At 41.2% G+C, this 129,806-nt stretch overlaps 1 protein-coding gene across 1 annotated transcript; it reads right to left on the reverse strand.

Moving 5' to 3' along the window:
* Window positions 1–40,953: 40,953 nt before the first annotated feature.
* Window positions 40,954–121,645, reverse strand: SNCAIP (synuclein alpha interacting protein; the record flags this gene model as incomplete). Its single annotated transcript, XM_082837209.1, has 11 exons — window positions 40,954–41,038; window positions 51,743–51,813; window positions 53,067–54,135; window positions 54,771–54,863; window positions 59,857–60,026; window positions 64,992–65,117; window positions 72,665–72,778; window positions 78,418–78,597; window positions 80,257–81,125; window positions 100,701–100,773; window positions 121,586–121,645. The coding sequence occupies 11 exons, from the start codon at window positions 121,643–121,645 to the stop codon at window positions 40,954–40,956; spliced, it is 2,910 nt and encodes a 969-aa protein (XP_082693335.1).
* Window positions 121,646–129,806: the final 8,161 nt, after the last annotated feature.

Raw genomic sequence — 129,806 nt, forward strand, 5'->3', positions numbered from 1 at the left:
TTGTAGGTAAGGAAACTGAGGTTTAAAGAAATTAAGTAACTTGTCCCAAATCATCCAGATACTAAATGTGCTGTAGAGGCAGGATTTGAACCCCTGCTGATGGAAAGGTCTAGCAGGGGTCTGGCATGCTGGCAGTACTCAGAAATGGAAATGTACTAGTCTAGCCCATCCCTCATTTGATAGACCCCAAATGGATTCACAGAGAGTGACTTGCCAAGGGGCAGGGTGGGGTTGAAACTTAAATCTCCTGATTCTGAGTCTAGTGCTTTTTCCGTTAACCTAAACTGTCCTCACTGTATCAAATCTTTTTCTAGGAAGACTGAACTTGAAGCTTAGATAGGTTGGACATGAATCATCACATGTGCATGACAACAGCTCTCTCTGCTGGCCTCAAAAAGAACTGAAAGCGGCCACCTGGCAGTTGCTAAAGGTTTCTTTACCGTTAGACTTTCTATATCAGCAGAGTTTGATTACCCACCTCCTCCTCCCTTGTTTAAAAGAAAGAAAGAAAAGGGCACCCTTGTGTCCTTATGTCTCTCATTTACATCTTATTAGAAAGTCATCCTTGGTCTTTGAAAACCTTGTGACCCTACCCAGGGTAAGACAGGGGTAGACCCAGACTTAGGGGGTTCTAGCATGTTCTTCCCCAGGCCCCCCCTTACTGAGAATCACTGCCTCTGTGAGTACTGTAGCCCAGGCCATACACTTTGGCGGGTGCTAGTGAATGGGAGGGTTAAAGGGGTATGAGCACATATACAGAGATCTTTCCGGTGTGAGTTCCCCTCATCTCAGCTCTGCTGGAGTCAATTGGAGCTCTTGACACCACATCTGACCCCACCTAAGCTTTGTGTTTCTACATATACCATGGTAACCAGATGTATTCTCTAGGGGAGAAACCCAGCAGCTCTTGGCATCTAACTCCAGAAGTCAAATAGACAGGGTTCAGTGACCACTACGTATTCAGTGTCTAATATTATGAGCAAATGTTGGTGTTTCTAAATGATGAACACATTGATAGTCAAATCCCTGCCCTCACTGAGGGTTTAAGGAGACATCACACGTAATGTGCACTGCATGGTACCTGCCACTCAGACAGCAAGTAATAAAGAGTTGCTAGAACAAAAAACAAAACTAAGCCATTATGTTCTCAGGACCATTACAAACTCTCTAATCTCCTAACTTGCTTCCACAGATTAGGCATTGGCAGGCTTTTTGGCGTGAGAATCTGATTGCCCAGCATTTCATCCCCTGAGCCAATCACCTGCCCTTGGTAATGCTGGAATCATCAGCCTTCTCCTGGCATCAGAAACAAGCCTGTCATTTTAAATATTTTTCCCATCAATCCTCTTGCAATTACCAAGAGAGTTTGCTTTTCTGCCCTTTATTTTCAAATTAGAGAAAATTCACCAAAACTTTTCCTTGATAGCTCTCTTCCTGAAAAGGAGAGAAGATAGGGCTCCAGAGAGGAGAGGAACTCAATTACAGGCCTGACAGGATCTGCCAGTACTGGCCTGGATGTGGTTTTCTATCTTATTTAGGTGGCATTCTCACCCATGGGGACCAGGCAAAGTCCTACTGATATATACATTTGGACAGGAGTTTCTGGAACTACCTCAAGGCTGACTGAATTTGTATAATCATTTCATTCAAAGAGGTCAATTGGTTAAGGGCACAGACTGAGACAGGAACATCCCCAGGAGTCACTTACTTGCTAGGCAGCGTTAGATAATTTGTTAACTTCTTTGAGTTCTTCAACCCTAAAACAGGGATAATGATAACCAGATCTCTCCTGCCAACTCTTGTGAGGGTTATAGAAGATATTGTATGGAAACTGCTGGTCACTGTGTCTGGCACAGAATAAGCAATTAAAGCGCTCACTTATTTAACAAAAATCAATCACACACCTACTATGTGCCAGGCACTTATCCACATTCTGGGGTTCAGTATCGAATGAAAGAGCTCCCAGCTCTCAGAGAGCCCACAGTCTAGTTGGGAAAGACAGATGCTACACTTGTAAGGTATAATATATCTGGAGGGATGGGCTGTGAAGACAAAGCAGAGTAAGCACTTTGAGACAGTGACAGGGGCACTGTTTTTACCAGAGGGCAAGCTTCTCTTTTTCTTTTTTTTTTTAACATCTTTATTGGGATATAATTGCTTTACAATGGTGTGTTAGTTTCTGCTTTATAACAAAGTGAATCAGTTATACATATACATATGTTCCCATCTCTCTTCCTTCTTGCGTCTCCCTCCCTCCCACGCTCTCTTTTTCTTTTTGACAGGGAAGTCTTCTCCGGGAATATGGCATTCCGGAGGAGACCTGAGTGAAGTACAGGAGGTGAGCCTTGGGATACCACAGGAAGAGTGTTCTAGACAGGAGGATCAGTGAGCACCAGGCTTTGAGAGCACTTGGACTTTGGAGCAGTGGCAGGCGAGACTGGAGTGTGGGTGCGGCCAGGAGTCCGAAGTGTCTGGGAGCCAGCGCGTGTGTGCTGGGACCGCAAGGCATCGGAAGGACCAGTCAATGAGTGGGGAAGCTGTGCAGCGGGAAGAGCCAGTTTTCTCCTCCTCGGCTCTTCTCCTTAGCCCTGCTTGGCACCTGTATCCAGTAGCAACCTTGAAAATCATTCCATTTCATGACCATCGATTGCCCTCTCCTTGATTCTGGAAAACTTAAGACTCAGAGGAACTGAAACTTGGGATATCTGGTTGAGAGAAGGCATTTGAATAAATTCCAACCCAGCACTCATTCTGCCTTCTCCATTCAGTACTATTAATATATTATTAATATTAAGTACTTCCTAAGAGCAGCTTGTTTTCTTTACTGCCCAGCAAGGTTTTATAATTATTCACTTGAAAAACTCACTGTTTAGACTTGGAGAAAATGAACCCAGATTGTTTGCTTATCTAACAAATACGAAGGTCACATTTCATCTTTCCCAGGAACAGAAACTAAAGTTATTGATTGCCTGTTTCCTTCAGTACACAGAAGTAGATATTTTATTTTCAAACTTGAGAAAAATCTCAAATCAGAAAGTCCTCTTAAAAACATAAACCTGGGCTTCCCTGGTGGCGCAGTGGTTGAGAGTCCGCCTGCCAATGCAGGGGACACGGGTTTGCGCCCCGGTCCGGGAAGATCCCATATGCCGCGGAGCGGCTAGGCCCGAGAGCCATGGCCGCTGAGCCTGCGCGTCCGGAGCCTGTGCTCCGCAACGGGAGAGGCCACACAGTGAGAGGCCCGCGTACTGCAAAAAACAAAACAAAACAAAACAAAAAACAAACAAAAAACCATAAACCTGTCTATCAAGAATGTGTTTGATGACATCTAACAGACTGATGAAGCTACAGGGATCATCTTCTTGTATCAGAGGTGGAGCCTTGTTTTGGAGGATATTTAAATCTAACCCCTGTGTCTGCGTGTGTGAGTGTGTAGGCATATATAGGTATGTGTGTATACACATATATATACACACATATGTATGTATGTGTATATATGTATAGATGTGTGTATATATATGTATATACACATACCTACATCTAACCTGTGGTAGGCAGCCTTTATGATGGGTTCCCAATGAACCCCTTCCCCAGAATTCTTGCCCTTGTGTAAATTCCCTCCTCTTCAGGGTGAGCTAGACCTAGTGACTTGATTCTAACAAGCAGAAAAGTAAGGAGATGTCGCTTCTGAGATTGGTTTCCAAAAAGACTGTGGCTTCTGTCCTGTGTCATTCTCTCCTTCTGTCTCATTCTCTTTCTCGTTCTCTCTGAGGGTTCCTCTGAGGGAAGCCAGCTGCCATGTTGTGAGCTGCCCTATGGAGAGGCCCACGTGGTAAGGAACCAACGTCTTCAGCCAACAGTCCGCCAGGATCTGAGGTGCCTTGAGTGAGCTTGGAAGCTGACCCTCCCCCACTCAAGCCTTGAGGGGGCTAATGTCTCAGCCCACAGCTTGATTTCAGTCTAGTGAGGGACGATGAGCCAGAAGCAACCAGATGGGCTGTGCCTGGATTCCTGACCCACAGAATCTGTGAGATAAGATTCGCTGTTTTAAGTCATTAAGTTATTCAGTGATAGAGAACTAATCCGTCGCTCATAGAAGAAACATTTTTTTCTTTTCCTCTATATACTGGTTCAAAGAAATACTTTAGGCATAAAATTCTTACTAAAAGCACTAGGTTTACTTAATGACCCCAGACATGTAAGCTCAAAGACTAAAGGACTAGGTTATTTTTTACTATAGAAACTGTAAAGCAAGGAAACAGTCAAAGCCTTTTGAACTGAAATAATAAAACAAATGCTTTAAAAATCTCTCCACTATTATTCACCCCTCTGAAATATAATTAAGACATAATTGAAGAATATAGCCAGTTCAGCACACGGTGGCATTTATACCACATGCCAGTCTTGGGGCCCAGGTGCAGAGGGCGCAAGACAGTAGCATATATCCCTACCACCAGTAGGTTGCAGTCAGGTTCACAGTCATCACTACCTGTTATTTCCACAGAGCTAACACCACCATCTCACAGGCCTGGAGAAAGTTCCTGATTCCCTCTAGGAAAGGTTTTCCAGTTTGGATTAAAACTTCATCAGTTCCAGTATTGGCCTTTGGTCTTACAAAAAGTCAGATAAGCAGAATGATAAACCATGAATTGGGTCTAGAGTATGGATCTGAAACAAAATAAGGATGCAGAAATCATTCCTTTCATTTACCTGAAAACTTCCACCAGGTGCAAAGGAGTTATAAATGTCCTTTAAGATTCCAGAGCTAAGTAGCTATATGAGGCTATAGAGAAAGGTTTACTCCAGGGCAGGCACTTGCCTACCTATCGATACAGAGCTGGAGGTAAAACAAAAAATATCCCCAGAAACACTGAAATGGCAGCAAAGCAAATAGCTCTGTTTCTGGAGGAAAAGGGGCCTCAGATAAACATATAAATAAGCCAAAATAAGAAGCTCTGACATTATCGTGAGCACTGCTGGCATAAAGAGACCTGGATATCTGCAAATGATATTTAGTTAGCTAAATGCAAATGCAATATTGCTAAGGCTTATCTGAAGAGTCAGAAAGCAAATGAGACTAGAATTAAATCAGATATGTTGGGTAGAATGTCTTTAAAACTTGTTTTCAGAGTCATAAAAATTCTTTGGAAAAAGGATCTAATAACTATGGAAGACCAAAGCTCATAGTAAATATTTGTTTATCTCTAGTTTCAGCTCTTAGTCTGTGATATACGTACACACACCTTGTGAGTATCTCAGCATTGAGGATTTATTCCTTAACAGACAGACCTCCATAACTTCCCTAGAGCATTTACTGCTTTATAATGTATCCTTTTCCTTTCCAAACTATGACCCTCTGAGAGCAGTCTAGATCACTTTTTTTAATCCCCAAAGAGCCCAATTCCTGGCACATAGTAGATGATCAAAATCTTTAGCTGAACAAATAAATAATAAAGTGAAGGAGCTGAAGGAGGACCTGTGTGAAGACAATTCCATAATCCCTCATCAGGAAATGGTCTCACTGGACCTTCACTTCATCCCAGAGAACCACCATCTACAATGTGAACTGAACTGAGTCCCCCTTGGATAGGAACTCTACTCTAAAGCTGCTACCATCATCTTGAATCTAGTACTTCTGTTTCTACCCCATCTCCTTAATTCACTTTTTCTATCTACCCTTCTCTGCTGGTGTGGGGTTTCCAACCTAGCATTTTCATGACAGGGTGAGCAGACAGAGCAAAGATACAGAGGCTGCCCACGCATCCATCCAGCTGTTACCCAGCGTTATTTTTATCTTTTGTCATGACTTGAGAAAAATAATCAGAGCCCAATAAACTCAACGAGATATAAACATTTATCTAGCTTTTCCTGTTTAACCTAGTATGTTCGGAAGTCTTCATTGTTGAAGAACATTTGTAATATTGTCATGAGCAGGATGTCCTGGCTGAGGAGGAAAAGATTGAGTGTGAGATCATTTTAAAAGAATAGCCTATAAGTATCTGTGGTGTTATTGACACGTGAGCACTTTCCCAAAGCACAATGTCATGGCCATGGCTAGAGCTATCTTACTACCATTCCATTTTATATACATATATATATGTGTATATATATATATATATATATATATATATATATAATCTTTTTATATATATTCCTCATATATATATATTCTTTTTAAGATTCTTTGCCATTATAGGTTATGACAAGATATTAAATATAGTTCCCAGGGCTATACAGTAGGTCCTTGTTGTTTAACTATTTTATATATAGTAATGTGTATCTGTTAATCTCAAACTCCTAATTTATCCCTCCCCCACCTCCCTCCTCTTTGGTAACCACAAGTTTTTTTTCTATGTCTGTGAGTCTATTTCTGTTTCAAAGTCTTAAAGCATTATCTACTGATTCTCATGTGACTGCTGAAGGAGAAAGCTACCACTTTACAAAATGGGAAACTGAACTGCTACAAGTGTTTTCTTAATCTGGGACAGAGATGGCAAATAAATGACTCTTTCATGGCAGATAGTTGTTAGTCAATCACAGAACTCACTTCTATTGGACCTGGGCATGACCCAGAATACTCTTCAATACAGCAAAGTATAGCTACACCATTTGGTGGCATGAGAAGGTACATACTTGCCATCCCTCCAGACACAGGGGCAAAAGCTAGTTGTGGCCACGGAGAGATTGTCCTGTAGATATCTTAGTAACTGGGGCATAAAAAACGTTCAGATGAGCATCCTGAAACTCAGTGAGATTGTCAGTTGACGAAGATCATGTAGCAAGGGGAAGGCAGGGCCCAGTTTGAAGATGGAATGTCTAGCCTGAAACCCTTCAGCAGTATTGGGTGGCTTTTCTTTTTACCTCGATATTGGGTTCCACCTTTCTAACAGAGAGCATCTGAGGGGGACAAGTGAAGCTAAAACCTCAATACCTTTCCTGATTATAAATCCCCTTCTCCAACTGTCTGCCAAACTATGGTTAGATGGCCATCACTTTTTGTTCAAACTCCTTGCTATCTAGAGCCTGAAGTTCATAGTCTTATATACATATATCATTCCCCACTGTTGGCATGTGGTTTTCTCTACTTTCTGAACTATGAATCTGCGAAAGTATTTCCATCACAAAGCCTTTTATAATAAGCTCTAGGTTTTTGACTTAGAGAATACATCTGAAAAATATAAAAGACTAAAATTAAGAAGTAAACATGTGAATCAACAAATAATTTGGGAAACAGATGAAAACATAGTGAAAGTCCTAGTAGTTTTATAGGAGAAATCTTATAACCAAACATGGATTTTTACAACGATGCTAGAGAAAAAGAACAAAATGGAAAGCTTCTCACTTCATTCTGCGAGGCTAGACAAGATTCCTGACGCCAAACTGGAGAAAGAGCAAAAGAAACAAGCAAACAAATAAGCAAAAACCACCACAAAACAAAAGCAAACCAAGAAGCTCCTACCACTTTCATCTTGCTCCCTTCCTGAGCACAACATGGTTTAGTACTTCAGAGCTTAGGGCAGTCACACATCTCATTCATGGGATGAGCCTGCTTTGGGATTTGGTGGTTCACTTGGTGGGCTGTGGTGATGAAAGGGAAGGGGATCAGAGCTCAGCCAGCATCTCTGATCATCAGAGAAAATGAGTTATTGTTTTAATGTGGAGTGTTGTCTCTGCCAGAAAAATAATCCAACTGCTGATAGACAGAGCCTCTTCTTCCCAACAGGAATTAGCTCAGGACACCAAGTAAGTGTTTTCTATGTAGCAACACATGCATTTATTGACACTAGGACATCTTCAGCTTAGGAGGGCCTTGTCATTTTTAGCAAGCTGACAACCAGAAGGTCATATTAGATTTTGGATTAGGAGGAAGAACACTGAACCAGGAGGAGTCAGAAAGCCAAGTGGGGCCCTAACTATGTCTCTTACTAACTCTCAGAGCCTTGGGAAGCCATTTAACATCTGGGATCCCATCTCTTTATCTGTAAAAGGATGAGGTTACCTAAGGCCAGCCTGATGGAATGTTGAGAATCAAAGAGGACAATGGGAAAGGACTTTAGAATTTGTAATATGATATTAAAGAGGACTGTTTGGGGAGGGGAACCTTCAAAAATATTGTCTACTTCCATTATTTATTAAACCATCCACTAGCTTGTAACCTTGGGCATGTTACTTAAACTTTCTGGACCTCAGTTTTTCTCATCTACTAAATAGGATTAATAATATTACCCATCTAATAAGGCTGTTGTGAAGATTGTTATTGTTTTTTAAATGCCGAGAAATATAAATATTTATTAAATAAAATAAAAATTATTGAGATGTCTCAAAGCTTGTTTCGCATAATATTATGCCTTACTGGGTGATAAATAAAACAACAATGAAACAAGATTTTATGCAAATTATAGCTCATGATTTTTGGTGATTATGAACTACTTTGCCACAGGCATTTGAATCTTGTGACAGTACCCTATCCTTGGGTTTGGGGATGAAGGACTTGTAAAATCCTGTCTTGAAACACCATTCACACAGAAAAGTGGCCATAAGACAACATACCACTGGCATAAGGTCTAGGCTATAAGACGGGCTACAGAAATTTGGCCTTTATTTTATTCCTGAATGTTCACCTGGGTCAAATTTTCAGTGATCTAGGTCATTGTCATTGGACTTGTATGTTCACCAAATTGGGTGAGAGTGCTTTAGGACTCCTGTGTGCTCTAGTTCTCTGGGGTTCATCGGGACATTTGTGCATAACCACGTAGAGGAGGTTTACAGTGCAGAACCCTTTCAGGGTTAACCAAACGTATGCCTTCACCTTGAACCTGGATCTCATCAAACCGCCATCAAAGATCTGTGTTGTTTGGCTTTGCTGCACTTCACGTATTTTACAACTGTTGCTTTCTCACTCAAGACTTCCCACCCCCAGAAGAAATGCACACCTTCCGAAATGGTAATTTTGTGATCATGCATTCCGGATGCTGCAGAAATGAAATATGCACAAGAGATATAGAGTCACAGGCAACTTGAAACATGCCTCCAGATGTTGCCAGATATGTTCATATGCAATTGAATTTCACACTGCAAAATTAGCATCAACCAAACCATCTGTTTACAGGAATGAAGTTTTGAGCCACCCTTGTAATTTAAATACAGGAGCTTCCATCGGAGACACTTAGAATCATTGAACCCTTTTCCTTAGTGTTTTAACACTATTCCATCAAGGTTCACTAGGCCAGAGTGAAGTGTAGCCTTTAGGCCCATGGACCAGCAGTGTCTCCTCATGGGAGGCCCATGGACATGGTCAGCTGTCCTTAAGAGGGGGGGGGGTGGTGCCCCTGAATAAGTAGAAGGGGAAATAATCTCACTCATAGGGCCACGGCTGTTTAGATCAAAGGTGAGCACATGATCCAAGCTGGGCCAGATTCTCTGTTTGGGGACACAGTGACAGTCAGGACCTTGATTTCAGGGGACATGTAGGATTGTTTAGGGCAGTTGTTTTTCTACAAATACAGTGAAGCATATAAAGCTTCACCTTAGAAAAGGGAAAGGAAAGAGAGAAGAAAAGAGAGAAGCAGATGTATCATGAGAAGACAGATCATTTGGCAGGAGGGTGAGAAGCAGGGGGCAGTTTGAGGTTGCTTTGGTTCCTAACTGCTCTGTTGTCCCTACTTCCTGCCCTTGAGTCTGTGAAAGATCCTTGAGTCCTTCCAGGGTAATCTCCTTCCTCCCCCTTAGCCTAGGTTGAGTGGGTTTTTTGCTATATTTAACCAAGTAACACTTGACTAGGACAAGTGGGTAGGTAAACATAGTGAGAGGAAGAACTACTGCGCCGGCTACTGTCTGGGTTCTTTATTGCAGCCTCTGACTGAGTCCTGCTCTCGAAAACCTGTCTTCTCAGATGGGCCACCTGGTGGCGAGGCAGGGATCAGCCTTTCTTTTTAGGTGTGGGGTCTGTGCTGAAGAAACCAGGTAATCATGACTCTTTCCTTCATTCATCAATTGCATAAATATTTAGAGAGCACCTTACTCATGCTAACACACTTGGAAATGCTCTGCAGACGTCTAGGGAATAAAACCATGTCTCTCCTTTCTAGGAGTTTGGGGTCAATATGCTAAATATCTTCTTTAATCAGATCTGTGAATCAAGAGTAAATTTTATTTTCATTCTATCAATGAAAAAAATTTTTCCTTTCTATTGTATGGCAAATAGAGAGAAGCCTTAAGAAAGTTTAAAATTTAGAAATTAGATAATCATATCTTTAAAAAAGAAGATTTCTGATGTTATGGGTATAGTTTCACATACCTGTTATTTATATAGAATGTTCGGATATTTGAAAATCCAACTTAAAGTTTAATGGAAAAAAAAATTCCTACAGATTAATTACACATCAAACTTTCCTTTGCCTTGGAAGTATTCAATTTCTTTCCTCAAAAAGAATTATTTAGTGTTGCTTTTGTTTTTCTGTCAAGAGCCCCCGGCATCTGGCACAGGAGCTATGGAAACTCTGTATACTGGTGCCTTTTAACTCAGAAAGCAGTGTGTTTTCTCAGACAACAGGTGCTGAGGCTCTGGGCAGAGGGAAGAGATTGACCTACTTGGATTGTACACTCTGGTAAAGCTGTTTCTTACCACTTAGAAACAGGAGAGGAAATGGAGAGGGGGGAGGAGGGGAAAAAAAGGAAGCGGCTGCAGAAGAAGAAATTAAAGCCCAAACAAAGAGTTCCATCAGAAGCTGTTTTCCTCCCCGTTCCGTACTTTGCTGAGTTCAGTGCTGAAATAGAAAAGCCCATTATGTCTCAAGCTCTGTCTCCCCCTGGTGACCACTCTTAACTATCTCCAGATTCCTGCAAAGGCTGTGGCCATCCCTATTTTTCTGAAAACCTGAACCTCCATTGATTAAAATGCTCACACTTTCCCTTCGAAGACTCAGACGGGAGCTTCAGCTGCGGCAGCCGTGGAACACCCTTAATGAATGGCACACACCTCGGGTTGAATGTCAGCTCCACGCTCTACTGTGAAGCATCCCGTGCATCACTGAAACTGTGCCTGTTTCCTTGTCTGTACCATGAGGGTGAGAGCTGCATGAACCAGAGGTCCTTATGAGGAGTGGATGAGACACTCCCCACCAGCACTTGCACTGTGCCTGGCACAGAGGCCATATATGCTGCTGAAGTTCTGGTCAGAGGACACTGGACTGGGACTAATGAGGGAGATGGCTTTCCCGACAAGCCAAAGGCATCTGCAAAGGAGACATTAGCTATGAAAGGATGAGGGTGTGTATATTAGGAGTCAGTTTCCTTGTAAGAATTCACAGCACGTATTTTAAAGTCAGATCCTGGGTGGCACAAAGCATACAAAAAACATATAAAAAAAATTCCCCAGATCTTAGTCACTAGAAGAATTTAGAAATTTTGGACTCTGACTCTTTGGGTCAAATCCTGATTCCATCACTTTTCAGTTTGTTTGACTTTGGGCAAATTATTTGACTTTTCTGAGCCTTAGTCTCCTCTGTAAAAAAGGAGTTAGATCACTCTCCCCCGCAACTGTGTTCTTGGGACTATTAAATGAGACCATCAGCAGGAAGCACCTAGTAAATGCTTATGCAGAGGAAGCCCTCAGTCTATGTTACATATTATCAATTCCAGTCCAAGCTGAACTTTTCACCCTCAGAGGAAGATTGAGCCCAGCATCGAGGGAGAAAGCTTGCTAACTGTAGAGTAATCTCAGAAGCAATGGGGATTAGCAGAAAGGAAGCCCGCTTTCCTTACAAAAACATGGTTTTCAGAATTAGCTGCATATTGGAATTGCTTGGGGAGCTTTAAAAAATGTCAAAACCTGGGCTCCACCCTTTGAGGTCCTGATGTAATGGACCTGGGGTGTGGCTTGATACTGAGGTTTATAAAAGCTCCCCAGATGATGGCAGTGTGCAGCCAAGGCTGGGAGCCACTGCCTTAAGAGCATCTCTACACACCTGCATGATGTTGGATTTTTCTTTTTCTTTCCTTTTTTTTTTGCACCTCTAAGGTGTACAAGCTAAAAAGCAATTTAAGAACCAATAATGTCTGAAATCAGAGCAGCTTGACTGAGTTTCAAGGATCAGGAAAACAATGGGAAAGGACTTTTAAGTCCCACCAAGTGTTTTTGTCAATGGTGATGCTCGTCAGGACCCTAAACCTGCCTCCATTCTCAATGAAATCCCCTTCGCTTACAAAGAGGGCAGAAGTTCCCTGCCATCCCTCAGAGATCCAAAACCTGGGGTCAGTTGTACACACATGTACACACTTGAACCCAAGTCAACAGCCAACATCAAGGGAAGCTTTAAAAGGGAAGAGTCTTTGTGAAATATATGAAGCAACTCATAAGGAAGAGGTGGGGTGGGGGTCACTGGGAAGAATCTGCCTCTTTATTTGTGGCAAAGGACTTTAGTGGGAAGCCACTTGTGTTCTGTTTGTTCAAGGCCCAGAGCCCATCTGGGGATAAAAGGGTCAGGCAGTGGCCATTGGCTAGACCTTGGGGATGAGCGTCTCCGGGGAGAGGGGGTTTGGGGATGGTGAGGGGAGTACAGCAAGCAAGGGCTCCCTTGCCAACTGCAGAGGTGCAGGCACACAGAGACGTCATCCTAACAGGAGAGAGGGAGAACGTATCTAGCGAGTCTAGGGACAGCAATTAGCAATTAGATGGAGGGAAGCTTTTGACTATAACCTGCAGTGTCACTTGTCTCATGTTTTAGTCCAGAGCATGGACTCTGGAGGCAGATGACCCGAGTTTGAATCCCAGCTTTGCCACTTACTATGTGACTTTGTGACTCAAACGGTCAATGCCTCAGTTTTCCCATCTGTAAAATGGCAATAACAGATAGCGCTCACTTCACAGAGTTGTTGAGAGGCTTAAAAACAGTAATCAATGTCAAGGGCTTTGAATTAGTGTTTGAGACTCACTGAGGAACATATTCAGTGTTAATATTTTCATTATTTCTGATCCAGTTCTGAAGAGACATTTTTAGGTCTCAAAAAAGTGAAATTTAATTAAAACAAAAGTGGCTAGAATCAAAAGGGGTTGTACAAAAAAATGAAGAGAGTGATCTTTGGTTTGGGAGAGTTCTTATACTCCTGCAGTGGGGACTCTTCCTTTAATTTCAGCAGTAGAAATGTTGGAAGGATGCAGTGGCTGAGATCAAGCTAGGAAAAGAATGCCAAGTCAGGCCAAAGCCAGCTGGTGTCCTCCTAAGTGACAGCAGGGGGAAAAATGCCTGCAGAGTTGCAAGCTTTCTGCCTCAGAGGAGAACTTTATGTGCCATAAGGTGAACGCCTCAGCCACCCTGGGTTCCAGGGATAGGAATTAACTTCTAGCAATTTTGTTGTAGGGGTAACTAAAAATGACTGTCTCCATTGTTAGGTCTTGTAACTCCTTTTTCCACTTAGATGGACCTGACTTACTGGCCAGCTTGTCTCCAGATGGTCCCTGAAGTATGAGACCCATTAAACCTGGAGGCAGAGAGATTGCTCCCATTATATAATCTTCGGGGGCAATTCTGCTGAACAGATTCTCAAGGGCAACTCCAGAGATCTTGAGAACTTTTGGATCATAGATAAGATAAAACCCCTAAGGAGAGACCCAGGCACTCATCATTTACTGTGACAAACCCACAGACTCTATGGCTTTTCCTTACATTGTTCTGGGGTGGGGTGGGGATGGGAGTGGTGGTGGGGAGGTCCCTGTTGCTCACCAGAGCCAGGACCGTAGACATTTGGTCAAAGATGCCAGAGTAACCGATTCCTGGTCCACTTGGCCAAGATTTAAGAGTTAATAAATTCCTCAAACAACTTCAGTCCAGAGAAAAGCCCAGCAATGGTAAGAATCAGATTCAAAAGGTAGCATGATAAAAGAAAAAGCTATTTCAGGGTCTGTGTTAATGAGGACATCACACAAAGTTTTCTCAGAAAAGGTTTTCCCAGAGGCTTTATAGGTTTTTTAAATTAATCAACATTTTACATTCAGCATCCCACGGATTTCACATCTGCCACTGATTTTCTTACTAATTGGAAAAGCTGTTGGTGGAGGAACTGTTATATGTTTGCACTGTCCAAATTAGGGCATAATTAGAAGGCAGGGTATATACTAAAGTGTGGCAAGGCTGATAAGACAGTGCTTACAGCAACAGAAGAATCTTCCTTCTCATAGATGCTTGAGCTCATTTCTACTAGAGTCCTATGTGAGTGTAGGTACAAATCCCTTTGGACAGTTGGCTGGTCGTTGTTTGAAACCATACAGTCTTCAGAGAGGAGACTTGCCCTCTGAAGTCTTTTAGCCTCAAAATCCCATGGAGAATATTGCAGCCATGCAATACCTGTTCTCAGGTGTAATCAGGTGAGACCTTGTACCATTTCCATTACTACCTAATAGTACTTTGAAATGCTTCTAGATATGCATCTTAAGAGGTCTCTTCTCTCTGTGGACCCTCCAGCCTGGCAGGGGCCAAACAGGTCCAGGCTATCGTGGAGACCAAGGCAGGGGCCAAGCTGACTGTCATATGACCCCAGTGTAGTTCCTGCCATGATTGCTCAGCCATTTTGTCTTTATGATCTTACTTAGGCACTGAAGACAGTCTGCTGATTCAATTTAGAACAGATAAAGAGTATGAGCTGTTTGGCTAACACATAGTAGTTCGTCCTAGAAGGTAACAAGGGAGATGTAAAGTATTTCCCTTGTCCACAGAAAGTAACTATCTTACTGAAGAAATAAAGCAGATACTGAAAGCCAATACAAGATAGGATAGGAGTAGTTGGTCAAAATGAGGCCACTGTGAGGTTTCTGAAGCCAGAGCCCCTGCCTCTGCCTTGGAAGATAGCAGTGACACTGATGAGAACTTGTAGACCTTGAAGAAAGGTGGAACTCCTGTGGGATCCCTGCTTCCATGTGGTTCTGGTCCCTTTATAGAAGGAAATCGCTATGGCATAGACATGTCACAGTCATGACATGTGGGTCCCAGATGATACCAGCATGTTGTTAAATACAGTAATTGCCATTGCCCCCTCTTGGGGAATCCCCGTCCACTGTCAACCAAAGCAACATATAGCCATCTGCAATCTCCGTAGCAACACCCTGATCCTCTAAGCCTGTGGACCGTTCCTCCAGCTTCATGGCTTTGACCACATTCACAAGCAGATTCTTTGCTCCAATGACCTCTGCCTGCTTACCCACATTGAGTGGGTTTGCACAGTGTCACATACACCCGGCCATTCTTTAGGCCAGGCGTATTCAAAGTCCACCAGGACTAGAGATAAGTGATTGTGGAGACACTGGCAAACCACAGGGCACAGGCTCCTTCTATAGAAAGAAGCCACCACTCAGCTCCAACCACATGGAAATGTGGATTGAGCATTGCCAGACCTTTCTGATTTCTCAAGAGAAATTGGAACACTGGATTTATACAGGAAATTTGCCAATTTTGGAAATGTTCACAACAAATTCAAAACTTTCAAAAACCGCAAGTCAAACAAAAGAACACACACACAAAACTCGTACTGTATTCATTCTCCGTGTGGCCCAGATGGAATCTGCCTTGGGCTGATGATCCCAGTCTCAACAGACACAAACAGAAAGTACCAACAGAATTTAGACATGGGTGATTTTGACGTAAGCTGGGAGAATCATGGAAGAAGAAGGACCATGATAATCTTGTTGCTTTGTACATGATCTCTGGTGTTCTGTTTTGTTTTTTTAAAGAAAACATAGGGTTTTGTTTTTTTTTTTACTTTATATATTTATTTATTTTTGGCTGCGTTGGGTCTTTGTTGCTGTGCTCGGGCTTTCTCTAATTGTGGCGAGCGGGGGCTACTCTTCGTTGTGGTGAGCGGGCTTCTCATTGCACTGGCTTCTCTTGTTGTGGAGCATGGGCCCTAGATGCACGGGCTTCAGTAGTTGTGGCACGTGGGCTCAGTAGTTGTGGCTCGTGGTCCCTAGAGCACAGGCTCAGTAGTTGCAGCGCATAGGCTTAGTTGCTCTGTGGCACGTGGGATCTTCCTGGACCAGGGCTCGAACCCGTGGCCCCTGCATTGGCAGGTGGATTCTTAACTGCTCTGCCACCAGGGAAGTCCCTGGTTTTCTTTTCTTTTTTTTTTTTTTTGCGGTACACGGGCCTCTCACTGTTGCGGCTTCTCCCGTTGTGGAGCACAGGCTCCGGACGCGCAGGCTCAGCGGCCATGGCTCACGGGCCCAGCCGCTCCGCCGCATGTGGGATCCTCCCGGACCAGAGCACGAACCCGTGCCCTCTGCATCGGCAGGCGGACTCCCAACCACTGCGCCACCAGGGAAGCCCCCTGATGTTCTTTTTATTATTCACTTTGCCCATTCTTAAGTTGGGGATTTTTTGAAAATTATGAAATATTTTTAATTTTGAAAATATTCCGTTAATATAGTGCCTTATTAAGTCTCTGTTCCTAGAAAGCTGTTACTGGCAGTTCATGCATGTTACTTTATGCTGTAATATGTTGGGACAGAGGTAAACAAATCCATGAGGCAAAGCATAATTTTTAAAACTCAGGAATTTTAGCACATATCATTTAAAAACTCTGCTAGAGTGACAACTGCTAAAAGAACATTTACTCTCGGAAGACGTATCTGTAGCTGACTGTTGCCTTAAGGAACTGGAAATGCCTCATTTTTACCAAGATTTTGTATATGAAATAAGATTACATTGACATTCCAAAGGTAGTTATGAAATGTTCTTTTATACAACGATGAAGTCCTGCTTCTATAATAACCTCCATCTTTCTTTTTGTATAATATTTTTAAGGGACAAAGCTGCTTTAAAATTTTTATAACGGTCTGTGTATATTTTAAATTTTATTTTTCACTAAAAACAATTTATACAGAGTAAAATTCACCCTGTTTTGTGTATAGCTCTATGAGTTTTGATAAACACATGTAGCTATGTAACCTCTGGTGCCATTTTGATGTCATAAGTCAAATATAAAGACAGTCTCACATACAGATGGCCAACAGGCACATGAAAAGATGCTCAACATCATTAATTATTAGAGAAATGCAAATCGAAACTACGAGATACCACCTCACACCAGACAGAACGGCCATCACTAAAATGTCTACAAATAACAAATGCTGGAGAGGATGTGGAGAAAAGGGAAACCTCCTACACTGCTGGTGGGAATGTAAGCTGGTGCAGCCACTATGGAAAATAGTGTGGAGGTTCCTCAAGAAAACTAAAAATAGAGTTGCCATATGATCCAGCAATCCCACTCCTGAGCATATATCCAGACAAAACTATAATTCAAAAAGATACATGCACCCCTATGTTCACATCAGCACTATTCATGATAGCCAAGACATGGAAGCAACCTAAATGTCCATCGACAGATGAACGAATAAAGATGATGTGGTACGTATATACAATGGAATACAAATCAGCCATAAAAAAGAATGAAATGTTGCCATTTGCAGCAACATGCATGGGCCTAGAGATTGTCATACTGAGTGGAGTAAGTCAAAAAAGAAAGACAAATACCATATAGTATCACCTATATGTGGAATCTAAAATATGACACAAATGAACCTATCTACAAAACAGAAACAGATTCACAGACAAAGAGAACAGACTTGTGGCTGCCAAGGTTGGGGGTGGTAGGGGAGGGCTGGAGTGGGAGTTAGCAGATGCAAACTATTACATATAGAATGGATAAACAACAAGGTCCTACTGTATAGCAGAGGGAACTATATTCAATACCCTGTGATAAACCATAATGAAAAAGAATATAAAAAAGAATGTATACATCTGTATGACCGAATCACTTTGCTATACAGCAGAAATTAACACAACATTGTAAATCAACTATACTTCAAAAAAAAAGACAGTCTCAAACCTTGATTCATTAATTGATTCAATTAATTCTTTTCTCTCATACAATCAGTTAGCTCCTCAAATGGACCAGGCATTGGGAATATAAACAAGCACAGACATGGCCACGGCTTTCTGTTTTTAGATGAGCCAGATATCTAAAAGTGACAATGCAGTAAATAAAATAAACTGCTGTAAAGGATATCTATGCAGATAGCATCTCATTTATTCACTTAACTAATAGAATCTGATCCACCAGAATGTAACTGTGGGCAGGAGAGTCCGGAGCAAGCTCAGACGCCAGCCAGGGAGTGACTAGATACAGAGAGGCAAGTGCCGTGCTGGGGAAGGGCGGAGATCTGTGGGAAGAGCCTGGGGTCTGGACAGAGCTACATCTCATGCCGGGAGCAGAGGGTAGGGTGTGCTGGGGAAGGCATAAAGGCTCTTACTGAATTCCTTGTGCAATTCGTCCAGCACAGCCCAGTTCTGGTGGGGTTGAGGAAATCTTCACTGAGAGGTATAGACATTGCTTAGTAGATTGATTTATGACAGGTTAATATGTGTGAGAAAATGTGTGAGAGAGCATTTCCACTAAACTACAATCCAAGAAAGCTTCTGTTTTTCATGCTCCAATCTGGCATAGAAAAATGGCTGTCTTGCCGACAGGGAGCCCACGATCCATGCCCTGGCAGAGTCCGGAAAGCCATTTATTAGTAGGGGGAGGACAGAGAACAGACCTGGGTGTCTGGTACCAGCCACCCTGCCCAGCCGCCTGCTGGCCCAGCTCCAGGTGCTGATAGCCTGAGACTCTGGGCCCGTGATGAAGCAGACACTGGCAGGGTTCACTCCCAGCCAGCCATGGGGTGCTGAGATAAGAGGGCCTAATGGGCTGCCTCGGTTACTCTAACAATCTCAAGGCAGGCAGACAAAGGTCAGAAGGCAGCCAGGGTTAAAGGTTCCCTGGACTGGAGTGCTTGTTTTTGTCCAGAGCCATTGGCAGGGTCTTTGGTATCTTCCACCATGCTGGGTAGTGTTCATCAGCTGACAAAGGGGACAGTTACTTTAAATGACGGGAAGTTTATTGGCTCGGATTCTGTTGCCTACTCACTCCCCATCTCTCCATTACGCATGAGTGGAAATCTCCACCCCAAGCCTATGACTTGCCTTCATCCTCTTTTGCCCCCAGCCACAGCTTTGCAATTTCATCTGTGTTGCCCTGTATATCTAGATGCTGGATGCTTTGCAAAGCATGAAGTCAGCCTTAGAGTCAGCCTCGGCACTCTTGACATTTGGGGCTGGGTAATTCTGCGTGAGGGCTGTCCTGTGCATTACAGGAGGTTTAGCAGCGTCCCTGACCTCTACCCACTGGATGACAGTAGCACTCCCTCTAGTTATAGCAACCAAAAATGACTCCAGATCATCAAATTATTATCAAATGTGTCCCTAGGGGGCAAAATTGCCCCTTGTTGAGAAACACTCAGACCCGGGTTATAATCCCAGCTCTGCCACTTAAGTTTCTTCGCCTCTCTGAATCCCAGTATCCTTGTCCATAAAATATTTTCTATGGTTGTTATAATAACTGGAAAACTCTAAGGTTGATTAATTCCTGGCATGCGGAATATCTTCCAAAGGCAGCTATTATTACCATTTCAGTACTCTATGAATTTTCCTAATTTTATTTTGTTGTAATTCCAGATTTCTGGTGACCAAAGTGTTCAAGAAGAACTGTGGAACTGACAGAAATTTCCTTGGCTCTGTCCCTGGCCGTGTAAAGAAGTCTGGCTTGGATTGCATCACCTAAAAGTATAGTTTGGGGTCTCTCTCTGGGAAGCTGCTGTTTTCAACATTCCTGTAGAATGTTATCAGCAGCCCTGTGAGTATAAAGAGACTTTGGCCTTGTTACTGCTGGCTCTAGGATTTGAACTGCCTCCTTCACTTCCCATTATGAGCATATAGGTCACTGATGGTTCCTGAAGCCAAGGTCTGAATCCCCAGCCTTTGGGATTCAGGGCTTAGGACAGACACAAACTGATTTAGTAGTAGCATTTGTAAAGGGTTTGTGAAGAGGGAACTATTTCTTGGAATAAGTTATAATTTTGGGAAAATGACCATTTAGCATTGCTGATCAGGGTTTAAGGAATGTTCCCCCTTTCCCTCCACCACTCCGTCCCATATTCTCTTCTCTCTCATTCTGAGATTATGAACATTTTTATACAATTACATTGAAAAGTATTCTTCAAGAAATTAATGTTCTTCTCTTGGCTGATTTATAAGAAAAGGAAAAGGGGAAAAGGCATAGAAAGAGGAGACCTATTTTGTGGTTCATCGAAAGTATGAGGTCACATGTGAGAAATTCTCCTCCCTCTTCTCTCTCTTCCCACCCACCCTTGTCCTTTCTATAAACACCTTTTTATTTGCTCTATGACAGGTCATGCATAATGATATGTACAGACCTAGGACATAATAACTGAACTAAATAAGAATAGCGAAATCAATTACTCAATTACATTGGAGTGAGCCACATGTCAACCATAAGTGTACACTTCAGTTGCACACAGATTTTGGTTAAAGTTTTATTTCTTTGGAAGAATATGAGTGTGAGGTACCTAGGACCCAAACAGGAATAAGACAATCTGGGTACCCAAGAAGTAGAGAAACTAATTGGGGGAGAATAAATAATAGAGTTACTGATAAGATTAAATTAGAAAATTGACTGAAAAGAGATTAGAACAGTGATCACACAGAGTAAGTGGTTAATAGATTTTAGGAGAAGGAGAAGAGGAAGCAGAGGGGGAAGGGAGGAAGGGAGGAAGGAAGCAAGGATCCTATACATTAGTATACATTAAATGACAAATGAGGGGCATAGGTAATTCTTTAGGAATTTAGAGAAAACTCCAGGGCATGGGTTATTCAAAGAAAGCTCCTTGAGGCAAACATGGAGAGACATACGAAATGTCGAGTAGTGAGTCGAAACAGAGGTCTCAGTTTAGCCAACAACTTAAATATTTCTAAGAGATAAACCCTCATCAGGAAATATTCTACTAAACATGAATTCTTTTGAATTGCTACAATTCTCTTCTGAGCTCCTTGAACTATCAAGCTAATGAAGGACAATAAAAACCACTGCCTCTTAGTGTCTTAAACTGTGTATTTTTAGAACACAGGCATAAGATTTGCCTACGTAGTGAGTATTCCATGTCTGATGGAAAGACCAAGGCATGTGTGGGAAAGGGGCACAGCTATCTTCCCTAAAGGCAACGAAAAAGAGCTGAGACATGCCCTTATTTACCCACCCTAAGCTGGTGGCCATGAATTTCTCTCGTGTAAGGTTGTAAGTTCTTTAAGTCACTACCTGCTGCGTAAGTAGTAGCTCCTTATATTGTTCCTAAGTTTACCTCGTTTGGACTCTCAGATTCATATCTGAATCCCTAAACATTCCAGTTCCCATATAAAGAAAAATATCTCCAAGTCTTTCATTTCCCTATGGGCTGGAATGGTTGCTTCTTGCCCAAATATGTTTTTAGAATCAACTGGGATCAAGTCTTCATTTCTATTTAGGGCAAGAGGAAGGAGGATGTTCCTAGACCTTGCCACATTTGAGAAAGTGAGATGATAGCAAGCCTGGACCCAGCAATATGAGGCCCTGTGTGAGGTCAGTAATTTGGAATTCCTTCAACTGATATATTCTTCATGTATTTATTTGACCTTTACTTAGAAGGGTGAGGAAATATTGATTTTTTTTAATTAATAAAAGTTGTATACCTTTCTTTAGTGCTCAAAATTAAGACCTGATTATATGCGAAGTATGTAAAATTACTTATTTTCTTTTTAATTGTTTGTAATTGCCTTGGAATTTCCCTTTTCTGGACTAATTTCTTGGGAAGCATGTTATCTAAACTTTAAATAATAAAATAATCACGTATTCTCAGTAAACAGCTCTCTGGTGCAGTTGTGATGGGCATATAGCCCTTTGGGAGGAGTGGTATTTATAGTTCTGCTTGAGAAGTTGTGTACTTTGTGGGAAGCAGGACCTATTTATATTTTACCAACGTGATCTGGGATCTAGACAGCAATCCAAATTAATAAGTGCCACGTTTTCAACGTCTTCTGCCCAGCTGGCCTGGCACTGGACCCAGCTATGGATGACCAACTGGGCCGGACTCTGGAGGTCCCAGTGTCAGTTACTCTGGGCTCCTCTCTGGCCATTCCTTGAGGGCTCACTATTTGGGAATTGCTCACAAGTGACTGGCCCCTCCCAATGATAGATAATTCCATTGTGACCCTATCACATCTTTCATGGTTTTAAAAATTCAAGTTACTTCTCTCTCTTCTCCCTTCAAATTGTATTAGTCATCCTATTCATTTTGGAGATTACTCATCCTGCCCACAATCTGCTTTTACTCTGGTGGTCTACTTTATAATATTTGATACTGGGACAATAGGATGTAATAAAGACAGTCTTTGACTTCAGAAACTTAGGGTGATTCTAAGTGACCTTTAAAACCTTCTGTGGAGTCTGGTGGGGGCAGGACAAATTATACCTCTGCCCTTGGAAAAATCACTTAAATTGCTCCTACATTCCATTCAAGGCCTTATAACTCTACATGATTTGTCCCCTTTTTATCTTTGACCTCTTGTCCCATCACTCTGCCTCATTCACTCTATGTTAACCAAAGGGGTTTTCTTTCCATTCCTTAAAAATGGCAAGCTCATTTTCAACTCAGAGTTTTCTTTTTTCTTTTTTGGTCTGGAACACTGTTCCCAGGTTTCTACCTTGTTCATTCTCTTACTTCATTTAGATGTCTATTTAGCTATCATCACCTCAGAGAAGCCTTTCCTAACCACTCTGTCTAAGCAAGTCACCAATCTCACACTCATTCACTCATTCCAATGTCTTACTCATTCCAATGTCTTACTGGTCTTCTAGGACCTGAAATATCATCTTGACTTTTTCTTCTTTCATTATCACTATTTGATGTTATAGTATATATTTATTTTTGTTGACTGTTTTCTCTTCTAGGATATAATCTCACCTGGGGCAGGATTTTTTATCTGTTTTACCTACTACTGTGTCTCTAGTATTATATCTCTAGAAGCCAAAAGAGGTAAAGTTAGGAACAATTTAAGGAATTAATATAAAGAATATAGTAGGTAGTTACCTAAAGAACTTACAACCTCACAATGAGAAAAATTTATGGCCACCAGCTTAGAGTAGGTAAACAAAGGAGACTGTGGTATTTCGGGGGGGGGGGGGTTCTGGCTCTTTCTGATTCCTGGCTTACAGTAGGTGCTTAACAATATTTTCACATAAATGATTAAATACTTCAAATTAAGAGTTGGAACTAGATAATTTCTAATGTCTTCTCTAATTCTAAAATTTTATGTGTCTTTAAAATCTTAGAAGTGTCATCAATTTAGTGAAATAGGATGTCTTTGGAATTCCTATGAGATCCTAGACTAGAGGAATTCCATCAATTTCATATTGACAAGAGAGAATGTTTAGGGAAGTAATAAGCTTGTGTCTCTTATTTTCTTTTCCGGGAAGACATAAAAGAAGAGTCAGGAAGACATAAAAAAGAGAGTGTTTTAATAGTGGAAACTGGGCTAAAACATAGAAGGTGTGCTCTATACTCTTCAAAGTGCCCGTGTTGGCAAACACGTAGAGAAGTTTGAGAGTTAACAGCTGTCACCAGGGCCCCAGGCAGAGTTGCAGAGAAGGTCAGGCTTGTGTTCTGCATTCCAACCCACCTTTTTCTTTCTGAGTCCACTTTTCTCCCCATTTATTGTACTCTAGTGATTGAATTTCCTTGTGCTGCATTTGCCTTCTAAATCTTTCCCCTCCCTGACTGCTCTACTGCTCTGCACAGAGATTTATTTTGTTTCTTTCTCACCCAGCTATAGTTCCAATCCCCTGATTGTCACGGTAGCCCAATTGATTAAAAACATTTATATTAAAGGGTCAATTGGACCTAAAGAAAATTTGCAGTTTGAAAAAATGGTCCAATGTCTTACTGGTCTTCTAGGACCTGAAATTCATGGAATTAGGATTGCAATCTGATATACATGCGTAAACACACACACACACACACACACACACACACACACACACACACACACACAAATATCCTATTCCACTGTTAAAGTTACCCTGCAGGCTGGGCGACAACAAAGGCAGGCTTGCCTTGGTAGAAAGCCTAAGTGAGCAGTCATGGCTGTCTACATGCTAAGAGCAGAATATGCATGCTCATGTGTATCCTGATATTCCTGGGTTTGAAGGTATAATCTTTGACATTTTTCTAATCAGACCAAACTAGCAAATAATTGTTTTCAGAAAAGGGGATTTCTTAACCATTGCAATTTTTATGGTCTTATGGAACAGACTACAGAAAAATGTACTCTGTGATTTAACAAAATAATTTAGTAACAATCCCTTAGAAGTCATCTTGACATGAAGCCAGAGCAGAGACCCTCATTCTCTCTTTGCCATTAAAGGATTTTATCCCTAATCCTGGATCCCATGGACAAGTGGTGATGATGAGTAGGACATATTTCAGCATCTATGTAACCTTTCCTGGAGAGTTTTGAGATGACCGAGGGGAGAGGGCCTACAATAAGACTGGGCTTTTAATTTGTCCCAGGGCCCTCATAATTTGGTGTATAAATGATGAAAGTGACATCACTTTTTCTCTCAAGATGCTTACATTTGAAAAAGGCAGTTATTTAAAAAGTGAGGCCAGTGTCCCGTGGCAGCCCTGGACATGAGTGGGAATTGAGTTTCAGTACAGAGCCCTGTAGCAGTGACTCAAAATCTAGTGCAGTTGGGGTGTGAGCAGTGAAAACAGGACAAAGCACTATGGCATTTCCCTTGGATTTAAAGTAGACCTAAGATCAGAATTTCTAGGGAAAAGGCCCAGAAATCTACATTTTTAATGAACACCCCAGGTGACTGTGATGCACAGTCAGATCTAAGATCACTTCCTGTAAGCACCTCTTCTAGTGGAGCAGACAAAGGCTGGGGAATATGTGTACTGATTCCTAGAATCATAGGGAGTACGATCCCTAGAAAATAGGGAAAGGCTCTGCATGAGTTTGCAGCAGGGGATTATAGTACACAAGAGGTCTTGCATAGCTGTGGGGCAGAAGTGGGACCATCTTTAGAAAATGTTTTTTAAAAATCAGCTTATTGAATTTATTGAGGTGTAATTTACATGCAATAAAATACATAAATTTTACTATACAGTTTGGTGAGTTTTGAAAAAAATATTTATATTCATCTGTATAACAACTACCCTAATGATGCTCTGGAACAGTTCCAACACACGTAAAATTTCCTACATGCTACTATGCAGTCAATCCCCTTACCAAGTGGATCCGCACTCCAGGCAACTACTATTCTTGCTTGCATCAGTTTAGATTAGTTTTGCCTGTTCTTGAAATCTGTATATATTCACAGTATATATTCTTTTGTGTCAGGCTCTTTTTCCTCAGCATAATGTTTTTGAAATTAAACTATGTTGCATCCATGAGTAGTTTGTTCCTTTCTATATCTGAGTAGTATTCCATTGTATGAGTGTGGATGGACATGTGGGAATTTTCCAGTTTTGTGCTATTATGAATAAAGTTTCTATAAATATTTTATATGCTTTTTCAAGCTTTTTGTGGACACATGTTTTCATTTCTCTTGAGTAAATACCTAACAGTAGAACTGCTGGATCATGCAATTTGTACATGTTTAACATTGTAAGAAATTGTAAGAAATTTTGTAAGAAATTGTAAGAAATTTTCTGTACCTTTTTGCATTCCCACCAGCAGTGTAAGAGAGTTTCAGATGCTTGACGTTCTTGACAACACTTGGTATTGTCATCCTTTTTAATTTTAGCCTTTCTAGTGACTATACAGTATCTCGTTTTGTTGTAATTTGTACTTCCCTAATGACTAATGGTGTTGAGGGTTTATTTTCAAGTGTCTGCCATGTGTATATCTTCTCTTGTGAAATACTGGTTCAAACATTTTGCCTATTTATTTTTGGGGTTGTTTGCCTTCTTATAATTGAGTAGAGTCCTTTATATATTCAGGATATAAATTCCTTGTCAGAAATACCTGCTGTGAATATTTTATGCTGTCTGTGGCTTGCCTTTTATTTTCTTAATGTTACCTTTTTTAAGAGAAAAAGATTTTTGCTTAAATCTAAGTTATCTTTTTTCCTTTTAGTGTTTGGGAATTTTGTGTCCTAACTACAAAAATCTTTGCTTACAATCCAAGGTCACAAATATTTTTATCATAAGTTTTATTCTAGAAGTTTCATATATTAGACTTTTACATATAGGTCTATGATCCATCTTGAATTAACTTTTATTATGATCTAGCAAATTTCTTTTATCCACAGTTTTAGTCCGGATTCTCCAGAGAAACAGAACAAACAGGATATCTATACCTTTATCTATATCTCTATCTAAATCTATATCTATATATCTAGATCTAGATTTATTTTAAGAAATGGCTCATGTGATTGTGGAGGGTTGGTGAGTTAAAAATCTGATGGGGGAGGCTGGCAGGCTGGAGACTCAGAGAAGAGTTGCAGTTCAAGTCCAAAGACTGCTGGCTGAATTCTTCTTGCTCAGGGGAGGTCAGTCTTCATTCTATTAAGGCCTTCAACTGATTGGATGAGGCCCACCTACATTATGGAGGGCAATGTGCTTCACTAAAATTCCATGGATTTAAATCCTATTCTCATGCAAAAAACACCCTCACAGAAACATCTAGAATAATGTTTGACCACATACCTGGGTACCATGGCCCAGCCAAGTTAACACATAAAAATAACCATTACATCCACACAGATATCCAGTTGTTTTAGGGCCACTTGTTGAAAATACTATTCTTTTCCCACTGAATTACTTTGGGAAATTTGTCAAAAATCAATTGGCCATATATGTGTGGGGGTCTATTTTTGGACTCTATTCTGCTCCATTGATCCATAAATCTATCCTTAAACCAATACAATTGTCTTGATTTCTGTAGTTTTGCAGCAAATCATGAACTCAAGAGATGTAAATCTTCCAATTATTTTCCTCTTTTTAAAAATTATTTTGGCTTTTTTAGATCCTTTGCACTTCTATATACATTTTCAAATCAGCATGCTACTGTCTTAAAAAATAAAATCCTGTCAGGAATTTGACTGGGATTGTATTGAAGCTACAGGTGAATTTGGGACAAGTGACATCTTAACAATATTGAAGTTTTCAATCCATAAAAATGGTTTACTTCTCTGTTTTTTAGGCCTTCTATTTCTCTGAGTAATAACATAAGAAAATGGAATTATACTTTATTTGCATACATTACCTGCTTTTTAACAAAAATATCAAGAACATCTTTCTATTAAATAATTTCTGCAGCATTATTTTTTAAATTAATTTTTTAAATTAAATTTATTTATTTTTGGCTGTGTTGGGTCTTTGCTGCTGCGAATGGGCTTTCTCTAGTTGTGGTGAGCGGGGGTTACTCTTTGTTGCGGTGCATGGGCTTCTCATTGAGGTGGCTTCTCTTGTTGTGGAGCATGGGCTCTAGGCTCGTGGGCTTCAATAGTTGTGGCCCATGGGCTCTAGAGCGCAGGGTCAGTAGTTGTGGTGCACAGGCTTAGTTGCTCCGCGGCATGTGGGATCTTCCCGGACAAGGTCTTGAACCCATGTCCCCTGCATTGGCGGGCAGATTCTTAACCACTGTGCTCCCAGGGAAGTCCCTTAAATTACTTTTATTGTGCATAGTTTTGCACATTATGGATATATCATACAAAATTTATTTAAACCAAGCTCCTATTATTGGATAACTTGGTTGTTTCACATTTTTCATTAAAAATTGCTGTGATATTCTCATATTCTTTGTGCAACTAAGAATTTTTTTCTTTGTATAATTTTTTTTCTTTGTATAATTCTTTTTCTTTTTTTTCTTTGTATAATTTTTTTCTTTGTATAATTTTTTTCTTTGTATAATTTTCTACAAGTGGAACTGTTGGGCAAGGGTGTCCTCTTTCAAGACAGCTTCCTGTTTTCATAATGACTTCTTCTTGGGCCTAAGCCTAGAGGTTTTTACATGGTTGAACCAATTTATTTGGCAAAATTGCCACTTGTTTGATTTCCTCTAAGTTTTTTTAATCTGTTGGTGGATATATTTTGCAGAAAATTCTATTAGATATTCATATTGAATCAGGCAAAGACACCAAATATTATATTTGTTGGTATATTTGTTGCTTCTTGGTTAATTTGTTTTTCAGAGTTGATGTGGTCTGTGGGCTGCATCAGCCCATATGCATGGCTATTTGGCATTCATAGTGATGAAAAATATTAAACTGCCAACATCTAAAATCTGGGGGGTATCCCAGATAGCATATGGATTTTCAGGCTCTCTTGGAAAACTGGGAATTTGGGCCAGCATTTCTACATGATAGGAATTAGTGGGAAGGGGGTAATTACTTTAGATAGAACATCCCCTTTCCATTTTGTCATAGTTCTCACTCAGCCAGTGTCACTTGATTAGGACACAGCTTGACTCTTATAGGTATTTGGATTCACAACCCCTGATTTGGTAGGATAGAACCTATTAGAAAACTAATGCTAGCCATGTATAGGCATATCCTGATTTACTACCCCAAACCATTGTCACATGGTGTCTGCATGCAGACATTAAAATTTCCCAGTGTCTCTCACTAATATTTGTCTCCTGCTTCCTTCTCCAAGAAATTCTAGACCTCCATCTGGTAACCTATCAGATTTATTCTTCCAAAAGGAAACTCCACTCTTCTGAGATACAGAACAGAGATTTTCTCTGTGCTTTAATAAACAAGTTTTTCTAGGTTCTTCTAGTTTCTCTAGAACTATACAAACATAATGTATCTATATAATGTCGCTCAGATTTTTTAGGTCTCGGTTTTAAGGGTATATTGAAGATACAGCTCTCACTTCTCAGTACTTTTTCACTCATGATACAATTCTATTAGGATCAAATGATTAATGTGGGATGTTCTCTATTTCCATACCCTACCCAGCCAAAGAGAATTCTCTAATTACCAGATCAATTTCCCTATTCTTTTATTCCTACAAATAGGGATTCTTTTCTGCTAGGAGAGAGGTAAGGTCAATCTACATCATAAAGTGATGCAGAAAAGAGAGGGTGAGGAAAGCCAGAGAAAGGAGAATGAAGTGTTGAGAGACTTTATGGGGAATTGTGGATTGAAATGCTCTGGATTGGCAGCAAGTATGAGGGGGAGGGGTAGAAGACGAAAGGGAGTTTTAATAACTATTGTCATGGTCTTTGAATTTGGATACTCTTTACGGTTTTTAAGAAACATAAGGGTTTGAGTTCTTTTGAAATTACTTTTGGCTGTGGGAATATATTTCTTGACTGCATCCCTGCTCTGAGACCAAACTGTGTCTGCTCCAGGTTTATAAAGGTTATACAGGCTTATGAATAGGTTTTCCTTGTTCATATCTTTCTAAAATTGTGGTATGATTGTATTAATTTGCTGTTCATGAGATGGTAAGTACTGGACACCTGTTTAAACAGATTTAAGATTGTTCCTTCTGGCCAATAGTTTTGTTGTGTACTCTCTTTAAAAATAATCCAAGACCAAGACAATTGAGACATAAATTTCTGTTCTCCTTTTCTGTTTATATTTCTCATTCTATGGTTTTTCTGAGATAGGGAGTCCACATTAAAGGTCATAATGCTTCTGGCTCTAGGGTTTAATTTCTCAAACACATCCCAGGTCAACTAGAGTGCTAGAGTTTATTACTTTTTAAAAACAAAACCCCTGCCAAGTGAAAGGAGAGAAGGGCATGTTTAGATGAAAGTGCTTGATGTTCGCTTTCTGCAGTTTGTTGACATTTTATTGCTCAGTGCAATTTTTCTACCCTTCAGGGCATTCTGCTGAATGGTTTCACAAGAACAGTACGATGAGGCTTCAACGCAAGCCCCAGGTTTTAGCAACAATGCTCTTATTCCAGTTTATATGAGTCACATGTCCAAAACCCTGTATACATCTGAAGTTTTTCTCATAAACACTAATGCCCAGAAACTACGGTAAGCCATGTTAACAAGCCGTATTAGGTATCACACACTAACATGGAAATAAACCAGGTAGTTCCAAGGTAATAACAGATTTTTGCAGAGGCCGTGGGGGGAAGAGAGGTGTACCTACACTAGATTTTAGATGTACTGTAGTAAATTCATTCTGGGCTTTCTGTCACCAGTGGTCTGATAGTGCTGGCTGTCAGGTATGAATTTGTCATTAAGAATTGGCTATGTTGGTGTGATACCTTAAACATCGAATTATTACAAATACACCAACAAGATGATATAACCCCAGGAAGTCTGTCCTTCATGAGTCTTTATTCCATAGGTCAAGGGAAATATGAGCAATTTATTACCTTTAAAGTGGTTCTCGTCTTATTAAACCACATTCATACCAATAAAACATGGCTTTATGAGGGGATCTACACTTTTATGGTTAAAAAATAAAGTGCCGATTCTTACTCTTAGCACTTGAAGCGCTATCTAATCCCTCTCTTACTATTATCTGCTTCGGGAGCTGACTCTTCCGCCCTCTTTCTATGTTTGTACTGGATTGGATTCTTGTCATGGTCAACAGGGTTAGTCCTAAAACGAGCATTTCTGAGAAGGTGGGCCCACAGAAACGAGTAGGCCTGGAGGAAGAAAGGCCTGGCATTAATGGTCGTCCCAACCTAAAAAATGTGGAATCTCATTCTCTGGAGGTTTATTAAAGAAAGTACACGCTTTCCTCTATCTGGAATGGTACCCATGTGCTACTTCTTGCAAGCAATGAGAGGCAATAGATCTCTCAGGTCTCTGCCCAGCATACCATGCTTTTCTTTTCGATGTGTTTATTACTGAAAAGCAGGAGAAAGCGGTCTCTTACCTTACAATAAGAAGATCTAACAGCAGGCGGAGTGGGTAGAGTCACTTCATGGCTGACGGTTTCCAACAGGGTAATCCTCCAGGAACTAATGTCAGCCAAACCTGCAACATATAGGAGACTGTGGGGTCTGAACTCATGTTTAGGAAAATGTTAATACGTATTTGAAACTCCATCTGACAGCCATTCTGCAATATTCATTGCAAAACAGAGGAAATTTTCAGCCCTGGTTTTAAATTTTCTTCTCTCTTGCGGGCTTAGGGACGGACCTCAATGTTATTTTAACTTAGTTTCCTCCAGGCAAGGAGATTTATTTAATTAGGTAGCCAATCAAGAAACCCTGTGACTGAGCACTTAGTATCCTGCAGTCCATGTGGTCCTTATGGTTTGTGGTGTGTCTGGAAAACAAAAGGGGCACACAAGGGGATGCTCAGCCATTTAAAATGTCTAGGAGGAGGCTGAAGGATATGCAAATAAAGTAAGAATTTTAAGTGCCAAGATATAGTCTGGTAAAATGATCCTAAAATCAGAGGTGTGATTTTGCTTCGCTGTCAGAGTTTAAGTCCGGGAAGAAACAATGGCCAGGGATTCACTTGGAATGCTGCTTTTGGACATATAGGCAGAAAGAAGCACTTTCCATTCCCTTCTGATCACTCTGAAGCTTAAGGATGAATTGCTTCCTCCTGGGGACATCATTACAACCCAGCAGTTGTTCGGAGTATGAAATCATGGGATTCTTCTTGCAGATGTGTCTGCAGATCCAGATAAACAGGGAGGTTTGCAGCCATGATGTCAGGAATCCATTCGGACAGGCTACAATGGAATGGCTCCTTTCTCCTTGAAGTCTTTATAGGTTTTAGAAATTGGCTGTGACAATAAATCCTGCGCAAAAAAGATGGGCCTCCACAAAGGCAACCACCATTAATAACATAATGACAAGTAACTTTCAATCTAACTTGTTATTTATTCCCTGTCCCTGCTACTCAATGCTTGTAACAAATTTATGAAAATGTAAAATATATTTAAAAGTACATCTCTTTTAAAAAAGATGAATATAAGGGAAATAAATGCTACAAATAACGAGAGATAACTTGAGTAATTTATTAGCATGTTCTTAATTTATTAAGTCAAATATGGAAAATGTGAAGGAGGGACCTGGCGTGAGAGAAGGGAAGTGTGAATTATTCACCTGTGAGCAGCAAAATTTTTGCATAAGGGACAAGAAATGCAAAAAAGGGGAGGGGGTGGGTGGAGCTTAATGCAGAATGAAAGCTCCTTTCCATCTCTTATTGGGCATGTTTTTCTTTGAACTCAGGTGGCATGTTTTGCCTGTGTTACAGGGTGAGTTTTCCTCAATCACATACTGCCTCTCCCTGCCCCCACCAGCTTAACAGAACAGAATATGGCTTTCTGTGATATAGCTCAAGGCGGGGAAGGAAATAGGTTCTTTTGGCACAAGTTACAGGAGACGTACATACTAGCACCACGTTCCTCTTTGCCAGGAGAAGACCCATACCCCTACCCACTTCCACCCACAGGGTCCTAAGCACCATGCTGACCCCAGCCTCCCAGCTGGGGGGAAGGCTGGGTGGGAAGTAGAGCCTCCCACCCAGCCTCTACTTTCTAAGGTAAGTAGAAAGAAAAGGATAACCCATGCTGAATGCTTACTCCAAGAGGAGGCTGAACCTTGAAGAGGGTGAAAGACTAAAAGGAGGTGGGTCCAAAGATGAAGGTCAAGGAGTGGTGTGTCGGTTAAGGTCATCTGACAAACAGCCATCAAAATGGGACTAGAGGTGCAAGAGAGTGATTGAGGGACAGGCCTTGGGAAGGATGAAGGGGGAGGGAACAGGAGTAGCATGAAGAGGCTTCAGACTGGCACACAGGGCAGACACCTGTGTAGGGAGGTGGAGGGAAGAGTCTCAGACTGCAGCACCTTTTGGAGAAAGATTCGGCCGGGTGAGGGGAGTCCTGGGCCACCACCTGCCCTTAGAGGAGTTCCCTGGCAGGAGGATATGCCGACTCTGATGCCTCTGCTGTGCTCAGTCACCAGCTAAGAAAGCTCAGAGAAGTGGGCCACAGCAGAGCTGAAGGCGCTCCCCTCTGCAGGGCATCTTGAGTGGAGCCGGGCAGGGTTAACTGCACGGTCACCACCAGCGGGAGTCCATGGGGCTGCCCCAGGAGGGCTTGCAATGAAGGCTCTGAGAGGCTAGGACTAAGACCCTGGCAGGTGAATAAAATAGAGAACCCATTTCTGAATCTCTTCCTACCTGTCTCTGTGTTAGAAAATACGCATTGCTTGGCCAAGTTAAGGCTGACTGAACATTTGCCAAGAGTCTGTGAGTTGGACAAACTACCAGTAAGGTCATTTGGCTGTGGACACGCAGTGCCGTGTTCAGATGTGACCCTCACTTTGACACTGGATTACACTCCGTGGGGACTGGGTAGCCAATCACTGTGTCTGAGGGTATTTGTTTGCCTCTATTAAATGGGAAACTCACAGGGCACATGCCTGGCCTCAGCCAGACCAAGAGTGAGTTCCCCCTCCTGTCAACAACATTGGCCCTGGAGCCCGTACCACACACACTGCTCCTCGTCTTGCACTTCACATAAGTGTGTATGTGATCTCTCCCATCCTGGATAGACAGTGAGCAACTCGAGGTAACAGTTCTCTTACACTTTGAATCATCATTGCCTTGCACACACGGTTGTTGTGGGTTTCAACATCAGTTAGATAAAATGAATGGACAGGATTGGAGAGGCAGGGGGTAAAGTGGGGAAAAGATAATAGGATCCTTTATATTTATTTCAGCCTACTTATTTTCAGAAGGTCTAGGGGTGGCTTATAATACAGATGGGCCACAACTATTGAAAAAGCATAAAGAAGTAAGAATAAAGAAAGGGGGTGAAGGTGAGAAAGACTGGTATACAGCCAGCCCTCCGTATCCGCGGATCCTATCAACTGCAGCTCATGTATTCTGTTACCATCGCGGTTGAATGAATCTGCGAATGTGAAGCCCAAGGACACATAGAGGGCCAACTATGGGACTTTAGCATCTTTGGACTTTGATATCCATGGCGGGTCCAGTAACCAATCCTACATGGATACCCACGAAAGAATGTACTAGAAAGAACTAAGCTAAGGATTGCTACTGAGATGGAATGCAAACTTTACTTTTGACCTTTCCTAGCAGGCAAGACAAAAAGGAAAACACAAGTTATATGAGGTTCTTATTAGCTAATAAAAAGAAGCATGCCAGTTTTTCTATAGAAGCAGATTTTTTCCTAGCACTAACTCTAAGAAGAATTTATTTTATGACTCCTAATAGAGCCATTGGCTTTTTAAACATATGATGGTTTCAATAAGAGTTTGATAAAAAAATATATAGAAACTTTTTTCTTTATGGCTATTTCTTATATTGATTTTTGAGAAATTCCACAGTTCAGAGATGACATTTCTTTGGGGACTTAGGATGTAGTTCAGCCATCAGCAGTGAAATGAGGTTGATGGATTACATCTGGGTCCATAGCCTATGGAAGGACCCTGAGAAAGGTATGTTACAATAATAATGACCACAGGCTGCTACATTAAGTATCAATTTGACATTATTAGCAAACAAAGTTGTATTCCAACAGAGTATAACTTTGGTTGCATTTCTTTGAAGTTTGGCTAAATAGTTCTGCCGTGGCCACATGCATTTTGATTTGACACTGAACCTTTGTCATAATAGTCTAAATTCCATATTTGTACAATGATCTAAAATTGATTCCAGTAGCTCCCAAACTCATATTAAGGGAAACCACTCTGGGGGAATGTGAAAAGTGTTCTAAAAGTTCTCTGGTTTACAAATCAGTTTAAACACCTAACACAATTAAAGGTTTCTTTCGTACTCTGGGATTGTTCAAGACTCGAGCATGCGAATATGCTGTCCTAGTTTGAGTTCCCTGGTAAGTGGACTCTGACCTGGAGATTAGTGTACAGGAAGTTTATTATAAATGGTTCCTGGGATCAACAGGGGAGGGGAGGGGAGGGAAACAGCATAAGGCAGAGGAAGAAGTTGGGCCAAGCCCACGGGGAGCTCTGGAGCTAGGGTGGCTTTCTGGAGTTGTCTCCAGTTGGGTGAGGGGCTGAGCGGGTCAACCCCCTACACTGACCAGCCGTTGGATACAGGCTGCCCTGGGAAGGGGCATGCTCTTAGGCAAGGCGCCTTTCTCCAGCCAAGGGCAATTCTTGGGGAAGGCTAATTCTTGGAGAAGGCTCCGGGGCTAGTAGTACTGCCAGCAGCTGGGAGAGCGAGTCCTTTGTTTCTGAAGGTGGTACATCACGATGTGTTATGGGATTCTGTATGCACTGTTTACCAAACTAGCAAAACCTCCTTTAATCGTAAAGCACAGCCAAACATCTAGAGCTACTGGTGGATGGAACACAATTTGTGAAATGTGCCTTTATCCCAATGAACTATCGGATGTATACTACTTATTCTGTATGCTGAGTACATCAATTAGGTTTTATATTTGGCTACTCCTACCAGAAGCCGGGTATCAGTGACTTGGTCAATGAAAAGAACTTATTTTACTCACTTAGATAATATGCAGGACAGTCCAGGGCTTACACAGCAGCTGCTCATGGAACCAGGTGCCTTCTCTTTCCTTTTCTTCCTTTTTCAGCATGGGACTTTGTTCTCATGGCTGCAAGAGGCGCTGCTCTACCCCAGAGGGAAAAGTACAGGGGCAAAGACAAGTGCTAGGTAAGCTTCTTCCTCCACAAAATTCTCTAAAGCACCACGTCATGATTTCAACTGACTTTTCATTGGCCAGAACTGAGTCACGTGGGCATTCCTGATTTCAAGAGCACCTGGGAAAGTAGTTTTACCTGAGAACACTTAATTGACTTCTCTCAATTAGGAAGAAAGGGTATTGAGAAGGGAATAGCACTGCCTACCACAAATAATAGAATTTAACTCCTGTCTTCCTTGTTCCTAACCGGCTGAACAACTCCAAGAATGCATTCCACAGAAAGAAGAGATAAAATGTATTTATAAAATACAAATATAAGTAAGACCACAACATCACAACAGATTGCTACACTTTTCAAATTTATTTTAACTCACACTTTCCACATTCCATCAAAAGCACTATGCTTTCATTACCATAGATTTACAGTTGTATTTCCACCACTAGGGACAGCTGTGCACATGACAGGCATTCACTCTGTGTGTGTGTGTGTGTATGTCGTGTAAACAAAGGAACATATCTGGCATACAGTACAGCACTGTACTGTGTAATGAGGTCATAAAATACATCGTGCATCTTGCTGGCATATTATGGGGAGCCCCTGCAGCAGTGGTTGGGGAGTGAGTTTTAGTCTTTGTTTCAGCGTGCTTTATCTTGGTTATTGCCATCGACTGATGGGTAGATTTCTGATGACTTAACTTCTGTAGATTTTAGGAAACTTGGGGCAATAACAATTGAAAAGCTAGCCCCATTATGATTAAACATAAAAGTGCAGTGACCCCATCCTTTATGGAAAAATTATTGTTCTGTCTTCTATCCCATCCAGAAAAGAAGCCTCACTTTCTATAATTATATGATTTATAAATTTCCTACATATGAAACTATAGTATTGATTTTCAGTTTATAGGCGCGTTATACATAAGAGTATTATGCGACACTTCCCAATGACACTTCCCTAGAACACCTAGTGGTCTTTTCTCCATACCCTATCCCAGGTTTAGGGGGTACATCATTCTTCCCCTATCCTTGAGGAAGGGGGTTTTTCTGTCATGCTATCTTCTCAAATGTTGTCTCAATAGATCACAGCATCACAAAACTAAAAATAGAGGCTACGGTAAATGCCAGAAGGAAGATTTTGCATTTCTAATACACTCCCAGCTGAGGCCAATGCTGACAGTGCCCGAACACACTTTTAGGCACTGGTTTTAAAACTTGACTGCGCATTGGAGTCCAGGGGCAGTTTTTATAAATGCTTATGTTGGTTTTATCCAGAAAGTTGGATTTATTTGTTATGATGTTTGGCTTGGGCATCAGATTTGGAAAAAGCTTCCCCAGGTGATTCTAATGTGCAGCAAAATTTGAGAACTACTGTTATAAACCAATTAGAAGACTTTTTTTTCCCATAAGTCCCTCCAAATACACAATTTGGTAGACTTCTCTCTCTTTGTATGCCCCTCTACCGTTGATACTGACTTCTGGGTCCCTTGTATTCAAGGAGAGTGCCTAGCACAGGGCTTGATTCTTGGCATGGATCAATCATGGGTTATTGACCACATCAGCTTATAGAACAATCAGTGTTCTATTGACATGCTTTGGCAAGAAGGGAGAGGTGATTTACTTTTCATTGAAAACATGGGTCCAACACATTTCTACTTACTGCAATTCCTTTGCCAGGCTTCTTCTAAGGCAGATCCATATAAAGGACTTAGAGATCTTGAGAATTGAGAGTAGAGAAGAGAGAAGAAAAGGGAGAGAAGATGACAGCAAACAGGAAGGAGAGAGAGCAAGGGAGGAAATGGAGAGAAAAAGAGGAAGAGGAAGGGGTGGAAGAAGATGAATGGGGAAGAAATGAGAAGAAAATGAGATGGATGTAAGAATATTGAAAAAATTGCTGGTAGATATTCACTAACCACCATCTATGAGAGGTGGTTCTATTGAGATCAACAACAATGACTGTTGAGATCAACAAACTTATGGTCTCATTAGGAGACACAAATCAAGTGCTTGAAAAGTTATATAAAACTATGCAATAGTTAAAGAATAATGTGTTACCAGAGATAACACAGGACACATAGATAGAGCAACAAATCAGAGTTATGGGCAACAGACAGCACGAAGTCCATTTTTATCTGGGGAAATGGTATCAACCCTGTTGCAATGAATTCCTTATTCTTACTTTGCTTTATCAACTTAACATTAAGCACATAGGAGACTATTGAAGAAATAACATTGAACCCATTTTGTATCGAGGAGTCTTTCAGGGAATTATTGAAATATTTCTTTTATGGTCATTTCCTCCAGCCTGTACCTTTCAGTATGTGGCTTATGAATATACACTTTGAGGAAAAAAAAAAAACTTGTAAAAATTTGCTTCTTAAAGATACCTTTCAGAGTCTCATCCACACTCCCAACCCCATGATGTACATCTAGAACTTTCTTATTAGGGTTGAGGTCTTGATGCTAATAATGGGAATTAAAACCATTCAAAGCGGTGAAGGTTTGGTATCTTGTTATCTTTTTTAAGAAACATTCTTAATTTGATGTGTTGAACTTTGGCAATACAAGTCCCTTTAGTGACATAAAAACAGCCAGACTTTAAAAGATGCTGACAGATGTTGTGATAGTTTTTTGTAGCGGAGCTGAGTTCCCTGCTCTGCTGCATGTAATTAGGCATGCAGATAGAGCTTCACTCGTTTTACTAGCCCGATGGGAGGGAGTGAGGGCCGGGACCCCAAAGCTGGGCTTACTAAAAGGAAACATACTCTTTCTGTAACATGTAAATGAGTCTTGATTTCTATAAAGAAGTAAGAGTTTGTGTTTTCATTTTTAAAATTCTGCCCATAACTAAGTTTGTGGTAAGGAAAACATCATTTCTATTAATTTCAAGCACATATAATTCATCCATGTCATAAGGAACTTGGATGGTAAAGTTGTACATGTGTGATTTAAGAACCAGCATTTTTTTTTTTTTTTTTTGGTGGTACGCGGGCTTCTCACTGTTGTGACCTCTCCTGTTGCGGAGCACAGGCTCTGGACGCGCAGGCTCAGCGGCCATGGCTCATGGGTGCAGCCGCTCCGCAGCATGTGGGATCTTCCTGGACCGGGGCTCGAACTCGTGTCCCCTGCATCGGCAGGCGGACTCTCAACCACTGCGCCACAAGGGAAGCCCAGAACCAGCATTTTTAGTGTCCTAGCAACATCATTAAACATAGAATGCATTGTCATGTGGTCTGGCTCATCTGAATCCGCTCGACTTCCCTATTTTACCTTTTTAAAAAATTCTTTGTTCTTCTGTGCTTAGGACTGCGGTATCTAAAATGATAGTGTCAATAAACAAATTGCCAGAGCTTTCTGGGTCAAGGCAGCATCTCTTTCTTTCAAACTCTTCACATTTTCTTTGCTGTGTTTAACTGGGAACTCTGTGTTTGGCTCATAAAATCCCTGCAGAATGCCCAGTCCCCTTCAACTTTCAAGTTTAAAAACACAGCCTGTTGAAGAACAAAACTGGGGCCTCTGGGGGACAGAGAGAGCACTCTCTGGGCCTCTGTCCTTTGCAGACCCCATTCTAGGGCTAAGTCCCAAAGGCTGGCTCACATGTGACTCCTGTGTAACTTCCTCTGCACCAAGCAGGAAACACGGGAATCCACATTTCATATATGCTTGCCATATATTCCCTAGTAGAATCTCAAACACTAGGACAGAGCAGTGAAATGTGAGGAGGCAATCAAAGAGGGCATAGGAAGCCAAGGGGCCACAATCAGAATAGGGCATCTCATTTGAGGAAAAGACAATGTGAGAAACGCAGAACCACACACGGCACCAGGCTCTGACGACAGGAACTCACAGGACCTGAACAAGGACAGAGCAACGTGGCCGAAATTCATAGACATGTTGCTCTGTAAGTTGGAAGGAACCTACCTCCTAGATGTGTAGGTAAGCCAGCCTCCCCCTTTCCCAGATTTATCAAAGAGGCAGTGTCCCTTGCCTAAGACCAAAGAGTTGCCCAGGAGTAGAGCCAACACCACAACCCTCCCTTCCTGAGTGCTCGTCAATACACTAAGGAGATAGTGTAGTGCAGGACAGATGGATAGTGTCGTGAGGATAACGAGAAAACTTGTACTGAAGCCAGTTCTGCTATTGCTAGTGGTAGTACCTTGGACACAGGATTTACACGTTCTGAAGTTTAATTTTCTAATCTATACAATGGAAGTAATAATACCTACAAATAAGCATGGCTGGTACATAAAAGGCACTTTAATATTAGCTCCTTCGTCTATACGTCACTGCATCTCATCAAGCCTAAGTTTGTCAAATGATCCACCTATGCAAGATCGCCTCCTAATTCAGTACCTTGGCCTATTTGGTCCACCAGGATACAGAATGGCCCACGTTTGCAGTAACATTGCTAGTAACTGTTAATAGCATACACTGCTCCCTCCTACTGATAAGAATACATTCTACTTTCAAACTAAAATTTGACAGGCCTCTTACAGGCCATGGCAACCCTTTGAAAATAAAACTCTTGAAGTTGCAACAGAAATATATGTTTACATGATAGGACAAAACCATCTGGAACTTACTCTTACATGTATTCAAAGAGCTGCATCAACAATAGAGCTGTTATGAACTCAGGCTCCACACTGTCTCCTAAAGGAATTAGACAGGCCTCATCATGTGTTAGAGGCAGAAAAAAGTGACCCAGGAAAGGGGCTAAATCCTTAGCTGTCATTAGTATTTTCTCATGTCAACACTGCGATCTGAGAAGACAGAAGGAACTGACTGACTTTATATACTTGTCTGATCCTCTAGCACTTAGTGAAAACGAGAATGTTTTCTTTGACCCCTATGGGAAAGCAGCTCAACTGGGCAGTTTGTTCCTGAAATAAAATATCAGCCGTCAAAATACTCTTAAAGCCCCTTAGAAATTAGAACATCACAGATTTATTAGAAGGTAAGTGCCCCAAGCTTATAGGTGGCTGTTAACATTGTTTTATTTCCTTTATACAAAAAGTAGAAATGACAGAAAAAAACACTCTTAACAGAAAACAATAGCACTGACCTGGTCTCATTGAGAAGCTGAGCCCAAACTGCCCATGTTATGGGGAAAGGGAAGTTCAACCAACATCAGCAAACACCCATGCAGTTGATGAAATACAAAACGGTGACAGTGGCTTGGTGAATGTCCTGTGGGGAGGTTGAATCAATCTTAAAAAACATACATTTGCCCAACCATGCTTTTAAACAGCATCTCTTTAAAAACAAGTTATATATACAAATATCACTCAAAAATGTGTCTTATATACTCTAGTGCTATAAATTTAAGGCATCCCGATAGTCTATTCTTCTGCTGGTGAGGCACTGTTCTCATGATTCTATTTCCACAGAGGACAGTCCAGACATTTCCAATGGTATCCAAAGGGCAGCAATGAGAGATAGTAAAAAAGTGATTTATAAGAAGAATTCTTTTGACTCTAGCTCAGCGACGTGCTTTATGCTGTAGGATTTCTTCATTTTTCTATTGATGTCATTATGCCTAAGCGGAAGAAAAACCATAGGCCAAAATTAGATAAAACTATGGTCAAGTTACAATACAATGCCACTAAACAGCTCACCAAAAATGGAAATTATCCTCACACAAACCACACTCAAGAATACTTCATTCCAGTAATCAAGTTATTCTCTTTTCATATAAACCACTCTTTAAACAATAAATAGTAATAACATACTTATTAATAAGTATGTTTTTACTTAATAACATACTTTGTGGACACTTTTAAATTTGGCCCTGGAAGTAATTTCTCAATTATGCTGATTGGAAACCAGGCAAAATTCTACAGTCAAGTGAATTTTATCAGAGTCAAACAAAATAGGAAGCATAGTACTGCTGGTTGAGCGGAAACAAGAGATTTTTATATTTTATTCACTGGATTCACTGGTGACACCTTTTATTCTCCAGTAAGCTTGAGTATTAGTCATTTAAAGGAAATGCTTTTTCTTTGGGTGTGTGATTACTGAGTAGTAGCATGTTGGATGACCACAGTAGGTAAATCTATGGGAAAAAGAAGAATCTAGGGAAAAATAATGCTGTTTTCCCCTCAATACTTGATACCTCATAAGCCTATGGAAAGAAGTACCAGCTCAAGCTTGGGAACAGTTTTAGTTTTGCTTTTTAAGTGAATTTCCCTCTGGGTAGAAGCATTCATTTTCATGAGATATTAGTCCCATTCTGAGTATAAAATCTTCCAGGGAGGAGTTATCTTCTGAGTTTGAGCAAGACTACATATTACTAAATTCCTTCTTGTTGCTATACCAGACAAAAACAAACTATTTCTGGGAATGGTACTCGCTCACGTGAAGACACATTTGGATGGAGAACCCCAAGTGGCTTGGGGTTTTTATGGCCTCAAAATCGTACTTGCTTACAAAGACCATGTAGTCTATTAATTCTTATTTTTATTTATTCATCTGAAGAGAACTTCAGAGAGTTGTTCATGAGCAAGGAAGGGAAGAGGGTGGAAGAAAAACCTGGTTGGTTAAAAAATGTTTTAGGAACTTCCAATTAAGCACGATGGATTAAAAACATAGATTTATCATCTCTTTCTTACAAAACAACACTGAAATGAAAGTAAAGAAATAAAAAAGCATCAACCTAAATGAATAAAGGGAAATGAGAGAGGAGATGATAACACACAAAATGCCAATAATATTTCAGAAACAGAAGGATGGATTGATATGTGGAACTGACTTAGCAGAGCAGGCAGGAAAAGCAGAAATCTAAGCCTATAGTCAGGGAAGCCAGGAAACTGATGTGCACTGCATGACTCGGGAACTAGAAGTACCATGAATTTCTGAAAGTGACAGTGGGTGCTGTGTGAGTGCTGAAAATGGGAAGATTATTTGAAACTTTTTGGAAGTAGCAGTTCATACCCCAGATTACCTCCCTGACCCAGTGCAGCCAGGTGACTGTCCCTTTCCCAATAAGAAGAAAGACTGGAGGTTACAGTTTGTAACGCATGGACCAGAGAGACTCTGATTTCAGCTAAAGGGGCTGGAAACCATGGGATTAAGTGAGAGTCCCTATAGAACACAATTATTAACATATCTCCTGCTAGTTTGACCTACAGATTCCTGGCAATCAGGTTAATAGGCCCTAGAAGGAGACTGGAGTTTCCTTATCTTGAGAAATCAACTGCCAAAAGAAAAGCCCTACAAATACTGACAATTAGTGAGTTTCCCAACAAAAGAGCCTAGTACTTAACCAGTCTGTGTGAAGAAACATCTACCAGTCAACAAGCCTTACCCATAAAGCCAGAGCTTCTAATTGAGCTTTAGTGTCTTGTTTCTAAATATGAATGAGTCAGGGATCACCAGACTTTTGAGGGAAGTGCTACTATGACAGACAAAAACCAAAATAAACAGAGAAACAGAATTCAAAGTGAATAGAGGTAATATAGGGAGGTGATGAGAACTTCAAAAAATTGTAACAAGAAGAAAAGAAAAACCAGGGAAAATGTTTGCAATTCATAACACAAAGGGTCAGTTTTTATAATGTGTAATATATAAAGAGCTGCTACAAATCAACAAGAGACCAGACTCTCAATAAAACTGTAGAAAGGATTAAAAATAGTACATTCAGGGCTTCCCTGGTGGCGCAGTGGTTGAGAATCTGCCTGCCAATGCAGGAGACACGGGTTCGAGCCCTGGTCTGGGAAGATCCCACATGCTGCGGAGCAACTAGAGCCCATGTGCCACAACTACTGAGCCTGCGTGTCTAGAGCCTGTGCTCTGCAACAAGAGAGGCTGCGATAGTGAGAGGCCCACGCACCGCAATGAAGAGTGGCCCCTGCTCGCCGCAACTAGAGAAAGCCCTCGCACAGAAATGAAGACCCAACACAGCCAAAAATAAATAAATGCATTAATTAAAAAAAATTAGTACATTCATACAATGAAATAATATGTAGCTATGTAAAAGAATAAAGAAGCTCTCTCTATACTAATACATAAAGACCTCCAATGTGTTAGGTGGAAAAAAGCAAGAAGACAGACTGTGTGTACAGTATGCTACCTTCATTGTAAAAAGGAAGAAAAGATAAAAATATACACTTGTATTTGATTGTAAAATTTAAATAAATTCTGCATATATAATGCCATGAAAAAGTAACAAAGAGAAAACCAACAAAGTCCTATTAGAAATTAACACTATAATAGCCGAAATAAAAAATTAGAAAGGTTGGAAGGTAAAGTTCAGTAAATATTCTGGAAAGAACTTTTAGAGAAAGCCAAAGTATGGATAAGTACAGAAGAATGGTTAGAAAATAGTTAGAAAAGTAGAAAAAAATAGTTAGAAAAGGATTAGTCCAATGTGTTGAACATTAGTATAATAGTATTTCCAGAAAAGTGAACAGAGAAATTGGAGGGGATAAAATTTTCAAAGATATTGTACCAAACACTTCCCAGAATTGAAGTGTGTACGTTTCCAGATTTAAAAAGCGGGCTGAGTGCCCACACGCCAGGAATGAGAATGGAATCATGGCAAAATATCATGAAATCAAAACAGTGGGGATAAAGAGAAAATCGTAAAAGCTTTCAAGGGATTAGCAATTACAGAGGAATTGAGCTTCCTGACAGACACACTGAGGAAAATGAAATAATGTGTTCAAGATTCTAAGGGAAAATAGTTTCCTACCCAGAATTCTATACCCAGCCAAATATTCCTAATCCATATGAGGGCAAACCAAAGATATTTCAGCCAGGCAAGGGCTCAAAAATTTTAGGACCCCCTTCACCTCCATAGGATGGGAAGATATATTTACCAAAGTAAGAGAATAAACCAAAAAAAGAGGAAACAATAGATTCAGGAAATAGGGCTCTACACAAGAGAGAAGCAAAAGGAATTCCCAGAATGATGTATGTGGGAAACTGCAGATGACAGCTGTGTGGCGCTGACAGATAGTCGCAGTACAGACTTGGGTAAGAGGAAAGACGGTGTCTCTGTGAACAGACTGAAACACGAGAGGTACCTGATTTGTCTGAATGCACCAAAAGAAGGGTTCTGTCTCCAGCAGAGTGTTTGGAAATAAACTGTAAACTTAAAAATCAAATTATCTCCAAGGAAAACATAAAGTTACATGAATAAGGAAATGTAACAATAGTATGCTGCATGGATCCACTGTGATTAATATTTAGATAGTCATAATAATAATAAACACCAAATACTAATTTATAACCCCCAAAAGTGATACAACTATATTGATGGTGGGAAGACGAAGCAGGGGTGTGTGTGTGTGTGTGTGTGTGTGTGTGTTGGAGTGGGGGGCAGAGTTGGTTGCCAAAACCGAGATGGATAAATTTGGTTCATTGTTGAGAACATGGATTTTGGAACCAGACTGACTGAGTTGAAACCCCGGCTACATAATTTATTACCACTGTTACTGTGTAACTTTGGGCAAGATATATAATCTCTCTGTGCCTTGGTTTCCAATCTGCAAAGTTTGGATAATAATAGTATCTACCATATTGTGTCATTCATTGTAAAGAATAAAACAGTCAATATGCATGAAGAACCTGGAATATTCTTTGGTACATGGTACGTGCTTTATAAGTGGTAGCTATAATTTTTATCTTCTATAGTAGGATGCCAATAGACAGTAGAGATAATATCTAAAATTTAAAGTCTGTATGAGTATGTTATTTAGAAATACAGGGAACTGCCTGGTTGCACAGTGGTTAAGAATCTGCCTGCCAACGCAGGGGACACGGGTTTGAGCCCTGGTCCGGGAAGATCCCACGTGCCGTGGAGCAACTAAGCTCACGCGCCACAACTACTGAGCCTGTGCTCTAGAGTCTGTGAGCCACAACTACTGAGCCCTTGTGCCACAACTACTGAAGCCCGCGTGCCTAGAGCCCACGCTCCACAACGAGAGAAGCCACCTCAATGAGAAGCGCGTGCACTGTGATGAAGAGTAGCCCCCGCTCGTTGCAACTAGAGAAAGCCCACGTGCAGCAACAAACACCCAACACAGCAAAAAATTAAAAAAAAAAAAAAGAAAGAAAAGAAATAACAGAATACTAGAGAAAACACCTAAAGACAAGCAAGCGGTTGACTCAGGGGAGTAGGAATAGAGAACGGAGTAGGTTGGGCACAGGGACGGCCAAAATTAAACTAAAAATAAATAAAACTTAAAAAATCTTAGGTTGTAGTCTAAGAATATCATCATCATTTAGACATGGATGGAGTATTTCTACTTTAATATAAGGGGTGCTGTGCTCAAAAACACTAAAAACACTTTCTGCAGGACAAAACCCAGCATGATTAGAGTTGAGTCAATACCAAGTAAAATGTTAATTTGAGGCATTTATCTGAATAATATCAGGATGATTCAAGTCTCCCTGAACCCTTCAATTACTTAGTCCTGAATTACCAGTATTCAAAAAAAAAAGAAAGAAAAAAGGCAAAAGTGTTTGGGTAATTCTGGCATGAATTATTCAGATAATTTGCTGCTCCTTGATTTCATTTTTGGATATGGAATCACATTCTCTGTGACCAAAATTGGAAAGAAGGCTTAAATTTAAATAACAGTTTTTCAAGTAATCTAACTTGCTGACTCATCTAGGCATGGATTCCATATTTCTACAGCCCAGGGTGACCAGATGGCAAGTTATTTTAGAGACTCTGCCTAAAACGGCCCACGGGTAGGCATTACATTTTCCAATGATAGACAAAACAGGTAGACTTACTTAGCTACTTTTGTGATCTCTTTCAGAGCTTCACTGAGAGCATATCTATAAATCCCATCTACTAAAAAAAATGAGATTCTGGTTCAAAGAATAAAAACATATACTTGAAATACCCAATATGAAACTCACTGTAGGAGGGTAGACTTGTAATCAAAAGGCCTAGATTTCTACAGAGCATACCATCCTTTCTGTGGGATGACAGGCTTGGTCCTTTTTAGTTTTCTTTTCCTTGTTTTTCCTCCTTTTCCTCTCTCTAGCTCTCCCTCTCTCTCCAAATATTCTGAAATCCTTACCATGTGCCAGGCACCAAGCTAAGACATTGGGGTACAGACTTGGATATGATGGTACCACCAAGGGTCACCGGTGTCAGGAAGTTATACCTTTCATCGAGTTGACCATGTTTTAACTGTATCCTCTCTTAGTTTTCTCTTGATTATGATCTTGCTGAATGAAGGGACATGCCTTATTTTGGCCCAGCAAAATGCATGGCTTATTGCTAAGGACATCACTGAGACAAGGGCACTGGCAATCCAGGGATCTGACATCCAGGAGGGTCGTATAGCTGCACTGTTCTCGGCATGGGAAGGAAAACCCCAACTGGCTGTGGTTGGAGCAGAGATTCTCAGTGAAGGTACTGGAAGGCGTTTGAGTAAAGTCTCTACATGATACGTTTAAACCTCAATGACTTGCTGCTTCTTTAAAAGTCCAGCCTTAAGAAAGTTTATAGACAGGCCCAGCTCTTTTAATGTGCAGACACTCTAGTGGTGGCAGACATGTGGTGCAAATATGACGTGGATTCTATATTCATCCCCTTTGGAATTACACAATTCAAAACCAGACTGGGGAGGGCGAGGAAAGGAAGCTGGAGGTGGAAGAAGGGAGTTGTTTGTTCATAACTTTTGGGACTACACTTAAACCACGATTAGCATGCTGAAAGAATGTATTTCTAGTGGGATAATTTTGGTTTCCAAGGCAGATCTCCCCCCGTACCCTCCTACCTATAGTTCATGGGTGTTCTACATGTTTATTTCTTGCCTTCCAAGGGCAGTGCTTTAAGATAGAACATGGGGTCTTAGTTGCAATAGCTTTTTCTATGTCTCAACTCATTAAATTTGGATACTAAACCTTGTTCTACTGTCTTCCTGTGATGGAACACCCTTTCTCCTTTTCCCAGAGGGTATAAGGACCTTATGAATAGAAACTCCATTTGTGAGTCACGCTCTCATGAATCCTGCAAACTCTGGCAGCTTTTATAAAGTTTGCTAAGCTGTGCCCAGACACTGGAGATATCTGAATATTTTAACAATCCCCCATAACATGGGCATTTTCCTCCACACACAAGATCCTCCTATGCAACAGCCTAGGACAATGCAAAATTGGGATCATTTCAAAGGAGAAGCTGTCACTTAATGAACGTAATCTGGAGAAATGGTTCAAGATTCGGATCTCCTTCCCCCACGTCATAGGGACAACGCTTCCATATGAAATAAGGGTTTTCTCTCTGAAATGAATGTGAACCCTAGGGAGGCAGAGGTGGGGTGGGCGGGAGGACAAGAGTTGGGCAGGAGAAACAGAGAACACGGGGGAAACATGGGGAGGGGTGCGGGGGAAGGAGACCAGACAGGCTCTAGGGGGTTTTGGAGCAGAGGTGGTCACCCCAGGTACACCATGGTACTCCTCCTGACTCATTGGCTCTGGACCCCAGAGCTAGTATATTAGACACGAAAACACAGAAAAACATACTTTAGATCAGAGATTAGAACTTGAAAGTACAGTTTTGGGGCAGAAACTCTAATGTCTATAGCGTTACTCAGTGCCCTTTTAGTACTAGCATTCTAACAAACTTTTCTGAACTGTTACATTGGTAAGATTCAGTCTGCTCCAGGGGATTCACTCTAGAACTATGCAATCAACATACTCTCAGCTAGCTTGGTAACATACCTATGACTAGGTAATTATATAATTATCCCTTCAAGATCCTTAAAAAGCCTATGAAAATACTTTAAGATCAAAAATTTAAGATTGAAATGTGGTTATTTGATTATATCCAGAGAAATTATGGCAAAGATGCCTTTGTTTAACAGGGATTCCTTTTTGTGCTGACTGCATTTTCCATCATGATTCTGGAAATGCTGTTCGGTGGGGCTGAGGGTATGCTTGACTTGGGACAGGTTTCAGCCAGGGCCTCACCTCTACCTTCCCAATGTCTTCCATGTCTTTGCTCATTTTTCTGTTTAGTAATATGTACTGATAATAAGGACAGAAATGTGTGTGTGTGTGTGTGTGGCACGCGCACGCGTACACGCGTGCGTGCGCGCTGGTGGTAGGGGTACCCTGAACTCTGACCTCCTATTGGGCACAGCAGATGACCACTGACATACCCTCACATCAACTCACTTTGAAGTGGCTGTTGAACAATCTTGACATCTATGTAAAATATGGGCTACTAGCTCTTGGGTCCGGATGTATAATTCCCAGTGTGGCTAATTCCTTGGCAGTAAAACCCACACTAATGGTGTTTATTGCTTAATGTCTTTTTAAGGAGTCTACTCTCATGTTGGTGCTAGGATTAGGGGTTTCCTGATGCTAACCCCTCAGGCTACAGTGCGTCTGTGGTCAAAGGGGATGTGACCAGCGGTGGCCAGGGGTAATGCCCTCTGCCTATCAGTAACTGGAATCAACGCTCACCTCAAGTGTTACGGATCTTGGATAGACTTAAGCTCTGGGAAATGAATGTCTTACTGGCATTTTAAAATAAGTAACTGCAAACATTCCCTTGGAGTTGTAATAATTCAAGACCAACTTGTCCTTTATAAGAAAAAGTAAAGATAAATCTGCTTGTTATAAACAAAGTCATCCTCCACAGTTGAAACACACTGGAACAGCTATTCAGAGTAATAGAGTTGAATCTAATTTTAAAGGGCAATGAAAAGAAATTTAGATTCTTTGCTATCAAGCTGTGACCAATTTTGAAAAATAAATAGCAAACAGAACCCCCTCACAGAGCTGACATTGTTTAAAGTGTTGTATTTATTGTCCCTATTTTTCCTTTACTAGGGGAAAAAAAAAATCTTAGGAACTAAAATGTGATTCCAGTATAGGCCTGGAACAAGGGTCCACTGCCCGACTCTTTCTCCCAGGGCTATACTGAGAGGGCCACCAGCAGCATAATGCTTAGAGCCAACTCCAACCCAATGACTGCCATTGCTTTCCAAAGTTATATGATCCCGGGCAGTCCCTGCTCCCAAGAGGAACCATGTGGCCTTCAAGCAAATTCTTGGGCCAAGATTTAAAGGCACCACTGACAGATGGACACTTGGGTTCCTTTCTTTCTTGCATCTTTCTGTGGGATGCCCTTTCTATGGGTCCCACAGGCAAAATGAAGCAGGCACCAGAATCACTTAGGTATTTTTCATGTCTACGTTCCCATGCTAGTTCATCTCTCTGAGGAATCTTTATCTCAGCTAGATACATCTACCCTTGCTTTATCTAAGGAACGGACTGGGCTGGTTCTCCCTGCCTCTGTGTGATGATGAACCAGAGAAACCTTCCCCCATATGCCATGGACAAACTAGTGGGTTTTCACTTTCCACAGAACACATGCCAAACGACAGCCACGATAAGGGATAAGTTAATTTATAAGGTAGGGAGGGGAAGGGGTCTGGATGTTTATTTAACTACATTGAATATTATAATTTTGGGGTTTCTGTTTATCACTGAAGGAAAACTCTGTTAATACATAAAGCCAGTGAATCTGACAGGTTCAAAACTGAGCCTTCAGAAGGACTGTTCCTTAAACTGAGTAGGAAAGTGTTAACCCAGTTGTGGGATGTCTGAGTGACCTCATAACCTCCTTTTGTGTTCTGATTTTTGTAATCCTATGACAGTAGACTGTCAGCTTTGTTCTCTTACTTGTAAGAAGACAGGATGAAATATATCTGGCAGGAGAATCTACTGGGATACTAATTGTCTTGTTTCCAGGTGCTGTAGGAACCTGGAAGAAATGAGAGGTTTTCTCCTTCCCGCTCCCAAGGAGTTTGCCAAGCCTTTGTGCTTCCTTGCCTCAGGGTATTTTTGGTGACTTCTGCTTAAGGACAAAAGCAGAATTTTCCAGGCACCAGAAGACAGAACCTAAGATGGGGACGCAGAGGGGTGGGGAAGATAGGTTGGAAGAAACAGAAGTGGACCAATACCAGCGTCTGGGAAGGCAAAGGGTATTTTTTTCTATCTCCTTCCCACCCCAGGCACTGGGCTTTTAGCACTGGCCAAGCTGCCCTGCCCCAGTGTGGCCAGAAACAGCCCAGACTTAGGCAGCATGTTGAGCCTGACCCAAGCGGAATGCTGGTGACCAGTAAGTACTGAAGCTCCAAGGTGCTTCCTTCAACTCATGGAATGAATGGGACCCCTAGGGGACCCCCTAAAATGACTGAGATTTACTTTTCCTCTAGCCTGAATGGAGACCTGGAGCAGAGTAAACGTGATTTAGAGGGGAAAAAAAAGGAAAGCGACATTTCTTACACCTTAGAATTCTGAACTAACATTTACACTCACAACACATTCACTTCTATTTGTGTACCTGTAACTATTATATACATACACACACACATCCACACAAATGTTTTGGAGGATTTTGGAAGGGTGCTGAAAGGCGTGTCACAGCTTTCTTTTAATTTAAATGATTAGTCTCTTTTAAAAGGGTGTTGGGGGTTTAACTCTTCTGAAATAAACCTGTCAAGAGGCACTCACTGACTTAACTCCCCATCAACTGCTCTCTTCTTAGCCCTCTCCTCTTTCCTGCTCTGTTAGGGAGTTGAATGTATCCCTGGGGGACGAAGGAAAGCTATGCTGAAGAAGGACTTTGCTCAAAGAGGAGACTGAGCCGCTGGGGACCCTGGAGATGATCCTTTTATATACGCCATGCATACATTTTGAATCACAAACATTCTGTTTGAGAAAGGCCATTGTTTTGTTGGTGGGAGCTCAGAGACCGGCTCATGGACTTGAATTGCGGTTCCAAACACTGAGGTAGAGCATGGCAGGACCTCACTTCTGAGGGCAGCAGACTGCTGACTAAAGGAGCTTTCAGTCTATAACCAGCAATGAAGGAAAACCTCAGCTCTGTTTCAAAGTTCTGATTCTGATCGGAGGTTGACTCATTCTACCCACGGCAGGAAATTTCATTTCTATACTTACTTGGTACTTGACTCCATTAAAACAAAGACTGAAAGCCAAGGTCAGTTGGGAAGCACAGCATGTTTGTGATCTGAGTAGATTCCTCTGCCCTCTGCTGCTGGACTGGAGCCCCTCCAACAGGGTACTCGCTCCCTTTCTAAGGCCCAGTTACAAGTCTGCCTTCTTCTATTTGGGGAAAGAGTTGTAATTTTCTACTTCCTTGGTGTCAGCCCCTGGGAAAGGTGCTCCAGGACTGGTGTGTAAAAGATCATGCAATTCAAAGTGAAGGCGTGGCACTGCTGAGCAATACAACCCTAGCACCACGTACCGTGCAGAGTCACACAGATGCTCTTCAATCAGCGTGTTAGAGGAAAGACTGATGCAGCTGTCGTACATCTCCTAGAGAGGTGCAATTAAAAGTCATCTGAACACATGCGACAAGCTCAGCACATGCACAAGTCTCAATAAACAGGAGGCAGGCAGGAGACAGATTAAAGGGTAGAAGCTTCAGACATACTTTGAGGAGCCTGGGGAACTGCTGAGATCTCTGACTTGTGCGAGAGGAACCCTTAAGTCACCTGGAAAAGTTTTATTCCAGCAAGGTAAGTTTGGACATATTTAATCCAAAAGGCCTGGTGTTTGGGGCACAAGTGTGACTTTTCTAGCTGAAGCAAATACATGCTAAAGTCTTTTAATAACAAAGACAACTCGGTGGAAATCAGTGTAATTAAAATTTGTGTTCAGTTAATTCGAGTGATATTAACTAAAACTTGATGTTGGTATTGCAAAGAAGAATTTGCACAGTTCTTAGACCTCACTGGAATGGGATTTCACCTTATGGCAAATAATAAATGATGCGGATGTGACTCTGGTTAGCAGGGATATTCTGGATCCTTCTATCCCTCAGAGAGTTTCACATTTTGGCTGCTATACCATGTTTTTTTAAGGGCATGGCATGCACAGAACATGCAGGAAATGTTGCCTAAAAAGATGATTGTATCTCCTATTCACTGGATTTAAATCCAGATAATAGTGCATCGTTTTACAACAAATGCAATTACACAATGTAGTTCATGGCATACTCTGCTGTCCCCTGCGCGCTGGCAAGCACTTCAGACCACTAGAGCTTCCTTAGGGGCTTGTGTCGTAAAACGCCAACGAGGGGGTCCCTGTGGTGTATTCATTCTAAAGGTCCTTCCAAAGTTGAGTAGTTTAGAAACAGAGTTTCTATTTATGTGCTGTTTAATTGGGCTCGAGAATAAACTATCCAGTCACATGAGGAGAACTAAGGCTTCCTGCGGCAGAGTCAGTGCCAAAGAAGGGCCTGATTTCACATCAATTAGTAGTCTAATCTTGTAGAAATGGCTCCCTGTCTATGACTCCTAATTCTCAAGGATCAAAACTACTTAGGGAAATTTAGGGACCAGAATACAATCTCCTGTGATTTGTTTAACCTTTCTCTCTTAGAGTATTTTCAAAATGTACTCTAACACGACATATCTCATTAGAAACACATGAATCTGGCTTTTCATGAATCCTTTGGAATTCTCCTGGGGATGCCCTCAAGGTGGCCAAGGGCAACAATCTGGAGTGTTCGGAACAATATAATTAATTTAAAGGAATAAAAAGGATATTCTCCAAATAGCACTCACCGCCTTATTCTTTCCTTTGCTAGCAGAGCTCCCTGGATTTCCCTTACCATCTGCGGTCTTCCTCCCAAGTGAGGTTAAGGGAAGAGTGGAGGTCTTCAGCTGGTTGGATGCCTGATAGTTATTATTATTGTTCTGGTTGCCACTTAGCGTCTCCATGATGGATCGGAAGGTTCCAAAAGGCCTTTTCAGTTGATCCCCTGGTTCACTGCTTGCGGAGGTCCGCTGGAGGGTTCTGCCCTTATCTCGGTCCTTCTCTCCGTTTAGTTCAAGGCTAGTTTGCTCCATCTGCACCACAGGCTCCTCAAAGGTAACTCTGAGTTTCAAGTTCTGCGACGTTCGGCGCTTGGAAGATGGGGACTTGAGGGCGCTCTTGGGACTCGTGGCCACTTTCTGGGCAGCTGTGCTGTCAGGGCTGGGCTGAGGGAGTTCTCCAGAGGGCTGGCTTGGGGGCGCGGTTCCTGAGCCTGGACTCTGGGATTCCAAGTCTGGCTCGCTGCTCTCTGAGGTGGGGGATGGGCTATGGCCCTCCAGAGATTTGGAGGCCTTGATACTAAAAGGAAACCTGCGTCCTGATGCCAAGCTGTGTTTCTTGATCATCAGGTGTAAGCTTTCTGCGCTGTCCATACTCTCCACGCTTTCCACCACAGGCTGTGGTCTGGGCCTGTCAACCTTTCTCACAGGCGTGCCCTTGGGGTCCTCAGAGTTGTTGGAGTCCGTGTCAGACTCACTCAGTGGCCGCTGCATCAGCTGCTTCAGCCTGGCTAACTTCAGTTCCCTCTTCTCCAGTGGGGTCTTTTTTGAATTTCTAGAAGAAGCCTGAGCATCCTGGAATTCCAAGGACAGCTTTTCCTGGGTGCACACATTCTCTGAAATATCTTTTCCTAATAACTGGCGTAGGATTTTATCCGAATCTTCGTCCTTAGCTTTGGCCCTAGCCCGGCTGGACACGGACAGGCTTCCAAGAACTTGAATCCCCTCTTGGATTCCTGGTTTGCTTTTGCCTATAGGCTCATCATCTGCATCTGGGGATTTCCACTGGGACTTTCTGGAAGCTGGGGAGGAGGGTGAACTGAAAGAGGATGAGGGACATATGAGATGACTTCCTACTGGGTTAAAATAACTCAGCCACAAATCACCACATGGCTTAAATGCCACTAATAACTTACAAATCACTAAGACGGAAATAAGAATAATGAATATGTGTTTCAAGCAATCTACAAGCATTCCATGGTGGCAACCAGAACCAGTATAGTATGCCTCATACCTTTTGCTTTGACTACAAAATTTATTCTTTTGTAGTTTTACAAAACTACAATAAATAGTTTTACAAAACTACAAGAAACTACTGTTTTATGGTTTATACATTAATTTTGCACAAATTTTCTCAATTAATCCCATCTTCAATAACCTTATGAAACTACATATCTTTATTTCCATTCCACAGATGAAGAAATAAAAGACTCTGAAAGAGTAAGCGACTTGTTTATAGTCCTGGAAAGAAGAAATGGCACAGCCAGAGATAAATTCAAGTCTTCTGACACTAGGTCCAGTGCCTTTCTCCATGTGATAGCTCATTTTTATTCCTCTTTATAAGAATAAAATGTTTTCTGTTATCTTCTTAAAAGATATTAAAAGAAAGTCCAAAAGAAGGCTCACATATTAAAGACAGTTAAGAATTCTAACCACCAACGTTCCTGGTATTACCTGGGCGAAGAAAGGAGAGATTTGCCCTCTGATTTCTGGGCTTCCAGAAGTTGTTGGAGCTGGTTCTGCAGTGTGACACGTTGCATTGTCTGTCTGGGAAAAACAAACCAAAATATATAAGCTCTCTGACACATTGCTACTATCATAAATTAACAGGTATACATTTTTTTCATGGTGATTTTCAATAAGTTGCGATAAATCTAAAAATCTTACAAATGTGCATAATCTTCATCCTTATAATTTAGACATTTTCCTGAGGATGCAATCAAAAGTACCCAAAAAGATAGTCATTATTCACATGAGTAAAAAAACTATAACCTAAATGATCATCAATAAGACTGAGTAAATAATTTATAATTATTTCTGTGAAGGCAGCTGTTAAGAATGATAATATATTTGAATATCTATGACATAGAAAAAGTTTCCCTAATATATGTGTATATAGGTAGAAAGTATACAGTATGAAGTGTCCTTTAGAAAAGGGAAAATTTGGACACAGAGACAGACACACACAGCGAGAGCATCACGTGAACATGAAGGCAAAGATTAGGCTGATTCATTTACAAGGCAAAGAATGCCAAAGACTGGCAGCACACCACCAAAAACTAGGAGGGAGGCACAGAACAGATTCTCCCTCACAGCCCTCAGAAGGAACCAACCCTGTCAACACCTTGATTCCAGACTTCGAGCCTCCAGAACTGTGAGAAAACAAATTTCTGTTGTTTAAGCCAGGCAGTTTGTGGTACTTTGTTACAGCAGCCCTAGCAGACTAGTATACTAGACATATGCTCACATATTTTTATATATTCATATTTCACATGCTCATCTATTATACTTAAAAGTTGATTAGTCCTTTCTGAGGGCTTTTTTAGAATCTAGAGAATAGAGTCCTTTCTTTCTCCATTCATACTTGTGATTTCTGTCATCAGTCCATCTAACTGCCTCCAAATAGTTTTCTTGACTGTGTCATAATTCACTCTGACACCTAAGAACCCTATAAAAGGAGTTTAACCTCCTTTTAATCTTTCTTCATCTGTTTTAACCCCTCACTAAATGTTTTTCTAAAAAACTTGACAGGCAGTTCCAAATTTCAAAGTGGGAAAAGTAGAGTGCTCTTACGTATTTTTATTTTGTATGCATTCTTGAGACTAGGGTCAGCGAACTACAGACTATAGACTATGGGCCAAATCCAGCCCATCACCTGTTTTTGTAAATAAAGTTTTATTGAAACAGAGCCATACACATTCATTTACATATTATCGAGTGCTGAGTTCACGCTACAAAAGCAGAGTTGACTAATTATGACACAGAACATGTGGTGCACAAGCCTAAAATATTTACTATCTGACTCTTTAGGGAAAAGATTGCTGGCTCCTCCTTTAGACAATTAAGTTTTCAGTATGTGAGTCACAGAATGAGTGAGAAAAATGAGATCACAGACTTCTTAGGTCTTAGGGATGAAATGTTAGGACTAAGACTGACCACTTCTGAGAAAAGGAGAGTATTGGGGGCTGATGGAAGGTTATTATCCAAATCTGTTCTCACAGAATTAAATTTAGGCAGCTGACAGCTGTTGAGTATGTGCAGTGACATTTGGCAAGGAGAAGACTGGGCTTCCTCAAGCCAGTATCTAAGACTCGGCAGTCCTTTTAAGAACACTTGTAAGTCATTTGTTTGGTTCCTCATCCCTGCTCACGAGAGCTGCTACCAGTTTTGATGCTAAGTGTATTAATTTTCTACTTCTGTTAACAAATTATTACATGCTTAGTGATTTAAATCAACACACGTGTATCTTACAGTTGTAGGTCGGAAGACCAGAATGGGTCTCTCCAGATTAAAACCGAGGTATCCAGTCTGCATTCCTTTCTGGAGGCTCTAGGATGAAAGTCTCTGTCCTGCTTACTCAAATCAGGCGCAGAATCGGTTCCTTGCAGTTGTAGGACTGAGGTCTCTGTTTTCTTGCTGACTGTCAGTTGAGGGTCATTGCCAGCTCCTAGAGGTTACTGCACTTCTTGGCTCACAGCCCCTTCCTCCCTCATCAAAGTCTGCAAGAGCAGATTGAGTCCTTCTCACACTTTGAGTCTCTCTGATCTCCTTTTCTGCCTTCTCTTTACTGTTACTCATGTGATGAGATTGGACCAACCCCAATAATCCAGGGTGACCTGAACTCCATCTGCAACCTTAATTCCCTTTTTGTCATGTAAGGTAACATATTCATACCTTCCAGGGATTAGGATGTGACAGACATCTTTGGGGGACAGTTTGCGGCGGGGGGTGGGGGGCGGGTACCACACGAATACTGCAGAGTTCGGTAAATACTGCTTACTCCTCTAAAATCAGAATCAGTTTTCCTTTTTCCAAGTTCTGTAATAATTAATGTGTTTTCTAAACAGATTTCACTTTCTGTAACCTACGGCTTTTGACGTGTTTTCTTAACTTTAATGCACATTCTGATAATACGCTTCTATGTCCAGAGTAAATCGAGTGTTACCATACATTGTTTTCTCTTTATTGAAAAAATACCAAGTTATTTCATTGTTTTTAACCCAACATGGAAAGAGTTTGCTAGCTTTGTTTAACTTGGTTTTTTTCTGATGGCTAAATTAATACAATTACTTTAAAAATTCAAACCATTTAGAAAGAGTGAGTAACATTTTGGAGTGTATCATACCACCTTGGGGTGGCAGGGAGAGCGGGGTGGGGGGAGAGAGAGGGATTTCTTAGAAATGAGATTATACTGCACACTGTATTTTGTAGTTTTCTTTTTTTACTTAAGGAAAGTAAAATACACTGTGTGTGTGTGTGTGTGTGTGTGTGTGTGTGACTTCATTTTAACTTGATTACTTTTATAAAGACCCTATCTCCAAATAAGCTCACATTCCGAGGTACTAGGGGTTAGGACCCCAACACATCATTTTATGCGGCCACAATTCAACCCATAATACCTACACCTGTAGATTAGGATCTCTAAGAGACCTGAAGGTTGCTATTTCTAAATAATAGCTATGTTTATTAACTCCAAACGGTTGGTAAAAATATTCTAGTAGGAAAAGGCACTCAAGACTGTCTCCCACTCAACAATTTTGGGCTGAAAAACTAGTGTTTTCCGTCCTTCGTCCTGCACCTTTTGATGTTATTGATGCCCTAGAACCTGAAGGGTTCAGTGTACTGAGGATAGACTAAGTGAATTTCTCTGTTCATTTCTAGTTTTGCCAACCTCACTGAGACGCAGAGTAAGTACACGACTAGGGTCTACAACGTAACTTCTCATATTTCATCTTGTCATTGGCCTAACTACAACTGTCTACAGCATTCAGTTTGGAGACAGCGGAAGAACTGCTGTCTATTAGCATACATGTGTGTTTTATCCCAGGATCATCAACACAGAGAGCAGCCAAGACCCTGACCTTGAAGAGTTCTACCAATAAAACAGATGCTGTAACTCATGAAAGCTTCTCCGACTCTGTGGTAAGAGACAGTGGAAGGTTTTGTGATCTTTCCTCTGAGTACAAACCCTAAGAAAAAACATTCCATTGGACCATTTTAAAGTTCCTCTTGGTGGATATGTCCATATACTACTGGGGGGAGTGTCCACTGGTACAACAGTTCTGGAGGACGGTGGTGAGATCTATCCACATTTTAAATACATATGCACTTTGTTCTGGCAATTCCCCTTCTAGGAACTTTTCAGAAACACCAGTACATGTACATAAAGACGTGTACAAGTATGTTCGCTGTAGCAAGATAACTTACTGAGTTATGAATCTGTGTGCATTTTCCCCAGACGTTCAGGCTCGCTTAGCTCACCTGCCCTGGGGGAGTCTTGTGTAACTGGGCAGAGGATTCTTGGAGGGAAAGGAACCGTTCTAATTTTTAAGTTTAAATTTTATTTTTTTTCCTAGTAAAAGCCTAAATTCATTAAAGAGAGTATTCTAGGTACTGGCAGGGGGAGAAGCAGAGGAGTACAGAGACTCTTACCTCTAAGGCAAGAGAACAGAAGCAGAGAGAGAAAACAATTCCCCGAGCTTAGCGAGGAACCAGACGATCTCAGGACTTGTCATATTGTTGCATGAATTACACTTCTAATCAGTTAAGGCCTCCTACCAACCACAGGTCTTTTTTCACAAGGAAAGAAGAAAAAAAATACTTTTTATAATTTTAAAGTAAAACTTCATTTTTTTCCTTAAAATTTAATTTTTAAGGTTTGTCCTCCTAATCTGTCACCATTACTTTGAGGACTATTTTTGATGTTCAATGATTCCCTTCCTAGTATGGCAGTTGTCACTTGGCTGATGTGTTTTCCAAGGGCTGACCTTGGTCCCCTCAGACGAGCATCAGCTCCTTAATCCTCCAACCTGCTGGAGACCCCTCGGATGGCCTCTCCTCTGGTCCTCCTTTCTTCAAGCATATCATGGCAGCCTTCCAGAAATGCTTCCCTGGCATCTAGGTATGCAGTGTGTACCAGCTGAATCATCTCATCAAAAAAGAACTGATTTTAGCTAGACAAAGAGTGTTTTAAGTAACATCACGCTAAGTTTACATTCTGAGGATTTTAAATTCTGAGGATTCATGAATCGTCTGCTTAATTTTTATAATAAATTTGCCAGTGATATTTACCAGGTGACCTGTCTGTAATTTCCCAAATATACATTTTTTCTTTTTGAGAAAACTGAGAAACTGGCCCATCTATAGCCCTTCTCTCTCTCTCTTGCTTTTGATGATTTGCTAGACTGTTAAGGACAGAAGTTTGGGACGATGCCCACGTGTGCTTTCCGCACCTGCCACGTCATCTGACCCTGAGATGTGAGCACAGAGAGAGGCTCCTTCCCCTTGTCCACTGTGGCTTAAGTTCTCTGCTTAGGAAGCTAGCTCTGCATTTTTTTTGTTTAAATATCATTTTGCCTCTGCAGAAATGGCATGAATGCTGGCCGTGAGGACTTGGGACGGAGGAAGAAAAGAAGATGAGGAGGATGCTAGGGAATTCCTGTAAGACCAGCAGGAGGGAGCCTTCCAAAGGCCTGGCTGAAACCTAAGCACAACGATGAGCAGCCAGACTTGGTTCTCATGGAACGAACAGGTCACTCACTCCTTCAGCTGCTTGGTTAGCTTCACCACCTGGGAGGCCAGCGACATGCAGGTCTCCACCACCACCAGGTACCGGGAGCACAGGGTGTGTCCGTGGCGCTCAGCGCTCTGGGAAGGCTTTTCCCCCGCGTGGTTCTGCATGGTGACATTTGCTCCATATTCAACCAGGGTCTGTCAGAGAATGCGGAGACATGTGATTATATCAGAACCTCCCTCTAAACATTATTTATTTATTATTTTTTTGAATCGAAGTACAGCTAATTTACAATATTGCTAGTTTCAGGGGTGCAGCAAAGTGATTCAGTTATATTTATATACATTTTTTTCAGATCTTTTTCATCATAGGTTATTACAAGATACTGAATATAGTTCCCCATGCTATACAGCAGGTCTTTGTTGTTTATCTATTTGATGTAGTTAGTATCTGTTAACCCCATGCTCCTAATTTATTCCTCCCCCTGCCTCCCTCTCCCCTTTGGTAACCATAAATTTGTTTGCTATGTCTGTGAGTCTGTTTCTGTTTTGTATATAGATTCATTTGTATTATTTTTCACATTCCACACACGAGTGATACCATATAGTATTTGTCTTTCTCTGTCCGACTTACTTAGTATGATATTCTTTAGGTCCATCCGTAAACATCCGTATTTTTTAATGACTGTAACAGAAGGTTGAATGGAACTTTTCCTGTTGTTCCAAAACCAGTCACCAGAGCCCATAGCGGGACACGGTTGGGTTGAGGAGTACCATCACACACAAAGGACAGCCTCTGGTGAGCTTTCAGTGGCCAGTGTCAGGTGCCTCGTTTTGGAGCCTACAACGATGCAGCCAACCAATCCCACTACTATCAATCTCACAACAGCCTCGGAAGGAGACTGGGAAGGGGTGGAGGCTCCTTCTTCCTTAGAGTCCTTTCCTCTAGGAGGTGTGCAGGGCAGTGTCTGTGGTAAGAGGCTTTGTCCCTTTCAGTGGGGAGGCTTTGTCCCTTTCAGTGGGCCCTTGAAGTTGGGGATGCCCATAAGAAAAAGAAGGAATTTTGTTTACTTTTTCCTATTTACTTGGGCAGCACACATGATCTGTTGCTGAACCTACCCAATCAGGAATAAAAAGAACAGGAGAGAATTGTCATGGCAGGGCCCACATTCCCACCACGTGCCATGGCAAGGGTATGTCCCATATATTGAGCAGACGTTGTAGAAGGGAGCTTGCTGTGAGCTTGTTATCACCCAATTAAAAAGGAGAGGGTTCTCGGGTGACTTCCCTGGTGGCGCAGTGGTTAAGAATCTGCCTGCCAATGCAGGGGGCACGGGTTCGATTGCCCCGGTCCGGGAAGATCCCACATGCTGCAGAGCAACTAAGGCCGTGCACCACAACTACGGAGTCTGTGCTCTAGAACTCGCAAGCCACAACTACCGAGTCCACGTGCCTCAACTGCTGAAGCCCGCACACCTGGAGCCCATGCTCTGCAACAAAAGAAGCCACCACGATGAGAAGCCTGCGCACCACAATGAAGAGTAGCCCCCGCTCGATGCAACTAGAGAAAGCCCGTGCACAGGAACGAAGACCCAATGCAACCAAAAGAATAAATAAATTAAATAAATTAAAAAGAAAAAAAAGGAGAGGGCTCTTTAGCAACAGGAGGCGGTGGGGTGCAACACAGGTGGAGGGGACTGTATGGCAGAGGAGGGTGTGAGGTCGGGGCCAGATCTCCTGTCTCAGGTATCAGTGGGAAGGCTCTAGAGGACCCTCTGAAGTCCCCACCCACCGTGCCCACCAGAGATTCAGCCTCTGAAGGCTTCCCCAGAGGGCAACAGTGGCCAACCATAGTGAGCTAAAGAAGCAAGACAACTTTCAGGGAGATGCCATGACCTCTGGCAGTAAAGCAAAGAGACAGTTGACTTTTTCTCTCCATACCTCCCCTTTGTCCCCAACACCGGAGCCCAGAAGAGAGAGGGGAATAGGAGCTAAGGTGGTGTGTAAAAAACCAGTCATGCCTCAGTCCCGTACCAAGTCCCTCTCACCCTGAGTCTGATCTGGGTTGGGGAGGAGAATGCTTTGAACCAGAAATAAGACTGAGATTTTTAAACTGGTTTGAAGTACATTTGTTAATAGTCAAACAAAAGCAAAAAGTTAAGGAATCTGGCCAGGGTACCATTAGTAGAGGGTAGAGAGATTTGATGGAGCACGGTTGACATCGTTAATTTTTTTTTTTTTTTTTTTTGTCTGCACCTCGGCTTGTGGGATCTTAGTTCCCTGACCGGGGGCTGAATCCTTGCCCTTGGCAATGAAAGCCCGGAGTCCTAACCATTAGACCGCCGGGGAATTCCCTGACATGGTTAATTTTAAAAAAAATCAAAACTCTCTTGTTTTTATGCTGTGATGACAACAGACCCCACAGAAAGCTGTTACATCCATATTAATCAACTGTCAGAGTCTGCCGTATTTTTTGACACTATCAAGATCAGTCTGTAGACCTCTGGATTTATTTTAGTAATAGAAAATGTTTTTTCCACAAGAAATACTTGTGATTTTTAAATTCCTAGACTACTTAGACTCAGAAGTCATTAAGGAGCTTCATTTTCCTCTCGGTTTAGGATCACTCACCACAAAAGGTGCTATAAGGCCACTGCCACCCACGTCACAGGGTGTCGCAGAGATCACCTCACCCTGAGCTCTCAGAGACTCAGCATAAACACACTATTATCGCTCCCCTTGACTCTGGCCTCTGCAGTTATCTTTCCAATGTTTTCCATACTCAGTTCCCCTCTTCACTTCATAAAGGTCCTCGCTCACCCCCTTTTCTACTTTCAATCTCTCTGTACCTATTTTTTTTTATTCTCACACCCAGTGGATAGACCCGCTTCCAAGATTATTCAAGTTTCCACATCCATGGTGTCTAGCGCCAAAAATATCATTTGTGTTAAGTGGAGAGACGAACACTCTGAAAAGACAGACTGCCTCTCCTCACATATTAAGAAGGAAAATAAGTAAGATCTCAAACAGAATTAGTGATATCAGCTGGTTTTCTTTGGGTTGCAGTCATTTACTGGCTGATAAAAACAGTCTACTTCAACACTATTAAATATAGAGTGTTTTGTCACATGGAAAAATGAAGTTTTCAGTCTTCATTTAATTATTTTTCCTCCACAAAAAGTAATGCTACTCCTTTCATCTTTCTGCAGATCCTGGTAAAAATTTAAATTTCTCTCTTTTCTCATCACTCCTTTTACAACTTGGTGTCTTAAATTAGAAGATGCATGCTTTGCCAACAACAGTGGGGAAACTTCCCAGACACTTGAAATATTTCCTATCAGCGTGGCTTTCCACAGAGTGGTTGCATGTGAGGAGACTCTGCAGAGGGCTTCTCGCTGCGACCTCTGCTTTCCGGTTTTATGAATCTCTTGCCTCTTACGTTTACTGCTTTTCCACATCGTCTGAATTCCCTGAGTCCTCTCTACCTTCCCGAGCAAGTTCTCACTTCCCAGTTTTCTCTCTGAGATACAGTCTACCTTGTTCACCATAGGACCTCAGTAAGTACCCGTTGAGTTTGGAATAAAAGAAACAATACCTAATAAGGCTGAAAAAGAGTGTTGTTTTCTTAGAGTTCTTACATACACATACTTTGAACCGTATAAATCTGGTGAGGTAAAAGTATTTTCTTTAATCATGGCCTTCAGCCGTACGTTGTCAATCGCCCTTTCCTACATCTCAGGCAGATGTGGGAACAAATCCATAGATGTTGGGTCATTTTCAATGATGAGAATGGTGTGACTGGTTGGACTCTGGTAATTATGATTTATGTTCATAAATTAAATTCCAGGTCAATTCTAAACTCTGTTTCCAATTCAAAGCTTTTCCTCTCCTCACACTGTCACTCTCCCTCCTTCTCTTCAGCTCTCTTCTCTCTTCGTTTTGTCAGTCAGGGCCTTACATTTTCTAGGTAAAACGCCTATCCAGTTTTAAAAAAAATTTTTTTAATTGAAGTATAGCTGATTTACAGTGCTGTACAGCAAAGTGACTCAGTTATACACAGAGACATTTTTTATTTAATATTCTTTCCCATTATGGTTTATCACGGGATATTGACTATTTCCCTGTGCTATACAGGGGGGTGGGAGAAGGAAGGACTGGGAGTTTGGGATTAGCAGATGTAAACTACTGTATATAATAAATACCCAGTTTTCACATTCACGTGTGCCCCAAGCTTCTGAGGACTCTCGCAGGGCCTCCCACTATGTGCTGCTAGGATGGCGGCACTGGGTGTGGCTCAGCTTTGTGCAGCTCTGCATTCAGCTGTGGGACGAGAGGCCAACCCCTCTTCCTGTAGGAACCCTGTGCTCTCTAAGCAGCCCTCCTGGATGTACCTCCAGGTGGCCTGGGGCAGGGGGAAGGGCCTCCCCACCTCCTGTGGCTCTGCTCCCCAACCTCTCTACATCACTGCACACAAAGGACATGGTAATATTCCCAAGGTATGTTGGGCTAAAAGGATGAGGCCACCGGAGGCTCTTGGGTGGAGCGGCTGGCCAATTGAGGCCCTGCTGAGCCTGCCCATGGGCAGAGGGGACCAATATCGAGGGCCTCCTGTAATCAGTTCTGGGACTTTTTGAATGCTTTGGGGAAGCTCAGTCCTACTACAGAGAACGGGAGAAGAAAACCACACCACTCTCTCTCCTAAGCCTCCTGCTTGCTACTCTGAGGAATTCTTCTCATTCTTTCTTAAAAATTCGGTCCTGTGTTTCAGACATTTGGGAAGGCGAAGTGTGCTAATGACAGCAGGAAGGGCGCACCCTCCATGTGACGGACTCAGCGATGTCAGTCTGGTAGTGGTTTCCTGCTGTCTTGAGAACATGGGGTACTTCATTGTCCTCAGCATTGGGGTTTTAAGGTAATGCTGCAAGGGCAAGAAGTGTCCCCTTCAACATCCTGTGACACTCCAGGAGAAACCCAGACAGCTACTGATGCCAGTGTTTGTGTGCATTTCTGGAAATACAAATGCATCAATTTGACTCCTCATGATCCACTATAAGAGGAAAAGCTGATTTAATCCAGACATTCTCCCGGTGAACAAAATTCCCATGTTTTGTTTTATTACTTGATGCACTCATTTCTCTCTCCAGAGCAGCAGGGCCTGTGTACCTGTATGCACCCGAGGTAGCCATGCTGGGAAGCCACATGAACGGCGCTGTTGCCTTCCTGGTCTACTTCATCCAGTGAGATGCCCTGCTCTTGCATGAACTGAAGAAGCCACAGCAGAATCTTTTCCTATTAAACACAAGGACAGGCTGGAATTAATAGACTGTCATGTAGTGAAGTCTAATATAAGGACAGAGGAAAACAAAACTCCAACATGTGAAGCTTAGATATAGCCAAGCTTACCTTACGAGAAGGACATTTCCATTCAGTATGAACTGAAAATTCTTGCATCTCTGACTAAAGTTAATGAAAGAAGAATGCTCTGAGAATTTGAAGAGCAGAAAGTTATCTCAGAAAACGCTCTTGTTTTGCTTACTTATTCTACAGGTGGGAAAACTGATTCACAGAAAGTTTGAGTACCTCCTCAGTCACACAGTGAGACAGTCAACGTTGGAACCAGTCCAGTCTTTTGAGTCCAAGGCAATGTTTTTGTTACTTTCTTATATTATCTGGAGGCTTCAAGAATATTATTGTAAAACCTTGGACTATTGAGATACCTAGCTTCTACTTTAAGTTTATCATGCTTCAACCATGCCTTCCTAATCCCATACCGTACAATCAATAGGTTTACAAAAAAGAGGCAACATCTTAAGTTGCTAAGATAACCACACTGAAATAAAACGGGGACCCTCTTGATTTTTCTGACCAAATGTTGGTGTTTTTTTTGTTTGTTTAACAGATAAATCTTTCTCTTCTTCTATGTTAAAGGAAGGGGACCCAAAGCTTTGAACACAACCTTTCAAAAGCAAAGACACAGAACAGTCAGTGTGTGTTGTCATAATCTGTTTGCATTTTACCCACTGAGTCTTTTGTGGTATTTACATGTTACGTTTGGCCTCAGGAGAAAGCACGGGGATGGGAATTCACTGTTTTAAAATAGAAAAATTAAACATAATGTTAAAAAAATATGAGAGTGGTAAAAACAACAGCATGAAGTTTAGTGGGTGGAATTTGACATTTAAAAAGATGATCATGCGTTTGAAATAGCCTTGAACCTCTCCTTAGCCTTTTAAAGGATTTTCTTTTCCAGTTATTTGCTTGGACTGGTCATGAACTTTTATATTTTTCTGGATTAAATTTGCCTTCACCTTCTGAACATGCCAACTAATCTGCTAAAGGAATGCTGGATAAAAATAGCCAGCTCCTTTCATGTTTCTCCCCTCATGTGGGGAACAGGGCACTGTTTATAAAGGCATCAGTGACATCAGGGAGAGACTGAATATTTGTACCACACCTTTTTTACACAAGCAAGCAGGGAGTAACCCCTCTAAAGAGCAAGGAGAGAAAATGTAATCAATACCTACAACCGACCAAGAATGCACCCCGGGAAAGCATGGTGAGTGTTAGCTGCAAAAGCAGACAGACCTTGTAGGAAGTGAAACCCTCCACGTCCCTAGAGAATGAGGTGGAGCAAAGCCTGGAGGCTAGGGTTGGGAGGTAGGAGTACGATAAGATAGGCTGATGTGCTTAATCCTCTTCTTCAGAGGCAAACTTGGAGGAAGCTGGGAGTGCCATTTGGACCAGAGCAGGTGATGTTTCGAATGCATAAGGTACAACAACTTCCTTTATTTTTCCTAATTAGGTAGGGAAAAAACCGAAATATTTTTATCTGGAGACAGATGATCGAACCATGTGATCTTAACTCCTGAAAAGATCTGGATGAGTGGGTGTACCTCAAGATCAATGACATGACCAACTGGTTAGAAGTCAATGCCTAAGACACAGAAACATCAAGCGGGCAGGTTGCTGGGCCCCTACTGGTGAAAAGGACAGTGCTGCCATCTTCAATGTCATTGTCAAGTTTGTGGTGACCCCCATGATATTAAATGTTAAAAATGCGAAGTGGCAGAGATTTTAGGGAATTATCCAATTCAATTATTTTACAAATCAGAAAACTGAAGAAGACAACTGGATATTCTCTGATACTCTAGCAGCTTCTCTCTTTAGCAAGTAAAGTTCAGAGGAGTTCAAGATACTCAGAAACGTTTTATATGTACCTTCTTGTCAGGCATACTTTCATGTTTTTCAGACTCAATTAAATATTATAGTGGATATGTCTATTCCACATGCATAGAAAATGCCCTTTATTATAATTCAGTGTTTCGAATAACTGAATATAACTGAATAACTTATAGTAATGGAGTTATAGGAAATAGAATACTATTCCTAAGACTAGGAATTTTCCCTTTGTAGAAATCTGGGAAGAATCTAGAGACCTGGACTTTGCAGGGGCTTGATGACCTGGGAGAACAGGGCAAGGTCTGTGTGAGGCAGGAGTTGCCTTGGCCCCTGACTCTCCCAGTCAGGTGCAGTCCATACTGTTATGACAACCTGCCTGCTTTTCTTACGATGTCATGGATAATTCTTTCCTATAATTAAGGCTCTTACTCAATTCAACATGCAAGACTTACATAAAGGAAGAATGTTTATCCTATTGTTCAGAACAAGGCACGTCTTTGCCCAGCCCCTCCAATTCAGTTTTGTGTTCTGCAGTGGACAATTTACTTTAATAAGAAGCTATGCAACTGGCCTGTTCACTGAGAAATGGATGGAAATGACAATCTCCCCTACGATATGGTGCACAGAAGCACTGCTCAAAGGGATGGGCTGGCTGTCCACTTAGGATTTCTGAGAGGGACATGGAGATGGCTAGAATCCCTTGGTTTGGGTAAAAGCATGTTTAGCATCCAGTCTCTGAGAAATGCTTTCTGCTCTGATTCTGGAGAACATTCCAGCAGAGATCCACAGTCCTACAATTTAAACAGTGACTTATTTGACAAATATCTAGTAAGGAGAACAGAACAAATACAGCTATTTTCTCCAACTAAGAAGGCCCTTGTAAATGCATACATGTTATAGATATATATGCAACGATGCCCACCTCTTCTTTTATCTTTTAGACATTCCGCGGGTTCTCTCCTCTGCCCCCCACCAATGTGTGCGTGGTGTGTATGTGTGTGTATGTGTGTGTGTGTGTGTGTGTGTGTATCAGGAAGATGTTAAAGGAAGAATGTAACTTCAGATCTTCATTTTCCCATAGGCATTGCTTTCAGAGAACATCCAATGCAGTTCCACGGATGGGCTGGCTCTTATGTATTATTTCTGTTTTACAGAATGCCTCTGCAACTGACGTTCCACCCAATCACCCACGCACCCACCTACCCATTCAACTTACATCTAACGACTTGAAACCTACTTCATGCACTCGTTTCCTCTTCTCGAGATTTTCTGCTCTTTTGGTGACCTGTTTTAATGTTGTATTTTGCACATTCTTAAAGGCAATGCAATTTATTTAAAGCGGCAATTAATGCATGTAATTTATGAGATTTGCTGGACAGTCTAATTAAAAATGTAATTGAAAACTATGCCACCGGTTTATTACTGGTATCAATAAAATGTCTACAGTTTTGTTACAGCCATAAGTTCTAAAGGAAGCAGCTTTGTCTGTGATCATAGGTTATCAACTCTAACGTGCCATCAATTATAAGATTCACTCCAGTTTTTGACACGTTCAAATGTAAAAGGATGGCCAGCAATAATCTCATATTGTCATTTACTGTAAGATAAATGTAGAATCTAGAGATAGTAAAATGTGAAAAAAAAATACATCTAAGAATTGATTAAATAGGTTAAGGCCTAAATAATTCTTTGCCCAATTTCTCTGATACTTCACTCATAGTGAAATAAATATATTAAATAATATTTCTAGAAATAAAAATAATAAAGTGGAAGGTATCCAATAACCATAATAGCCAACATTTACCTAGTGTCTAATATGTGCTGGCAGTAGGCAGTGCTTCATGTGGCTTTTCTCATTGGACCTCAGAGTAACCCTGTAAAGAAGGTTCTATTATCTCCATTTTAAAGATGAGGAAACTGAGGTCCAGGGAGACCTTTTCTTTTTTTAAAAAATGTAAACGTATGCAAGGCTACTGAGCTAGTAAGGGTAGGGCTAGGATTTAAACTCAGACTCAGGAGCTAATGTTCTCTGTCTTCTGAATATGAATATCCACCATGGCTCATTGCCCCATGACCCCTGACTCCATCAAGAACACACTCCCTTTCCAACCCTTGGGTCACAGAAATCACATTAACTGTCAGTCTGTGGGTTGTGGAGCTCTGTGTTGGTTAAGCTTTTTCAAAGGTCCTTGGAGAGCAGATGAATGCTTATGCCATTCAAAGATTTTTCAGTTTGCTTTCATCTGCAATCATAACCCTTTCAGTGTTGTTTACTTTTTTCTACCCCATGACAATGAAACAATAAAGTCAACAGAATATTTCCCCTTTTTAAAGTAAACCGTGGAAAAACGATAACACAGCCTGTGGAAGGAACCCCCCCACCAGCATGCCTATTCATGACCATTCGTAGGAACTGCTGAGCTTTTTCTTTTTTGAAAAAGTTCTTTTTTTTTTTTTTTTTGATCTGTATCAGGGCAAACATTTAAAATGGAGAATGAACATAGCGTAGGCAAATGTGCTCTTTCTTGGTAAATGCTTAACGCTATGATTCCTGTTGTTTCCCTAGCAAAACTCCTTGACCAAAAGTCACATGAAAGATTCAGACACAAAATGATAAGTTTGATGTTGAAAGTATCAGAGAGCCCACTGAACCAGTGACCAATGCAAAACAGGCCGGAGCCCCCAAGCGCCTGAGGGCAAGAGCTTTGCTGGGATCCTGGACGAGACCATCTGAACCTTCATGTTCGAATGAAACTGCCCAAGTTACACAGGCGGTGACTTTGACTTGAGACAATTCTGTCTCAATTGTTTCGCCAGCAAGCATCTCTCTCAAGGGACAGCAAAGCAGGCCCATCCGAGGACGCCCCTGCTCATTCCCTGAGCGTCCCTCATGCCTTCACCTTCATGCTCCCTGTGGCCGGTTCTGCTAGGTACAATCAGGGAATGAAATAGCTGCCCCCTCCGAGACCTGGTGTGTCAAGAGGAAGAAAATCAATTCCTATCACGCAAAGATCTACCACTCCAGAAGACCACTAAAAACTGCTGGCTACCCTGCGGTTCTGGAGCCCTTAAAGGTAATTTTAACCAGTAAAAGGACACAAATTGCAAGTCAAATGGAGCTCATTCTTTAAGAATCTATAGGAGGGGCAGAGGGCAACTAAAATAAACCAAGAGAGGAATTTTCCTCTGTACTGTCCTTTCCAAGGGTATTTACTGAAGAAACAAAACCAGAACACACTCAAGTGCCTGCTTGATGTAGAAAAACCTGCATGTGCTGAATCCATTAGAAAACTGTTCAATAACAGTCTTCCTTGTGAAAATATTAGCCTTGTAATGGTTCCAAGTTCAGCATCTCCACAGGTTATCTGTTACATAAGTGGTCGCGGTGGATGTAGGATGGCTGGGCAGAATTTGCAGTCCTAATGGGTTTCTACGTTTTCTACGTAGTTAGGAATGCTCTCCTGAAGGCACTGCTGGAATGCCTTGCTGTACTTGAGGTCATTAAAAATGCTTATCAGCTTGAAATAACAATCTGAAGACTGACACTAACATGAAGCAAATGTTTGACATGGCTCTTCACATAGGTCACTAATTTCCATATTTTCCTCTAGTCCAGCCAAGCAAACTACACTATCACCCAGCCAGTCCCAGGAATGGCACTTTCTTTTGTTCTGTCCCAATAGCTTCAAAATTATGAGAAGCCTGCTGTGAGAGCTGAAGAGAGAAACTGGCACATATAAGCGACACTGCTCAGGACAAAGAAGGCCGGATGCCCAATTATTGACTTAAAGTCTCAGAACAGCAGTGCAATCCTTTCCTCCTTTTCTTTGGCAAGCTCTTCCAAAAGTGCAGTCAGCCTTTTCACTGATATCTGAAATTCCTCTTTAGGCTTTACATAAGCAAGTGAAATCAGGGGTATGAAACAATTACTCAGACAATTTGAGAAGAAATAAAATTTTGTTTTATACTGAGAATGATTTATGAAGACTATTGTCTTAATGATTCTTCTGGTCATTTGAAAATACTATTCTCCCCTTTGCCAGTCTAAGCAAACAAAGGGCATCTTAACAAATCTTATTCATTCTTATGTTTGTTTGTAGAGCACCATGACTGGGACTCATAAATGCAATACACAAAGAAAACGGAGTAATTATTTCAAAGACATTGGCTTTTACAAATTTTAAATGTTCTTCCTGCTCCTTTCTTCATTCCATGAATTTCATACGAGCTGTGTTAAGACACTCCAAATATCACAACGTATTGTGAGATAAAATTGTAAAAAAGGACTTCTGCAGCTGTATCCGTGCCACTGTAAACAAGCTATACAAATTATCTACACAAATGGAGGAAAACCAGAATCTGGTCCCAAAGCCAAAGGACCTGAGTTGAGATCCAGCCTTTGCTCTTACTAGCCATTAGACCACATGCAAGCCACTTAAGATTTCTTTTTTCAGTCTCCTCATCTATAGAATGGGGATAAAAACAACAGAATCCAATAAGGTTGTTTTAAGGCATAAGGCAGATAATGTACACAAAATCCAACGGCACGGTGCTTGGTACATATAGGAAACATTACATATATATTAATTGAAGTTACCATGGCACAAAATAAACTATCACCTAACATGACTCCCCCTGAAGAAAGGCTGTGGTAATATTCTAGGAGTTTATTTTTAAAATTTGAGATTGTCATGCTTGAAAAAGCATAATCTCTTGTTGACAATACCACAATTTACTGCCACTGGGAAAGTGTATGAAGCCAAAGGGATAAGGTTATATGCATGAGAAGCAATTTTCTTTGCCACAAACAAATGTGATTAAATCTATTTTAATACAGTGCTGACTTTATTTATATTTTTTTAAGACGGAGATTGGCATTTTGTGGTTCCAATTTTTTTTAAAAAGATAATTTATACTCACCCTTCTCAAAGGGAGTTAGTGATGATTTTTTACTGCATACACTGGACTGTGATCTGTGTACATCAGTTACTCACACTGGGATTTCCTAACGCAGAAACTGGTTGTAACTGAGACTCATTTAGTTAGTGTGATTGCTTATCTTTAATGGATGGAGACTTCCTCAATTAATGCCATACCAAAGATTTTCTTCTTAATTTTGGTTTCAAGAAAATCTATCATTTTTCCTTTTGACAAAATTTAAATTTGTTTATTGTAGGAAATTTGGAAAAAAGTGAAAAATATAAGAAAGAAAATAAAAGCCACCTATAATTCTACCCTGAGTGATAATTACTATAAAAACAAGTCGTAAAAAAAAAAAAAAAACAAGTCGTGACATAGTTTTTTCTAGTTTTATTATCTATTTCTCTTTCTCTCTCTCCAAAATTCAAAGTTGGTACCAAATTACAGGAACAGTTTTGTATCATACATTTTAATTCAATATTATATAATGAATATTTTTCTGTAAAATTCCATCATATGGATGTTGCTTCATCATTTATCCAATATCCTATCTGGAATATTTAGGTTGTTTAAAACATTTCTTTCATATAAAAAATACTGCAATGAATATCACGGCTTATACATCTTTGAATACATTTTTGATGATTTTTTATGTTTGGATTTTGATGGACTAAAAATTTAAAGAGAGATAGATTACATAGCATGCAAATAGAAGATAATTAAAAATTTCTTCATACCTGGCCGAAGCAACCTGCGTAATGAATAAGGCTTGGAAAATCCTTAGAACAACTCAATTCAGCAATGGCTTCTGTTTCACTCACCATCCAGCGTACGCACTCCAACTGACCATTCTAGATTAAAAAGAAAAAAAAAAAGAAATTTAAGGTAATTCAGGTTTGAAAAAATACCTCACAGGTGGTAATTTTACCAAGGGAAAAAAATCACATGAATTTTGGCTTTTATATCTGGCTTAATTCATTTACAATAAATGTATATCACCTATTATATTTCTGAACAGTAATTGTGACTCGAAATCAACTGCATAATTTTTACTTAATACATTTTCATAATTTCATCAGTTATTTTAAAATCAACTTATTGAGGTATAATTTGCGAACTATAAAATATACTCTTTTTAAAGTACAGTTTCATGAATTTTGACAAATATATTCTCTTGTTAACTACAACTCCAGTCAAGATGTAGAACATTTCCACCGCATGCCCACGTTTCTAGTACTCCTTTGCTCTCATACCCCTCCCCTTTGCCCAGGCGACCACTATGATTCCTATCACAGCAGAATAGAGTATGTACTCTTTTGCATCTGGCTTCTTTCACCCAACATAATCCTTCTGAGATTCACCCAAGCTAGTGCTTGGAGATAGTTTATTCCTTTTTATTGCTGAGAAGTATTCCATTGTATAAATATACCACAATTTGTTTATCCATTAACTCTGCTTTTTCTCTTGATAAGTTAGCATGTTAGGAGTCCAAAATAAAGAAAAGGAAAATAATCCCGTTACACTGGCTCAAATGCTACTTTCACTGAAGCCTTCTCTGATTTCCTGCCCACAGTAGCCCTGTTCTCCTGTGCTCGGATCCCACACTGTGCAAACCAGGAAGGCAGTCATGACATATGTAACCTAGTGATTAAGACCCAGACTTTGGAATGGATTTAAACCCTTAATCCACCACTTAGTTACGAGACTTTGAACAACTTACCTCATCTCTCTGATACTCAATTTTCTCATCTATGAAATAGCAGGGGTTAGTAGCAGCTACCTCATGGAGTTACTGTAAAGATCAAATGAGGCGATGCATGTCAGCTTACTAAGCACATAATACGTCACCTTACACTGTATTAGAATGCTCTCTTAGATCCTCACAATAACTCCATAAGACAAATGAGACATTCAACTGCATTCCTGGTTTGCATGGTGTGGGAACTTAGCACAGGAGAAAAGAACTACTGTGGGCATGAAGTCAGGGAAGCCTATTCTAAAAACAAGACAGGGCGGGTAATCTGCTCATTCTTCATTTACTCCTATTTGGATAATGGAATTTCAAGTAGTCAACTTCCATCTATTCACCCGCAGAATAGTTCTCTCTGATTGGGGCATCTAGCATGATCAGGTGTGTGCTGAATAGCTTCCAGGTGCCCCATTCAGATCTATCTCCTCCTGTTTCTGCCCTCCTTTCTGCCCAGGGAGGCTGATCTGTATGTGTTGGCTCCCTTGCCCCCTGGCTTCTGACTGGGTTTGGCTAATGGAAAGCAGTAACAGGAGACCAGGAAAAAAGAGTGAGTTTGAGGTCCCCCTTATTCTCAACTCCCCCTTTATGGAGGTGCCACTGGTCGGCTGAGTCCTGCCACCAGTCAAAGGTCAAAAGTCAGCAGTTCTACTCAACCCTCTCTATCTCAAGGTCCTTCCCCTGCCCTTTCAGGCTCTGGGTTGGTAACTGTGCTCTGGTTGTTAGTGACCCCAATATACTGCACTTTCCTTCACGGGCTCCCTACACCCTATCCACCCACCCTCCTTTTGTATATAAAAATTCATTACAGACTTTCCTTAAATTACACAATTTGAGCATGCAGTGTTCCTTAGGAGAATTTAAAAAACCCCACTGACACAACGTGCTTCATTCCGTCTGAATAAAGAAAGGTGTAGGAACCATACTGAGCGTCTATGAGGCAAGACAATTTACATCAATGGATATTTACACAGAACACAAAAATATGAGGCAATAGTTCTGATTTTAGTAATTTGAGTCTTCTCTCTCTTTCTCTCTCTCTCTCTCTTTTTTGGTCAGTCTAACTAAAGGCTTGCTAATTTTTAAAAATCTTTTTATGAGACCAAATTTAGTTTTGCTGATTTTCTCTATTATTTTTCTATTCTCTATTTCATTTATTTTTGCTTGAAAAAATTTTAATTTTTCTTCCTTCTGCTTGCTTTGAATTTAGTTTGCTTTATTTTTCTAGTTTCTTGAGGTAGATTAGGCCAATAATTTGAGATCTTCCTCCTCCTCCTCGTCCTCCTCCTTCTTTTTTTAATTTATTTTTTATTTTTATTTTTATTTTTTTTGCAGTACGCGGGCTTCTCACTGCTGTGGCCTCTCCCATTGTGGAGCACAGGCTCCGGACGCGCAGGCTCAGCGGCCATGGCTCACGGGCCCAGCTGCTCCGCGGCATGCGGGATCCTCCCGGACCGGGGCACGAACCCGTGTCCCCTGCATCGTCAGGTGGACTCTCAACCACTGTGCCACCAGGGAAGCCCCTCCTCCTTCTTTTTTAAACATATGCATTTACAACTATAAATTTCCCTCTAAGCATTGCTTTAGCTGCATGCTTAAATGTTGGTATGTTGCATGTTCATTCATCTCTAAATATCTTACAATTTCTGTTGTAATTTCTCTTTTGATACAATTATTATTTTGAGGTGTAATTCTATATACTTGTGAATATCTTAAATTGCCTTCTGTTATTAATACCTAATTGTATTTCTTTATGGTGGAAGGACATACTTTGTATGATTTTAATCCTTTTAAATTTATTGAGATCTGTCTTATGACCTAACATATGGTCTATCATGGAGACTATTTCATGTGCACTTGAGAAAAATGCATATTCTGCTGCTGTTGGGGAGAATGTTCTGTTAGATGTGTGTTAGGTTTAGTTACTCACGGAAATGTTTAAACAAATAAAATGTTGCTAGAGAGGGAAAAGGAAATATTATATCACTACTATGAGTTTGAAAGCAGTATCACTTGCCATTATTAGAAATACCAAGAAAACAAAAAATGTTAGTAGATTCTAGTGGGAGATTTTTGCCTGCTGAAGTCCCTGAGCCTTGGGTCACTCACTGTATGTTAAAAAGGAATATCAGTAGGTTATATGTTTTCTCACCAGACCAGCATTTTGTCTTTGGGCTTACTCAGAAATAAAAAGAGAATCAAGGTTATTTCATTCCAAATCCATTTAGATTCTAAAGTAATTTCTTGTGCTGGCTCCATTTTAGAAAACAGACTGTTCTCACCTTTTAGAAATCTTTCTTTACAATTATTTTGCTTAACTGTTGCCAAAGGGCACTTAATAATGCCTGTTGAACTCCCACAGTATCTAGTGTTGGGTCCCCAGAAAGCACTCAATAAAGTCTGCATGTAGCTGGCAAGAACTTATGATGTTCCATATTTAAGGAGTTTAACAGTGTGGGGAGATGTTCTTAAGCCTTGGTATGACTTCAGAGCCCCTTTTCTAATGTAATCTTTTTATTTGATATCTTGTCTCTGACTCTGCTTCCTGTCAGCCAACACATATTATCTGAGCAACTTCTGCCCATTTGTACCAAGTTTGTTTTCTTTAATGACAGCAGGGTTCTCAGAACTGTGCTTAAGGAGGTGAAATACCACCAGTTAGTTACTAGTGTTCAAAACAGGGTCCTAAAATGGAAGAATGATGACTTCTTAGCACTCCCTCAATTTCATCAATGTCCATCACAATACACTAATGGACTGAGGCAGGACATGTGTCAGGACAGACGGCCAAAGAGGGTGGCATATATTATAAAATATTTGTATTTACTGCTTTTGTAAATTCTAGACTAAACAAAGGAGTAAAAGAATACCTCCAGTTCTCAGATCATTGTCCAGAAGTAAAGTATGAAAAGCCCGAGACTGCAAAACTCTAAGAGCTTTTGAGTCCTGTGGGCTTGATGTATGTTCTTCATTGAAGCAAAAAAAATTTTATTGTTTGAGTTTGCATGCTGATTGTATGATGGGGATCCTATGTTGACTGGAGCAGTTTAAGAATGAATTAACACTTAATATGGATACCATAGAAGGAGTTTACCCAGGGTTGGCTTAATGACCACTAAATTTCTTATGTACTTTCCTACTCTGAAGATCCTTACCCTATCAGAACAAGCACTCGGGCATATAAATTAACAAAAACATTTCATCCAACTATGTAGTTAGGATACATTCAAAATGCACCATTAATCAGGAAAACTAATGAGAACTGTATTTTATAAATACTAAAATGGCAAGGCGAATGTCAACAATCACTGGCATTGCAAGAATATTTTAGTCATAACTGACACATGCCCACTGATTACCAAACCCAACTCCTGCCTTCCTACAGAATTCCGACATGGGACTAGATCCTGAATTCGCCATCCTGCACTTGTATTACTGATAATTTACCTGCCTTATCCACCAGGCTATCAGTTCCTTAAGAAAAGGGACTATGTCTCATTTAAATTTGTTTTGCCAGCAGCTTAACACAGTACCTGGTGGACTCGTACACATTGCTGAACTCCACCATGCTTGACTTTGACTTCACATTTCATTTCTCTTTCTTCTTGATAGCTGCCTGCAGTTCACCTCTTAATCTGACATAGCATCACTTACAACTAAAGGAAAATGATATTCGCTGGGGTCATGGATTTCTTATTTGATCAAAAAAGCTAATCACTGAGTAACATTAAATAAAACAGAAAACAACTTTTTAATCTTTGCTGAATGATAAATAAATGGAAGACACAAAAATTCAGATTTGCATAAGAGGTATACTGGGGAAGGAAACTGCTTGTTTTTCAAATATAACACGTTCTTCAGGGAATTCACAAGCAGACTTCTTTAACTAGCAAGTTCCCCGAGTAAATTTCAGTATAATTCCATTTATAAAAATTATGATTATTCAGCTTTTAGAAGACGTAACTATTAAGTAAAGTAAAGTACATATGCAGAAGCACAAGATGTATTATATTTCCCTAAACTGCACTTCTGGCTTATTAATAAATGTGACTGAATTCCACATTTATTTACCAAAGATCTTAAAAGTAATTTTAGTTTAATAGTTAACCTTCTAGTGATGTGTTATATTTCACAGAGGCACTCGTTGCAGTGCTATAAAAGACCATGTTTTCCTGCACCACAGTTTCTAGGTTTTAACTCTATCCCAGTTGGCATTAATTTGTGGAGTTTTTGACAGATAACATACTGTACTCTGCAAGAGCCAAACGCAAACTCGGCACTGATATTCTAAACAACTCCTGATACCGCAGACGTTTAAACTTGAGATGTAATCCATTAGAAGTCCACTTTATTGTCTGAAATACTTCTGAGTGCTAGCATCCTTTATAATACACCTTTTCCTCATTTGTCTTGCTCATTATACTCACATTAGGAAAAAATGAAACAGTCTCACACAGATCCAGGGGTGGTTAAGAATAACAGAAATTCTCAGAACGGCAACAGATCATTTTCCTTTCTCTTTATTAGCTGATTTGAAGCTTACCCTAAATTGGAATATAGTCTCGAAATCTCAAAGCAGCTAGTGACTGAAATGATTAACCTTTTAAATACAATAGGTTCATTTGCTGTTTGCTTGGTATATCACTCTTCTCTCCCACCATTCTAACACTGAAACTTACTAGGAATCTTCAAAGACAGAAACCCAACTTTTAGCTGTGGAGGGCCCGGCCCCCAACCAGTCACCTTGATGGCCAGGCCCGCTGGAGTCAACTTCTCCACATTTCGCTCGTTGAGGCAATCTTCTCCCATCAAAGACGTGAGATGCTGCAGACATTCTGCATGTCCCTGTGCTGCGGCAATGTGTAAGAGATTGTTTCCGCTTTCATCATGAATTTTGTCTAGATTGTCGGCAGCTAGGTGTGGCTGGACACAGAGTGAGAGGAGAAAACTTAAGTCAATAAATCACAAGGAGATGCTATGGAGGTCTTGCTCTGGGCACTGGGAAGAAGAGATGAGCTTCCAGAAGCTCTTGTGGCAGCCATGGGGCTCTAATAAGTCAGAACTCCTTGCAATTAATTCTAATGATTTTCAATGACATTTTTGTTATACTGCACTTTAGAACATGAATGCTCAAGTGACTTATCTTCATGGGAGACATGTGACAGACAGGAGTCAGCAAGTCTGTAGCGGTTCCAAGCTGGCTTTCTAACAACTGCGATGACACTTAACGGTAACTGGCAGCTTCCCTGTCTGTCTCCTCTACTCCTGCTAAGTTCTGAGGGCCAGGCTGTGTTTTATTCCCTGTTGTAGGTTCGTTAAATGAATGAGCTACCTGTCTTAACCATCTGCATTGCCTTGAACTGTGGAGAGCTGGCTTTGACGGCAAGCTACGTGATGAGTGCTGCAGACAATGCTCCCACGGGTACCTCTAGACACTTTCATCCCTAAACAAACTCCTGGGGCATCTGGAGGCTACCTGGCCTTTGGTTCCTTCACCTCTAGTGAAGTTCAGTCCCCTGAGTATAAACTCGTTGATAAAGACTGGGTAAAACGGAGAGGTCTTATCACTTGGGAAACATGAAAACACGGGAAAGACAAAAGAAAGGAATGAACCAAGGAGAAATAGAGAGGAAGAGCCAGGAGAAATGGAAAAGACATCTTCAGGAGATGAAAAACATATTACCTTACTTTGTAAAACTGTTCAATCATATCATCCTATTGTAACACTAAGATGTGTGATAACAGACCAAGCACATTATACTTATCTACTCACGGCTCTACCCTAAGTAGAATCACACTGCCAAGATGTGATGATTTTCTTGAATGAGACTTTAATTAACACCACAGTGTCAGCTCAGGCTTACTACTGTTTGATCCAAGTCTGGAAGCCAGGAAAGAACAACGTAGGCAGATGGAATGTGACTGCAGTTTAGTTTTCTCTGAGCCTAAGCAGAACAGACTTTCCTTACATCATATAACTTTGTGTCTAGAGTCTTTGGAAAAGCTACTTCATTCTCCCTAGACATGCAGACCTGGAACTAAAAAAAACTCCATGTGGGTCAGAGGGCAGTCAAGCTCTAGGGTAAGTTTCTATCTGCAAATGCTTTCAAACATCCTGGTCCAAGTCTTCTGAATAATGATCAGGATAAAACAGAAGACCCTCTGTTCATGTATCTGGCAGGTCCCCCATCAGCAAGGAACTGACATCCCCACAAATAACTGAGTGAGAGCATTGGGAACCATTTGAAAAGCAAAAGAGAAAGACATTAAGATTCATATGAAAGAAAGTGCTGAGCTTTTTTCGTTTTGTTTTTGTTTTAGACTCTGTGTCCTTATTCCAGTTGAATTCAGGCAAAGTTCAAGTGAAATAACACTCCCCTCTATAGCCAATTGTTTTTCCTTGTGCTAACCACCTAACTTATAATTTTAAAACTCAAAAGTCACAGCTCCCAACCAAAGCCACAAGTAGAGATTGAACAAAACTTAGAACAAAACCATTATCGTTCTGTAACTAATGAATGGAGCTGATAAAACTGGAGTCTCTAGCTTGTTATTATGTATACGGAATTACTCCATACTTACCAGGAGAGATATCTGCCCTTCTTTAACGATGTTCAGGATGCTTTTTACTTTTTTCAGGTACTCACTCCTTTCTTCTGGGCCTTGGGAGCTGGTCCAGTTCATGCCACCGACCTGCTCCTCTAGTTTGGGCTCTGGTGCTGAGGACTGCAGATGGAAGGCCCTGAGCTGGCAGTCTGGCATGGCCTTGTCAACTTTCCGACCATGAGGCTCACTAAAGGTCTTATTTGGGAAGTCCTTACTCTGGTTTTCAGGCTCATATGCAGAGCCACATTTAACCAGAGGAGGAGAACTCTCGGATTCTTCAGTGGAGAGCTTCTGCTGGTCACGGACGACAGAGGATGTTTTTCTCAAGTGAGGGCTTTTCACAGGAGAGAGAACACAAAATGGTGTCATGTTGGACAGTGAGTTCTCAGCATTTCCTGTAGAACAGGCTTTGCTAGAAAGGCCATTGATGCTTGTGCATAAACCCAAAATTCTTTTTTCTGAAGTCACCTTGGCAAAAGAGGCAAGCTGTTGACTGGACTTAATGTAAGGCACATCCAGAATCTCATCCATGTCGAGGTCATAATGCTCCAGTTCACCCAGCAAGGGGCTGGGCTCCGTGCTCTTACTTGGAGGGCTGCTCTCTCCATCTCTGGGGCTGAGCTCCTCAGGTTGGGGGCCTGGGTCAGAATCACCCCCTTTCTGGTACTCTGCCTTCTGGTTCTTTTGGTCATCACTTTCATTGTTCTCCAGAGTCTCTGGCTGATGTTTCAGTGGGGACACTCGCTTCACTGGGCGGAACTTACTGTATACATCGGCGATTCCCGTGGGCTTCTGTGTGTTTGTGATAAGAGTTGAGACACTGCAATTCCAGCTAGAGCTAGAAACTGTTTTAAGATAAATGAAAAGAGGGAACTATTAAAAACTCTTTTAAAATAAATTAAAATAGGGGACTATCTGAAACACTGAAAATAGCGTGGCCATGCAGGCAGACATGGTCCACTCAAGTAATGCTCAAAGGAAGCCCGGGACAAATTAAGGACGAAGCTCAAAGGGGACGAATTAAGAGAGAACGCATATCATAAAACAAACGGTTCATACTTACCATTGAAAAGCAGTCAATGATAAAAGAAAGTTATGACATATTGGCTCAAAATTATTCAAGTAGTAATAATAGTGAAGGCAGACAGCTAAAGAAAACAAACCCAGACAGACACTCAGGTTTATTCCCTGGGCGGTGGCACCTCCTTGATAGTATTTTGATACTTGCCATCACCCTGAAAAAGAGAATTGGAGGACAGGATCCTTTGTGTTAAACGAACTTCCAAACTAATCCAGGGGGAGAAGGAATGTACGCGCATATGTGCACACGTGCACGGGTATACTCTGAAAGCTTATGACGACGTCTCAGAGAAAGAAGGGATGAATGGCTTAATACTGGGCAAACTTAAACTCATACCTATTGGGTGATTCCCTAGGTGATTTGTTAGGTGGATTAGGGAAAGAACAGGAAGGAATGAAGTGGTCAGGACTGACTGGACCATAAGCCATGGTTGAGTTCATCCCACCACAGGCTGAGTATTCCAGTCAACCATCACTCACGGGCATTTGACAGTACCTTCTGGCATATGACACAGCAACATAACGCACCAGCTTCACACGGGAACGTGCTCTTTAAGAGTCACTGCTGCCCTTGGTCATTTGGAAAGAGGAGAAGGAAGGTGCAAAGGGAGGGTGAAGTAGGCAGACTATTTGTTTTTCTTCTCATTTCTTGCAAAGTTTAGATGAAGACTGTATAGTCTGCGTCCGAGTGCCTGGCTGAGACGGAGTGTAACGGGAGGTGAAAGGTAAGCACCACCTCCTCCTGCAGTGCGGCGGCCTCATGTGACCGGCTGCCCCTTCCTCCCTCAGCCTCGATGACACCACCTCCTCTCTGGGACACTCCCTTGACTGCGAAGATGACCCCGCACTCTTGGTAGCTTGCAGCCCACCAGTTTACAGATTCCTACTCCCTTCCCACTGAGGTTACACCATCCCCCATCAAAGGGGTGAGGTTTCAGGACATGCCCTCTAACTAGGCATCTCCCATCGCTCTCTCCTCTTCTGCAACAACAGCAGGTGGGAAGTATTTAACCCCAAAGCATGTGGTTGTGTCTGTTCTTTGCTATGGAGCACAACCAAAAAGTAAAGGAGCTAAGACGAGGGTGTACTCAGGTCTGTAACTTCTGCAACAGTCCCTGGCTACCATTGATTCTTGGGGTGAAAGCAGGATATAAATTATGAAAAGTTCCCCAAATTTAGACCCTTGGTCATTCTTCATCCTACTGCTATGTGTTCCAAAAGGATTCATATAAGTTCTGGAACCAAAATAAGGAGGTGAGAGTGAGTGTTCTAAGCCTAAATGCTATGTACCTATTTATTGGTGGGTGAGTTCTTTACTCCAAATGGCCCACAATTTTGCTTGTGGTTTCAGAGGGTCTGCACGAAGCGGTCCTTCTCTGAGGACTTTTGGGAATCTAAGAGAATACTCTGAGCTGTGGAGGGAGGCCTGGATTCTGTCCAGTAAGAAACAGGTATTAACAGAGAATGTTCCAGAAGGGAAGGAAGGTGTCTAGATGCTCTTAAGCTGCTGCTTCTCTTGCCTTCTGCTGGCTCTGGTTCTCAGTTGTATACAGTACTTGGCACAGAGCAGACAATTAACAAGTGCTAGTATTTGAATTTGAATCTCACTTTGTCCAACGCATTACATTTCTTTTTAAATGCCCAAAGAGTATCCTTCTCAGGGATTTACGGCTTAATTTCACAGGGGACAAAAGTCCTGTTAATAAACTCAGAGGAGTGGTAATCACCAATGAGAGCTAGATTTTCTAGTTATTTATGAAATGTAAATAGGCAAAGGCAAAGACTAATTCCTGTTGTTCCATTATAAATTTAAAAGTCTTTCTATCCTTTATATGTCCCTTTCTCCCTCAAAATGTAAAGCTAAAAAACATTAAGGCCTGCCAGAAATTTCTGCCAAGTCTTTCTCTCTTCCTTTCAAGAATATATGGTTACTTACTTATTTAAACCAACAGAAAAATAGTGGACACAGAGTTTATAAATGTAAATATGCCTTAAATTTTATCCATCAATTTTCTGAAAACCTTAAAATAGAGTAGGAAAAAAATATATATATTTCTTAACATTTCTGAGATAAATATATATTATTAGGGATAGTATTTGCTGGTATTTTCCAATTACCTTCAATTTTTTGGAAACTTCTTGATAATGTGCATCTCAGAATGCAATAAAAAATTTTAAAGCCACATAACTTAGTGGGCCAATACAACGAGAGCATTGTATCAATATATTTATGTATCGTATAAGGTCGTGGGTTCAAAGGGCTACTCTTTTATGTTGGCTTTATTTACATGTGAAATTTTTTCCAAGTGATACAGGGAAATGGATACCATATGTTTCCCAGCTGTTTTGTTCTGACAGGAGCCATTAAGAATGCTCTATGGAAATGAATTCTGTCTGAGTCTTATGAAAACACTTCTTTCCACAGAAGAGCCTAGAAACTGAAGAAGGGGCATCAACATTAGGCTGGTTGTCCTCCTTATTCAAACTTATCACTCTTTTTTAGGCTGAGAGGGAAATCTGTGCTTTCCAGTCTGTGTCTTGACTACCTGGAAAAAAATCCCAGTTATGAAAAGTGGATTAGATAACAGTTTTTTGTGAGAATGCTCTAATTTATTACTATATCATATACCTGTCTGAGGAGAAGGACAATTATATATATATATATATATATATATGATAAAACGCAATTAGTTTATTTCTCCTAAGCTGGGAAAATGGGTATTTTAAGTACAACACAAGTAAAAGGGTCCTTAATGACAGGCAAGATTTTCACTTCCGATTCTGTAAGTCTACCAAAAATTCCACTTATACTGTTGTTCTACCCCGATCCCATGAAACACTTCTTATAATGCATGGAAACAAAGATCAGACTAACTAGGGCTTATAGGAAGATTTTGAGGCTCAAGTTGTTTCCTGGAAATCATGAATAAATACTTCACATGTTAAACTTTAAATCCCAGAAAATTTTATCGATTATTTTATGAGATCTTGACAAGCTCTGTGAGAAGAGTCTGTGTCTAATTTACCTCTCTATCCGTCAAAGCACCCAGCAAATTGCTTTACATGAGTAGGTTCTCAGTGACTTTTTTGGGTGAGTGGATTCATTTTTAACATCTCATGAACATAAACATGCCCAATATACCTTAAACCTGTCTACCTGATTATGGCACAAAGTTTCTAAAATGGTCAGTAGGTAAATGGCAACGCATTCGAGGCTGATTTGTAGACCACAGTTCCCTCTTCCAATCTAACTGGCATTTGGAATGTCTCTGATCTCCAGCAGGGTATTTCCAGTTGCCTGCTGACCATCCACAGGTCACCATTTATTCAACAAGCATTTAATGTGAGCCTGGGATGTGCACGTTATGTGTAACAGGTAGCATGCTCTGATCCAGGGGTCTTATCACCCCTACCCTCACCTGCTTCTTGCCTTCCCCCTCCTCATCCAAAACACACACACACACACACACATATGCGCACACACACACACACGCATATGCACACACACGCTCTACTCTGTCTTCCTTAAACGTATTCCTCATATACCTGGCCTGAATCACATGACCATGTATGCAGCCTCCCAAGCAATCCATCTCCAAGGCATCCCTGCCCCTCATCCCTTAGGTACCAACTCCTTAGCCTGATCCTAAATCCTTCTTTAATCTGGTCCCTCTATTCATCTTATTATACTGACTAGACCCTTCCACAGTCCCTGCAGGGTTTCTTTTCTTCTTTGGTTTCCCTTTTGATCCTGAGTCATCCCCTCTTCAGATAAGTCTGATTTTGTCACTTCTTAGTTCAAAAACCTTGAAGAGGCCTTGTACTGCCTAAAACAATATTTCCCCCTATGTGGGACACATACCCCTGCAGTATCTAAGGTGGTGCACAGGAACCATAAATCCCCCTGACTCAGAGAGTAAGCAAGCTATATACCTTTCAACTCTTTCTTCCTCTTAATTAATTTAAGGACTCTCAGTTTGGTGCTACAGTGACTTTAACTACTCTCCCAAACTTACAAACTCCCTTCAGAATAATGAAACTGTGGGCCTTTAGCTCAGAGACTTTCATAAGCAAAGAGTTAGCAGAAATGCTTTATTTTCATCACATTCATTTTAACGATGTCCTTGAATTTACTGCAAGTGACATTGATTTTTTACTTACAACACTGACATAAAGTTTCTTCCAAAAACAAATATGCTTAAAAGTAAATGGTTTTAGAAAAATAAGTTAAAAATAAGTACAAGTGGTTTACAGGTCAAACAAAAATAAGTTAAAAATAAGTTAAAAATAAGTACAAGTGGTTTACAGGTCAAACAAAAATAAGAGAGGTTGTGGAAATAATACTTAAACAACTAAGCTTTGGGAAACCCTGACTTTCAGGATAGTACCTAAATTCTTTATCATGGTAGCTATCAGCTCTTTTATTTATTTTCTAATTTATCTTCTCATCTCAGCACCACCATTCCCACGTCACTAATTTTTCTCTGCATTTCCATCGCTAAACTCTCCCGCTTCTGGATACCCCAGGTCCTTCCTTCTCTTCTCCTGCCTTTGGGCAAGTTCGCCCTCTCCTACGACACCTTTGCTGCCTTCTCTGCCTGAGATGGAAGCTCATCTGCCAGGATTCCCCTCAGGTGTTCCTCCTTGGTGCATTTCCTCTGACTTTCCCAGGGAATCGTTGTCCTTTGCTTCTCAGTGTCCTGAGATACATCTGCCCATACCTAGAGTCACGCATTTATAAAGCTCTGTTTCAACAATTCACTCATACATCTGTCTCACCTTTCTCTCTTGAGAGTCCCTCAAGGGCAAAGATGGCTCGTGAACCTCCTTGTGTTTATAACCAGCCCTCTGTCTAGCACAGCATCTCACAGATATTGGGGCTCAAGGGCTAAACCTTTTAAAGAATAAATGAATGAAGGGGGAGGGAGGGAGCAAGAGGGGGGAAGAAGGAACAAAGGAATATGCTAGACCAAAGATGCAATGTATACGAAATACATAAGAGTCTTGTCACAATGAGTCACTCTCGCCACATTTTGGACACACTGAGTGTGTTGACTATTTCAAAGACAGTCTTGGTAAAGCTATTGAAGATGTGCTGCATATTAAAGTATTTTCATGTATTTCCTAAGTTCTAAGCCAAAACGCCTTCATCTGTAAAATAAAGGGGTTAGACACATGATTGCTAAGACCTGACCCACCTCTAAATTTCTATGACTGTATGGAATGTCTACAAATAACAGGGCTCTTTATTCTGAATGACTCACTATGAAACACTATAATTCTTCTGGATCCATGTATTTCAACAGATCCTCACAAATTTATAATTATGAGGCTAAGCTGATTGCTGACACAGAACAACTCTTTGGCTCTTGGGACTGATACATTAGTATTTTCATAGGAAGATAATGTACAGTTTGCTATTGCAACGGTGGATCCAATTTTCAAGACTGAACGGCAGTGCTGGCTCCCAAAATGCCTATTTTACTTCTAAATATGGAGTTTTGTGTCCACATTAGAAAATTAGCTTTAGACATCAAGAAGAGGAAGAAAAGGATGTGTCTTTAGGATAAAATACTGTTTTCCTACTATTTATCGTTAGAAGTGAAAGGAATACTATTTTCCTTGAGAAACAAAATGGTCAGCTGTAGCTGTTAATTGCCTTAAAATGTACACAACAATGAACTTCACATCTACAGCTGCTGGAAACCCAGGCACCTTCAAGGACATGACTTCTAAGTCCTCCAGGATTCCATTTCCTTCCATTTTTATACCTAAGAGAGGGACGTTGTGAAAGATTAGGAGGGTCAATGCTAGAGTCAAGAGTTTCCTTAATCCGATGTAAATGAAACACTTCAGGTTCTAAGGCGTGGTGACAGGTATACTTATCTCATGACAACAAGAAGACGGGTATGGAGCCTGAGTGAAGACTACTTGCTGGGTGCTCTTCTGTACCACCCTTGGAGAATAGATTGGAACCTGATCCAAGAAAGGGTTGGGTTAACTCTGAATCTGGGGTACTGTGTCAGGCCGTGATGTTGGGAAGAGCCAGTGGGTGTGAGAAATGTTCCCATGGAGTTGTTTGCTCATCCCTTTCACTGGTGTCACAGACCCTTTATTGACGGTGTTGTGAGGCTGAAGGGCAAGTACAGAGGACTTTCTTATAAAAATATCAACCAATGATTTATTCACATTGAGATGTTAAAATATTACTGGAAAAGATTCATTGATGTGGTTCTAAACTTCCTAAGTGGCTACTGATATAAAGCAGCGGTAGAAAGTCAGATTTCCCAGTTTCCCAATTTCCTAATTTCCCAAGTTTCCTAATTCCCAGCCCAACCCAGAACTGTTAAGACCTGCTCTCATCACTTTGTACCCCATCTGCACCCATTTCTTTATTGTGTAAAAACTCACAGAAATACTCAAAAGCCCTTACTACCTTGGGTAGAAAAGATACTTCTTCACCAAAGACGCATGTTCTATCATGAAATCAGACTCAGTATTTTGACAACTTTAAACCTTTGGGCCTTGAAAGTATGGTTCCCATAGAAGACAAATGAGTGATTCTGAAGAAAGCACATGGTTTCAGAGTTATTCTGTCACCTAAAAAGCATGCTGACCTTCACTCTGACATCAGCAAAACCTCTTGAGTGGATTAAGTCTCACATCCACTCCAGGCCCATTACCAGATTTCCTTTCTGTTTTTTCCTCTCTCAGTGCTGAATTAGAGAGAGATACGCATCCAAGGATGGTGCAGAGGCTCATCAAGCAGAGAAGTGTGGAACCAGGGGAGAACTTGCTCAGTGTGGTTTCTGGAAAGTGCAGAATCACGCTTACCAGTTTTAACTGAAGGTGGCAATGTTCTACAGCGCTGATCTGTCAAGGGCAGGAAACACCAAGACACTGCTCCTTGCTAAGGGAACAAGAGGCAGATGGGGGAGGTTTGAAAAATCCCTATCCTCTACCCTCTACTAGCCAGCTCCAACAGATGGCTCCCAGAATGCCGTCAGTAAAATGTTTCTTTTCCTCCTCGATGTGAAGTCAGGTATCCACATTAGGAATACAACTTTAGACACAAGAAGAGTACAGGGGGTATATATCTTTAGGGTGCATGAGTGTTTTTTTTTTTTTTTTTTACGAAACATTAAATGAATTCTATTTTCCAGAAACAAAGTGGTAAGTGTATGAAACCTAGTCCCACTTTGAGAGGGACGCGCCTCAAGGTCTGGAGGGGAGGAGAAATGGGAGGAAGAACTAGCCCAGCCTGCAGCCTCCTCTTCCTCTGGGCAGCCCTGTGGGGTCCACCCAAGCAAGCTGGTGGCCGGGTGGAGTTCTCCGTTACAGGCTGCAGAGAGGACAGGGCAGGTGCAGGGACGCAGCAAAGTGCAGATAGAGGCCCCTGCAGGACAGAGCCTGGCAGAGCCGCGCTGCCTCCTTTCCTACTGCCGTTCGGTACACGCTTCTCAGGCACTGTTACAAACAATGAAAGAGACCAAAACACTTATGTGTGTTTTAAAAGTTCCTCCAAATGCTATTTATTAATTAGAATTTTCCTAAAATGTCCTCCATCATTAAAATTATGAATACAATATATGTGCATAAAACTTCCTATGTTTCTGACCACAAGTCAAGTGTATGATGTCACTAGACGTTTTTACAACAACTCCGGAGGATGGATGAGCAGTGCTTCCGTATTCTCACTTGAAAATAAATGCGAACTGAGGGAGTTTCAAGTGTTATGTGGAAAATTACATACTATGCTGACTGCTCAACCAGGATTGAGTTCCCTGACTCCAACTTTCTCTCCATAACACCGCAGAACTGCCTTATCAAAATTAAAATTATTCCCTAAACATGCAATTCACATTTTCTCTATTTGGGTCACATGTAGGCAATGGAATTCCAGAAACCAGTAGTAAAACCTGGTTGTACTCATTTCAGATTCATTTTAAGCTAAATCCCAAACTGTACTCTCTGCCGAGATTTTGGTAACCACTGACTATGAAGTAACATTAGGAAAATGGTTTTTAATAACAACTTTTCTTAGAAACAGTTGAGTGGAAGAATTTCCCTACTTTGTTTATCTTTAGCGGCATCAGCCTAAATTTAGAGTCATCTTATCACAGAAAATTTGTTCTGATTTCAGGTGCCAATTCTTTCAACTGGTTAAAGGTGGCAATTCCTTTCCAATATAAGCAAGACATATAGGAATACAACAGAGCTTGTTCAGAAGTGTTAAAGTAATTGGCAGAATGCTAAAAGACTCTTACAGGGTCCACTCATTCCACAAACATCTGCTGAATGTTCTCTGTGCACATGGCTGTAGGGGTACAGAGGGGAATGAAATAGACATAATCACCGTCCTTATGGGGCAAGCAGATAGTCAAGCAAGTATACAGATGAATGAGAAATTATAAAATGCAGAGTGCTTTGATGGAAACAAGTAGGGTCCTGGAATAGAGAACAGCTGAGAAGCCTTACCATGGAGATGACATGTAAGCCAAGACCTGAGGATGAGAAGAAGACAGTTATGAGGATCCGGGGGAAAATACAAGAGAAAAGACGATTCTGTGAGGATATGGGTAGAAGGAAGCCCATTCTCAAATGCCTAACGCAGGAGAGAATCTGGCAGGTTCCATAGTTCTTCTATCTAGAGCAGAGTGAGCTAGGGTGAGGGAGATCAAAGATGAAGTTGGGGGAGGCTGTCAGGGGCCAACTCACTTGAGGGTTTTATGGACCACAGAAAGGAGTTTGGGTTATATTTTAAGTGAAATGGGGTATTCTTAGGGGGGCTTCACAGAGAATGAAATGCTCTGCTTTACATTTAAAAATATATCTTTGTGCCTCCTCTGGGGGAAATACGGGGTAGCAAGGATTGATGGTGAAGAAAGAAGTCAAAGTATTAGTTCATGGTTGTTAACCCAATGAAACATAAAGGTGGCCCGACCTGGCTGGGGGCTGTTGAGATGGAGATAAGTGGACAGATGGGGATAGGCTTTGAGCACAGACGACTCAGGACCTGCTGATAGATGGAGGTGGAAATGAGGGAAAGGCAGAATCCTGGCTTCGGCCACAGAGTGGATGTTTCAGTAAACTGAGTGCTGATAGCTGAGGGGGGTCTGAGGAGGAACAGGTTGGGGATGGGGATTCAAGAATTCCTCTTCATAATTCCACAAGGCATCCAATGGAGATATCGAGTGGGTCATTAATTAGGAGGCTAGAGTGATGAGGTGAGTAGCAGCAGCAAGTAGGGGGCATCTGAAGCCGTGAGAACGAATGAGCTATCAACCCAGAGAGACTTAGAGATTGAGAGGAGAAAGGATCCTACTGAATACTTCCATACCACTTGGATACGTAAAGGTCAAGTAGAGAAAGGAGAGGAGTTGCAAAAGAGACTAAGGAGATGTCAGAGTGTTAGAAGAAAAACAAGGAATGAGGTGGTATCACAAAGCCATGGGAGGAGAACGTTTCCAGAAAGGCACGGCCAATAGCCTCAAATAACACAGCAATGTCAAGCAAGACGAGAACATCAGTGTCAACGGATTTGACCAACGGGAAGTTCTGACCTTCCCAAAAGAGGTGGAAGCCATACTGGAGATACTTAAGGTGAACAGGAGGTGGAGGACTACAGATCGAGGTTCCGTTAACTCTCTAAAGCATGTTGGCTATAAGTGGGGCCTGGGGTGGGAAGAAAAAGGAGCAGAGAATTAGGGTGGAGCCACCAGAGCAGTATTGTTTGCTCGTTTTTTAAGACAGGAAATAATTAGAGAGTGTTTGTATGGTGCAGATAAAACAGGAATCAAATATCCAGAGAATATCAAAGTGTCAAACCAAATGAAGAGAAGCAAAGCAGCTGTCCCAAAGCTCAATTATGATACAAAACCCAAAGAAGTCGGCTTCCTTTTCACCTCTTTACACATTCAGTCATCCATCCTACCTCAGATGTGTATGTAGCACCAGCAGTAGGCACTGGAGATACCATAATGAACCAAATTACCCAAAAGAGATTTTATTTAGTCTACTAGAGAAAACTGATATTAAACTACATTACCAATAATTTTTAAAACACAGATATTTAAAGAGATGGAAAAGTACAGGGAGCTGGGAGATAATATAGTAAGTTGGGAGAGGGGTTCTAATATAATCTAGGCTTGCACTGTCCAAATAGGAACCACTAGACACCTGTGGCTATTAGGCACTTAAAATGTGGCTGGTGGTACATATCAAAGTGCAAATAGTTTTGATTTATTGGGATAAATATAAGGTATTATTAAATTAATCTCATCTACTTATATTTTTTCGTATGACTACTAGAAGAAGTTTAAATTATGGAAACGGCCTACACTACATTTCTACTGAACAGCGGGAGTAGGGTGAAGGGCTGTGAGGAGGTGACCTTGGAGGCGAAAGGAGAGAAGGACATGTCACGTGAAAGAACACAGCACATCTGAGGAACCGAAGGAGGTCCCTTGATGAGACTGGCAGGCAGAAAGCAGGAGGAGAGCGGCATGCGAGGAAGCTTGCTGACCCAGGAGAAGAGTGCTTGAAGACCACGTAAGAGTTTCCCACTAAGAGAGTTTCCCACTGTGTATCTTGAGAACCATCTCGGGGAACTATTGCTTGATTCTGAGCACAGAGTGACATGATACCTCATCAGGGAAGACGGATTAGCACCAAAGGTGGCCTAAGTCAGCACTTCTCAAAGTCGAATATACACAAATGAGTCACCTGGAGAGCTTGTCAAGATACAGATTCTGATTCTGGAGTCTGGAGTAAGGCCTTAGGGTCTGCATTTCTAACAGCCTTCCCAGTGATGCTGGTGGTGCTGGTTGCGGTCTCGGAGTGCACTGTGAGATGCAAGGGCCTGAGCAATCGATGCCACAGAAGGGTCTGGACTTTTGGAGATGATTCTTTACTCTCTCCGAGGATCCTTCAACTATGAGATTCTAGGATTCTGTTTCTATTACTTGAGTTTTTTAGTGATTTTTTTTAGGGTAAGAGTCAGGGCAAAGAAGGTATGTGGACAAAGCGTGCTCATTTTAAATGGGAAGAAACTGCCCACTGGGAGACAAAAGAAAAAGGATACACTTTCAGCAGGATGGGGTGCTCTCAGAGACTCTATGAAGATCCAAAACCAGTAACAACCCTCCCTCTCTCCAATCCTACTGTTGCCTTGATTGGGAACATGGGGCAGGGAAAACCGCTTCTCCCTAATGACAGGATTGACTTCTGAGAAGGAAGTCACTGCGGGGCCGCACAAGGTGAAAGGCACTTTGCTTCCGTACCGGTTTTTCCTTGTCCCTGTGCTTCATTTCTTCCCCTTCCTGCCTCCATGATGCTTTTCTCTCTACTTCTGAGTTCTCATCCTTCCTTACTGCCCATTCCCTTGAACTCATTTCTACCAAGAGATTTCCCCACCAGTTTTGAGGGGGGAGGTATGTTTCTTAGAGTCCAATAAAACCAAAACATGGGAAAGGAGACTGGGTCTCTTCCCCAGAGTTTTCTCTCCCTCTAGTACTGCCTCATTCCTGACTTTGTTAACTCTACAACCTTCCAGAAAGTCAGGGAGCTAGGGGACTTACATCAGCTCAGTGCTTTGTGACCACCTAGAGGGGTGGGATAAGGGAGGGTAGGAGGGAGGGAGACGCAAGAGGGAAGAGATATGGGGACATGTGTATATTTATAACTGATTCACTTTGTTATAAAACAGAAACTAACACACCATTGTAAAGCAATTATACTCCAATAAAGATGTTAAAAAAAGAAAAGAAGAAATGTTCAAGGAGAGAAGAGGGGACAAAGATGCACTGTATTTAAGCTCTGCCACTGCCAGCCCTTTACATTATTTTTGACACTACTAGAGTTTATTTTTAATTTTTCTATCACCCCCTGCTCCTATCTTTCCCCGCATTGACTTCATATCCCTTCTTTCAGAGACATAAGCAAAATGTTAATGGATTAAAAGCAGACAGAGGGGGCAGATCCGCTTTCCTAAGTTCTGTGGTTCATTCAAAGCGTTGGCCATACACATTCTGCAACGGCAGAAAAAAGCAGTGGATAAAACTGCCCTTATGAAAACGAAAAATAGAACTACCCTATGACCCTGCAATCCCACTACTGGGCATACACCCTGAGAAAACCATAATTCAAAAAGAGTCACGTACCACAATGTTCATTGCAGCTCTATTTACAATAGCCAGGACACGGAAGCAACCTAAGTGTCCATCGACAGATGAATGGATAAAGAAGATGTGGCACATATATACAATGGAATATTACTCAGCCATAAAAAGAAACGAAATTGAGTTATTTGTAGTGAGGCGGCTGGACCTAGAGTCTGTCATACAGAGTGAAGTAAGTCAGAAAGAGAAAAACAAATACCGTATGCTAACACATATATATGGAATCTAAGAAGAAGAAGAAGAAAAAAGTGGTTATGAAGAACCTAGGGGCAGGATAGGAATAAAGACGCAGATATAGAGAATGGACTTGAGGACATGGGGAGGGGGAAGGGTAAGCAGACGAAGTGAGAGAGTGGCATGGACATATATACACTACCAAATGTAAAATAGCTAGCTAGTGGGAAGCAACCGCATAGCACAGGGAGATCAGCTCTGTGCTTTGTGACCACCTAGAGGGGTGGGACAGGGAGGGTGAGAGGGAAGACGCAAGAGGGAGGAGATACGGGGATATATGTATAGGTATAGCTGATTCACTTTGTTATACAGCAGAAACTAACACACCATTGTAAAACCATTATACTCCAATAAACATGTTTAAAAAAAAAATTTGCCCTAAGACAGGAATAAAGACACAGACCTACTGGAGAACGGACTTGAGGATATGGGGAGGGGGAAGGGTGAGCTGTGACAAAGCGAGAGAGAGGCATGGACATATATACACTACCAAACGTAAGGTAGATAGCTAGTGGGAAGCAGCCGCATAGCACAGGGAGATCAGCCCAGTGCTTTGTGACCGCCTGGAGGGGTGGGATAGGGAGAGTGGGAGGGAGGGAGATGAAAGAGGGAAGAGATATGGGAACATATGTATATGTACAACTGATTCACTTTGTTATAAAGCAGAAACTAACACACCATTGTAAAGCAATTATACCCCAATAAAGATGTTAAAAAAATAAATTAAAAAAAAATTGCCCTTATGTTATGATGACAACCATACAAAAAATATGCCTCATGAAAAAAATACTAGAAAGAAATACAGCAATTTTGTTTTGGTAGCATGGTTAATTGTAGTTTTTACTATTTTAAAAAAATGAATTATGTCACCTTTATAATTATAATTTTTAAAGAAAAAACAAAAATACTTATTTGACTAACATTCTCATCTATATGCTTTACTGTATGTAAATTTTTACTTCAATTAAGTAGATTTTTGTCATAAATGTTAGATTCTTTGCTGCATCAGGGTGAAGTGTTCATTTTCTTGATTGAGATCTTAGCAAATGTGTTTCCTGAATCTTTGAGTCCATCTTATATTAGATCATGTGAAATGGATTAATCAGCAGGCTTTTCAATTTAAACTGCTATACCAACTTTCATGCTTTTAGCATGAAACCTTAATAAAATTGGAAACAGGAGGTTTGTATATTTAGCATCATCAGCTATGTCACAGCGTCAATAGGATAAATTTCATGTCAATGTATTATTTTCGGTGTTGGCCAAAATCCTTGAAAATCTTAGAAAACCATACATTTTCAGAGTTTATCACAAAATTTGCAGGCACAGGGCTAAAAGTATAGCAAATCTGCAATGTTTCTAAATATACATCCAAAACAGCTTTTACCAGATACTGAGTTTAAAAAGTATGATTTTCAAAAAAAAAAAGTATGATTTTCCTTTACTCACTGTCAGACAAGTGACTTCTCTACTATTTAGGTATTGAAAACCCTTCAGGATCTCTTCTCAAACACACTCCAGGGCCATTTATAACTGTTACATAACCGAGTTTCCCAACCTCAACACATCTAAGTTCTTAGATGCAAAGCTGCATTAATATTTATATGCTTTCTTTCATAAGAAAATTATACAATGAGCTGAGCAGATACATATTCTGAAAGAATCACAAGACATGTAAAGCACCATGAATTGAAACAAATGTGTATCTGAATGTCCAATTAATTAAAAGAAGCTCGAAGTCAATGAAATTGAATATGTTTGATTTGAATACCATATGTCGATTTAGTATTAGTCCTCATACGGAGAAAATATAGAGCAGAGTTAACATGCCCTGCCTCATGCTGTCCTCCTTTCCTACATGAGGAGCAGGGATTAAGCAGAGAAAACATGCCAACATTTAATAAATAACACCCTTTTAGAGGTGCAAATTTTTCACCTGTAACTTCCCTAATGCTAATCCTTGCCCCACTCCACTAGCCGTGCGTGGTTCCTCGGACTACAACTGCTCTTCAGTTGCTCAACTTCATAGGGACTCTGTGGTCAGCAGAACTGGTTTCAAATGCAGAACTCTGGACAAATTATTTGCCTTCTGTGGGCCTCGGCTTCCTCATCCATAAAATGGGTATAATAATGGTCCTCCCTCAGAGAATTATTTTGAGGACAAATAAGCTGTGCACAGAAGACCTGGCCTAATGCCTGGTATGCTGAGCACGTAAGAAGTAACTGGGAGATCTCAGTAGCACCTGTGCAGCTCTAAGCACCAGCAAAGTTTGTTCTCAAGCTTCTAATTCCTAGTTCTCCCCCTCTCTCCTGCCTTCCTATGGTATCTGCAAGTCCTTCACACTTGTTTTCAAAACTTCTTTTTCTCACAAAAATTCAGTTTAGGCATAGTGTAGTGTAATTGATGGCAAAGAGTTTAAAATATTATCCTTGTCAGGGGAAATACAGATTTTAATAGGAATCCGTGCTTTTGGCTAAAGGAAGGGCACTCCCGGGGCAGACTCGTGGGCGTCAGTGAGCGAGTGGAAGGTGCAGGAATGCTGCCCCAGGCCTCTGACAAAACACCCTGCCATCATCTGCCTTTCTCAGAGCCCACTGTGGAGCTGACCCAGGGCCCAGGGATGAAGTGGGTGAGTCCTAGGCTCTATGTCTCATAGAGAGGCTCCCAAGGGCCAACAACTGGGCTCATTCGCACTCCTGTTCCTCTCAGAACACTTTAAAAATAACAGGCAGGAAGGGGAGGCACCAGTCTTGCCTTTGTAGCCCAAGAGCGAAGGCAGGAAAGGTGTGTGCTGAGTCCTGAGGTGGATCTGTGTGGTTGACAGGTTCTGATCAGACCATACGGGGAGCAACCTTGGGTGGAGTTCTGGGTGCGCCACTTTTAAGAGGGATGCTGGTAAATGCGACAGCCGCGAGAAAGCAAGAAGCATGAGCGGGATACACTCAAAACTGTGGAGGGAAACTTTAGTGTGGAGAAGACAAAACCAAGGGTGACTGCCACCTCCAAACACTCAGTGGCACCCTCGCCCAGGAGGAACTGTCCTTCCCTAAGGTGCCCTAGGAAAAAGCCAGGTGTAAGGGATGGACATTTGAGGGATGTGTAAGGGATGTAAGGTGTAAGGGATGTAAGGGATGTAAGGGATGGACATTTGAGGGATGTGTAAGGGATGTAAGGTGTAAGGGATGTAAGGGATGTAAGGGATGGACATTTGATTTGGGCTGAAGAAAAATGAACCTTTATGAATAGGCAGCTTTGTGAGACTGTGAGCTCCCTGTCACTCACGTGACAAAGTACAGGCTGATGACCCCATCAGGATAATAAGAGTCCCTCCAAGATCTGATGGACTTTGGACTACATTACTATTATTATTGGCCTTTAAAAATTCACTTATAATTAAAACATTTTCATGTAAATGTATAGAATAGTTGAAAGAATGAAAACAGTACAAAGAACACCTGTATACCCTTTACCCACATTCATCCCCTGTCAACACCGTACCCTTCTGCTTTTATTATTTGCACTTTCTCACCTTCTCTCCCTCTTAAACTAGATGGCTTTTAGGGTCCCTTCTTCTACTGAGAGTTATGATTTTCGGCTTCTTTCCAGGTAATGGGATTTTAGAAAAATTGGGATCCTGCCGTCAGCGCTCCTCACAGAACTTAGAGTAAAATCTGAACTCTGCGTACCATGACCCTCAGGGCCCTGTAGAGTCTGACCCTGACCGGCCCCCTGGCCTCATCCTCATTTTGATTGCCCCATGCAGCCACATTGGTTTTCCTTTTCTTCCTCATCCATGCTAAGCTCATTTCTGACTCAGGGGCGCTGCGCTTGCCTTCACTGTTCCTCACTGGCTTTCCCATGGCTGGGCCCTAAGAATGCTCCCTGATCCCCCAAACCCCCCTCCCTCCCCATCCACTGTAAGTTACTCTATCACATGCCTCATGTCATCTCTTATCACTATCTGGAAAAACCTGGTTTACATCTCCATTTGCCTGCCTTTTGTCTGTCACCCCGCAGAATGTAAGTGCTGTTGAGAAACAGGGCCTTGTCTACACCTTGCTTGTTACCCTGTCTTCAGTGCGTGCATAGGACAGAAAACACAAAAGTTATTTGAGGAATGAATAAATAAAAGAACAACTGGGTCCAAGAACATCTATCTAGTCAAAGACATGTTAGTACAGGATGGGTGTTAACATTTGACAACCTACACAAGACAGAAAGTGCCTAACAAACTTTAGAAAGGTCAAGAGACACATCTTTACCCGGTGGAGTATGTTCTAAGTCACAGGAGGTTTAGGGAAAAGTTCCCCCAGAGGGTGCCCCATCCAGAAGAAGATGTGGACCCTTCTCAGAAGCCAATGTGTCTTGTGCCACCACCTGTTCGAAAAGACTACCACAAAGATGGAAACTGTGCAAGTGATCCTGGAGCAAACTCCTCCTAGGTTGTTGAAACAGGAAAGACTAAGGGGATGCGTTGGGGGTGGAGGGTTATTTCCACATCTGCATGCCCATGAAACTAACTGAGACTGCCTCAATTCTTTCAGAAATGGAGGGTGAAAACTTTACTATGTTGAGATTTCTTTCAAAGCGGCTCACAGATAATTCTACAGCGGTGCTTTGGAAAGATTGATTTTTCATGTGTTCCTTTTTCTAGGATCCCTCTTGCTCTATTAGAAAGTGGTTTACAACCTCCAAATGGTCCATCAAATTGGAGGTGTACATGTGATTCCATTAAAGAGGCCTGAGTCTTTCCCTCATATATCCATTTCCTGTCAGGTCTAATTATTGGTGATTACCTTGAGCACTGGATATTTGCTCTGGGTGAGTTTAAAGGCTTCTGAACTTGAAATTGGCCTCCTTCTCAACCACAGAAGAAATGTCTAACATCACCTACTGTGGAATTGACTACAAGTCACAAGACCTGGAGAAAATGGAATAAACCAGCCCCAGGAAAATTCTTTTTAAAAGCTTCGGTTAATTCACTTAACTTGGTAAGCAAGAGAAGCTATTTAACAGAGAAAAGAAATGTTCCACTTCATCGGTGAGGGAAAATGCTAGCTTTTAAAGTTTTAAAAGGAAAATATCTTAAAATTAAATTACTATCCCTAAGTCTAGCTATATGACAGTATATGTAATGGATAAGACAACAGACTCTAGAGGCAAACTTCCTGGGGTTTGGATCCCAGCTCTGTAATGTAACTGCTGTGTGACACTGGGCGAGATAATTTACCTCTCTGCTCTGTGCCTCAGTTTGCCCATCTATATAATATAAACATCTTAAGAGTACAATACTTAGCTCACAAGGATTTTAGGATTAATTGAGTTAATACGAGTAAAGGGCTTACAGCAATACCTAGCACGTTAAGCACTACTGAAGTGTTTGCTATTATGTCTTCTCTCTTGCCCCATCTCCAATTAAAAAAAAAAAAAAAAAAAGAAAGAAAATCTTGTATCTACAAAGTACCTTCGGATACATCACCTAATTTTGATCCTAACAGTAGCCTGGCAACATTGGCAGAACAAGTTTCTTTTTTATTTTATAGATAATGAGTCACAGGCTCAGGGTCGTATAACCGATAGATGTCTGAATGCTGACTCAGACGGAGGTCTTCCGACTCTGAGGCCGGGGGCCCGTCCACTGCGTCTGCTGCCCTTGTCACTGATCACAGAGGTTTAACTTTGAACCTGGTGATGCCTTTTAAGGAGGCACATCCTGATAAGCCTTATGGCCAAAGCCTCTGTTAACCCCATAGATACTTGAGTGCATTTGAAATAAGAAAAATTTTGTTTAAATGGAGGTAAATGAAAACTTTTATTTGAACTTCAAACTATCTTCTGTGATGTTTCTGATCCAAACATTGAAGCATGACTTTCACTCATACAAAAAAAAAAACCAAAAAAAACAGAGATAAACAAACCTAGATAGACTAATTATTTTCCCCATCTCATCTAAACAAAATGTTGAAAGAAAACAAACGTCCCAAGAGAAAAGTAAATTAGCTTTGCACAGTCCTTTCAGTTCGAAAGGCCTAGAGTTCTAGCAGCTGCATAGGTAAGGACGATCTATTTATTTTCAAACACAATACACACAATTCTAGGGTTATCTTAAGTCTTCCATCATCCGTGGTTCTCAGGATTCTAGTTACTATCAGAGGTCCAGCTTTGGCAAGGTTAATGGTGATGCCTTAGAGTAATTACTTGGAAAAATAATAAACATCATTTCACAGTTTAATGCTATGGTATCATTCCCATCAATATCCTTTTTTATTTTCATTTTTGCCCACCACAGAGAGAAAAGCAGAGAGGCTTAATTTGATTTACAGAGGGAAAAACAACCCTGAATGTACTTTTTTTGTCAAGGGTCGGGGGTGTGCAGGGAGAAAAGGTCAGCCAGCTGGTTTTCATCTATACGCCATAATTCTCTGTTTAGTTTACACTATTAAACTCCAAAGCTTTGCTTTAATCTTAACTGTTACAGTATGCCTTACTGCAGATTCTATCATGTCGCATCCCTGATAGGGTTTCAGACTTTGGCAAAGCACCATCCCCCAAGCTGGTCCTTGCCATATGGGTAGTAAATGCATCCAACATTTTTTCATTGGCGCCTGCATCATTATGTTTTGTCACCAATGGTTTCTCGGGTTTGCAGTAAATTGCTGCGTATACTGTGGTTTGGAGCTGCCGCAATGATCGCCTACATTTATTTGTAAACAGCTGAGTCCTCATTAGGGCCTCCCTGTCCGGTTAGTCTTTGGAGGATGACCTAACATCTGTTTGTTGAGGGTCGGGGGTAAGTGGAGAAGCCATAAAAGAAAAAGAAAACAGAAAGCAGGAGCAACCAATGTGAGGGGGAAGGGATGCCAGGAGGAGTCCCCCCTACACTCTAAAAGGCAGGATAAGGAGAAGAGGCGGGGAGCAAAACTTACCTGATCTGTCTTCGTTTTGCGAATCACATCTTCGGCACAGTTCCGGGATGGTCTTGAGTGACGTGACTGAATACTGAATGGGAAGCCAGAGGAGGAAAAAGTGTAAAGTAGCAATTCAAAATAAGAGCATTACATTCACTCAATTGGCCAGAAAATCAAAACACAAGAAGGGATACTTGAGTACAACACATCTCTCTAGAAAGTCTATCTAATTTTACCCTAAATGGGCTGCTTGGTGATCTGGCAGCATCCCAGACTCTACCTATAAGCATGTAAGGAGATGCAGATTAAAAAGAGGGCTGGACAGTCCTTTAGCAAATAAGGTGGGGTGTATCTAGCAGACATTCTGTCTCTTCTGCTACTTGTACAAGATGGAAGGATTTTCTGTCCTTGACATTTTCCAGAAGATGGCCACAATATTTGCACTCTGAATCCTAAGAGTGAATCTATGTGTGGGGAAAAAAAAAAAAAAAAAGCCAAGAGGAGGAGCCCCCAGCTTCCTGCAGCATCCAGGGCAGCCAGGAGCTGTATCTCCTGGACTACAGAAATGTCCCTAATGTTGCTACTTGCCACAAATTTTACTGTAATCTCCATGGGAAATACCAGGATAATGCTATGAAAAGTGAGAAGAGCATGGTTCTGTGTTTGAAAGCTCATCTGTTTCATGAATAGATTAGTCTGAATTGAAAGAAACCACCTTGCAGGCTCAGTCCCAGCACCAACTCAGGGGCCGGCTATCAGGATAACAAATTATGACATAAAGGGGCATAAAATCAGCAGAGCAACAACAAATTTAAAATCAATAACTATGATGTATAGGGACGAAGTTTGATCCCAATCAAGCTTTCTTTGGAGAAGCGTGTTTTAAAACAAAATAAATAGGATGAACTCTGTCTTTAATCAAAGGCCAAGTCAGGTCCTGTCTTCGATCATACTTTAATTCATAAAATACAGCTTTCTAAAAATAATTTGCTCTGTACCTTTATGAAACAATGCTGTTATGTAAATGACCATGGATTCCGAATGACTTCACTGTTACAAAAGTGGAAAGGGGATTGAGAAAAAACATTTAATCTAAAAGAAAAATGATCATGGGAAACTCATTAGGATTATTCTAGCATTACAAGTGAGGAATGTGTAATTAGGACACATTTGTCAATACGAAGGTGCTTTAGTTAGCTTGATGTTGACAGATGAAGCGAAGTGTCTACATTGAGACCATCCCCATGCCCCACCCCCGTGCTTTCCACCCAGCATCAGGACAGCAAGACAGAGAGAGGCGCAGTTGGACCTACTGTCAGTTCACCAATTGCACATCACAAACAAATTAAATTTCCAGTACTTCCAAGCGAAAAATGAAATCTCAGATGACTAATTAGAGAAATTACTCTTACCTGTCTGATGCAATAACATCCTGTTTATGTCAGCCATTCTTCAGAGACTACAGGTGCTTTAGCAAAATGCATTCACATACTCGAGGGCGGGAGAACTGCCTCTTAAGCCAAAAATGAACTCCAAGGATTTTATTCCCCTTTTATATTATGCTCTTTGGGAGTGGGGGGCAGGTAACATAGGTATAGAAGGCATTTTTCTTGTTCCTAATAAGTTACTTTATGTTTCTGGCCAAGTACCAACTCTCTAAGGAAATCTGGTAGCTTCTTGAGACCAGCTGGTACAGGTTAAATAATTACACAGTTTGTAATTCAATTAAAATTGGGCCTTTTGTTTTGGTTGCCATGTGCCCCATGAAAGCACCCTTTGGCAAAGTCTTACCCTCGTTCCTTTTTTTTTTTTTTTTCCTTTTCTTCCAAGGCAAAATTTTAGAAAGAGGAAATTTCAGATTGATCGTGCTTAAATATAGTTAATGATAAGTTCAATAAGTTGCTCAGCGGGCTTAATGATATGTATTTGACTAAACCGGGTATGCTGCTATCTGCATTTCCAGCCACATGCATCCTGTCACCTCCCACCCCAAAGTCAGACATGTCACGATCTACAATTTATTAGCTTCACCTTCAGCTCCTCCAATGTGACCTCAAAGGTCCACAGTATGCAATCACTTTTAATTTGATGAGGTTTAAATTTGAACAACCCAGGCTGCCTGGTTGGTGTAGGGACTGAGCTCCAGGCAGAGACTAGCCTGGCTGAGCCCCATCCGCTGCCTCAACCTGCATCACACCTGGCAGCTCTGCCTCTTGATCCATGGTCACACAGGAAGCTGCTTTTGTGCGGGCATTCATGTTAGTAATTTGGGAATAATGCCATTGAAGAAAAAGTCAGGTGCTGCTCCTGGTCAGGGAAATAAAAAGTATAATAATCTAAGAAAAAGATGATGTGTAGGCCAGAAAATCAGTTTTGGATAACTGTAAGGGTATATGGAATGTCAAATTCAACAATGACTCCAGTCTACACTGTGAACAAATCTACCATTCTTTACAAGGACACACAAGAAAAAAAATCAATTTGTAGATTTCTTTCAGCAAGTACACTACTCTTTGCATAGAAGATAAAGCTTAAGAGAGTGCTGTATAGATGGTTAAGTTGTGATATGAAGCGATACAGTGGAAACACACAATTCACAAAACAAACATGCAAAAAGTTTTCATATTAAGCAAATGACCCAGGAAGTCTCTTTCACAAGTGCATTGTGATACCATCTGGGAGCTGAAAGGGAAGACTTCCCAGGCCTTCATTCCAGTTCACAGGACAGATGGCCTTTTATAAGGAGCTGTTAGGTCGCCAGCCCACTGCATTCTCAGGACAATGGCCAGCTCCCGGGGTAGCAACTACTGTTATTTTAGCCTTAACAGAACCAAAGACCCATGTACCTTCCCTGTCTCTTGATCCCAACCCAAGCCTTTATATTCTGTTCCCTTGATTCCTGTTATCCTTGGGTGATAAGAGAGGAGAGGGGCTTGCAGATGGCTGAGAAGTATTATATTTCCTACCTCTATGTTGCTAATTTATTCTTTTTCTAAACATCTTTCAGTGGAAACACCCTTTTTGATCCAAACTTCTTTTCCACTCCTCCATCATGCCTCAAGAAAAGCCCCTGCCAAAGGTTGAACAGTTGTCTCTGCTTCTTCAATGTCCCTGTGCATTCAAAGTTCAGTTCCCCTTCAGTTCCTTTACTCCGGGGGCCTCCTTGCCTGCAATGCCTTCCTCCGGCCAGGCAAATGCCACTGCTCTGCAAGGCCAGCTTGAGTTCTGCATTTTCTGCGAAACCCTGGCTGATTGCTTCAGCCCTTACTGACCTTTCTTTTTTAATTAATTAATTAATTTTTTAATTGAAGTACAGTTGATTTACAATGTTGTGTTAATTACTGCTTACAGCAAAGTGACTCAGTTACACACACACACACACACACACACACACACACACATATTCTTTTTCATATTCCTTTTTTTTTTTTAAGAGAAAAGAAATTTATTCCCTCACAATTCTGGAGGCTAGAACGCCAAAGTCAAAGTGTCTATAGGGCCATTCTCCCTCTGAGGGCACTAGGGAAGAAGGTTTCCTTGCCTCTTCTAGCTTTGGGTGGTTGTCAGCAATCCTTGGTTTTCCTTGACTTGTAGACACACCAGTCCAATCTCTGCCTCTATCATCACATGGCATTCTCCCTGGGTATCTGTGTCTAAATTTTCCTCTTTCTTTTTTTTAATTGGAGTATAGTTGCTTACAATGTTGTGTTAGTTTTTGCTGTGCAGCAAAGCGAATCGCCACACACATACATATATCCCCTCTTCCTCGGATTTCCTTCCCATTTAGGTCACCACAGAGCATTGAGAAGAGTTCCCTGTGCTATCATATTCTTTTCCATCATGGTTTATCACAGGATATTAAATACAGTTCCCTGTGCGGTACAGTAGGACCTTGTTGTTTATCCATTCTCTATATACCAGTTTGCATCTGCTCACCCCAAACTCCCACTCCTCCCTCTCCCACCCCCTATACCCTTGGCAACCACCAGTCTGTTCCCTAGGTCCATGATTCTGTTTCTGTTTCATAGATAGGTTCATCTGTGTCACATTTTAGGTGGGTGCAACTAGAGATTATCATGCTAAGTGAAGTAAGTCAGAAAGAGAAAGACTCTTTTCTGCCCTTGATAAAAAAGCACCTTGCCTTGTGAAAGACAAGGCAAGGTATTGTTCCCTTGGGCTGGGCTGTTGTTCCCTTGGGCTGTGCTGGCTCCCACAAGTGCCTAACGGAAAGGATGATATCCTTGACTTGTACATATGCATGGCACACAATGACTTATTAACTATTTGCCTGAAATACTAAGCTGTACACACATTTGATTAATCCCTGGGCTATTAATCCCTGGGCTAATAATCCCTGAGCTAATTAGGAAGACGATCATTAATGCGTGGTCATGAAACTGTAGAAGTTCTTCTATAACAGGTGATGCTGCGTCTTGTAAGCCTAGTTGAAAGGGATATGCCATGGAGATATACAGGATTTTCACTTGTGATTTAACTTTGACAAAGTTACGTAAGACTTTACTAATACCTCGCTCATAAAGAAAGACATAATGGTTATGATGTTGGCTTGAAACCGATTAGAGGGGGTTCGATTCCTTCCTTTCTTGAATATTTTAGGTTGACGTATACTGGTTCTTCGAATGTATGGTATGGTGGAGGACATCCGTTTAGTCATTCAAGGTTTGTGGAGGTGAGGTCTACTGCTAACACTTCTCGTTTAGATGCGAATGCTTCTCAGATAATGAAGATTATTAGTATGACTGCTGTTAGTGAGATAAATGAGCCTATTGATGAGATGGTATTTCATGTTGTGTAAGCATCTGGATAGTCGGAATATCGGCGAGGTATTCCAGATAGGCCTAGGAAGTGTTGTGGGAAGAATGTTATATTTACACCTACGAATATAATTATGAATTGGATTTTTGTTCATGTTGGGTTGAGTGTATATCCTGAAAATAGTGGGAATCAGTGGACGAAACCTCCTATGATGGCAAAGACAGCTCCTATTGAAAGCACATAGTGAAAATGAGCAACCACATAATAGGTGTCGTGGAGAATGATATCTAGGGATGAGTTAGCTAGGATAATACCGGTTAAACCCCCTACTGTGAATAAGAAAATAAAGCCTAGAGCTCATATTAAGGCGGGAGATCATTTAATACTTCCTCCGTGAAGTGTTGCCAGTCAACTGAAAACTTTTACTCCTGTAGGAATTGCGATAATTATAGTAGCTGATGTAAAATATGCTCGTGTATCTACGTCTATTCCAACTGTAAACATGTGATGAGCCCATACAATGAAACCCAGGAAACCAATAGAAACTATAGCTCATACTATTCCCATATACCCAAAAGGTTCTTTTTTCCCTGAATAATAGGTAACGATATGTGAAATTATTCCAAAACCCGGTAGAATTAGAATGTATACTTCGGGATGGCCAAAAAATCAGAACAAGTGTTGATATAAGATTGGGTCCCCTCCTCCTGCTGGATCGAAAAAGGTTGTGTTTAGATTTCGATCGGTTAATAGTATAGTAATTCCGGCTGCTAAGACAGGTAGTGATAGTAAAAGTAAGACTGCTGTGACCAGGACTGATCAGACGAAGAGAGGTGTTTGGTATTGGGTTATAGCGGGTGGTTTTATATTAATAATAGTTGTGATGAAGTTAATAGCTCCAAGGATTGAAGATACACCAGCTAAATGCAGAGAGAAAATAGTAAGATCTACTGAGGCTCCTGCATGTGCTAGATTTCCGGCTAGAGGGGGATATACAGTTCAGCCTGTACCTGCGCCGGCTTCAATTATTGAAGATGCTATCAGTAGTAGAAAGGAAGGGGGGAGTAGTCAGAAGCTTATGTTGTTTAGATGAGGGAATGCTATGTCAGGGGGTCCAATTATCAAAGGAACTAGTCAGTTTCCAAAGCCCCCAATTATGATAGGTATAACCATAAAGAAAATTATTACGAAGGCGTGAGCTGTTACTAGAACATTATAAAGTTGGTCGTCTCTGATAAGTGTGCCAGGTTGACCTAATTCAGCACGAATCAACAAGCTTAGACCAGTACCCACTATTCCTGCCCAGGCGCCAAATAGTAAATACAGGGTACCAACGTCTTTGTGATTGGTAGAGAATAGTCATCGGTTTATGAACATAGGTAAAATGGCCGAGTAGGCATTAGACTGTAAATCTAAAGACAGGGGTAAAGTCCTCTTTTTACCAAGTCCTGTAGTGAATGATCATTTTGAATTGCAAATTCAAAGAAGCAGCTTCAATCCTGCCGGGACTTCTCCCGCCTTTTTTTTCTCGCGGCGGGAGAAGTAGATTGAAGCCAGTTTACTAGGGTATTTAGCTGTTAACTAAAAGTTCGTGGGAGATGTATCCCTCCAATCTAGTGAGGATTTAGCTTAATTAAAGTGTTTGATTTGCATTCAGTTGATGTAAGATATAGTCTTGCAATCCTTATTGGGCAGGGGTTAAGTAAAATTATACTTGCTTAGGGCTTTGAAGGCTCTTGGTCTTATTTAACCTAAATCCCTATAGTAGGACAAAGAGTGCTGGTGTAAGGGGTAGGAGTATTGTGGATAGTACGATTGCTGTTGGTAGAAGGGTCATTTGTTTTGTGGGGTAGAATTGTCATTTTATTTTTATGTTATTGGTAGAGGGGAATAGGGTTAATGCTGTGGAGTAGGCAAGGCGCATGTAGAAGTATAGGTTGAGTAGAGCTGTGATGGCTGTGAGGGTGGGTAGGATGAGAGTGTCGTTTTTTGTTAGTTCTTGGATAATTATTCATTTGGGTATAAAGCCTGTGAGTGGAGGAAGTCCTCCTATGGAGAGTAGGGTGAGTATAGTAAAGGTTGTTATAAAGGGTATTGTGTTTCATGTTTGGGATAGTAGTAGCGTAGTGGTAGTGGAGTTTTGGATGAGTAGTATAAATATAGTGAAGGTTATTACAATATAAATTAATAGGTTTAGTAAGGTGAGGGCTGGATTGTACAGTAAAATAGCGGTTATTCATCCTATATGGGCGATTGATGAATAGGCTATAATTTTTCGGAGTTGTGTTTGGTTTAGTCCACCTCAACCTCCGATTAGAATTGATAGGAAGGATATAGTAATTATCAGGTGTAGGTTGATTGATGGTGAGATTTGGTAAAGGATTGAGATAGGTGCGAGTTTTTGTCACGTAAGTAGAATTAGTCCTGTGCTTAGGGGAATGCCTTGTGTAACTTCTGGTACTCAGAAGTGAAAAGGGGATAATCCTAGTTTAATGGCTAGAGCTATTGTTATTAGAATAGATGCTGTTGGGTCGAATAATTTTATGATAGTTCATTGGCTGGAGTGTATTAGATTAATAATAATTGCTAATATAAGTAATGAGGATGCTGTGGCTTGTGTTAGAAAGTATTTGGCTGAGGCCTCTGTGGCTCGGGGGTTAGGTTTTTTCATTATGATAGGAATGATGGCTATTATATTTATTTCTAGTCCGATTCAGGCGAACAGTCAATGGGAGCTAATGGTGACAATTGTTGTGCTTAGGACGAGGGTTGTTAGTAGGGTGATAGAGATGAATGGGTTAATTAGTATGGGAAGGATATGAACCAACATTTCCGGGGTATGGGCCCGGTAGCTTATTTAGCTGACCTTACTATAGATTATGGTGTAGTGTGGTAGCACGGAGAATTTTGAATTCTTAAGGGTAGGTTCGATTCCTATTATTCTAGAAATAAGAGGATTTAAACCTCTATTATTTACTCTATCAAAGTAATTCTTTTGTCAGACATATTTCTTATTTTATGTTTGGGGTGGGATGCCTGCTGTTATGATGGGTAATGAGATGTGTCATATGCAGAGAGCTAGTGTCAATGGGAGGAAGTTTTTTCAGAGGAGGTGTATTAGTTGGTCATATCGGAATCGGGGGTAGGATGCTCGGATTCATAGGAAGGATATTGTTAGTAGTAGTGATTTGACGATTAGATTTGTTGTGCATAATTCTGGTGCGTAGGGATCGTGGAATGCTCCTAGAAATAAGATAGTTGTGAATATATTTATTATGATAATGTTGGCATATTCTGCTAGGAAGAATAGGGCAAAAGGGCCAGCAGCATATTCTACGTTAAAGCCAGATACGAGTTCCGATTCTCCTTCTGTAAGATCGAAGGGGGCTCGGTTAGTTTCTGCTAAGGTGGAGATAAATCATATTATAGCTAATGGTCATGAAGGGAAGAGTAGTCATAGTTTTTCTTGTGTAGTGTTTAGTGTAGATAGAGTGAAGGAGCCGTTTATTAGAAGTACAGATAATAGAATAATAGCTAGTGTTACTTCATATGAGATTGTGCTACTGCTCGTAGAGCTCTGATTAGAGCGTATTTTGAATTGGAAGCTCATCCAGATCATAGGATAGAGTAAACAGCTAGACTTGATATTGCTAGTATGAAGAGTACTCCTAGGTTTATGTTGATGAGTGGGTGTGGTATAGGTAGGGGAGCCCATATTGTGAGAGCCAAGGTTAATGCAAGTACGGGTGCAATTATAAATATGGTGGTGGAAGATGTGGCTGGTCGTAAGGGTTCTTTAGTGAATAGTTTGATTATATCGGCGAAGGGTTGTAATAGGCCATATGGGCCTACGATGTTTGGTCCTTTTCGGAATTGTATGTAGCCTAGGATTTTGCGTTCTACTAGTGTTAGGAATGCTACAGCTAAAAGAATGGGAAGAATGAGTGTTAAAATGTTAATTGTAAACATTTGTTGAAGAGAGGATTTGAACCTCTGAGTATAAAAGCTTAAGTTTTATGCAATTGCCGTACTCTGCCACTTCAACAAAGCCCTGATCTCGGGCAGGGTATGTTTGCGCTAGATTATTAGGTTGAGACTGGGTCACTAATTGTTTGAAGGCGCTTTTTTAAAGTTGGCCTTATTTCTCTTGTCCTTTCGTACTGGGAGAAATGCGTAATAGATAGAAACCGACCTGGATTACTCCGGTCTGAACTCAGATCACGTAGGACTTTAATCGTTGAACAAACAAACCCTTAATAGCTGCTGCACCATTAGGATGTCCTGATCCAACATCGAGGTCGTAAACCCTATTGTCGATATGGACTCTAGAATAGGATTGCGCTGTTATCCCTAGGGTAACTTGTTCCGTTGATCAAAATTTTGGATCAATAAGTGATACTACACTTTGGCTGGTAGGCCTAAGTTTTAATCACTCGGAGGGTTTTTTATACTCCGAGGTCACCCCAACCGAAATTGTCAGCTCATATAAAGCCTTGTTATCCCTTGGTGGTATTATTTTATGCTTTTTGAGTTGATTAATTAAAGCTCCATAGGGTCTTCTCGTCTTATCGTGTTATCCCCGCCTCTTCACGGGGAGGTCAATTTCACTGATTAAGAGTAAGAGACAGTAAAACCCTCGTGTGGCCATTCATACAAGTCCTTATTTAGAGAACAAGTGATTATGCTACCTTTGCACGGTCAAGATACCGCGGCCGTTTAACGATTGTCACTGGGCAGGCAGTGCCTCTAATACTGGTTATGCTAGAGGTGATGTTTTTGGTAAACAGGCGGGGTTTGTGTTTGCCGAGTTCCTTTTACTCTTTTTAATCTTTCCTTAGTGCACACCTGTGTTGGGTTAACAGTATGTTTAATAAATAGTTTAGTGTTAGGTTATATTTATTAGCTGTTAACTATCAGTATATTATCAGTCACTGATATAAGCTTGTGCAAGGAGAAAATTTTTCTTGTTACTCATATTAACAGTATTTCTTCTATAGTTAAATAGATTAGTCCAATAGTCAGGCTAGGAGTTATTTTATTTATTGTTGAAATTAAAACCTATTTTTATTGTTGAGCTTGAACGCTTTCTTAATTGGTGGCTGCTTTTAGGCCAACTATGGTTTAAGTTTTATATTACTCTCTAGTAAAGGTTGTATCCATTTCTAAAAAGCTGTACCTTTTTAGACTAACAGTTAAACATACGTTGAAACTTAATATGGTTTTTAGTATTGTTTAATGTTGAACTGAAATTCCTTTCTTGGACAACCAGCTATCACCAGGCTCGTTAGGCTTTTCACCTCTACCTACAAGTCTTCTCACTATTTTGCCACATAGATGAGTTTGTTCTAGTTACTGCTCATAAGTAGCTCGTCTGGTTTCGGGTAATTTAACTTAAGGTCTCTTTGCTAAATTATTACTAGTTAAATCATTATGCAAAAGGTACAAGGGGTAAACTTTGCTTTTTTCTACTTTTAGTAATTCTTTCATCTTTCCCTTACGGTACTTTCTCTATAGCGCCATTGATAATTAAATTTCTATCTCCTATACTTTAGATGTATGGTAAATGTTTTATTTGATTGACTTATAGTAGTAGTGATGGGGAGGAGTATGGGCTAGATATAGTTCAAGATGTGCACAAGTTGTGGAATCTTCTAGGTGTAAACTAGATGCTTTATTTAAGCTACATCTTGTTTATCCAAGCACACCTTCCGGTATGCTTACCTTGTTACGACTTGTCTCCTCTTGTACGCTTGCTTAGCATGCGTTAGCGATCTGGGGCTTTGCTGTGGCACTTGAGGAGGGTGACGGGCGGTGTGTGCGTGCTTCATGGCCTTATTCAATTAAGCATTCTATTCTTAATTTACTGCTAAATCCTCCTTTAGTTTTTAGGTTTCATAAAAACTTTCGTGTAAGTTTAAGGGGTGTTCTTGTCATAGAAAATGTAGCCCATTTCTTCCCAACCCATAGGTTACACCTTGACCTAACGTTTTTACGTGCAATAGTTGTGCTTACTTTCGTTCCTTTTTTAGGGTTTGCTGAAGATGGCGGTATATAGACTGAAGTAGCAAGGATTGGTGAGGTTAATCGTGGTTTATCGTTTACAGAACAGGCTCCTCTAGAAGGATATGAAGCACCAGGGATTAATAGTCCAGGCTATTATAGACGGTCAAAGGAGTTCTTTCATAGTTAGGTCGTAAGTGGCAATTTCTTCCACGCTTCCATACTTGCTCTAAAATTAAATAGCTTTCTAAAATGCAAATTTGACTAGGGTGCTTCTCTATTTCAGATCTTTCAGTGGCTCTGCACTGCCTGTAGGAGAAAGGCCACATGCCTTAGCATGGCACGTGCAGCCCTCCACGAGCTCAGACATCTCTCCCCACGGTTTTCTTCTTCTTTTTTTTGAATCTGCTGTTCTTCATCTATTTAAAAATCTTTATCCAAGTATAATTGATAAACTTTAAAGAAACTTCACATATTTAAAGTGTACAGTTTAATGTGTCAGCATATGTATACACCCATAAAATGATCACAATCAATATAATGAACCTATCTATCAATTCCAACAATTTCCTTGTGCTTCCTTGTAATTCCTCTTCTCTACTTCTCCATGACATTTTTCCATCCTCAGGGTACTTTAGTAACAGTAAATTTCTTGTGGCTCCCCCACTATATCTTCTCTGAGCCTCCCAGATGGAACTTATCTCAGCTTCCAAAGTGTGGTGTCCAGACCGGTGGCATTAACACCATCTAAGAACTTTGTTAGGAATTCACATTCTTGGGCCTCATCCCAGAAACTTTAAGGGCAGGGCCCAGGAATCTGTGTTTTCACAAACCGTTCAGGTGATTCTGATGCATAGCTAAGTTCAAGAACCACTGCTCTTTATTTCCTTATCTTGGGCATATGTCCATTAAAGAATCCATCATGTGACATTTCATCTATATGTTCACATAATTTCTTTCTCTGCTTCCTGAGGGTGTGGACAATATTTTATTTACCAAAGAAACTAGGTACTTGTTGAACTGAATGAATTCTCCTATGTAGCCCATAATTTGGGTGGCAATAATAATACTAATAATGGTAGTACTTAATATTTATAAAGCACTAATCTTAGAAAATTCCATAACTACCAGTCTAGCAATGTAATCATGCTATATTTAAAAGAATAAACACTTCTCATATATTAACAGCATGAATGCTGGCTGATGCCTTAGCTTTGTGTATAAAGACAATGGATTTGGAGCCAGAAGCTCTGGATTTGAGTCCTACTTCTGACATTTATTAACTCTGTAGTTCTGGACAAATAAATCATTTCCTATCTTTGGGGCTCAGTTTCTTTATGTAGAAAACACAGATAATCATAAGAGATAATGTAAGTGAAGTCAATTTGCAAGCTGTAAAACGATGTTAAATGTTCTGGTCTCTTCTCTCAACTCATTTTTCATGTGTGTTCCTCATCTTCGTGCCTCTCATGATTTGCAGCTCAGTATATCAAGATGTGAGAACTGATGAGGCAGGAAGAGGTGAGCCAGGTTCGGACTGGAAAGGAAAAAAGGAAGGACAGCCAGCCTGTCTCAGCACCTTATTTGGCTTCTTTGGTCTTTCCTCATCCAAGAGAACCCATGGCCAAGAGCAGACATTGAAACTTAGCTTCACAAACTACACAGAGCTGCTATGACGTAAGACAGTCCGACACGTCCCAGCTTACATCAATGTTGTCACTCTGCCATGCAAAACAGTTTGAACGTGCGTGGGATTCATAATAACCGACTGTGATTTCTACATTGGGCTTTGGGGATCTCTGACCACCCTACGTACTATTCGGGACTGAAAAGCTTTGGCTTTTCCTGAGAAGTGCAGACAGTTGGGTGAACAAGCAGGCATTACTCAAATGGTCATGAGCCACAGAAAATGAAAGAACTAGAATCCCAACACCTTTTCAAGCTAGAGACTTTTAAACAACTTAGGTCGCATTAAGTTTCCAAAAGAAACACTTAGGCCAGTCATCCGAACAACTATACTAAAATTCATTGTTTCTCACGTAGCTTTCCAAAATTCAAGCAGGCCTCTCCACAGTCACACAATAAAATGACAGAAATGTGTCCACGCAAAGCTGGTAGTGAAAGCAAAGACATGCAGCTCAAGTGAGTTTTTCAGAAGCACAATACTTTCCTAAAATTGTGACCTCCTCTCCAATGGCCTGACCTCCCAATTCAGGAAAGGAGGGTCCTGACTTCATGCCCTCCCTAACAGATCAGGCTCTGTTTTCCCTTCTCTGAGGATGTGGTTACTCACAGGGCACGCCTTCATCACGCTAGCTCGCAGCTTGTGCTCAGATCCCCTCCTCTCCCGTCTCAGACTCAGGCTCTGCCCTTTTCTTCCCTTCAGCTACTCTCTCAACTTCAGCTCTCTCCTCTGATCCCATAAAATTAAAGAAGCACCCCTGCCACCTCAAGACATGCTGCCTCCTCAGTTGGCCGCGGGTGGAGTTTCCTGCTCCTGGGTTCACAGCCATCTGTTTTGAAAGAACTGCCTTGGTTCTTTTTTTTTTTTTTTTTTTTTTTTTTGCGGTACGCGGGCCTCTCACTGCTGTGGCCTCTCCCGTTGTGGAGCACAGGCTCCGGACGCGCAGGCTCAGCGGCATGTGGGATCTTCCCGGACCGGGGCGTGAACCCGCGTCTCCTGCATCGGCAGGTGGACTCTCAACCACTGCGCCACCAGGGAAGCCCCTGCCTTGGTTCTTGTCTCCACTTCCTCACCTCTGCATTCACTCCTCCAGCCACGACGACCCGCCATCTGTGCTATCACCCACAGGCACTGCTCTTCTTATGGCCACTAAAGAGTTTTAACTGGAAAATCCAGTGGCACTTTTCAAACCCTTCTCTTTCTAATGGCCTATCTCCCACTCTGGACCACTTCCTTTTTTAAATTCTTTAAATCATCCCTCCCCCTCTTTTTAATCTCCCTTAGTTTTCTTCCTGTATCTTTGAAAACTCCTTTCCAGTCTCTTGTAGAAGCCTCTTTTTCCTCTCATCTCATAGGACATACATCTGCACAGTTCCTTCCTTGGAACATTCTTCCCTTTCCACATTCCATGTTTCACAGGTGACCTCACAGACTCCCACAGTTTCAACTGCCACCTCTACATAGTACAGATACTGGTGATCTACATGTTCATATAAGTATCCCAGTCTGATTTAAATACATTTCTTTCCACCATTCAGGCTCTATTAAAGAAAATTATTGTGAATAATCCTCTTTTCAAATGCATTTGATTTTTGCTCTTGTTCCTTGTTTTTATCCTATGTTCCAAGAGGTGCTTAAAAAATTAATAATCATCAAATTCTTTTATGCTAAAACATTGCTTGTGGTTGGTATTTGGGAAAATTCAGTAATTCGTTCTGACCATATTAAGAGTATGCCAGGAATGACTCTACTGTAATGCTACACATATTGTAATATGTGTAGTCAGCCAAAAGATTAAGATCCACATTGGTGAAGGTGATGAGAGCATAGTACTGAATGATCCTCACCTGCTGTGAGAAGTGGTCATGGATGGGAAAAGACGGGGGTGAATGAGGGTGGCCACAGGTGACCAAGGGACTGGGCAGAAGTCATTTTCAACACCGTGGTTACATACATGGATTCCAGAGCTAGACTGCACGTTATAGCCTGGCTTCACCATTTTCTAGCTAATTAAACTTAGTTACTCCATCTCTGTCTATCATCAGTTTCTTCATCTGTAAACAGGTACTCATGGTATCTACATCAGAATGTGGCTGTGAAGATTTTTCAGCTAATAATGTAAAACATCAGGAATAGTGTCTGATGCACAGTATGTGTTCAATAAATGTTAGTTACTATTATCATTTAATTAAAAAGTATCAAAAATGAGCATTTAGAAATGAAGCCAAAATAATGGTAACTATTGAGGCAAAAATTACAAAAGACTTAGAAAAGAAAGTTATCTCACAGTAAGGCAGATAGATGGCTGGCTTTACATCTTGTTTGACCTCAATGATTGCCTGGTTTTAAATGTGAGCCAATAATTAATCACTACCAAAATATAAAGACTGACTGTCAAGAATGGAGTTTGATATTGTGATTAAATGTAACCTACTATTAAGTCAATCTGGCATTTCATAATAGGCTCAATTGTTATCATAGTGTATTGTAAACTCTGTGAGAGCACAGAACAAGTCTGTGTCATTCACGCCAAGCCTAGAACCATGCCTGGTGCACTGTAAATGTTGAACACATGCCTGTTGAGTAGACTGACATAAAATCTAGTTGTTCATAAATGGTAAATAGTTTGTATAAATAACCTGCATAGTCAATCTAATAAATGCCATGACTGTTGGGCAAGATGAGAACGTTCAGGGCTATCTGCAAAGTGAGAGAAGAGCAAATTAAAAAATCTGGCAGCTGCTCATTCTTCTTGGAAATCACTCTATCCATAAGGTTGCTCTCTACCACCTCAGGTAGAGATATCAGTCAGGTCCAAGATTCGGAGTCTGAGGACCTGGGTTCTAGACCTGGACTCTAAGAGTAGTTATGGGACATGAATTTACAATTCATTTTGCCTGGATTAGATTATTCCTAATTCCTTTCCTGGCAGCTATTAAGAAAATGGTAACACATATATAATATTAGAACAAGTGTGAGGTTTTGGATAGTGGGGAGGCTGGAGAGGGGACCAATGAGAGGTAACTGAGATTTGAATACAAGATATTGAAAAAAGAATACTGAAAAATGTTGGGTCATTTTGAAAAGCTGATGAAACCAGATCCTACTGAGAAGCACTAAGAAAAGTTTAAATATAAGTAAGTTTAAAATAAGCACGGTGATGGCTTGGAAGGCAGGGCTGATTGACGGGGACGAAGCGAAGAAGGGATGGAGGCAGTCAGAGGCCACCTAAACGTCTTGGTCACATTCTAGGAAGCAAAAAGGGAAGGATAATAGGATCTTATACCGATCCCTTGCTAGAGAGGAGGGGCAAGCCAGGTTCTCTGCACCTGGAATATCCTTCTAGTCTTTTTCACACCTAAGACTGGAACAAAAGCTGTATTCTTTACCCTCCCTAACTCAGTATCTAAGTCCACTGTGATAAGCCCTACACACCCTTTCTCAAGGTCTCCCACTGCTGTGAAGCAGCTCTCGATCAGAATGTAATGAAATCTGGGAAGTGTTAGTGGAATGACTTGAGCAAAAGGTAGTGCACACAAAACAGAGGGGGTCAGGTATTTTAGTGCAAGAGATGCCCCGTCTGTGGGATGGGAAAATGTAACTCACTGAGAGTGAGATTTATTTGCTGTAAGAAGTTATTTTTCTACCAGTGATTTAAGCACCTTAGGAAAATGAATCCACATAAGTCTGTGCTATTACTCTGGGTTGCAAGGGCTTGGGTCAAAGGGGATAATAAAGTGGAAGGACACTTATTTATCTTGATCTCATTTGATTTGCACAAAACATCGGCTATGCAATTTCCAAAAATGTCAACTTTCACCAAAGCCGCAGTCATGGTGACACAGAAAGGCAACAAAATTTGTGTGCTGTGCTGAGGAATACAGCATTGCACTTAATTCTATTTATGTGTGTGTGCACATATGTGTGTGTGTCTATTTACCTGTACATGTTTATATGTACATGTAGGTATTTGTATACAGATGCGCATATACATGTATTTATGTCTGTATATAAATATGGGTGTGTGTGTTTACATATGTACATATATATAAATGTTCATACCTTCTCCATAAAATCCAGGACGCTAGGTAGAGATGTATTATTATCGTTTTACAGATGGAAAAGTTGAGGAACAATAAAATTAAGAGACTTGCTTAAGTTCTCCTAGTTTGTTTTCATTTTATTTATTTACACTATATACCAACTCCCTTACTTCCAAAAAGCACTTTGCAATTGCTTCAATGACAGTTGGGGATAGTGATAGGTGAGATGACTGGTCCAGAGATGATTCTACTCAACCAAGTTGCCCAGAAGAGAAAGAGTAACACAGTCAAACAGTTCTGTATCAAAATCCTGGCCCGGCCACTTACCTACCTGTAACCTTGTGAAAGTCAGACTCTCTCTCTAAGCCTCATTTTTTCATCGGCCAAACAGGGGATAAAAATAGGGCTTGCCTCGCAGACTTGATGTGAGGCTTAAACAGGACCAGTGTTTAAAGAGTTCAGTCGGTGCATGGCATGGCCAACATTTGATGGCTCACGAGTGGAGCGCTGCAGTGGATCTGTGGTTTGGCCTCTGCTTTATTCAGTCCTGCGTATAATCCTATTTTTGAGGACAGCAAATTGGTCTCTCTTCATAAAATAAATACATCACGGGGGACACTTCCCTGGTGCCACAGTGGTTAAGAATCTACCTGCCAATGCAGGGGACACGGGTTCGAGCCTTGGTCCGGGAAGATACCACATGCCGCAGAGCAATTAAGCCCATGCGCCACTACTACTGAGCCTGTGCTCTAGACCCCGCGAGCCACAACTACTGAAGCCCGCGTGCCTAGAGCCCACGCTCCACAACGAAGAGTAGCCCCTGCTTGCTGCGAGAAAGCTTGCCGGCTTTCTCTAGTTAGTGCAGCAATGAAGACCCAACGCAGCCAAAAATAAATATAAATAAATAAATAAATTAGAAAAAAATACATCATGTCTACTAAGAACCCTATGTTAAAATAATATTCCAGAGCATTTCTCTTTTTTAAGACAGAAAGAGATGGCTTCCATAGGAATAAAGAAGGAAATCTGTAAACACATTTGCAGTGACAGAAAAGCCCAACTTTGAACTCGTATGTTTATGTGTGTTGTCATCTCTCCTTCACTGATCCTCAGTTATTGCACAATGTTCTGCCCTTTTAGATGGCAGGGTTACAAGAATGTATAGTTTAAACTCTGCATTTTGCAAAAGATGAGCATTATTTTTGAGTCTGGGAAACTTCAAAATAATTTGATTGCCTTCTGTGTTTTGTTTCATTAGGTAAAGGCAAAAAAACAGTTCTAGCTGTTTTCTGTACCAATATACAGCTTGTGTTTAAATTAAAACAAGAGCCAGGCTCACGACCAGAGGGGAAAATCATGAAACGGAAACCCTGTAGTATGTAAAAAGGCTATCGCTGGAGAGTAAGAAGAGGAGTTTTAAACTCGGGCATCTTTTTTGTAAACATCTTGTTCAAATGTATTGTGCATCTTCCTTCCCCCTTCCTGCCACTAAACCAGGAAAGAAGCTTAAGGGCTGTCAGAAGAGGAGGTTTACAGAATCCTAACAATACAGGCATGTTTATGGGAGACTACATTTCTTGTTATGCCAGTGAATTAGCCAAACTGAACACATAATGGCGTGGGTTTTTTTTCCCCCCGTGTTAGCATCTGAATTGTCTCCGTTTAGCCCCGAAAGCAGTTGTAAATTTATTGTTCCTAGGTTACCTAAACAGGCTGAGACCAATCATTTCAATATTTCAGAGGTTATCCCTACTGCTTTTCCCATGAAGACATTATATAGAGCAATACGATTCTGGCACATTTAAGGTGTTGGATCTGGATGAAGTGGAACTATTATAAAATAATCTACCATGTTACAGAGGTTGCCAGGTAAAGTAGAGTTTCTTTAGTTTTAAGTGGATTAAAATAGACCAGGATTGCTCATCCTCAGTACTGCCCACATTTTAGGCCCGATAATTCTTCGCTGTAGGGGATTTTCTTGGGCATTGCAGGATGTTTAGATGCATCCCTGCTCTCTACCCACCAGATGCCAGGAATACCTCCCCAGGTATGACGATCAAAAATGTCTCCAGGTATTGCCAAATGTTCCCCAGCCATGGGTAAAGCTGACCCAAGTACTGGGGCTAAAAGTTGATATTCCAAAGACAGTGCTTCTAAGTAGGTGGGTGAGCCCGGACAAGTTATGTAACATCTCCACACCTCAGTTTCCTCATCTGTAAAAGGAAGATAATAATATTCCCTACTTCACAGGATTGTTGTGAGGATTAAATAAGATAACGCCTATCCCCTGGGAAGAGCTCAATGTTAACCATTATCATTATTTTAACAATTCTATGCAATTTCATTTTTTTTTCCTTTCTGATTTCAGTTTAAATGCAGGTTAAAGATACAAACAATAGGAATCTATTTAAAGGTGGGACGTTTGAGTACAGTTACACAATTACAGATGGAGATCTTTACTTATGTTTGAGTGGTCAGGTTATACAAGCTCAAGTATTGCATAATTTTGAATCCCAATTTGCTAAACAGCTTCGGTTATTGCTTAACATATTTTATTATCTTGCAAGTGGAGATTCCTAATTCATCTAAATTAAGGGCTGCTGCCAGACGACTCTTCTGTAAATATAACTGCTCTATTGTGTGTTTTGAAAGTCTTGACGTGATGCCTGGTCTTTTCCCTGGAGTTCTTCCTTCACCATTGGTCATATAAATATTATTGTAGTATTCATTGAAATAATAACAAAAGCTACCATTTTTAAGAGCAACTTACTGTGTGCCAAGATAAGTGCTTTCCATATATTATTATTTCACTCAATCCTCAAAACAATCTTAAAAATGAGGTGGGTATCTTAGAGAGACGAAGTTACTGTGTTCCAGCCAGCAAAGGTCAGAACGAGGCTGGAGCCCGGACTGGTGCCTTCACAGCCTATGCTCTTAAAATGCAACTTCATTATCAAGGCTCACAGAGCTAGCCTGAATTGATAATCATAACATATGCCCCTTTCTGAAACGCATTCCACCCTACCCCCACCTCTCACATCATCATTCACTTTTCTTGCTTTTCCCCAGCCAGCTCAAAATACCTGGAGGGGAGTGGTTATAAAAGAACCATGCTCTGATCCACATTTAAGTCAAGCACAGTGATTTAAAAAGGGAGGGAGAGAGGGAGAGAGAGAGAGAGAGAGAGAAAGAGAGAGAGAGAGAGAGATACCACTCATTTCACATTAGTCTTAATGACACTCACTTCACATTAGCCTTAATGAGGACTAATAAAGGTTGTCTGGAAGCTGAAGGAGGGAAAGGCTGAATTCACAAATAGGGAAAGGTAGGAAGATTCATCCATTAAATAGGTGATTCTTCAAATGCATCCCAGGAATCCAATTCTTGCATAGAGTATGCATATTTTACTTCAAGGTAAGGAGTAAATTAGAAGAATAACACTGCTGCCAGAGGCGCCTTAAAGCTTATATTTTTGAGACAATTGCCAGTGGTGACCAAAAACTGAGAAATCAATGGAAAGTAAGGTCAGAAAGTGTACCCTTGGAGGTCCTGGGAAGAAAAGTTACATAGCTAGTTCAGAAACAGCAACCTTCTCATCACATAGTCTTGTGAGTCAGCGCAATTGGGCTAGGGTTTGAGAGGCCAGTAGGTTTGCTGGTTGGCCTTTGGCAGAAGAGATCACGTGGCCCAGGGTAAGTCACAAGCAGCTCTGAGCAAAGGGCAGGCAGACCATCCACTCATAGCTTCCAGGAGGTAGGCTGGAGGCAGCAGGAAGTCTGTGAGTGTTGTGGGAACTAAGAAGCTCATCAGCCCACAGCATTACAGTATTAAGCAGGGCCTCAGTGGTCGGTCCGTCCTGTCCTTTATCAACACAGGACTCTTCCTCAGTATTCCCACCCACAGGTGTCCAACCTGTGTTTTGAAAGCTCCAGTGACTGGAAGCTCTTATTGTTCGTAAATTAATAACTTGGCCATCCTTCAGTCTGTGTCCTTGTGAACGCTACAGCATGCTGGCTGTGGCACCGCCAGTCATATTAAAGAGATTAACATCGACAGGGTTAATTATGTACATAAGTAAATTTATGAAGGTGCCTACCATATGCAGGCACTTTATAAATTTACTCAATGAATAATTTTGACAACAATGAAACAGATTAGGAAGGGGAGGCCCAGTGAGGTTAAATGTCTTTCTCACCCAAGCTCACACAACATTAAGTGGGAGTCACTCCTGGTCCAGGAGGCCCCCAAGCCACACCTTGTCTGCCACGGCAGGATTTTTGCTGTCAATTTCTAAACGTGGTTGGAAGAGTTTAGGATATACAGACTACAACAGAGAAAGGAGCCCATATAGATGAAGGCAGAATCTCCTGAAAGCATTGCTTGCGAGTAGCAATACTTACAGAGATGTCATCACTGAAGTCAATTTCATCCAAATCAAGGTATTCAGGGGCTTCCATCATTCTTCTTTGCACATTTTGAGTAAGGTCAAATCCTTATAAAGTCCTGGACCCGACAGAAGCACAAAAGAAAAGCAAAACGGTTAGCTGTTTTATAACCAAAAAGCACATTTATATTTAGACAAACAAAGTGAGAAAAGTCACTGGGTGCAAGGGCTGCCTTTGAGCACACTTCTTCCCTTTGAATGTCCCCAGCTTGGCTCTCCAGAAGCAGTAAGCACAGCTCCTCCAGGCTCCCCAGGAGGCTCCCTAGGGAGCAGCCATGGTCCTTCGCCGTATTGCATTTGTGCCCGGTTTGTCTTTGCCAGAGCAGTAACTCAGGTCAGATTCTCCCCTTGTGATCAATATTAAGATTGACCCAGCCCACATCCACCACTACACCTCGGGTGAATGCAGGGGCTTCGAGGATGGGGAGCAAACCTTGAAATCTTAGGACAACCATATTCAAATGTTTATGTGGGCATATCTTTGGATCCTGGGCATGGAGTAATGAATACTGGATCTCCACGGTAATAACACAAGGACAAGGCAGATACTAACTTACCAACAATAATGGATATTTCAGAATTTGTAGTACAACCTCCAGTTCACCCCCTCAGAAAAAGGATCTAAGCAGAGATTTAAACCACAGAGTTATTGCATCGCCCCCTGCTTCTAACAGCTTTGCCTGCCGATGCCAGAGTGACCCGACACAGGCGCCAGAATGTCCTCAGTCAGCACTTGCCTTGGGGCTGCCTGTGGCAGTTCTTTAAATCTGTCAAGGAAGATATATCACCTCCCAGTTCATTTTCCCATCACTTATCCTCATCACCATTGGCAGTGGCAGTGGTACCTACAGATGTCAGGAACAGAAATATAGACCTCCTGGCAGTGCCTTGGGGTGCAGTTATCTTCCACAGAGCAAACTCTCAGATATCGAAAAAGATTCCATTTCCCGTAACTTGTCTTTCTTATTATAAAAACTGTCTTATGTACTCAGACTTGAGTATCCGAAATAATTTATTTTTTTCTCTTTCGGATCTCTAATGAAGGGGTACCTTGCCAAAGGGGAAGGCGTACCTTGCCAAAGAGTAAGGAGTACATTATTGGAAAGGGAAAATAAATCTAGGCTGATGAAAATGAGCTTATCGATATAAGATCAAGAATGTAAAAATACCTAGTTTTTAAAAGGAAACTAACTCTGAAGGCACTGATTTCTCATTTTGAGGTTTTTAAAAAATTTACAGAAATAGCATAATTGCGGCAAAGGGGGGAAACCACTCTCCGTTCCATACCTCAAACCCATGACTTGACTCAATTTTCAGTGCTTCCCCCTTCCTTCCCTTCCCACACGCATATGCCATTTTTACATATTTTTAATTATAGTGGATACGGAATTGATCCAAAAAAGAATTAGGATGCTACTACCATGTACAAATGTGATTATCCATTTAGAATAAATATTAAACGTTCTTCTGAAATCACAGTAAAGTTTAAAATAAAAAGAAAACCAATTAGGATGCTACTACCATGTACAAATGTGATTATCCATTTAGAATAAATATTAAACGTTCTTCTGAAATCACAGTAAAGTTTAAAATAAAAAGAAAACCAATTTGTCTTTGATACCTAAATTAAATTTTATTATTTATAGAAATATAAAAATTGGTTCTTAGACAAATTTCTTGGTGCAAAAATATATCACTTTTCCTCTAAGCCTCACAAAGCTTTTCAGAGAAAAACGTGCACACTCATACTTGCAAATTACTCAGAATAACTTTCTCTTCCATTCTGGTAGATTCTGAGACAATCCAGACTCTGGATTCCAACTTGTCAACTAACAGACTTTCTCCCAATCCAATTTCTTTGCACTAAGTCTGTACTCCACATTGAACTGTTGATTTACAGACTGCCCCCAAGGCTTTGGTGAACACAAAGATGATTCTGGGTGTCGGGATGGGGTACAGACAAGCGCAGTATCACCACAAACATGGAAACGCGAGATGAAGTAGAAAAACGTGAGTCAAAGCTGGGGACCAAGCGGATCTCTAAATATATGGAAATACAAAACTAAATACAAAATGCAAATGGACACACCTTAACTAAGCATATTAACAAGTAATTGTTGAGTCCCTGTTTGAGGTGTGTTTAACAACATGAAGAGCAATTTCCCTTTGAGCACAGACATTCTAATGGAACATATCCAGTGGATAATATAAATCATGACACCAAGGCACCAATCTTTATATTTGGATTTGGAGGTTGGTAATGAGATTGTTTATTCTACAGAACAGCATATAAGAGTTACAGCAGTGCCAGCCCATTATAGGAAGGTCATATTTATCTCAGTGGGTTGGATGGTCCTGCCTCAGACTAAGTGGTCCAAGGCATACAGGATTCTCCTTTACTTCCCGATGGACTCCCATATGTGGCCATCTCCTTTAACATGCCTTATTCTATCTACAACACAATTCCGTTTGTCTAGTTTCAATGCTTCTTTCTTTCAAGGTGCCACTTGGAAAGTATTACATCCTCATTTATAAGGTACAGAAATCCCTGTGGTTCACCAATCCTGGCCACATTCCCAACATCAATTGCTTCTTTTCACTGGAGGGTGAGTCCATGGTTGTCCCAGGGATCATTATATTGCCTCTTCCTTCCCCATCTGCCCTTCCACTGAGCACATAGCACCCTCGAGCACTCCCTTCTGAGGAACTGGGATGTGACTGGAGGGGATGAGGTCAGGTTTACAGCAGCTGTTGCAAACAATCCAACATGATAAGGAAACTGAGCTGGGCTGTGGGTGCTTTTCTCATTGTGCTCGTCAGGCACTGCCTCACCCCACACACCCAGTGGGACCCAGCGAGTGGGACCCAGCGAGCCCCCGTTTCTGACTGTCACACAGGCACCGATGGAATGCACAGCTACAGAGGGCACAGACCAGAGGCCCAGGGGCCAAGTCTGGTCCACAGACGTGACGTGTTTGGCCCTAGCAGTATTTCCAAAAAATTGACTCTGTTGCCAACTTGTAGCCCTTTGGTGCTTTCACATAAGATTCTCGATTTCTGGCTTCACTTAAAAAATATCTGGAGGTCTGGGGGCACAGGTCTGCATTCTCCATGATAACAATTGGCTATAGCTGAGCTGCAGCTGCCCTGTCTACGTGGCGTGTGCTCCCCAGCTCCCCCCGCACGCCCACCCCCCATCGGCTCTCCTCATCCACACATCCTGCCTGGCTCTGGGGGCATCTGAGTCTTTGACCCTTCAAAGGAATCCAGTATGAAACATGAATGCCATCCTCCTCCCTTTCCTTATTGGTGCCTTCTGCCAAACGCTATTTCCTTCATTTGTATTCTAACGTTGGATTTGTATTCTACGATTGTTTTAAATTCTCATACCACAACAGCAGTAAAACGAAATTTCTTACCAGTAAACCACCAGCATGTTACAATTTGTGCTTTTCTACAACCTCCATTTTCTCTCTTAGTATGAGAAAAAGAAAACCTTCACAAACATAATAAAATGCTACGAGGCGGGGATTACATTTCCTTCGCTTTACAGCCTGAGGAAGAAGAGGTCCTTGCCTTGTTGTCATTGGCGTTGTGCAGTTACACGGTGCCACTTCACTACTGTGACTGGGGGGAGGGCGGAAGCTGTGCCAATGACAAGCCCAGAAAAAGACCGAGACCATCCTCCATGTGGCCAGCCCGAAAGCTTGGATGTAAGAAGGCCAACCCTGCTCAAGGCCGGTGAGAGTGGGTTGACACCTCAGTGGAAAATAGTTTTCAGCCTCCCCAGAAAGGGCAGTCCAGCTTAAAAGCCTTTACGTGAGATTTTTACTGCTACACATCATAGTTGCCCTGGACCCCTCTGGGACCTCAGAGCGCAGTCATTTATAAATTTGTACTGCAGCCTCATCCCACCAGCCCTGTGCCTGCAAGCTGCAGTCACTGGTCCCAGGTTCTCCGAGGACTTTCTCCCGTATTGCCACACCTCTCCCCTCAGCACACCTCTTACAGAGCTGTCCACCTCAGGTACTGCTGACTGGTTGAAATCATTCCATTTCAAGCTCAGTTGGGCTTTTAATTTCTCTTCATTGACATTGGCAAGTTTTAATGTGTTATGAACTGGAGTAGGTATGTCATGCGTTTAAGCTGTTTTTAAGTGCGGGGAGAGGTGACGGTAGAGATTGGGCAGGAGGTGGGAAAGCAGAGAAAGGGAAAGGAAACATTTTCCAATGGCTTAGCTCTACTACTTTGGGTCGGAAAACTTATAGGGAGGGAAAGAATATAAAAATTAGAATGTGAGGACACAGGCCTAGGTGGCTAGGACCCAAATGCCATGTAGAAGCTATTGGTGACACATCACACCCCTTCTCTTGATGTGCCCAAGGCACTGGGAGAAACTTTACCCAAACTCCAAATTGAGGTCAGCTAGAGCAGGAAAAGACCAAAGAAGTAACGAGCGTCAACTGTGCGTAATGCCTGTAGGATTTTTCCTACTCTCACAGAGTTTTGATAAATTGCCAAGAACAGAAGTCCCTCTAGTGCCTATTAAAATGTACAGTAGAGGCCCTGGCCCTAATAGGTCTATCAACACCGTGTCACCTTCTCATGGGTGACCTCAGTGATGGCCCAACTGCTTCCTTCAAGAGAAGATTCAATTTAGGGAAAAGCTCCAAGTAACTAGGAGTCCAACTGAGTAAGAAAAAAGTAGGCATCGATTTAAAAAATAGCCTCCTCCCCTCTAGTGTTAGGATTTTCAGGCGACATTTAAAATTTTTTTTTTATAGTGACTTGAAAACTGACTCTGAAAATAATTCCAAATGAAGACTTACAAAAATCTGTTGGGTAATGGCTTGGAGTGGCCGACAGAATTTCTTTGAGAAACTGCCCTCGTTTAATGTACACAGTCTGGTGTGCTTGGCTCATAAAAGGCTCACTGATTTGTAACTACAGTCACAGATCACATAAATTGCTCTACTGAAATTCTTCTTAAAATGAATTGCCTCACTCCAATTTATAAAGAGTCAGCATGGACTCATTCTGAAGGCTCACGTTACACAGATTTCTCCTCTTCTGCCAAAGTCACTATTGCTACATTTACCAGTGTACTAGGAGGCCTGGTAATTAAAAGTAAGTTGGGCTTGTCAAAATAAATGAGCAGGGTACATTCGGTGATGAGGTAACCTCGGTTGATTTGCATTACAACTTCTTTCTTTACTCTTTAATTCACCAGTACTTGGGAAAACACAGCAGCTGCCTACACCCTCACACACACACACTTGGCCAGATTTGTACTGGGATACATTTTCAGTTTGGAAGCCTACCCATAGATACTGAACTTCCTTTCATATAACAAGAGTTCAAAAAAAAAAAAAAAAATCACAAACTACGTACTGGAAGGCTTGGGTGGAAAAAAGTGGAATATATGAAATGTTGTCCCCAGTTGGCTCGGTAGCTTGGCTGGCAAGAAAGCAACTCATTCCAAATGTTGGACTCAGTTTCTTTCACTCTTTGATTCAACAGTGGCCAGAAGCATGGCAGTCACTAAATGCCTAGTCTTGAAGCAGAAAAATGATAGAGGCAAGAAATTTCTACTGGAAAGAGGTAACTGAAGGAACGCCAAGAAGTACATACGAGGAGAAAAGGGAAAAGCACAAGCTGTGTAGATTTCATCCCCTTCTTCATTTATGGAATATTTCCGCATGTACATGCTGGGTAAGACCAACACTACTCTCCACGCCAGTATGCGGCATTCAGTACAAGGGGGAAAGAGACCAGAAAACAAGCCGTTACAATATACTGTGGTCCTACCTAGAGGGGTGAGATAGGGAGGGTGGGAGGGAGATGCAAGAGGGAGGGGATATGGGGATATATGTATACGGACAGCTGACTCACTTTGCTATACAGCAGCAAGTAACACAACAGTGTAAAGCAATTATACACCAATAAAGATGTTAAAAAAATGCCTCTGTGAAGAGAAAAATGAAATCAATATTTAAATAATAAAAGATACAATGTATGTTTTCTAGGAATTCAAAAAAAAATGTATACTGTGGTCCCTGCTGAGACAAATAAATACACAGGAACCTGAGTCACTTAACCTAGACCTTGGAGAGGAGGGAAGTGTGACTGGTACAGGTGAGGTCTAAGCTGAAAGCTGAAGGGTGAGGATACAAATGGTGAGGGAGTCAAAGGGGCAGGACGAAGTGTTCTAGGTAGAGTTACAGCACGGGCAAAGGCCTGGAGGGGAGAATTCTGAAGCAGGATTTCCAGAAGAATGGGTGACATTGATTTAACACCTGTTGCTGGTTTTGCTTCAAAAAAGGGGTTTTAAAGGGTGATGGCCAGGGTGGATGGGTAAGCACAGCAGTCAGGAAGGTATTTCCAAAGCCAGAGTGTAAACAGAGCACGTGTTGGAATACCAACTTTTCTGGCATGTTTGGAGAAAGTACAAGCGAGTATTTGCTATCAAACAGGAGACGTCAATGTACAGTAATATATTGAGCTTGCTCCAGCTTGGGGGCAAGGGGAGCTGCATTTCCTGTTTGAATGCTCACAAACATTTGTGAAGCAAAACTTCTTAGCAGGGGCTAGGTCTGGGCGCCTTTACGTATACTCTCTCCTGTGCGTCTCACGAAGACTGGGAGACAAATAGCTTTACAATCTCCTTTGTGGAGGTAAGGAAACCAAGGCTCAGTGAGGTCCTATGATCGCCTCACACACGGGGCTTCTGGTGATAACGTCTACCTTGCTCCCTTATTTCAGCTTGCCAAAACTGCAGGGGTAAGGTAACACTTCGCCCGTATCAAACATTTTATTGTTTTCAAATCACCTTAAATATTTGTTTTACCTTTCTTGAGTACAACTCTGTGAGAGGGAGGCAGAGGGTGTCTATCGCAGTTTGCAATCGTATCTTTCCTATTTTGAAGACATCAAAACTCAGGAATGTGTCGGCCAAGGTTATGTACTCCTAAATAGGGGCAAAGCCAGCTCAGACAGACCACTTCCCGATAGCAAGTCCAGAGCTCTTCTGATTTACCCCCTAGACTGTTCTGAAACATGGCCGTGGCTCCGAACCATCTAGGCCAGAAGTCCATAGGCATCCTCAGTCCTGAATTGTACTGTTTTGGGTGTTCACAGACCATAACTCCAAATTGCTCTTTCCTCTCTCCCGCAGAGTCTAAAGAGAATGGTATAGGCATGAGGATCATTAAAGAAAAGTGTATAGACCTTTGTGAACCTGACATACCTTATCCACAGGTGTCCCTGAACTGGCCAGTAAAGCACTGTATTCCACAGTCAATTGATTTAATACCTCAACTTCATCTTCAAAGAAAATTTGATTATGACCATCCTTCCTTATGTCTTATTGAAAAGGCAAGTAAAATACCACTGCACTAGGGAGCCTCATTCTAGAGGATTGTTCTGACAAAACCCTATAAAGGTTGGTCTTTTTGTAGTTTTTCAAAAAATTGAAGTATATTTGGTTTAAAATATGGTCTTTTTCGTTGTGAGCCCTAGCTTGTAGTTTAAAATTCTTGCAAATGATTTGGGGTTATTTCATTATTTCTAAAATCTGTCACTGAGAATGAACTAACTTATACCAGAACTTTAGAGACTGAAAGGACCTTAGTTTTTAAGCTCTGAGGCAAAGGTACTTTTAAATTTGTGTGTGTGTGTGTGTGTGTGTGTGTGTGTGTGTGTGTGTGTGTGTGAGTGATTTAAACTGAGTTTAATATTTAAAATTCTTTTTGGAAGAGGAAGCGAAGAATCCATGCTCACAGTACCTGAACAAAAGAAGATAAAAGAATGTAGAATGGAAGAAAAATATAAACACATGTAAATACAAAGAAATATGTATTGTGTTCAGTTCTGGATGCCTCGACTTAAGAAGGCCACAGGCAAACCAGAATATGCCAAGACAGAGCAAGGAAGTCAAGACAGCCAGTGGCTGGCAAACTCTGCCTCATGTGACATAGCTAAGGAAATATCTCACTTGGAGAAAAGCACTCCTCTCTCTCTAAGAATCTAAAAAGCCATCGGGTAAAAGGAGGATTTGCCTTCAAGGGTAGGAAACTTTTTGGAGGAAGTTTCAGGGATGGCAGTCTCAGCAAATACTTCTTAATAATGGCATAAATGGAATGGGCTCCTTGGTAAGATCACAACCCACCCACCCCAGC

Source organism: Leucopleurus acutus, assembly GCF_964270905.1.
Source record: "Leucopleurus acutus genome assembly, chromosome: 3".
Lineage (NCBI taxonomy): Eukaryota > Metazoa > Chordata > Mammalia > Artiodactyla > Delphinidae > Leucopleurus > Leucopleurus acutus.